This window comes from Megalobrama amblycephala, linkage group LG3 (assembly GCF_018812025.1).
Source record: "Megalobrama amblycephala isolate DHTTF-2021 linkage group LG3, ASM1881202v1, whole genome shotgun sequence".
Lineage (NCBI taxonomy): Eukaryota > Metazoa > Chordata > Actinopteri > Cypriniformes > Xenocyprididae > Megalobrama > Megalobrama amblycephala.
The window spans coordinates 21,712,905-21,857,083 of NC_063046.1; the positions used below are offsets into that span (position 1 = coordinate 21,712,905).

A 144,179-nucleotide genomic window follows, 5' to 3' on the forward strand; every position below is an offset into this window, starting at 1 on the left:
AAAAGCAGGTAAGTATCCTGTATAGCATCAGACAAGGTCAAACAATGACTGAGGGAGTGTATGTGCTCTATATAATGTTGTTGATGTGGACTAGATGAATTCCAGGTGCATGTGGTTAGGTGCCAGGGAGGATGATGGGAAATGCAGTCCAGGAGTGGAGTCCAAAGGTCCACCACCACACTGATCGACCATTTGTGCAGTTGTACAAGATTTTCATTTGACCTCCATTGAAGATGCTCTGTGGATCATTTCAAATCATGCTGGAGAACATGATCATCATCGTTTTATGTTCATCAGTTCATGAAGACGCATGCCCTGATGAAAAATCCAGCATTGCTGGTCACCAGCATAAGGTATGATTTGCATGCTAAGACCAGCATGGGATTGTTGGTTTGTTGGTCCCCAGCATGGGAAGCAAGAGTGACCAGCTAAGTTTGCTTAAGAACAGTATGACTATGCTTGTCCACCAGCTAGACCAGCACTATGCCAGCTGTAACCAGCATGGAACATGGAATTCTTGCTGGTTTATTCTGGATTTTTCAGTTTTCAAAATTTATTTTTGTATATCTTATTGCTTCTCTTGATTCTTACTATCTTTTTGTTGTTTTCAAATTTTTTCTGTAAATATTTTTGGGAAATGTGAAGATTATTGACCCTGGGCATGATCGTCTAGCCACTAACTAGTCAATAAAGAAAACTGAAAAAGAAAGGTGTAAATCCCTTACCTTAAATAGTGTGTGGATAACTTAACTGTGCTATCGCTGATGTGAAGCACAGTTTCACTTGAACATGCAAAAAGACAGACCAAACTTAGTAGGTGGATGAGAGCACTGGTCTCAGTAGACCCTTTTTGAGCTCAAATGAATGTGTGTGTGTGTGTGTGTGTGTGTGTGTGTGTGTGTGTGTGTGTGAGAGCACTCTGCAGAGGTATGTGAGCACATGTCATTATAGGTTGATGTGTGCACACAGATGTTTTCAGTACCAGGTAAAAACATATATTTTTTTGAGAGCTGTGCGATTCTGATAATGGCGAAAGGACAGGAGAAACCTCTCTGTCTAATGGATCTTTACTTTAAAATATCTCACCAGTACAATCTTACTAAAATAATCATGATCCTCAAATAACACCAGCTAATAAAAAAATAAGAGGATTTCTCCCTCTTAGAGCAATATAGTCTGTTGTTTATTAATTCTCAGCAGTGTTCTGATTTTAACAATCCATGTAATAAAATATTCCTACACTGACTTGAGTGCAAACTCTTGTCTGATGAGTGATGTACAGGGAGATGAGAGGAGAGGATATTAATATTAACAAACAGGTGACTCTCTAATGCATGTGATTTCAAACCAACCTAACAGCTCCTGAATCGCCTTTGTTTTTTCAGGTTGTAAGTGGAGTACTTGTTTATTCTTTTTTACTTATTATTTTCATTTTCCACTTTCAGGTAGATTACCTGTCACCTGTAAGACCACAAAGTTATGGATCTGAACTGTCACTTGTTTTTGATGGCCAATGTCATGTTCTCTGTGACGAGACGGGCTATACGTAAAGTTTAGCAAGAAGTAGTTGTATGTGCTGCTGTGCTCTTGTTATGGATATGTCTCAATGGACCTCGCTGTATTTTATGATCCTGATATGTTGACGTAAAAACCAACACGTTCTAGATGTTCAACATGTCAGTTGGTCATCCTTTACACATGATCTGCTTTTTCAAAACACAGATTAAGGGATTTAAGTGCAGACTTTCATTTTTGGAAAACCTTATTTTTATCCCTGTGAGTGTCTTTCAGCGCGGCAGCCGGTAATTCTCCATTAGGGCCATTTAACCGGAGACCATCTCTTCGCAAGAAGAGCTGTCTGTAAATTTGCTCGGATTAAGGTTTTAATCCAGCTTTTAAAAATGCTAATGTATGTTTTATGCCAATTAAATCTCAGTGTGTGTTTTCTTTCATGTAGCAACAGCTATCAATTAAACGTACTGGTCTGAAATAGGCGTGAGGGAGATTAGCCCATTTTGCGCAGAGCATAAATTTATTCCTATTCACAGTTTCTTAAATTCACTTATTTAAATTGTGAAAAGAGTGTCTCGGAAATAACATGACATTCTGGAAGAACTTCTGAAATATTTTTTCTCTATTGGTTAAGCCTTGGTTACTTAGTAATGGAAACCTCTGGAATGAGACGAATGCTGCGTCATACAGCACAAGAATGATAAAAGTCTCTAGAGTGCTGTTTCTTTATGAGGGTGTGTTGACAAGATCGTCATCCAAAAGCACTTTGAATTTATGATCATGCGAGCAGCTTTCAAAGGACAGTTGTCCAAAGTAAGACAAAAGAAAAGCTGGATGCAAAGTGCTTCCAGATCTGCCACACAAACACACTCCCACTCAAACACACTGCTGCATTGTTCACAGTCGGAGTTATTCCCGTAAACTCGCATTTTTCATGTGCGGACTGGTTTGAGGTAAAACGTCATGATTTATATAGCATTTTCATATCTATCCTTCCTTTTTCCCCCTCTTCTCTCCACCCATTCTGTTGCTAAAAACAGCCTTCGTTTTCCAGTTCAGAAGACGCACGTTTTATTTCACACACCTTTCCTCTATTAAAACGTCCATCCTTGCAGCACATGTGGAGCATTCATTTGGATCTGTGCTTTATTAATACCGACCTAATTTTGCATGATATATTAAAGCCGTGGCTTGTGGCACATCTGACTTTGAGCGTTAAATGAGAGGCGTGCGATGTGAGCACAGATCTGGAAAATGAGGCTATACTGCTCATATTAGCTTATGCTTCCAGTCAGCTAATGTCCAGGGGATGGGATAGATTAGCTGACAATTCATTATAGCCAGTGTGAGGGGTAGAGGGTCAGGCCTGTCGCGCTAATTGGGCTCATTGAAAAAATTCGTCTTTGTAGGCTGGGTAAAATTAGCACATTATGGCTTTATTGAAATGTAATTTTGTTTTTCTGCTGGGAAGCAACAGGAACAGAGAGATTCTCTCATTCACACGCACACAATCCGCAGCTCTTAGCCACGGAAATGTAGTACTTGTGATGTGTTTAGGCAAAATTTGTTGTACTGCAAGGGAATCTCAGGGATAGCAATACAATGAGTGATTTGCATTGGCTTAGTGTAATTATGTCATTTGTAGTTGCTGTTCGCAGCAAACAGGATGTCCCCAGTTTAAAGTTCTCTTGTGGTGAGAACCAGTCAAATCTGTCTGCCACACTGGTGAGCTCTGATAGAGAGAGACACGTCCAACATAGTGCGGTTATCTGATGACTAGCCTCTTTTCTGCTTTTTGTCTCGTTCTTCCCTTCTCATAATTGTCTGTTCGGGATTTTCTATGGTAATTGGCTGATCGTACCGCCAGTGGTTCACCAGAGTTGTTGTGAGGTCCTTCTCTGTGTATAGAAAAATAAAAACTAGAAAAACTTGTGCTTGTAACGCAGCAAAAGAATAATGTTAGGGTTTTCAGTAAGATTAGGTTTTATGCTTTGAGCGTACGTCTTGTTTTCAGTTTGTCCGTGCATGTGAATCAACAAGACTTTTGGCATTGTAAACAGCTATAAAGGCCCATCCGCACCAAGAATGATAAAGACAACTATAGCGATAACTGTATTATCATCCACACCAACAGATAATAACATTCTATTTTTTATAAGCGTGCACTGTAGTTATATTGCACTATAGCTCTTTATATTCGATGAATTCTGGCTGTCAATTTTTTTTTTTCAATCATTCTAAAAGTGATCCCATATCATATTCATCATATTCTTCCACTGTGTCCGATGTGGACATCTCTGTTCTCATAGAATTAGGACAATTATTAAAACTGTATAGTTACCATTAGTTATAGTCCTTGGTATGAAGGGGCCTTATATGTTATATGTAGGTCAGTTTAAGATGTTAAGATCTTATATTCCCTTTAAGAATAAACTTTAGCTTAAAATTTCAAAAGTTAAATAACATTCACACTCAAAGAAACCACTGTTATTGTGAAAATCTTTCGCAAAGCTTCATGGGATTAGTAGTTCACTCACTTATAAGCACTTTTTGATTTTCTTTTTGCTTTTTTTGCTTTGAATCAACTGTTGTAATGTTGTGATTCATCTCAGGTCTGGCTTGTTGAATAACTTTCAAGTTCCTGTGGAGAAAATGAATGGGAAAACACTTCTGCAAGCAACCCAGGTCATCGAGAAAGTGGCCGCCCACCGTTGCGCTCTGTTCCAGGAGCTGAAAACCTTGATTCCTTGACAAAAAGCTCTACAGGAGGTTCATCTGCTCATTGTTCTGCTCAGGTGTGTGTGTGTGTGTGTGTGTGTGTGTGGTGTCCAGGTGTGCATTTCTTTCTGTCCAAGTGTCTGATCTCACTGTAACGAAGGATGCTCTCATTAATATTCAGCGGGAGGCACAACAAGCCATCAGGTACGATTCACTATTTGTTTCAGCACATCTGAGACACAGCCACATCAATACAGTACATTTATACCCTAACAAGAACAACTGTACTCCTTTCATCCCTCTCCTCAGGTTCCCATTGTCTACTTAATAATGAAAACCAATTAGGTAGGTATACAAAGCCCCTTGGCGTATGCTGCTTTTTGTCTCTTTTCCATCCACAGGCAAATTTTTCTGTGTTTATGGAACACTACGAGATTCTTACAGATCCTCTGGGTCGCAATCAGGACAAAGTCCGCCAGCCCTGTATTTCCCATTTTGTCGGTGCTTATTTCCATCTAAATGAACGTGTTAGCGGTAACAGGTTTGTGTGCGAGTGTGCACGCAGCCGGCCGTCTGAAAGCTGAAGGATATGAGAGAGGGCAGCTCAGATTGTATCTGTGGATAAATTATTCAGAGTTCAGCTTCTCTATCCAATGACCCCACTAACAGAGCACAAATTATTTAGCAAGCTGCCAGAGCGATAGTGATGCTACACGCGCGAAACGCGGCCTCCCTGAGCAGAACCACGGGTGTACGAGGCCACCGGGGGGAGGGAGGGAGACGAAGAGAGAGAGAGAGAGAGAGAGAGAGAGAACCTTATACATATTCATCCATTGCATCAGCTCACAGATGTTCTGATTTCCCATTGTCACTAATGTCCTAGTCTCCCCAAACAGCAGGTGAGATTAAGGCCTTCATTAACACGCTGATCTAAGAATACTTTCTTTGTTTTTCTTTCATCGACTGTCTCTCTGTCTTTTGTAAGAAGAGAATGTACGGAGAGACTCCTGTAGCAGGTGATGAGATGATAGCGGCAGGACCCGAACTTGTTCAGGGTTGTTTGGGGACACTAGCACACCGCTGATGTCTCAGGTGTCCGTTCTGTACCCAGCATTCAACACCAGCACCTGAAAGCTGACACATGCTGGGTTTGGTGGCAGACTGCCTTATAGTTGACGCCGTAGTCTAATTATGTCCTTGAATGTAATAAAGCCTGAATTCAATGGACACAATATTGATATTTCTCTGAGATGCAAACATATTTTATACTGGGATAATTTTCATATTGAAAGCAAATCAACGAAGAATAAAATATGTGGGATTTAATTCATTGCTTCATTTTTCTAAATGCCACTGATGAAACTCATGTACATCTTTATATAATACAATATCAGATCTTTGTTCATGGAGTAGGACATGACAAAATTATTGACTTGTGTTTCAGTAAGTGAGTCTGCTAAAAAGAATCGAGAATGCAGCTTCACTAGTTGTACTGTTTGATGTTCTCTAAAAAGGACCGGCTTGTAAAAGTCATCTGCTTCAAAATGAGACTTTACATGTCATGCCGTTTTCAATTCACTAAAAAACAGCTCGTAAATGTTTGCAATTTGACTTCACTGGTCGTTGCTGAATCACTGTAAAGAATTGGATAAGCAATTCTCAGGAAACAAACTTCACTAGTTGCGCTAGTGTTAATTGACAAAAAAATGGCTCATTTGCTTGGGAATCGAGAAGCATTTTGCAGAACATCCAACCCAGCCCACATCCAATCGTGAATTCAGAAGCCAGGTCAATGCCGCTCTGCAGCCAATTCTTAAGATTTTATTGGTCATGTCAATCACAGTTTGCCTACACCAAACACTGATCCCTGAACCTACCCATCACTGTAACCTTAACCAATGAAATTAGCTGCAGGGCGGGATTTCTGGTTAAGTGGTTTTGGGGGGGGAGAATCACGCTTCCTCATTAACATGGAGAAGACTAGAAGGCGGCCTACTGAAGTGCCTTGGAACGCGCAGCATTATTCAATGTGTTGATGTAATTTCAACTGAAACAGGAAGACAGGACGGGACATATCGAACAACTCCTCCCCTTTTTAAAAATGGCCAATAGCGTTTTGTTTACATCACAGTTCGACCAGAGCTGTTGAGCTTGGTAAAACCTCAGTTTCCTTCTAATCTCTAACCATTTCTCATCCTAATCTCCTCCATATCACTGTAAAATATAACATTCTGTGCAGAATTCAAATGGGTTTGATACGTTTTGTGGTCTGTGCAGACTTACGGATATGATCCGCTCTGTACTATCGTGTCTCTGGGCTGGAGCAGACTGTGTGAGCTGCGGTTTGTGTGACACTAACGTGAAACCAGAATTAATTTGCCTCAATGGAAAGCATATTTACATTGTCTTAATCGTTCCCTATCCCCTATATAGTGCACTGTGCCATTCACCATGTAGAAAACTGTAAATGTGTGAACAAGTGACCAATTTCAGCTGCAGCTATTCATAATTTAGAGGGCGGACACTTTAGATTCTAGAGAGCATTTGATTGGATGGAAAATCTGATGAAAAGCTGCAGAGTGATGTTATCAAAATCATTGATCAATATTGGTGGAAGTGAGAGACTGTAAGTTTTGAATGTTTTTATCTTCTAAATGCGAATTTTGTCATTGTTTTGGAACACACCAGCTTATAACATTAAGGCTAACATTCATACTAAAAGCTAAAAAACTTAACACCTAATTCTTTATCATTTACTTCTTATATTTGTCTTATGACAGAAACACACTTAAAGCATACCGTTATGGTCGAAACACTCAAAACCTATGCCTAAATGACTTTTACCTTTATGACGTAGTGAATGCAATGCATGTTTCCGTGTTTACATCCAAAAGCTGACTCATTATTGGCCGGCTCCTGCGTCAGCATCACACACATGCATTGTGCTACTCACGTGTAGTGTTGGCCAATAATGAGTCGGTGTTCGGACATAGCCGAACGCAATGTCATAGTGTTTTTTTTTTTTTGTTAATATAAAAGAGCCATCTCGTAAAAGTCATTCACTCAGGAATCGACTTACAGTAACTGGTCATGCTGTATGTTTTTGATCCACTATAAAAGGACCAGAAGAGCCAATCTCTGGAATTTAACTTCACCGGTTGCAATGTATGCTTTTTATTCACTAAAAAGAACTGGCTCATAAAAGTAATTTGCTTAGGAATCAGACTACTACACTGGTCATGCTGGCTGCATCCAAAAACCTAGGAAGCTGACTTGTTGCCTCGCTGCCTTATCAGGCAATGACTTGAAAGGCAGCGTTTGTGCATGAAGGCAACTCACGAAACTTATGACTTATGAGGCAGCGTAACAGTTTATTGATCTACAACAAAATAGCGTGAGCTTTGGTGATAAACAAACATTTAATTACTACAAAGGTTATTTCTTGCTAGAAATTACATCAAAAATGGAAAATGTTGGTCAAAAACATACATTTGAAGACTTCAGATGCAAAAGCCTCTAAGTGCCGTCTGAATTCATGAATCATCAAGCTTGTATGTTTATGTTCAGTAATTTCACTTTAATGGCAATGAAAAGGACCTATTAATTGCCTTTAAAGTGAAATTACTGAACCTAAACATACGAGCTTGATAAAAATGCTCATTTTAGAAGAAAATTTCAGACGGCACTTAGAGGCTTTTGCATCTGAAGTCTTCATTTACATCTTTTGGATGCCATCTTTTTTTTCTCAACTGTCACAGAATGGAAAGCACAGGATTGTGGGATATCAAAGGCAGCGAAGGATACCTCTATGCTGCCTTCAAAAATCGATCAGATGACGTATCTCAGGAAACAGGAAGTGAAGCTAACATTGGATTCAGACGTGCCTTGATGCCTTCCTAACTTGAAATGTGTCCTCCGAAGGCAGCATTTTCCAGTTTTAGGACGCAGCCGCTGTGTGTTTTTGATTCACTATAAAGAACCGGAAGAGTCAAGCTCGGAAATCGTACTTCACTGGCCACACCTGTATGACAATACAGGGAAAAACTGGCCACATGTCTATATGGCCCATAGTGCTTAACCTAAATCAGGATAATACAAAAAATAGGCTACTTGAACTATGTTTGACCCAGGATGTGAAGTGCCCATGCTAGCATATTAGAAGTAGCAAAGTCACTGAGCTTTTGTCCAATGACAGCATGAGCATAAACAGCCCAAAAATATTTAGTGCAAATCTAGAGTAAAAATAACAATTTCTAACTCTGCAGTGTGTGAAATGCCAATCTGTTTTTGTCTTATGACTAACACACCAGAGGAGAGAGAGAGAGAGAGAGGTGTTGGAGGGTGGTATGGCATTAGGTCTTGATCTTATTAGCAGTGATTGGTTCTCTCAGACCTCACACTTGGTTAGGGCTGTAATTGCCTCTGGCAGGACTGGGGCTGTAACCGTGGCGATCGGAGAGGAAAGTGCCATGCCTTTGTTTGCGGCAGCCGCCACATGGTGTTGGTGTGGCACCAGCTTTGGGGAGATGATGGGTAAAACCGTGGTGCTGCCTTTTAAAATCATTTTAATAGGGAGTGCGTTTCACAGGCAAGAGCTCCGAGGCTTGGGAAAGCAACATCACAGAAATGGGGTTTAGAAGTTCAGCCCAGGAGAGAAACACGGAAGCAGTGGTGGAGAAAGCCTGCCACCTGCTGATTGTGTACTGAATTACTGCAGGCGAAAAAGCGTGTGTCTGTCCGTGAATATAAAACACGAAACGGCTTTTAATTCATTAAGACTAAGATTTTGTTTTCAAATTTGTTAAGCAGCTTGGCAGCTCAGGGGAAAGGGCCCAGAAACACTGAATTTCATTTCAAATCAACGATTTAATTGTCTTGTTTTATGAATAGACATCATTTCAATAGCCTAGCTCATATTGCCTTCAGTGCCTCACATGTCTGCAAATGATTCTGCAAAACTTGAATAGCCTACTTTTACTATCAACTTAACTTTAACTGATTCTGTCTCAATTCCTCTTTTTTTACATGATTCAAAATACGTTAGTGACTGTGTGGTGTCGAACACCGAGCGCACCTTCACTTCAGCTCACGGCTCTTCTAATGAACGTCGTTAAGTGTGATTTAGGCAAAAGCAGTTGACTGCAGATGCCTCTCAAACAGAAGTCGACTGCCTATGCCTAAATCACACTTAAGTGCAGCTTTAAGTTGACGGGCTCGCAGTTCCCCTACTGCGTTAAGTGTCTAGTTTAATTTAATTCAATAATCCCGATAAATGAAATAAATCCCTTTTGGGACACCCATCTTTGGTTAGCGAGATAATGCGAAATGAGGTTCGGAGAGAAAAATTAGGACATTATGGTTGATTGAGCTTTAACAAAAAGAGGAAATATTAATACCGAGATATCCTTTATGTTTATAATTTTAGTTTAATGAATGGGCGCATCCGTGTGGAAAAAATAATCAGAGGGAAAAAATGGAAGAGAGTAGATTGTTAGGGGCTTAGTTTGAGAACGAATTAACATTTAATCCAATCCCAATGCAAATTGTTTCACTTAAACTTTTCGTTTCATTTTGTGTTATGACTTATGCTTTTGCTTGTGTTTTAACAGAAGTCTGCGGATGAAGCTAATAGTAAAGTGTAAGATACTTGTTGCGGACTAACTTAATTTAGTTTTTTTAAAAATAACCATGGATATAAAATATATAGACATAATATATAATATATAAAATATAATTTAGATGTAGCTGTGTGACTATGTATTCATATCACATAACTTTGACTTTTTTATTCGAAATAAACTGAGTCGTATTGTGCTTTTTTTTTTTTTTGAGTATATAGTGTAAGTCTTGTCTACATGCCTTCATTCTTCTGTTACCCCATCCTTTACAAATCACATAATCCTAATCCTACCAAGCCCTCTACCTTGCATATTATGAGCTAAAATAATAATAATAATGTTGATATTGCTGGGTTATTCCACTGTGGCAAATCCATAATAAAATTGCAAGAGAACGAGTCTGTGGAAAAATGCTTTAAATATGCGTCTCTGAAATTCAGTCATTGATGACCTATTCGACAAGGAAAAAAAACTGTAAACATATTTAATACAGTCTATAGTCTATAGATAAAAATAATGTAATAGGCTACACAGGAAAGTACCATGTCAAGTACCATGATATTCTTTAATTCCCTCAGAAGTCTGTAGGCCTGTATAGGCCCATATAGGCTACAATTACCTACCTATAGATTATGGTATAGTAGGTTATCATAATCACGAGTGCACATGTTTCTAAACTGGTTTAGTTATGCTCATATGGTGTTCGAAATAAGCCAAGTGGTAGCTGTGTAGAATGTTGTGTTTGGGGCTTGAGACATCGTCTACACACACGGTTTAATGTGAAAATAATAAATGCTGTATTGGAGCGCCCTCTAGTGTCCAGAAGCTTTTCCTTCAAGTCATATTTACGCTCAATATTCGGTTTATAAGCAATATTTCCCCTGATTAATTATATTCCCAGAGTAGGTTACATTCTACATTTAGTTATTGATTAAGACTGGCAAATATTAACGACGAATAAATTAAAGTGCTTTGTTGTTTAGGCATCTCATCTCTTGCTCCGCTCACAGTGGGGACAGGTGCTCTCACTAAGTAATATTGAATGAGCTGTCCTTGAGCATCTGTTGTTCCACCAACTCTCAAAGGTAATCACAGTAATGGACGTCTAAGTTATCTACATACACACATAAATAAATATGTTTCCGAAGAGACTCGCTTGCTAATCAATCGCGCGCTGCATCTGTTGATGGAGGTTTGGGAAGTGCAGCGGAAGATGAACGCACAGATCGATGCCTGCAGCCAATCAGCGGCAGAGACACTCACTGCAACCGCGGGACACGCTCATTAGCTACAAGGATCTGGAAGAAAACACACCAGTGTACAACATAGCCTAATGAAAATAATAATAACAAAAATTATAGATAGATAGAATCGACGAATAGTGTCTTGTGGAAGCTGGAAGTAGGCACAAATGAACCATTACAAAGGGGATAGATCAGTACAATAATAATGCTAAGAATAATGGTGATTTGTATCATTCAATATTATCCGATATTTATCTTTCAGTATCTTTTTTTGTCTTTGTTGTAGAATATAGCCTATAAAATGCTTTCTGCTGATGAAATATGCCACAGAGTATGTCATATGCAGGCATAAATAAAGCTTACATGACATATGAAGTGTTCTATCCTCAAGCATTCATAGACTTTTGTGAATTTACACAAGGAGCATATGTTCAGATGTCTAATTCACTCAGTTTAATATGGTGACACGGACACCTCAGATAAGTCACAGTGCTTTCTCTGTTCCTGCTTTTGAAGGTTGTAGGCTACCAGAGTGTCTCCCTGTTTCTCTAGGAACCTCATAAGAACTCATCTGCCTCAAGACTGACAGCTCAAGCCTGACTTTTTGGGCTAGCCCCTGCTGCTGAGCAATATTCATAAATTTAATTTCCAATCTTCTCTGCCTTTTATTAGTTTGGGTGTTATTAAATGAGATTGCTTCATCTTAATATATATCCAGCGCCAGAGAACGTGTCTGGGAGTCGGTACTCAAATCCAATAACATGGCCTGTACTTAGTGCACGGCTCTAATAAATGATGGCGTGTGTGATGCATATGCGGACATAGAGCCCACATCACTTACTTGCTCATTCACATACTGCAGACAATAATGTGTGCACTCTCTTTCAAAGCAACTCTGCCCGAGTCTAAAAAAAGAACGCAGAGAGCATCCGGCCTAAAGAGAGAATTCTTCATATCGTCTGTGCATTGGTTATTAAAAGTGAGTTTGCCTATGTTTTTGATTAAAACTGTTGTGTTGACACTAGTTTCGTAGTTATAATGTTATTCTGTGTACAGATCTGTTGAGATGAGCTTAATATACAGATTGCATAATATTGCATTATATAGCTAAAATATGACTATCATTCATGCCGTCTGCACTCAGTTTGATTACATTTCATTACAATATATTTAATTACTGATTTACTTTCAATTCACAAAAATCTTCTTAGGAAAGAAGTTAAGAAATGTATTAAGATAAGCTATAAATTCAGTTCTTTCAGTTTTCTTGGAAGTAAGCTATTTTCTGTTCATGTGCGAGACTTCTGTTTCATTAGCCATTACATTTAGTTTCACAAATTTAATATGATCACACTCGCTCTTACGTTAAAAGGTTGAAAGATAATAACAATGAAAAACTGAATAATTTCTCTGGGTCTGGTCTTTGCACTGTTTCAGATTTGAATCTTCTCTGATGGAATAGTATTGACTGGGTGGCACTGTCACAAAAAAACTTGGATCCTCCTCAGACTGCTATCCTAAAGCCATCAGAATTGCAGGTTTATACTATTGGAAAACTCACTGATTAACTCAACAGAAAACACCTCAAAGATCGTATTTTTGCGCTGCCTGCATAAAAAGTGTATGTCATGTTTTTAAAGAACAGATTTTTGTGAATCTGGCCCCGTCTGCCCTGCAAATTCTTAAGGTCAGCATGAAACGGAAGTTGCGTTAGTCTTTTATTCCCTATTGTGATGTACACCGATCAGGCATAACATTATGACCACCTTCCTAATATTGTTTTGGTCCACTTTTGCTGCCAAAACAGCCCTGACCCGTCGAGGTATGGACTCCACTAGACCCCTGAAGGTGTGCTGTGGTATCTGGCACCAAGACGTTAGCAGCAGATCCTTTGGATCCGATGGATCGGACTTGTTTGTTCAGCACATCCCACAGATGCTTGATTGGATTGGGATCTGGGGAATTTTTGTAGGCCAAGTCAACACCTCAAATTCATTGTTTTGCTCCTCAAACCATTCCTTTTTTGCTTTGTGGCAGGGCGCATTATCCTTCTGAAAGAGGCCACAGCCACCAGGGAATACCATTTCCATGAAAGGGTGTACATGGTCTGCAACAATGCTTAGGTAGGTGGTATGTGTCAAAGTAGCATCCACATGGATGGCAGGATCCAAGGTTTCCCAGCAGAACATTGCCCAAAGCATCATACTGCCTCCGCTGGCTTGCCTTCTTCCCATAGTGCATCCTGGTGCAATGTGTCCCCCAGGTAAGGGACACACCCGGCAATCTGCGTGATGTAAAAGAAAACGTGATTCATCAGACCAGGCCACCTTCTTCCATTGCTCCGTGGTCCAATTGTGATGCTCACGTGCCCACTGTTGGCGCTTTCGGTGGTGGACAGGGGTCAGCATGGGCATCCTGACTGGTCTGAGGCTATGCAGCCCCATACGCAACAAACTGCGATTCAATGTGTATTCTGACACCTTTCTATCACTTTTGATAGATACTGACCACTGCAGACCAGGAACACCCCACAAGAGCTGCAGTTTTGGGGATGATCCAGTTGTCTAGCCATCACAATTTTGCCCTTGTCAAACTCTCTCAAATCCTTACACTTGCCCATTTTTCCTGCTTCTAATACATCAACTTTGAGGACAAAATGTAATATATCCCACCCACTAACAGGTGCCGTGATGAAGAGATAATCAATGTTATTCACTTCACCTGTCATAATGTTATGCCTGATTGGTGTATATCTGAATGAAACAACTTCTCAAAAAGGAAAGAATTGTAAGGTGGGACATGATTTTGTCCACCGGGAATTGCATGTATCATTACAGTAGATCATTGTGGTTTGCTATTGCTGTGATCTTGTGTGAGTGACAGGTTGTCTTGCCCTCACCCCGAAAGACATCATCAGAGAACAGAAGAGATAAAAAAGTATTTTAAAATTAAAAAAAAAAAAGTATTAGATATTGTAAATATTATTATAATGGTCATCTTGTTGTTACGCCGATTGCTTTTTGAAGGCCTATTGTAATGGACACATCTAACAGAAGCATTAATGTAACGTGTAGATTATAAAATAATTTCAGCTCAAATCATATGTCCATGTATTTAGTAGCTCGTGTAAGGTGGAATAATGGTCATTACCTCAAAATAAATGCCTTACACAGGAGGTTTTGGTTGTGTTTAACCGCAGCTGAAGAACGGTACATTATCTCCCCCCTTTGTCCATACTAAGACACAGCACTTTCTCTTTCTCCTCTTTCCTCTTCATCTGCATCACAGGTTGCCTGTTCCTATAAAGGTTGCAGCTTAGGAAAGCTTAGTCTACTCTGTGAATGACCTTTGCTTTTAATATGAATATTTCTCTTTCATTATTACTATCGTATAGTAAAATCTATGCACATGATCGGGCACAATAGATCTCCTTTTCATTAGTGCAGTAAAATGCCAGCCAGGCAGTGTAAGGGACTTCCAGCCCTGCCAGGTTCTCCATCTGCCCTTGCTCCCTCAACCACCTCTTGACAATGAGAATTAATATGCGTACAGTTCTGCTGCTCTCTATTCTCGCTGGAGTTCAATAGGCAACTTTATCAGGGGGAACATTATTGAGAGCTTTGCCGAGAGCTTCTTCATCACACTCACATCTGAGCCTGCCCAACACTTGTCACTGTCAATCACAAGGTGATAATACACTGAAGATTTCCTCATTTGGTTTAATAAAATCTCCAGGCTTATTTGAACTGCAGTCATTATAGCAAATAATTGCTGCATTGAGGTGCTAGCCGGGCCATAGCCTAAGGGATAAGACAAGACTATTGCTGTGTGTGGGACTCGGTTGATGCTTTTTTCCCCTCCTCTTTCCTCTCCCCAGTTGTGCATATTCCAACAATGAATATTGCATCTGAATCCAGCTCTGGCTTTTCTTATTCAAACTAACATTGTTATTACTTATTATCCAGACGTGAAGTCATTCGTTCTGCCTGTTTTATGGCTTTTGCTGTCGTGGCATATTTCACTGGGGGGCTGCCAATTGCAATTTTTAACTGTCATTTAAACCAAATTGGAGATCAGAATAAGCAGGCCTTCGGTGTCTCAGAGGAGACACAGAGTGATGGAGAGGATGAGCGCAGGATATTTTTCATCTGCAGTTTGAACACAATGGCCTACTGAGTGTATGCTTTTTAGGAAGTTTGGTACATTAATCAATACTAACAAACAAGGGACAAAACAATAACCCAGCCGCTCATTAGTTTTGCCTTTTCGCTTCCTACAACGGTCTCAGGAAGCAAAAATTTGTGCAAGGCCTGCTGGAAATCCATTATTTCAAAGTCTTCTCGAGTTAACGTTCAAAAAGCATTTTTTGGTCTTCCTGCTCATGTTAAGGTCTAAATGGAATCACAAAAAGACAAAACATCTATGCGCTGAATTTTTGCTCTGTTGACCTCTCTCTGTCAGACCTCATTATAGTTGAGCTCAGACGTTACAACCCATGAGAGATAGTACAAATGTACCACAAATATTAAACTATTTCATAGCAGAACATATTAAAAAGTCAGTGTTTACTTGTATTTACAATCTCAATGTTAAGCTGTCATTAAAAAGATCTGGTTGAAAAAATCATTTTACCTGCTAGACAAAGCAATCTGTCATTTTTGTTAACATTATTAACACATCCAGGTCAGGTAGGCCAAGAGGGTATTAGCATTTGAGTTTGAGAGCAATCACCTTTTTCATGTCCAACATTTACATTTTGGAAATGCCACTGGAATCCAGTCAAATTCATTCTGTCAGTGACCTTGTTTTGTTTACTGGCTGCATCAAGAAACCACAGGCCAAGTACTCCTATTAACAGACTGTGTTGAAAAACAAAATGGAATCAGATAATTGAACAATAATTAAGTCAATAATTAGCTTCCACTTTCAGTCCTGGACAATGTCATTTTCCTCAATTAGGTAAATCGGTGAAGCAGTAAATTACTTTTTTCTTTTTTCCCCCCTATGTGTTCCTCATAAATTAGCTATTATTAGGCATATCCCTCAAGAAATCAATCAATCAATCAAGTACCAAATTTTACAGTGCAATTACTCTAGAATTAAGCAGGAAAAGTCATATGTTACTGTAGTAGGCCACCGTGAAACTGACCATGTAATGACATCATCAATAACAGTCTTGATAATGACAGTACTACTTTACAAAGTAAAAGCCCATGTGCCTATTCAGAGAGGATTAAATTAGGCAGTCATTTGGGGAGATTGTTGATTTACTCTAATTCTGAGTATTTGACTCCCTCTGTTGTCCTAAAGGGGGCATTGCAAAACCAGTCAAATCTCTTGCCAATGCCAATGTGCTGAAAAAGTATTTCCTTCTTTTCTTTATTTTAGAACCCTGGATGTGGAAAAGTTCTTATTTTTAGTATGATAACTAATAGGTTAAAGCATTTCACCTGCAAACGACGAGTAAAAGCGCAGTAATATTTGAAGTATTGTTTTTATAAAATAAAAAAGTATTGTTTTTATTAAAAAAAAGAAAAATATTAGATATACCTGTTTTAATAACATGTAATTTATATTAAATTAATGGTTAACTTTAAAAGGTGCACTGAGGCTCGTAATAAATTGACCTCTTATTATGTATTATGAAGCTACCTATGAATCTGTTTCATAAATTCACATAAAAGCGTGAATAAAAGGACCAATCCGAACTTACTACATTGGTCTGACATGATAAACAGGGAAAAGCACCAATAGAATCTGCCGCGAGTCTCTATAAGCCAATGACAGAACACGAATCCATTCTGTACCGTCAGTCAACAGGGAGGGTGGATACTACGTGTTTTAAAAACGTGTGAAATGTCCTGAGTTTAAGCACGGTAAGTTTGTCGAAGTCCATTCTAATGCAGGAATGTTTATGAGCGTTTAACGGAGATACGCCCATGCATATCATACTGTAAGATCTATTTACAACTCGCGTCCATTAAATCGCTCAGCTCAAAACTTGAGGTGACAACACAGGAAGCAAGTATATTGTCAGCTGATTTAAAACCACGTTCTCAATACACTTTGCGGCTGATGTCATTCCTAGACGATTTTCCATCTAAAATGATCGATATGTGCCAAATATTTTCTGGCTAAACGTTAACCTGGAGACATTTAACCTTGTGGATTGCTGTATTGAATGTTTGATAGGGTGAAGGGCTTGTCACTCACAATGAAAGCCAATCACCGTTCCTCAGTTGTGTTTATGTCCCGCCTTTTCCTGTCAAGTTAGTTAGAGGTGTGTTCGGTATTTGCCTGAGATTATTCGGATAACAGTGTCGTCGGTGATTTGGTCAACTTAGCAGTATTAAAAAGCAGTCTCAATCAAACTATTTCACATCTGGACAAGTTACGGTGTAACATGTCTTCAACCAGGTGACATTATTTGTCGCAGGTAAGTGGGAACCCGTTAGTTAAGGAGGTTTTGCTAAATAAAGGCTAGTCTAGTCCAGTTACAAAATACCGTGTCAATAACTTAAACTCTGCTTTAAAAATCTTTGCTCTCACCTAGAGAACACTTTATCAAACGCTGAAGTGTACTTGTCACGAAACACCGCTGTCTGCAGTGGGTGTCAGGTAAAAATGAAGGAAAATGAAGGAATTTGTCTTACGTTATGAGGAGTCAGAGCTCTTGTTTCTAGTTGAGGCGGTTCTTCCAGTGTCCCAGGCGTTGACATGCCATGTTACTATTAAAATATGACTCGCCTTGTTAATAATTTGAATATAAATTATATAAAGAGTGCTTATGTGTTAGGTTAATGTTTGTCTTTTAAAACCCTGCTAAATTTGGCTATTGGTGATAAATGAAATGAGTAAAAAATTTATATATATATATATATATATATATATATATATATATATATATATATATATATATATATATATATAAAAAAAAAAAAAAAAAAAATCAATGAATAAAACATTGATTAAAATAAATAAAATGGGTCATTATCAGTGGGAGTCAATGGGTCATTTGCATGAGGATGATCATATTTGGGGGTCCATGGCATCTTAAAGATCGAAAACCCCTGCGTTATACTGTAGCGCACTGAAGTTCTCACTAGCAGGGACAACAGCATGGTTATTGGGGATTGAATTGCCACCAGCTGCCATACAGCATCAGGTTGCCCATTGTGTTTTCCAAATGTCCAGGCTCTCATCAGCACTTTTTCTTTCTCTCTCTCTGTCTCTCTCTCTCTCTTCTTTCTTTCTTTCACAGCAAATTCTTCGGATGCCACCAAAAAGTGGAAAAGCATTCACCTATCAAGAGCTCAATGAGTAATGAACCCATTCTGGAGCATGTCGACAAACGCTGGTCGTAAGGTAAAGTATGTCAGTCCTAAAGGTCTGTACGGGCTTTAAATTGAAGCCAGAACCTGGCTCATAGCCAAGAAAGTTTGACCTGATCCTACCTGACCATTGCTGTTAAATTTGAAGCCTGAACCTGAAAAATGTTTTCTTACAAAAAGTTACTTATTGTAAAATGCTGTATTTCAGGATGGCATGCAACAGTCACTATAGTAAAATATAGTAAACCAATACAGTTTCATCAAGGCACTACAGCCTCTGCTATAGAGTAGCCTACCTGTCTTGCTATCATAAACCAAAACGTCTTTGTAAGTCCTGCAGGTAATATTTCTAATAATTCTTCCGCAGTGCAGCTTTCACCGCATCAATTGCCACCGTAATAAGTCCTCCCTCATTGTGCGTCATGCCCTTTGCCGTGTTGTGACCGAGAAAGTACACGAGCGAGAGCAATAAAAAATGATGGTCGGGTAGCCTCTAGGCAGTCCACCTATGTCTACTTGTAAACACCTTTGACCTCTTTGTCCTATCAGTTATTTCTGGCCTATTAATCAAGCTTGTGAATCGGCTTGTGAGTCTGCTGAGGTTGACAAAAAAAAAAAAAAGTTTCTTTTTGTCAGACAATGTGATGCAAATTTATGAATTTAGTTGGTGTAATTTTTTTTTCTTGAGGTACTGCCTGACATTGTTATGCAGCATATCCCAATGTCTTTTACCTGAAGTCTAAGTGCGCAGACTAAGAGGAATGGACTGGTTTACAACAGGTGACTTCAATAAAGAACTCACGTGGGAGGCTCAGGGTTTAAAGGTGATTTCGCACAGATCAGCCTCTCTAAAGTCACAAGCTTTTGTGGTGGAGGAGGACAATTTTCCTAAAGAATGATAGAGGCTAGTGACTCATTATTCTAGAGAAACACTGATTTGTTTTGAAGTTATGGTTGTCTTAAACTTTTGCTGAAGTCTGATAATTGCAGTGAGTAAGCTAATGCTTTTGACTTAGAAAATAAGGAACAGTTTATTCGTTGCACACTACAAATGTGTTCTTTCATCCTGACTTTGGTGTGGCGTGCCATCGCAGCTGTCATAAAGACGTTAAATTCAGCTGTTTCTTAGTAGATGCTGATTCATGACCCAACTGCTCTCTCTCATTGATTTATGGTAGACATTTAGACTAGCTGTTTGAATTTTTTTAAAGATGTGTATTTGACTGTATTCTGTGATTTATTCAGCTGTTTTTCATTGTCGTTGGCTTTATTAGAGGCTATGTACTGAATGGCTGAATCCGTTTGCTGTGTTGGTTATTCTTTTCATTAAGCCCCAGGCCTCTACTGCTTGTGAACTTCTGGTGTCTGATATTTGCCTTCGTCTCTTAAATTATAGTGAGGCCCAGATGGAGTCTGCAGAGTTTTTTCTCTCTGTGCTAAGAGAAATTCTGCATAATGAATTTAAAAAAGGTAAAATGTATTAGATGGGTCTAACAGTGCTAGATATTTATTGGTAGATAAATAAACGCATAATTATTAAGAAAAACATGTAGGCCTATAACGTTCTGTGATGTGGATTTATAATGTGTTTAGCATGACTTGTCAAGATCAAAATTTGCTCAAATTCAAGAGGAAAAAAAAAAGTGATATTCAGATGTTTTTATGTGTGTACATTTCATTCTCTTATTCTAGTAACTGTTTTACAGTGATTTTTTTTTTTTTTTTTTTTTTTTTTTTTTTTTTTTAATAAAATAAGATTTTTATCCTAGGAATGTGACTGCTTGTTTCGTTAACTAACTAGAACATTTACTGCAGTGAAAATGTATTTTTTTTTTTTTGAAGAAATGGTCCTGAACAGTAGGCAGGTTGAGTACTAGTCATTGATTTGGCCCTGGGAATTCCAGATGTTTAAAACATTATTAACTATTGCAAACAAAAGAAAGTTAACAAAACTATTAAATAAGCGTCATTTGTTCATGCATGTGTGTGTAGAGATCTGACAGTGAAGAGCAGAGTGGTCCAGGGGAGCAGAGAGCCAGTCCAGCTCGTCCTTCGTTTAGTAAGAAGCAGCTTCCCTCCATCCCGAAGAATGCCATCCCCATCACTAAAGCTGCTTCTCCGGCCTCCTCTACACAGTCTGCCAATGGCACCCATGCCTCGTACGGCCCTTTCTACCTGGAGTACTCGCTTCTGGCTGAGTTGTGAGTGATGCCGTGTTCTTAATTTTTTTGGCTTTTGTGGGTAATTGTACAGGAGGAAGTTGGCACACCACAGCTTCATAAATAGAAAAATAATTTATTGCATGTTCTCCCCAAAAGTGACCTTCATTGCAATATCTGTCAAAAGTTTGGAAACATTTTTCAAAAACATTTTCTCATCAAGGCTGCATTTATTTAATCAAATAAAGTAAAAAACAGTAATATTGTGAAATATTACAATTTAATTTTCTATTTAATACATTTAAAAATGCAATCTATTTTTATGATGACAAAGCTGAATTTTCAGCATCACTATTCCAGTCTCCAGAAATCATTCTAATTTGCTGCTCAAGAAACATTTTATTATTATCCATGTTGAAAGCCGTTTTTGCTGCTTAACATTTTTTCTGGAAAGTTACCATTCAAACATTTGTAGTAAAAAAAAATCATAGTTTTATTCATCAAGGATGTGTTAAATGAATCAAAAGTGAAGACATTTTTAATGTTACCAAAGGTGTTTTTATTGTTTCTATTTAATAAATACTTTAATAAATGCAAATAAATGCTGTTAATTGAACTTTCTATTCATCAAAGAGTCCTAATAAAACATCACCATTCTACAAAAATGTTCAGAAGCACAACTGTTTTCATCATTGATAAAAAATAATAAGAAATTTTTCTTGAGCACCAAATCGGCATATTAAAATGATTTCTGAAGGATCATGTGACACTGAAAACTGGAGTAATGATGTTGAAAATTCACCTTTGCCATCATGGGAATACATTTCATTTTAAAAATTATTCAAATAGAAAACAGCTTTTTTTTATTCGTAATAATATTTTTCTATGTTACTGTTTTAACTGTATTTTTTTATTAAACCCTTTATTGAGGTTTTTGCCTGCTTGATGTACACACTTTTTGTCTAATTCCAATTCCACAGGCTTCCACTAGGTTTTGGGTATTAATAGTTGTGACTTTTTAGTAGTGTTTATTAAATGAAGCTGTGATTATAAAATATACCAAAACATACCTGAGATAGAATAGGATTTTATGTTTATATAACCAACTTATTTAAGAATATGCATCACATCTGTTATTCACATGTTATTCGGATTTTCCCTGGTGTTGTGTAGCACCATCTTTAGGTTATGCAGTATTTTTTTTGAGCTGTATGCTTGAAATGGACAATTATGACCATGTCTCTGTTGCAGCACATTGGTGATCAAGCAGAAGCTCCCTGGTATCTATGTACAGCCTTCATACAGATCAGCACTGAGTAAGAATGTCTTCCTCCACTCTCACACAGAATGTTCTTATGCTGCATTCCATTCAACTCCAAAAGAATTTCCAACTTCCTGTTTGGAAAAGTGCAACAGAATGTGCAGTTGATTAACTTCTGCTTGGAAACTTGTGTGGAATTCTACACTATGTCAGGATGAGAATTGATTGTCATGTGAATATGCTGGCATGATTAATGATAAATAATAAAATGCAATATGTTCTCACACATGAAAAACAAACTTGTTTTTGAATGGAATGCAACATTAGTCACTGTGTGTTTTTTATTGCAGTTTTTGCATTAAATGGATAATTTGTGAAAATGATCGGTGTTCAATAACTGAGCTGAAGAGTTAACTTGATTGCTGTTTGGCTCTGTCATGTATACATCAATGTCTTTTATTCGTTGCAGTGTGGTTTGGAGTGATTTTCATTCGACATGGCTTGTACCAAGACGGTGTGTTTAAGTTCACCGTCTACATTCCTGATAACTACCCAGATGGAGACTGTCCTGTAAGTATACTGTAGTATACACTTTACACTCATCTTTCCACTGAATTTTGTGCTGTAACATGACCAGGGTACTGCTACTTGTTCATTCTATCCATGACTTGCTGTGATGTAGAGATGAAATGGTATGAACATTACATATCCCGGTTATAGTGAATTTCACTGATGTCAATATTATCACCGTATTGTTAAATGAGCTGGAAATGTTTAAAATGTACTGATACACAGTGAAATAATTTTACCAAGTTTTATATAAAATTTGACGCACAGCAAATAAAATTAGCAGCACTATGCAACTATTTTTTTATTGGTTTAGATAAACATTAAAATAATAACTTTAACAATGACTGTTAGATTTTAAATTTAACATAACATGTTATCAACCAACATGTACTACATGTGCAACACTTTTAAATAAAGTTTTGACACAGTGCACATGATCAAAATAGTTGCAATTTCGAGCATTGCTGTAACTGTATGATGTGGTGACATCAGGGGGTGTCTAGGAACAGAACATTACTGGCAGCCAGACCTCTGAACCGGTTCAAGCAATGAAAACAAAAACTGGAACTACATTTTTACAGGAACATAAACAAAAACAAAATCAAGTTTAATTGTTCTGAACAGAAATGCCTATTTGAAGTTACAATTAACCGCTGCTACTTTTTTTATTATTATTCTTTTTTTTTATCATTATGTTTTATATTTTAATATGGCAGTCAACCAATCATGAATTCAAATAGTCTGGCCTATTCAAATGTAACGTTGTGTGAAATGCCCACGATCAATTGACAAGTATTCATAGGTAAGTCGCAGTGGCAGTGCGCTGCCATTAGCTTTTGGATCCTCCCCTGATGTATTTGTACACAAGTCTGTCATGTTCATCTCCTCACCAGAGCATTTAACAGCAGCATTTAAGTAAAAAATGTATTCTTATTGAAGCTGCTAAAGTTATTCAGTCAAGAGCAGTGAGTGACTTTCTGTTTTTCATTCGTTGTTTGGTTCATAATAACAGCATATACAGCAGTAGGTACTGTATATTACGCTGCTGTCACTTTAATACACAGATCTAATGTACACGGGATTTCTTTCCCCACTGTTTACGTTCATAGACATTGACATAACTAATTGTGTTTGTGAACTTTTTATGACAGTTTAAGTGCAATACCACATTAAAGAGAACTTGCTTTAATACTCATGTGACGTGCTGTCTGACAGCCAGATTTCTATGCGCTTGCTTCAGATGTCTGCGCTCAGAAAACCACATATCAGAAATTTAAACTGCAATGGCTTTAAAATGCATGCAAATAAGTAACTTTCATGAGGACGAAGAACTGCAATGTCCCATGAGCATGACGGCGATATAGATTATTATCAAAACCAAACGGATGTTTTGTTGGTTTTTGGCAGAGTATCCAAGGCACGAGCTCTAAAGGCATAGCACTATTCCGGATATGGTGGCCAGGGGAAGCAGCTCATTTACATTTAAAAATACATGCATGAAAACGGCATGTTTTTGCTTCTACTCAAAAATTGGTGTTTACAACATGGAATAATGACCTATTTTGAGCTGAAAATTCACAGACATATTCTGGGGTCACCTGAGACTTATTATATCTTGTAAAAAGGGGCATAATAGATCCCCTTTAGTACATTTGGTCAATCTTGTGTTATAAAAGATGAAGTGCTATGCACAGGCTTTATTGCATATGACTAGATGGCAAATACCAGACTAAGACTCTCTTTGTTGCTCCTCAAATACATAAAACATTAGCCTTTACAAACGTTATGTTTTTTGAGAAAAGAAAATGCTGTACTTGTTGAAAGAACAAAATGTGTGCAGCACTTTATTCATTGAGCCAGGTGGAGCTGCTGTATGAGGTTTTCCCAATAGTTTGAGGACTATTGGGAGTCAGTCCCCCCCCCCCCCATTTTTAATCCCTGTTTGGAACATTATCAAGTCAGCAGAGGTGTTCATTTTATTACATTTGAATTAATTGCTCACTGAGTTTCTTATTTGCTTATTTTTAAATTTCCAGGTCTGAAAATATCACAGAAATGAATAAATACTTAAGTCATGGAAAGTCTGTTGAATATCACCAAATATAGGTAATCAGTAATCTCGAATGTCTGGAATAAAAGATCAAAATTAATTGTTCAAAACGTTTTGAAACCGTTTGGAAGTTTTCACTGTGGCCATATCTATTTGTCCTCTCAGTTTGCAGTCATCAGAAGAACTGATATGTTTTTCTTTTCTGTTGCATTTATGCGTGTTATTTCAGAGGGTGGTTTTTGACACCCCAGTTTTCCACCCCTTAGTGGACCCGGTCTCTGGCGAGCTAGATGTGAGGAGAGCTTTCACCAAATGGAGGTCTGTTTAAAAAGAAATAAATTGAATTGTCATTCAATTCAATTTTAAAAGTACTTTATTTGCATGATTTTGTTTACATACAATATGCCCAAAGCATTATAAACAACAGAAGTAATGACAAGGAAAAAAGAAGAAAAAATATACAGTATAGCAATAAAAATTGTATAAAAAAAGGTGCCAAGTAATGAATAAAAATAAGATGAAAAATATTATTTATAGAGACATTTTATCCCTTTGCCTCCCTAGAGTTGTCATAATCTTAAAGGGGCTCAAGGTTATTTTGGCAATATTTTATGACTCTGGGAAAAGGTTTTTATTTATTTATATTTCTCTGATTTTGCAGACGAAACCACAACCATATCTGGCAGGTCCTTATGTACGCCCGCACAATCTTCTATAAGATCAACACCATGGATCCGCTCAACCCAGAGGCTGCTGTGCTGTGAGTAGTGGATTCAATATCATTTCATAGCCACCACAGTTTGAACTCTTCCAGCACTAACACTTGTGACAGTCACTAGATAAGAGTGTCATCCACTGAGTTTGCTTCTGCTTTACAGTGAAGTAAGCACAATCTCTCTCTATCTCGTGTTTTGGCATTGCCTGTGTTAGTCTGAGCTTATTTTGACTTCCTGTGCATCTGAAGACATATGGTGCTTACAAGCTTAGTCCAACCCCAGACTTGGCTTCACACATCAAGATGAAAGCTTGTTTAGCTTCCTCCCCCCCCCCACCACATTCATTTCTTCTTAGCCGTGGCTCCCAGTAGTTAAGAGCTTGTTTTGAAGTCCTGTACACTTGACTGCTTTTGCTTACTAATATCAGTGCTGTCTGTGCAGGTATGACAAAGACATCCAGCTCTTCAAAAGCAAGGTGGTAGACAGTGTCAAGCTATGCAATAGTCACCTGTTCGATCAGCCCAAGATCGATGACCCTTATGCAATAAGGCAAGTACGACACAATATCGATGTTGTATTGTGGAGTTTTCCTCCACAATAATGGTCTCTTAGGCTATGTTTACACTGGCACAAAAATGTGTGTTTTGTTTGTTACTTTTTTAATATCTGACACAGTTTGGATATTGTTGCACACATGTGTAAACAGAAATCTGCATGTGATATTTTGCATCCATTCAGAGCCACTATCAAATGTGGTTAAAGATGCATATCCAATATCTGGACATCTGAGGCCTGTTGCATGAAGATATTTGAACAAACTCTTGAGGTATCCATATAAATCCAATCTGGTTTAGATCAGGTTCAACGTGCTCACAACGCTCAGTATAAATGTTCTTTGTTATCTCAAGTTTAATCCAGAGTTTGAGATTAACACTAAAGCGCTTGCACCTGAAAGTGAGACAGTGAGGCAAACAGACAAGGAAGGCGTCAGTTTGATGCACTTCTAATAGGAGAGCTCGCACAATTCACTTCTCTGCTTAAGATTAAGAGATCATTATGAAAAAATATCATGAAATTAAATGCATTTGCTAGGCAGGAATAGTTTAAGGAAAAGTTTGAGAAGGCAGCTGAAAGAAAATATCTATATCAATGCAAGTGAATCAAATAAATTATATATATATATATATATATATATATATATATATATATATATATATATAAATAAAAATTAAAGCGTTAAACGCTCTAGACCTACGTAGGTCATCTGACATTTCATACAGGTAATGACGAATATGATACAGGGCAACAACTCACTGCGCAGTTAGAATATCCCTAAAATTCAAGAAATGAGTATGAGTTTGTCTCATGTTTACATCATATGATATAGTTAAGCTGTATCACACAAGTAACAAGTGCAATATCACGAGTGCTGTTTTTCTGTCCAGGATAGCACGAATGCAGATGTGATAGGCTGCTGATTTTATACACAGTTTAATAAAGCAGAAGTTGATACTGTTATTTTAGACACAATATTGTCTGTTTTTTTTAAAAAGGGGGAGTGGCTTTATTGTATCAGATAAATGTCACTTTACTCACAGCTGATTGGCCCAGTTTTGGTCTGCGATCTCTAACCCAGATTGAAACCTGCTTCGAAGCAACAAGCCACAAACCTATATCTAAATTGGAACTCCAAACTACCACGGCGAGGGACAAAGCAGGGCTTTTCTTTTTTGTATTATGAAGCCAGTGAGTCTGTATGCGCTCGTAAAAAGTCAGAGCTTCTTATGAGGTGAAAACTTTATATATAGGCAAGATATTGCGTGCACACACAGAAACATTAATGAGCAAAGAAACTTGTGAGCCACAGGACCATGAATTTTTATAAATAAAATAGCTTCTAATTCTATTTTTCAGCAACAAGGTGATTAAACTCACAGCTTCACTATATAGACGCACTGCAAAGGCAGGTATTTCATAATCACAGTCTCTTTCTTGAATTCATTGAAATATTAAAGTAATCTTACTGTGCTATACTTTATTTCACTTCTGAATTCTATGTCTAACGAACCGTAGAAAAATAACTAATGAAAACCTACAGATATTTTTATAAATTTTATGCTTCAAACACCGCTGACCGCTTTAACTTGTCCATGCTGGCAAGTGATCATGGTATAATCACATCTGGGATAATCACATCTGGTGTACATTTAACTCAAAGAACCACCGGATGTGAATCATACAGTTTTTATATACGGATATTCAAGACATTGGAAAATGAAAGCGATCCCCACCAAAGGAATTGTTCTAGTTTGGGCAGGGATTCGTGTAAAAGCAGATATCAAATACAGGTCATGTCTTGAGTAAGTGTAAAAAGGTGAGATGAAAAAATCAGATATAGTCAAAAGATCTATGGATTAAGCCTTGCAGTATAAACACGGCCTTAAAGGGATATTTCACCCAAAAATGAAAATTACCACATGATTTACTCGCCCTTAAGCCATCCTAGGTGTATATGACTTTATTCTTTCAGACGAATACGACAAAATCTCATCATCTATTTATTGCCATTATAAAGCTTAGGAGAGCCAGGACATCATTAAATATAACTCCGACTGGATTTGTCTGAAAGAAGAAAGTCATATACACCTAGGATGGCTTGAGGGTGAGTAAATCATGAGGTAATTTTCATTTTTGGGTGAACTAACCCTTTAAGGTCTTTGAGTCTGCACGTTAAAAAATAACGACCTCGCGTTGTCAACCACTTTTACACACAGCCTCTGAAACTTTCGTCTGTCATTAAAAAAAAAAAAAAAAATTCAGATCGGGTTCAATTTTCTGCATTTTTTTTGCATCCGTAGCAAGCATTTTGAGGTGTTTTGACAATTAGGACCACCATACAAGCGAATGCCAAAATCCAGAATGGCGTCTGACAAGTTGGAGCACAAATCATTGTATGACAAACAATGTGCAGAATACAAAGAGACAATATATAAAGACAGATTGTGGATCAATTGGTTTGCGGAAATTGGTGATCTTCTTTTTAATACGTGGCTCCAGTATCGCTAGTAAAGCATCAAACTGAGCCACTGACATCCTGAAGAATACTTTGAATCCTGCAGCTACTTGATGAGGAGGTGGAACTCTCCTTCCTCTCTACGCAATCTCAGGATTGGATTCCTCTTTCTTTTTATCTTTTTAAGAAGATAGAGGACAACAAAATCATCCTCTTTGCTTGAAGACTCCATTTTGTATTGTTTTGTGAATTTTTTTTACAACAGATTAATTAATACGCATCGGACTCAGCGTGCAAGGTTTCTGTGCGTGACACATTTTTAGACAAATACGAAAAAAATGCATACAAAAATTTCGGACTCAGTGTGCGAAGACCTTTACTGTTTAAAACTTGAAGTCATTTGTGAAAATGAAACCAGGAGTTTGTGGTGTTCAGCGTTGAGCCATCAGACTGGACTTTGGCTCATTTGTTTATCTTTATCAAATGGTTGTTTTCTCTCTGCAGCTTCTCTCCGTGGAATCCAGCGGTGCATGAAGAGGCGAAAGAGAAGATGTTTGCACATAAAGTGAGTGTGTGACGCTCCCCTGACTGCTCCCCACAACCAAGTAAAAGCTGGCTTCTTCCTGGTATCTGATGCATGCCTCATTTTAAAGCATGAGCTTGTGTGTGTGTGTGTGTGTGTGTGTGTGTGGAACACTGTTTCCGTTCCTATATCCTGTTGTCTTTTTCTGCTCTACTTGTGGGTTGGTTAAAATGTGAATTATAGTGAATATGAATTGCACCCTTTTTGTTTGTGACCAATGGCCTTCTCTTGTTGTAGCGGCGGCCAGAGGATTACAACAAAGGACTGCCGGTGTCTGGGCTGTCTTGGGTGAAGCCTGGTTCCACTCAGCCTTTCAGCAAAGAGGACAACCCCCTTCAGACGTGAAACTTCAGTGCTTCTGTCTGTCCACCAGGAGGGGCGCTATGCTACTGTGGCTGCGCCGAACCACATGTATAGAATTCTGATGCAGTTCTATGAACTTCATCTTCATTCGCAAAACCCTTGCTCAGCTTTAAAAGAAAATCATTTTAAACTGCTATAATAGCTTCAGAACTATAGACATGTTCCCGGTATAGATCTAAAGACCCCACTCGTTCATTTCAACGCTGAGGCTTGAATGCACAGATGGCACCGAGATGGTTCTAGTCAATAATGTTACTTGCACATGTTTTCAGGCACAACAAACCACCTCACGTATTTGTGTAGATCATGCTCTTCTAAATGACAAACTTGGTTTTCTAACAAATAATTTGATAGATTTGATACATTTTCCTTTGTTTTCCTTTCCCTACAAACTTGGTTAATAGTTTTAATGTCAAACATAATTTAGCTGACTGGGACATGCATTTTTTTGCGCTTTGATGTATTGGGTTGAGGTTTTTTGTGTGTGTGTGTGTGTGTGTGTGTGTGTGTGTGTGTGTGTGTGTGTGTGTGTGTGTGTGTGTGTGTGTGTGTGTGTGTGTGTGTGTGTGTGTGTGTGTGTGTGTGTGTGTGTGTGTGTGTGTGTGTGTGTGTGTGTGTGTGTGTGTGTGTGTGTGTGTGTGTGTGTGTATGTAAGTAATATCCTGTGTATGAAATGGTTTTAATGTAAAATACAGAGCAGGACAAATACTATTCAGTAAGACACTAAGTTAATCCTTATTGTTCAGTAATGTAATTCACTTTTATTCTGTCCTAATGGTTTGATCTAAATGGGTTTGATGTGTAAATAGTGGAAAAGTTCAATTAAATGAATGGCCTCTATAACGGAGTCCATAGCTCTCTTTTATTTATCTAGAAATTTACAATGGTTGAAATTTTAGATTTTTTTTTTTTTTGATTGTTTTACAATGCTTTTTTATTGTCTATTTTGGGCAGTTTCAGTAAGAATACTGATGTTAGCTCAGTTGTGCAAGTATCTCTTTTTTTTTTTTTTTTTTTATCCGTTAAAAGCAAATAAATACATAAAGAATTAAACTGGTCTAATACTGTATTTAGTGGCAATACATTTCAGTGTTTTAGTGTTGATATTTGCATACGTTTATGGAGATTACATTATAAATCAATAGAATAATATAATTTAGTTTTTCATGCACACACTGATCAGATTTGCTGCTCGTGTGGCATTTTGTGTAGATATCACCACTTTTAAGAAAATGTGTGTGTGTATATATATATATATATATATATATATATATATATATATATATAAATAAAATGTGTGTGTGAACTGTGGTACCTGAAGCTCTCCACATTTTTAATATCGTGCTGTGATATTAAATTGGCGCTGGGTAAAACGAGTCATTTTGATTATACACCTTTTGCATTTGACATGCTCCACTTTCTGCTTTATTTGTCATGTCAGTGTTTACAAGAAGCAGTTCCCAAAAGATCCGCCAGAGGTGATCAAATATCAGAGGCGCCGACAGCAACTTTACTCCACTTCTCTCCTCCCACTGCTTCCACTACCATAGGCTGATTCACAATCAATGTAAAACCATCGCTGATTGGCTGACGTCCCGGCACGGCCATCTTGTTTGTTCAACTCTCTAACTTCATGTTTGCGTACAGCACAATTATGTTTCAGATTACGAGTAACATTTTAAGGACGTGATATTAGTCTTTGCTAAAACTCAACCTGAGGACTCAAACGGGCGTCTCAGTTATTCCAAAGAAATTAGTTCAACCTAAACCAATCACAGAGGACTTAACACATATGCAAATGAACGTTTTATCATCATCCTACGTCAGCAGCACTGGAACCGCTGAGGTCGCCCAGCCGCGATATTAACTACGCCAAAACTTCGCTATTTTATTCCTCCGTAAATGATCGCGCTGTCACCGCAGGATTTGGCTTCTTTTGGGTAAGTTCGTTTATGTGTTTCCTCTCTTAGGCTAAAGATAATGTAGATGGTTATAGAGTGCGACAGTGCTGAAACTCAGGTGGCTGTCAGTCCTGATGAGAGAGAGAGAGAGAGAGAGAGAGAGACCGTGACGTCCAGCAGCCTGAAGGGAATCCCAGCCTGGATGAAACACTCATAGCACCTGAACTTAGGTAGACTGTCACGATATGAGCTCCACGTGAAAAGCCCGACACGGACAGGCAGCACCGTGTTTTCAGCAAACGGTGGTTCTGAACTAACAGCGACCGAGCACACTCCAGAAAGTAGACCAGATTGCTGTCTCCGGACGAACGTACCAGGAAAATACAGTTTGTATTTCAAGGATTATCATGTTCCGTCGCTGTCTTGACAAGCGTGAAGAGGACACACGTTTAAAGTTGGAAATGCTGTGGTGGCGAGGCTGAAACGCGCGTTCCAGGTGATGATCTGGATCGTTCACTGATTTCATCTCTGTGTAGTTTCATACAGGTAATTTGCGAAGACTGGGGTAGGAGAACAGGCCATTGGAAGATAATATTAAGTAATATTAAGAGGTGTCTGACCTACACACAAAGTGCTGTATAGTGGGATTCACTTTGGACAGCTTTGAAAAGTGAAACACATTCAAAATATATTTTGGTTAATTTGTAGGCCTAGTGGAGTAAAGATTTAATCGTGGCTGTGGTCAGCCTTCAAGTGAATTTTGATATATGCGATGATGGTGTGAATTTGATTTTTTTATTATGATGATAATGTCAAAACTTGCTAACAGCAACCTGTGTTAGAGATGGATGGTTCATTTTGAACTTATAAAAAGAAATTGTTTATGAATTCAAATTCTCAAATACTGACTGGTTTGGTAATGGCATCTAATTAAAATTGTATCTAATTGTAAAAAAAAAAAAAAAAAAAAAGAGCTATTAATTGGAGTTATAATAACAGCATATTTTTAATAAAGGAAAAAAATACACACAAATAGCATTCATTTTAATTAAACGTGTTACAGCTTTATATTCTTTAAATTAGAATGATTTCTTTTTTGTTTATTGGACATTTAGAGCTCAGCCTATATTTCTCTTGTTTCTGCCACATGCTTATAGTCTGTATAACTCACCTTATTTATATAGGCAGCGAGATCAAAGTCTGCAAATATTCATTATTATTTTCAGCTCTATCACAGACATATCTGGTAAATATGATTGTGTGCGGTTTAGTACTGCCCATAGTTTTGAACCAGAGACTTCACTAGTACAGGCTAGTAAAAGAGATGATGCTGGCACACTGGGGTGCTGTGCATTAAGTTACAACTTAGTCTTGATGTAAAGGGGCACTAAGTAACAACTTCCGCTCTACTAAATATCTCTGCGTTGCACCTTTAAACTTGAATCGCAACTCTATGTATAAATGAAATATTTACAGAAGGGTATAATAATTATATGATTATTATACCCCTAATTAATTACACACGGGCAATTTTCTTCAATCTCGTAATCTTCTGCAGAAGAGAGAAAATCTTGCTGATTCTCTCGTGGGAATTGAATCGCAGTTTCTCTATGTTTCAAGGCATGTGATTAGCTGTTAGCTATTGACATCATACTTTCATGTGTGTGCGTTCAAAGCCTGAGTTGACAGAGAAAGTTGGTGATCAGCGTCATGATACCAACAAAGCCTGATTGAATTGATTTGGTTTTGTCGACTTGAAACTAATCCTGTAACCCTGAGTTTGTTCAACTATCATCATGGTACGGGCCCCTGGAGTAACAGTTGGAATAAAATAGTATACTGACTGAACTGCATCAAAAAGCTCTTGTTTTACCCGAAAGACTTTAATCCTTTAGACATGTATATGATAATGCTGACATTAACACTTACTTGCAAGAGAGAGAACATTTTTGGCATAAAAGACTGTTTTAGTGGTTCTTCAACATGAACCCGTACACCTCTGTGTGCACTGGTCCCTGTTGTGCATATCGAATGAAATCAATCGATTTTTTTTTTTTTTTTTTTTTTTTTTAAATCAGCATTTATTTATATATTGATCCTTGATTTTATTCATGATTAGTATCGTATTTAATGGAAACTTATTTTAACCATTAGTTATGTGAGGTAAAACAATTTAGAATGAAGGATAAACAGAAATTCACAGCATTTAAGCATAACGTGTGCTCAAGTATTAAAGGCTGCTATTGGATCATTGACCAGCTTATGACCTATTGGCTACGTTCTACCTTAAGAACAAATGGTGCAACCGAATAAAGTACAGAATTAGTTACATACTAGCTAGTAGTTACTAAACCTCTAGTGTGGACTTTACGTTCCAATTGAAGTGAGAACTTAGGAATGGCCGGTGCAGCCCTACCCTGGAGAGTGCTGCTTCCGTTTTACCTCCAATATGTTCAGATAGACCACCTTGAATGCACTGTAGGTGCTGTTCACACACAAACGCACACACACACACACACACACACACACACACACACACACACACACACACACACACACACACACACACACACACACACACACACACACACACACACACACACACAAACTAGACACTATACAATGACGTGTTTTTAAGTTACTGCTTTTGACACAGCTTTTCAAATCCATTCCCAATGACTGTTTACGTAGAAAACAATTAAAAAACCAGATGAGCACCCTGAATGACCCCTGAGTCACTTTGGATAAAAGTGTCTGCCCATAAGTGCTCATATAAAAGGAAATATTCAACACCGAATTTTATATATATATAGTATTGTTGAACTTGTATCAGGAGGCAAAATGGCATTCAATGATGAGTCAATGGAAGCTCCAGCAGGGACAGGATAATTTAAGCCCACATACATTTTCCACTGCTTGAAATCATCTCTGAGCATCGTGAGTCATGAGATAACTGGAGTACTTTTCCATTAGATGTAGATACATCTTTACATTCATTTATTAGGAACTGCAAACGGGGCATTGTCAGTTGTTGGTACAATTCTTGTGGTGTATTGGTGTATTTTTCTGCATCAGAAAAATTGAATATATGATCATATTATATCCTGTGCCATGTAGTGCACTGGCAAGCAGTTATTTCTGTCTGCTTCTCTTTTAAAGGAGTGGCTTTTGTCATTCCACAATTGAAGCAGGTTCATTATTTGTCAACTCTTATATAAGATTACATTGGTCCATATTTATGTTTAGAAATATGCTAAGAATATAGAAAGGTTTGCTGAACATAGAAATTACGCTCATCTTGAATTGCATCTGCAAGACCTGAATGGTCATTTGTTTTACATGCAGATTAAGCTTAGTCCTATTTTTAACAAAAGTTAGTCTAGCCTTATTCTCATGCCGGATGATCTAGTTTTTCACTTTCATTTTTCACTTGAGATGCACAATATATCGGTATTGTATCAGTTATTATCAGGCAACATTTTTTTTTACATTTATGTATTAGCTGATTATGAGTATTTAATGGACCCTTTTCACAGCGATGTGTTTCCACTGTTAACATCATAAATCTTTGTGTTTTTAAGTATATTTCCATTTTTTTTTTCTTTATGTAGTGAACATTTTTAAAGGTGCCCTCGAATGAAAAATTGAATTTATCTTGGCATAGTCAAATAACAAGAGTTCAGTACATGGAAATGACATACAGTGAGTCTCAAACTCCATTGTTTCCTCCTTCTTATATAAATCTCATTTGTTTAAAAGACCTCCGAAGAACAGGCGAATCTCAACATAACACCGACTGTTACGTAACAGTCGATGTGTACGCCCCAATATTTGCATATGCCAGCCCATGTTCCCAACATTATGAAAGGCATTAGACAAGGGCAGCCAGTAACGTCTGGATCTGCACAGGTGAATCATCAGACTAGGTAAGCAAGCAAGAACAATAGCGAAAAATGGCAGATTGAGCAATAATAACTGACATGATCCATGATAACATGATATTTTTAGTGATATTTGTAAATTGTCTTTCTAAATGTTTCGTTAGCATGTTGTTAATGTACTGTTAAATGTGGTTAAAGTTACCATCGTTTCTTACTGTATTCACGGAGGCAAGAGCCGTCGCTATTTTCATTATTAAACACTTGCAGTCTGTATAATTCATAAACACAACTTCATTCTTTATAAATCTCTCCAACAGTGTAGCATTAGCCGTTAGCCACGGAGCACAGCCTCAAATTCTTTCATAATCAAATGTAAACAATATAACAGTATACAATACTCACATAATCCGACGCATGCATGACGAACACTTTGTAAAGATCCATTTGAGGGTTATATTAGCTGTGTAAACTTTGTTTATGCACTGTTCAAGGCAAGCGCGAGCTCCGTGGGCATGGAGCACGAGAATTAAAGGGCCAGTAGCCCTGAATCGGCTCATTTATAATTTATGCCCCAAAATACGCAGTTAAAAAAAATGAATAAAAAAAAATCTATGGGGTATTTTGAGCTGAAACTTCACAGACACATTCAGGGGACACCTTAGACTTATATTACATCATTTTAAAAAAAGTTATACACAAGGGTGTTTCTAATATAACGACAATTGACATCTTTCTGACTGCCATAATCAATCTTTGTAATTTTTATTTTTTATTTATTTATTTTTTTTTTTTTGCTTATTTGGAAAGTTGTGGAAATGCTTTCATGAATTTTTTTCTTTTGAAATTGGAGCAAATAGAAAGCAAAAATCATAATTGCTGTAGTCTCCCATTTACCACCCTAAAAGTTTACCCAACGATGATTATGTGTTTCTCAGAACCCTGGAAATATGAAAACAGTCCATTGTTCATGCATTTCTCCGATTTTTACATTCACCTTCGCCGTCATCAAACATGCACTTAAACTTAAACTTCAGAAACTCTATTTAATAACAACACTGTTAAATGTAATCTTTAGCAAATTTCATAAATATCCATTTTTCATACTATACATTATAATGTTGCGATGCCTAAATGAACTTGTAGCATTTAAAACGATTTTAGTTTTCGGTGTATTATTTTTCATTTAGACAAAATAGTACCGAATTTTAATACTGCAGTTTTTCTAGACGATTAACAGCTTAATCATATCAGTCAAAATTTTATTGAACAGACATGAACTTTTCCTACAGGATTCAATCCCTCATCATGGTGCAAGAAATTGCAGAAAAAGACCAAGTCATATCTTCCTCCTGTTGTTCCACTTTTGATGTGGAAGTCGTTGAAACTTCACTCACCACCTGTCATGTTGGTTAAAGCAGAGCTGTGCTGTGGGAAAATGAATCACTAAAAAAAGAGGTTACTTGATAGGGGTGGTCCAGGATCAGCTTCGCTCATCCAGAAAAAAAAACCCTGACCATAGTCAAATACAGCTCTGAAACTGGTCTCGGGTCTCTGGCACCAGGCAACCTCTACAGTACCTGCTCTTTAGATGAGTCACAATCCAGCATATATGACTTGGCTTCTGTCACAGAGTAATTTCACAACGGAAATGCGTTGATGTGTGCAGTCCAAGCTGACTCTCAGCCATGCCTCATCTTGTTGAAGTCATGCTTTCTCACTGACACTGAAAAGCCAGTGGTTTAGATTTGTTAAACACATTGACTCATGTTAGTGACTTTTTCATGAAGCTGGGCTTTTAGGCATATTGCAGAAATGTAAATTGAATGGAACATTGTAGGTTACTCCATGAAAGAGACTTGTGTAAGATCTAATCTTTGAAAAGTGTGTGCTGGGGGAGGGGGTCGCAGTGTTTTTCAGTAGTAGGAAGTTGCACGTGTTTTTGCTTGTACAGATAGTGCACGGCTAATGGCCTGAGACGGCAGGGCTCTTATCAGCATGTCTTTCAGCTGTGGACTGATGCAGTTTTTGGAAGACACTTCTGGCCTTCCTTCTCACAAGAAATTCTGGCCTGATGCTTAACCTAGGAAGCCAGTTGATATAAATCATCCTCACAGCCAAAGAGGCTAATGAAAACTGGTAAGCTGTCTGGGCTTGGAAGGTTGGCAGTGAGTGTTGTACAATAATCTGTTTGGGTCGGTTGTGTCTGTGCCACAATGTTTCATAAGTACCACCAGTAAGCTTTTGCTACTGCAGTAGTGCATGAATAGCTTATTAAAAAAAGTCACAAATAATAATCTCAATAGATATAATTTATATAAAAATAACTCTGTATGGCACTGCATGCAATATTCAGTGCAATATGCAATAATCTACACTGGCTGTTCCTTAACAATTTGCTATGTTATACATTATATCATTATGTGAAATATCATTACAATTTAAAGTATCTTTTCTATTTTAATATATTTTAAAATGTAATTTATTCCTGTGATTGCAAAGCTGAATTTTCAGCAGCCATTACTCCAGTCTTCAGTATTAATTTCTTTTAGTGCTGGCCTGGGCACTATATCAGTTCATACCGGTTTCAATTTCGCATATGATATGTATTTTTCAAATACCGCCATTTCGGTGCATAGCTGTTTGAAACCATTGCTGCATCTATGCAATAGCCACGAAGAGCGCTATGTAGTATGTATTGAGAGGGGACCTCTATTAAATCTAATGTAGATTTTCGCCGCTAGAGTTCGCCTATTCAAAACAAAGGCGTAGCTTGTTCATGGGAGATTGAATCATGGGAGATGTCGTCCTCACCTCACAGCCAGTGGAAAGGAAGTGGGACGTCACTCGGGCAGAAATCATGTTCATGGATGAGAATTAAAGGTGCTCTAAGCGATCCTGGGTGGAGTAACTTCCTGTTGACGTTCGAAGTGTTGTCAAACAAAACAGAGGCTAGCTAGACCCTCCTCTTCCCCTCTGTGCTTCCTGAAACAGTCATGAACGTGCATTTAAAATCATTCTTGTCGGTTATTGGCTGGAGCGTGTTTATTATGTTTCGTGGTCCAGGCTGCACCAGTTTGTTTTTATTGCCGTTTTCGGAGCTTGTGGCGACTACAGAGACCGCTTTTCTTTACAGTGTGTTCAGGGGACAGGCAGCTAGCGGATAGTGAGGAGATGTTTGCTGTATGTGACAAAAAATGTTTTGGCCTAAAAACGCGTGACATCGCTTAGAGCACCTTTAACGTTACCGTAGTATGTAGCAGAGCAGGACCGAATGATGTTGGAGCTGAACGAGGCCGCTGGGGTGATTGCTAATGAGAGACGAGCGCGACACACGGCTCAAGTAGGGGAACTTTTATTATGCCGCAGTTGCCGCTTCCACTTCTTCCAGTCAAGCGTATGAGGTAACACAACGCTGTTTATCACATTAGATACATTTAACTGTGTTGAAAATGATGTTATGACGTTACTCTGTGCGTTCGCTTGGCGGCTGCTGAGACACTTGTTGCACACTGCAGTAAGCTAGATCGATTTTAGAATGTCATATTAATAAATTCTGGATGGCTTGTGTTGATAAATGACATGCAATTAATTTTAAAACGCATTGTATAGAGAAAATGCTTTATTAGCTACTTGACAAAATAGTGTTTTTTTTTTTGTTAGAGGCATGGTAAAAGCATCAAGAACTAGATTTAAAAAATAAGACTAAACATTTTGAGCTATATAACAATAATTCGTTTTCTGTCTATAAATGTAACCAAACGCAAAACTAAAGTGTCTTTGGTGTTTCCAAGGTTCCGAGAGTAACGAGATTGACAGGCGACTCCCGGACACGTCCTTGGTTAAAATCATGATTTTTCTCACTATTTACAAATAGTTGGAAACATTTGGTATATTGTAAGTACTCAACTGAACAAAATATATAGCACTGGCCAGATGTTTTTTTGGATGTTTTACTGCAAAAATCTTACATATTGTGCCTTTAACTGCATAGCCTTCTACTAATGGTTATAACATTAAAACACAACAATAAACAGCCCACACAACTAACTCTCTTTAACATGGCAGATCCCCTGTAGAGCCCTAACATCATGGAATTCAGTCACAAATGGAACTTACTGTATAAAGTGGAATGTCACAGAATTTAAAAATTTAGGGCAGTACAATGAATCAAATCTCAATATGGACTAGTGTCTGTGAACATTAAAGCTCAAAAAGCCTGCGTGACACTGTATGATGCAATGAAAACATTAACTTTATATGCAGAGCTGCTCTAAGTTCACTTCATGAGGATTTCACCATTTCATTTAATTAAACTATCGTCATATCATACGCACAGAAACTCAAACTTTTGACAACTCGTCAAAATAAAGTTAGGTTTAACTTGAAGTAATTATAACAAATATATATACTATTGCACAGATCACGGTTCTTCAATTAATAATAATAATATTATTATTATTATTATTAATAATAATAATAATAATAATAATACAGTTAATTAAAACACATTTTTTCTAATTTGAAGAAACAAACATTAATTTTAAGGAATATTACATAAGTTTTCCTATATTTTAATTTAAACAGTAAACTTGCAGTAAAAAAAAATGAATTTTTACATCTTTTGATTACATTCTAAAAGATTAACTAAAATAGTTTAATACATCGATTTGATTACCACCATTAATGAAAGTAAATTTGTATTTGACTACTGATACTTTAAGAATTAAGAGTTTAATAGTTTTAATAAAAGTCATATTTACTATTTACTATATTTAAATACCAAAAAAAAAAAAAAAGTGTTGTGTGCCTGCAGAGAATGTAAGTGGCACACAACACTTTTTTTTTTTTTTTTTTTTTTTTTTTTTTGGTATTTAAATATATCCATGCTGCACAGTACTTCTTAAGTTACTGACATGGCAAAAAAGAAACATGAATGAGAAAATGGGATGTGTTTGGTGTTAAACAGTTTTAGCGGAATAAGTGACAAAAAAGAGCTCAAAGTGGTGCTCGCACTGTCTGACAACTCGAAGCACCCGAAGTGCATCCGAAGCAGCAGACAGTTCAGATTCCCGAATTCATTTCTGCAGAAAAGTAGTAAAGACATCGTTAAAATAGTCAACATGACGACAGTGGTTCAACCTTAATGTTATGAAGCGACGAGAATACTTTTTGTCTGCAAAAACAAAACAAAAATAACTACTTTATTCCACAAATTCGTCTCTCCCCTGTCATTCTCTTACACTGTTTACGTTCAGCACTTCCGTGTTCTAAGTCAGAACGCTGGCTCAGCATCTTGTTTAAATTAATGAATAAAACAAAGAATTTTAAGTTGCATGTTCTGTCATCTATTATTCAGTTACTTTTCTTGTTTTAGGTTTTGACTGTGGTATCAGTTCTATTTGGGTATTGCGATATTTTAGTCGGGTATCATAGCAAACTCGTCATTTTGGTATTGTGATAACAAGCAATGTGGCAATACTAGAAATCCCTTTATAATAACTGAAGCTGACACTCACTGCATGTTTACACAGTCTCATTGTTTGCACCTTGAAGTTAAGCGCAAGTCAACTGACTGTCCACACATAATGTATATTGGGCTTTACCCTATTTATGTTGCAGTTAGGGTTGCCCCGATACCATTCTTCATTCCGATATTCTAAATTCTGAGTATCGGCCGACACCAATCAGATACCAGTGCTGTTTTTTTCTTGATCATTGAGGAATATCTGTACCTTTGTGTGTGGAACTGATGATCAATCTTTTATCTGTTAAACACAATCTACTAAATACACAACTTTATTATAGAGAAAAACAACAAATGAATAAAAAAATATAATCAATCTATAAAAAAATATATTTTATAAACTAGGTGAGTGGATAATTCATCACCAGCAAAAGTACTTCCAGAAAAAACACAGTACACAGTAATTTTTATAAAAGAAAAAAAAAAAAAGAAAAAAAAAAAAAGAAAATGTCAGCAAATCTAAACATTTTAGCAGTTTTAAACATTGTTAACAATAACAACCATGAGTACGCACAGTATCGCACAGGATGATATCATATCAATTTGACCCAGATGACTTGACGTGACAGTAAGCCTTAATTACAATGTTCCTGCCCAAATGCTTCCTGGTTTAAGACAGGTGTACTACTTGCAAAACAGTTCACTAAAGCCAGCCCTAGATAATGGGAGGTGCCCTGTAATTTTGAACACTGGTGACAGGCGCAGCTGCAGATGGAGGTGCATTTATGATTTGAAATCCAACACAGAGCTGAGTTTGTGGTTGATATGAGACTCATGTTTGAGCTGCTTTTTCTTCTTTGAATGTTACCACCCATAAGACTGGCCCTCCATGTGTTTTCTTTCTTTCTTTTTAAAAATGAAAATCAATACAAAATAGCCGTTAGTCTATTTCAGATGGCAAAACCAAAAGATATATCATAGTCAAGATGTGGAGCGACATTTTAAAGTGTTTTGATTCCCTATCTAGAGACTGAATATAGTCTATGTTGGAGTGGAAGTTGAATTAATGAAGGTATAGAGGGATAAAGGATGAAACCACAGAATAGTATTGTAGGTCTAGCCCGTGTCTAGGTTTCTGTGCACTGCCATTTTGTTTATCTGTGTGTGTTGTGAGTCATCAGGTCGTGACTGACCTCCTCCACAGCCGGTGTTGGTCAGGACAGCCTGTTTCTCTCTCACCCTCTCTGTCCGGTTGCGTGTGTGTGCATTCGTGCATGAAATGGAATGAGCTGTCTGTATGTCCCACACAGCTCCTGCTGCTCTCCTGACCAGGGCTTGACAAAGAATTTTGCAGTTCCCACTCATTCTCCCTCATCCATTGCTGAGGGAAGTCTGAGGGGTGTGTGAAGCACCTGGTTTTTGTCTGATGCTGAAAGCTCTTTAGCTGCTGTGCTTGCTGTAATGTCTGTTTCTGAGCACCACTAATGGTGCCAAATGTTCCCCAGATATCCCTTCCTCTTTCACCTCTCTCAGGCCTCAGGGTGTTCTGGATGAGTTTATTGCCAGAGTCTAACTTAAGGGCATGTTAGAAGAGTAGTAATGCAGTACTGTATCCTGTTATGGAGTGATGTAACATAATATTTGTATTAAAAGTAGGCTATAACATGCTCAGTGCTACTCCTAGAGGTGCTACTCCTTCTGTGTTTATGCTGCATTCCATTACATTTAGGTAGTTTGGTTCAAACTTGGAAATTCTGACTTGGCTGAGATGTGGGTGTATTACGTCATAAGATTTGTTGTGGCACCCAATGAGATATAATAAATAATAAATAATAAATAATAATTAATAATAAATAATAATAATAATAATTAATAGTAAACCATCACTTGTAAGCAAATAAAACTGATCAGTGAGTAAACATTCTTATATAAATGATGATAAAACTTGCATAGCAAACATTTCCAGAGTATACAACACAGTACATTATATTGTTGATAAACGTACACGTCCCAAAACAAATGCTAGCAGTGACATTCTATTTCTGCATACTTCACCTAAACATATAGCAATCTGATTTCTGACTGAAAGACGTCAGAGATGTCAATCTGACTTGTCTTAGAGTTACTGCGTTCCATTTAAACGCATTTGAACTAGCTAAATCAAATAACTAGCTACATTTCTGTTTTTTTTTTTTTTTTTTAAAGAATGCCATTGCTTGTTGAATTTCTTTGAATTTCAGTTCAGTACATGTGTGGCAAATTCAATTTAAATTTACACTTGTGAATTGAAACTAATTATTACATACTGAATTGTGCCCATCCTGTTTGGGACTGAACTCTGTGTTGCAAGTTAAAAGCAGTATACCTAAAGTAGTACGTTCAGAATACAGTACGTCAAGTTCGACTTGTATTAGCTAAGCTTAGAGAACTGTTATGAAATTATGTAGTATCGATGTTTTTGGATTCATAACCTCTTAAAATGTGCTCAATGAATGATCTTGTAGAAGGTTATTGAAATAGTTCTGAATCCCATATTAAGTGTTTGACACATCTAAAGTTATGTCTAATTTTGTTTATCTTTTTTCTAGAGAGTTGCCTTTCTTGGTGATGGACACACAGTGGTACAACAAACTCTGATGGTCTTCAGCTCCCTGTTGCATTCAGCAGTCCTGTCATAGGGGCCGCTGAGGGGGCAGACACTTCATGCACTGAACTCATACAATGACTGACCCCATCATGGACTTCTTTGATGACCCTAACATATTTGGGGGAGGGCTTGACAGCCTAGTCCAGGATGATCCCGGGTTTACCCCTGGGGCAGTGTCCTTGGATGATGAACTTCACTTGGGTCCTAGTTTGGAGAATCTTCAGGTGGATGCAGGGCCCAGATCTTCTACCATTCAACATGGGATAGCCTACAGTCAACCTGTGGGGCATTTTGACACTGTGAAGGCACAGACCTCAATAGAACAGTCCTTTCCTGGTCCAGACGTTGGTAGCAATGATGGAAGAGCATTTTTGTCACAGCAGCAACCATTTCAAAGGCATACTATGAACCAAGTGCCCCAGACCAATGGACTGTTTCTTCACAACAGCCCCATGTGGGGAAACCATGATCACAAAGGGAATAACTACCATCAGCACCATCAACACCACCAACAACTTCATCAACAACTTCAACATAAACACTTTCAACAGCAACAACAGTTTCAGCAGCATCAGGCTCAACATCAGCAGTACAGTCATCAGCATCTTCAGCAGAGACAGCACAGTCTCAACCAACACCCGATCTCAAACCAGTTGCAGCTTCCACACCAACAAATAGCCCATCAGGGCTTGCACCATATTGGCAAGACCTATCAGGAACATCTCAATTTTTATTATGAGGGCAGTGTCCCCCAAAATCATTCCCAGCAGCACCACCATAACTCGCTCAGTGTAGAGGGTAGTCCCTTTCACCCTACAGTTGGCCCAAGTGGTCATTCACAGTCCAAACAGTATCTCGAGGCCTCAATGAGGCCTGTGTCTTCTCAACAAAGTGGCTTTCAGGTGGCACAAGGGGTCCAAGGGTTTACTACAGGTCCAAGGTTGGAAGACAATGACCTGGCCTTCCCTGTCCAGCCCTCCCCTGCAACCCATTCTTTCCCAACTGACTCGGTTAGCCATGCTTCATCCTATCCCACTGCTCGTTACGCTCCCCCTGTAGTAAATGAAACTCAGTCTTACTCCTCTGCCCCAGTATCTATTACAACCTCTTCTATGGCTATCTCACCATCTGCTTCAAACCTGTTGGATACTGTTTGTCCTTTCCTGTCTAATTCCGGAATGGAACATCAGCAGCAACAAGTCAGAATACCGGGCAGTCCAGCACAACAGTGCCCTTTACGTAGCTCCAAATCAGACCAGAATCCCTTCAACTCCTCTGAGGTGTTCTCAGATGGTCTGAACTCATTCTCTTCAGACCGTCCGTTCTCTACGGCAGAGCGAAGGACATGTGATGTGCCTGGACCTTTGGTTGCGAACCAGAGCGTAAGCAGCATTAATGGGTTTCAGGCTCTGGAGGAGGTCTTGCTTGGAGAGCAACATGATCAAAGACTTGACGACCTGAGTGAAGCTCCTGACCTAATCGGAGATGAGCTGTTGCCCCAGCTGGAGGCACTAGACCAGGAAGAGAACTCCAATCACTCTTGGATAAATGTAGGACTAGGGAATGGCCGAGGTGAGGAAGTGAAGGAGCAGGAAAGCATGGAGGATGTGCCAATGGTATATGATGCACAGGTGAGAGAAGCAGTTCTCAGATCTTTCCCAAATGTATCTTGTTTTGTTTGATGTTTGTAAAGGTTCAGTGCTGGGATGTTGGAGTGAGTCAAATATTACAGCTATAAGCTCTCAGTTTTAGTTATCAGCTCTGCTTGGCTTGTTTTGAGCGGATGTGAATGATTTGCAACAGGGTTTTTGTAGTTGTTGTTGCTGTTTATCTACACTGGGAAATATACAAGTTAAAGACATGGATGAGAGATAAATTAAATGATTGCTGGAATGTTGCCAAGTAGACAATGGACTACTTTGACAACAGGCTACACTGTAGTGATTAACTGTACTGGAAGAGAAAGGTCAAGACAGACGGGCTCCATTAAATAATAATTCACCACTCCTCCTGTTAAGGGCCTGTAGACAGGTACTGTAGCAGCCGATTAAGAGTTGCAGTGGTGTTTAGGACTTACTGGGGCTAAGCGTACTTAAGGCTATAACAAGATGTGGGTCAGGCCAACCATAGGATAGTGGGAGGTGCACTCCTACTGACTAGAGTGGGTCTGGCTTGTGGTTTTTCTGTCTGTGTGTGTTGATGTGAGATTAGTGTTTGTGTGTGAGTGCAGGCAGAAGGGAGATGTTGATAATGAGGTTTCCTGAGGGAAATGGAGAATGAGAGAGGGAGAAAAGAGCAGGAGTGCTGTCTAGACTGTGATCGCAAGCTGCAGGCAGTGCTTTCAGCAATACTGCCTGGCAGTGTCAACTCTTTCTCTTTCTGTCTGTCTCCCTTTCTGTCTCTCTCTCTGTTGTGATGCATGAGCATCAGTCTTTCCCCTCAGCACTTTGCTGCTGACACAGGGAGTTGAGGCTCAGTGATTCAGCTGCCACACTCCCTCTCTCTCTCACGCGCACACACACACACACACACACACACACACACACACACACACACACACACACACACACGCACACACGCACACACATACACACACACATCGTGAACTCTTTCAACTAGTTCTACCGGGCACATGGAGTGCTCTCACAGTGAGACGTGCACTCACAAATACACCTACCCAAATACGGATTATTCGCCAGTGATTTATTTTTTTTTTCTCCATGAGAAGAAATGCAAACAGGAGTCTCCTCTTTGTTTGTCAATACAGAGGTGGATTGTAGTTCATTGTACCATTTTGATAATCAGCCGATATGCAAGTTTTTTTTTTTTTTTTTTTTTTTTTTTTTTTTTCTCGGTATTGTCTACTGTTGTCACCATACTGGAATTTCCAACTTCGATATGATACCTTGAAAAATGTTGATATTCTACCATTTTCAATATCACAGAAAAAAATGCCATACAGATAATTTTTTTCCATAGAATTTTTTGATAATTTGGGTAATTCCATTGTAATAGCTTACACATGGCATAGGAGAGGCTTTATGGGAATCTTTGAACTACATTTACAAAAAAAGACAAGTAAACAGTCAGTAATGAAATAAGAACAAATAAACAAATTGCAAACGATAGCACAAATAAACAGAATAAAGAGACAAATGAAATAAACATGGGTGGGTCTAATAGTATATTCAGGTAAGAAATAATGCAGAAATTAGAGTAAGCAAATGTAAAATAACTGGATAGATTTCATTGTAAAAATTTAATACAGACTAATGCTTACAATTAAAGTTACAAAAGTTATTCAGTCAAGAGCAGCAAGTGATTTTCTTTGTCTTTTGTTTATTGATTAACGTAACAGACAGCAGCAGGTTTATTAGGCTGCTGTCACTATAAGAGCTTATGCACGGATCCAATATACTGTTACACAGGATTCATTTTTATGAGAGTGCAACTTATATAGATCAGTGGTGCACGCGCTTTTGGTGTGGGTGCGAAACCTGCAGGAATTGGTAAAATTATGTGAGATAAGAGAGTGAAAATACGCCGCTGGTATCGGGGTATCTGGTAAAGAAATAATGGAACCGTTTCAGATATTTCAGTATTCAATACATATCGAAATATCTATATTTTTGACAACACTAGTATTGTCAATGTTGCATATAGGGCTGGGCGATAAGGCCAAAAAAAGTCATGATTATTTTTTTTTTTTTTCATATCAGTCGATCGATAATTCGATAATTATCATGATAAATGTCAAAAGTTGTAGAAACCAGACAGCTAATTGTGGTTTTATCATCAGAACATTACGAACGCTTGCCAAACAGGTGAACATTTCACAAAAATATCACGTTTTGTCTTTTAGAAATGCACATTTACTGTAGCAGTAGCTTGAGTGGAGTGACCGATGTATATTTGTTCATTAACAAAACAGTAGCATCTGTAAAAATGGTAACAACCTCATTTTTAAACGGTAAAAGTTTATAGTGTAAAATTTGGTCTTCCATAGTATTTACCAATCATGGTAAAATAGTAACTTATTGTTGATAATGTATTTGTTATGAAAAACGGTAGCCTAAAGACATTTAGTATAATACACATTAAGAAACGCTATAGCTTAATAACAAAATAAAAACTGCAATTATTTTCCATTACTCTTTTAATACATTTAATGTGTAATAATATAATAAAATTCTATATGAATATCCCACATTTCTGCCACAATCCCATGGTTTCAGTTTAGTGTTACTACAGTAAATCATGGTAAATGTTGGCAACTTGTGGATTGAAAAGCCTTCTAACTGTATTGTGGCTCAATATTTCTTCTGTTTTCCACATCAGTGTTGTTGATAATGTCATCGCTGTTTCATCTGACTTTGAACTAGTTGAAATCACGAGGCATTTGATTTGTGGTTTGTATGGGAGAACTCTGCACCGAACTCAAGCACTTCTCACTGGATCTTACGGTGCTGTTTAGTATTTGCCTGATTGAGATGGTCAGCGAGTAAATGCATTCGTCCTAAGTTCACGCTGCGGTGTCTTTTGAGCCAAGCTGATAAATGTTCTGTAAAGTACGTGGTTCAAACGAGCAGCTCTGTTTAGTTCTGCTTTTGGTGCGTTTGCCATTTCTCGTACTCTACAGAAATAGCAGCACTTATCAGCGCGATGGTCTGCAACACTCGTGCGCAGCATTATTTGCATATTTCAAACAATTATTGAACTTCTTTTATAATTTTATCAAGGAAAATTACATTGTGATAATTGTTGTAATCGTTTTATCGCCCAGCCCTAGTTGGATATATGCAGACTGATATTATATATCTAATTGTGTATGCTTATTTACCATTTTTACAGTTAGATTACCTTTGCTGTCACTCACTTAAAGTTGATTTTTAAAAACGCTGCTGAAATGTGATCTTCATATTGTTTATATTGTTTTCATTTTTATTTATTTAGACAAAATATTATTACATTTTAATATTGGCCATTTATTGGTTATCGGCCATAGCTAACATAATGTAATCGTCAGAATTGTAGAATATGTTACAATTTAACTAGACTTTGTAAAGGTACTGAAAGCCAAGTCAGTCAAGATGGATTGTTATGTTCTCCTTTAGTCAATCTGTCTGTCCTCGCAGATCCTTAATTAAAGCAGAGGCAGGATGTGGATCAGAGTTCATATCGTGTGACTTCCTGTAGTGAGTGTGTTTGTGTTGCTGTGTCTGTCTGCATTTGTGTGTGTGTCTGAGCGAGAGGGAGAGAGAGACGAGCCATTCATGTGCACTGGGCTGTGGAAAGCCAACAGATGTATAATGTGAGGCAGTCCCAGGGTAAAAGAGAGAGATGCACTCAACCTTCTCTCTCCCTGAGGGTCTCGGGGGCGAGTTTGTGCTTTAATGTTCTGAGTTTTTAAGCCTCTGGACCACGAGGGGTTGGTGTTTCAGTATTGAAACTTGACTCACCTAGGACGTCAGTTTAGTTGCAGTAGAAGGGAATGGCTCTCTCTTTCTCTGTGTGTGTGTGTGTGTGCTTTACTTGGGTTAAATGTTTGTAGAAAATACAAGATCATGGTTGAACATGTTCAGACAGAAATTTCACTAGTATGTAACTTGATTTATTCACGCTACTGCAAAGATAACCCTACTTCAGTGCATTTAATGGCCGAATCAGTGAGGGTTTATGAGGTGGGTGGAGCCCCCAAATACAGAATAAAACTCTCATTAGACTAATACATTACAACAAAAACTGTCTATACTTTTACACAGGTGTTTTCCTCAAGTTTGGTTAGATCTGTAACTTTAAAAAAGGGGGATTTTTCACACTAGTCTATGGAAAATTCCCATTCTGATTAACCCCTCTTGTGAAATGTATGATACATTTTTTACATAGCAGCTGTGTTGATCAGGAATTGAAAATGTTTGAAATAATTAAATAAATAAACTGTCATTTGATCTGACAGTTTAGGAATCGACCAAGTTAAAATGTGAAAAATGGTTTGGAATGAGTGACAGGGTAGATCAGTGGCGGTCACAGTGTTACAGGGTGGTGTGATAGTGTGAGGGCCCGAGAGAGCGAGCGAGACCGGCTGACGGCATGAACAGAGCCCCTTTGTGCTACTGCTTTGTCCAGAATGAACATTCAGCAACATAGATGCAAATACCAATCCACATCACTCACTTGCACACACAAACACCCTACGGTACTGTCTGGATGGGATCCAAATGATGGATCTGCTTTTTAAAGAGGTCATATGTTTTTTTTGTTTTTTTTATCTGTGTTCCACTTGAATTTAGTTCACTGTACTTTTATGTTGGTTATATCGAAATGCCTTTTTCGCATTTGAAATGAGTATTAACTCGTAACTTGACTTGTGGGTTTGTTGTTGTGTTCAATCAAGTTTAGTCAGGTTAACATAGCCCAATTAGCCCCTGCTGGTAGATGCTGTAACTACACAGTCTGGCTACATTAGAGGATCTTTCTCCACTGATGGCAGAAATATTTGTCTGTTTATTTAGGTTATCTTTCTCTCCAATGACATCTCAGATAGTCTGACAGAAGCTAAAAAGTGAGTGATTAGTTACAAAAGTGTGCTTCTTTTCATTTTAATGGCGTTTGGCAAACCCACTTGAAGGTGCGTACGTTCACCTACTGCACAATACCTGCATGACAGCTGACGTAAAATAAAGGATCGGACTTATTATAGCCAATACCGATCAGTTAAAAAAATGCTTAATCAGCCTCGCTTAATCAGCAACACAAATGATGATTTTTAACTCCAAACGCTGCCGTCTGTCAGTCAAATAATGCTAGTGGATGGGAACTTCTACTATAAGAGTAAATAAAACTTGCATAGACAAGTCCAAATTAAACCTTGCGGATCGTGACGACACACTGATGTCCTAAGACACGAAACGATCGGTTTGTGCGATAAACCGAACCGTATTTATATAATTTTTTTAACTCTAATACACCACTATGTCCAACCGCGTGCAGCACTCGTTAGTGAGGTCTGATCGTGCTCTGACAGCGGCAGTGATGTCTCGCTCGCATTGAAGTATATGCGCGAGACATCACTGCTGCTGTCAGAGCGCGATCAGACCAAACGAATCGAGTGATGAATGCAGTTGGACATAGTGGTGTATTAGAGGTAAAAAATGATATAAATACTGTTCGGTTTATCGCACAAGCCGATCGTTTCGTGTCTTAGGACATCAATGTGTCGTCACGATCCGCAGGGTTTAATTTGGACTTGTTTATGCAAGTTTTATTTACTCTCGCGGTTGGAGTTAAAAATCATCATTTGTGTTCTACTGAAGAAACAAAGTCACCTACATCTTGGATGCGCTGGGGGTAAGCAGATAACCATCAAATTTTCATTTTTGGGTGAACTATCCCTTTAATGCCGGAATGAAAATTGAAAAATTTACCCCCTGCCCAATAACTGATGTGGCATGATGTAAGGTGTGTATGTGCATGTTTGCTTGCTTGTAGGCTTTCTACCATGTGCCGCATGAATGCGCTGTGTGAGTAAAACCGGTCTCTGTGTGTGCGCACATCCGCCTCTTTGTGTGAGTGCATGCCTGTGTGTGGCCAGCTTGCTTTGTTGCTTCCTGACCCTGCGTCTGTGAGGTTTATATAACTGGGCCGGTCTGTCAGGCAGAGTCCAACCAGCATTGTAACCTGATATCTGATTACCTCCCACTGTATGTCTGTGTGTTTGTGCTCCCCATCTGTGTGTGTCTGTGGCTCATCCCCTTTTTCCTTCACCTAATTCAGCTCAGCATGCATGTGCATTCGTTTTGTAAGTCTGCCACCAGCCGACTTGGACAGACAGGCAGTTGCTCATTCAACCAGTCTGACAGCTCGGTTTCTTCCTCGAGCACTGATCTAGGGTCAGAATCAAATGACGGATGACGTCAGGAGAAAAGCCGTGAGGTTCACAGATCTAGGGGAGGGACATGAGGGGTTAAAGGAAAACAGGAAGGGTTTATGATAGAATTTCTATAGATAGGCGGTCTTTGCTGCACAGCGGAAGGGGAGGGAGGACAGGCAAGGAAGGACGTTGAGAAGAGGGAGGGGTTAGTCGAGTCATAAGGGGGAAAAAAGCATGTGGGAAGTTTGCCAGGCCAAACTACACAGTAGGTTTCAATCTCAAGCCCTCTTTTACTTTACTTTACTTTCTCATTGTGTGTGTGTTTGAGGCATGTATGCAGAGTTCAATTCAATTTACTGAAAATTAGCATGCTTAGACTTTGGGATCAGTAACTGTGTGTGTGTGTGTGTGTGTGTGTGTGTGTGTGTGTGTGTGTGTGTGTGTGTGTGTGTGTGTGTGTGTGTGTGTGTGTGTGTGTGTGTGTGTGTGTGTGTGTGTGTGTGTCAGTGAGCTAGCCGGCCATTTTCTCAGCTCTCGTGAGGCGGGGTTAGAGGAATGTCAGGAGTTCAGGGCGATGACACTGTCTGATCTTCTGCCTGAGCAGTTTAACCCTTCATACACACACAGACACACACAGAGGTGTGGGACTTCATCTTTGAGTTGGAAAATGTTTGTTTTAGCTTTCTACAGCTGTAGTGTTTACAGTTTGATTTTGTTACTGTTGGTTTATTAGTTTTTGGTCTGGAGATGGCCATTGGTTTGTGGGTTTCTGATTGCCTGGGAATTTAAGGCTTTCTGATTGGTCAGTAGATGAACAGGGGCGTTTTTTGGTTTAGACATGCTTTCTGATTATTAAAATTTAATTAAACCTTTAAATAGGAAACAGAAAATGTAAAAGATTCTTTGTGCAATATAGACAGATTTTATGATTATAACAACACTAAAGTGATATCACCACTCTAAAAAATGCTGGGTTAAAAACAACCCAAGTTGGGTTGAAAATGGACAAACTCAGCAATTGGGTTGTTTTAACCCAGCGGTAGGGTTAAATGTTTGCCCAACCTGCTGGGTAGTTTTATTTAACTCAACTATTGTTTAAAAATTACTGTATTGCTTAATTAAAATTAACCCAAAGTATGCTGGAAATGAACATTTATTAATGTTCAATGAATAATTATTAAACAATAAACATTTATTAAATTGCTTATTAATAAATTTATATTAATAACTATTAAACTATTAAATTTATATTAATAAAATATTAAAGCTTATTAATAAACATTCACCTTTTGTCTATTATTGTTGCCTCTAATTGCATCTGGTTTTTAATTTCCCAACTATTTTGGGTTCATTTTAAGCTAGCCATATAGCAATTTTTAAACAATAGTTGGTTTAAATAAAACTACCCAGCAGGTTGGGCAAACATTTAACCCAACCGCTGGGTTAAAACAACCCAATCGCTGGGTTTGTACATTTTCAACCCAACTTGGGTTGTTTTTAACCCACCACTTTTTAGAGTGCAGCTTTATTGATTATAAAGGAAGTGTTCTTTGCTTTGCTTTTTTTATTATTTTTATTTTTGTTATAGACCTTCTTTTTTTGATTATTAAAATGTAATCATTAAATAGCAATACACAGAATTTGGGGAAGATAAAACGGATTTCATAGGGCCCTATTTCAGTGACTGTAAATTTTTTTTTTTTTGGTGGTAAAGATGAATTATAAATTGCTCTTATTCTTCCTCTGTTTTTTTGTGTATATACTTTGATTTGAGAATTTGCATTTTTGTGAATGGTCTTCAGTGTGTTTGAGTGATGTTTGCATGTGTGTCTGACGGTGTGTTTTGTTTTCTCAGTCTTTCCCTTTTGCTCTAAATAATGAAAGAAGTGTAAAGGTCTAGTGGTGGCTACCCGCTGTGTGCTCTTTCTCTCCCCCCCCCCTGGCATAAATCTCTTTTCCTGGGTTCCTCATGGCCTGCATAACTTAAGATGTATTCCATATTCAGATGAAAATCATATAAACTATATAATCAAATGCACCTATGTCTATCTGTCTGTCTGTCTGTCTGTCTAATTTATGTGTCATTTATACTGCAGCCTAATTTATTTGACTAATGTATATTTGTGTGTTTTTTCTCTCTCTCTCTCTCTCTCTCTCTCTCTCTCTCTCTCTCTCTCTCTCTCTCTCTCTCTCTCTCTCTCTCTCTCTCTCTCTCTCTCTCTCTCTCTCTCTCTCTCTCTCTCTCTCTCTCTCTCTCTCTCTCTCTCTCTCTCTCTCTCTCTCTCTCTTTTTATTTATGTTTATTTTTTGTTCTGTATAACCCTATAGTGAGCAGGGACTGAAGCTGGGGCAGTTTAGGTCACCCAACCAAACTCTGAATTATTGTTGTCATGATACTAAAATGTTAGTAGTCGTACAGTAAAATGTCATGGTATTGTAACTATTTTATTTTAATAGTCTTTATTTTTATTATTATTTAACCATTTGAAAAATGAAATAATAGTAAATAGTTGATAATGAAAATAGTAAATAAATGAAATTAGTCAATTATTAATGTTATTAATAATTATAAGTAAAGAAAACATTAAAACATCAGCATGTAGCCTTCAAATATTGTTTAATTAAATAAACATTGTATTAAAAAGATCAAATGAAAAGTTAGAAATAAAACGAAAAACAAAGAAACATTACAGGTAACAGAAGTGGCAGGCCTATTGCACTTTAAGACTTATTGCAAGGATCCATTTTTTTTTTTCCATATCTTTTTTCCATATATGGTTATCACAATGACAAACTCTGCAATTTCCGATTCAGTCCCAAATTTTAATACAGTTGTCACTATTGAAATTTTTCAGTGTTTACTTAGCAGCATGAACAATAAAACAAAGGCCTATTCAAATTACAAATAGTTATATACAGTAATTGAGCAAAGTTATATACAGAATGAACGCTCCCTTTGTATCAATGAAGCTGCTATCACTTCATTCACGCTGTATGACTGAGTGAAAACTCCCTTTATTATGAAATCTCTCTATATTGCACAATGAATCTCTTATTTGCATTGTGATTCTAATTTGTTCACTATAACAAAATTCTCAAGCGTGCAGACCTCATGCAGAACAAACTTTGGCGTACTGAGCGTATTCTGTATAACTTAAACTGCTGATTGCGTTCACACACTCGACAAACATGTCTGTGATTGGCTACAATGATCAGTGCTGTTGTATTGGCCAAAGTGCTTTGTACTCAGTTGTTGTTTTGTTTTGGTATCATAGATTTTACTTCTTTAAAAAAAAAAAAAAAAACTGGATCAAATTTGCAGCAAGCGGTAGTTACATTTCTATAGGTGCTTGACCTGCTTTACATGGGTAAAGGATTGTTAGTTGTGTTTGCATGCAGTTATTATGTCTTTGAGTCTGTTTATGCAAGAATGTGTGAATGCAGATATGTGTATGAAGTGTTTATGCGTGTGTGTGTGTGTGTGTGTGTGTGTGTGTATACCTGGATCAGTGTAGCAATACTGAATGTATCTGCTGAGTTGTGAGTGTATGTGCATTGTCCTCTGTGGTGTGTTTTTTTTTTTTTTTTTTTTTTGGGAGGAGGTTTGTGGTCTGTATGTGTCATTAATAGCTGTCGTGTTTAATGGGTTCAGGAAACCAATGCTACACATCAGGCCTTCCCTCATTAATCCTCTCTTTCCCTTCAGCTCTATCCGCTGTACTCCACATTAGTCTGCAGGTCTAGTCCTAATTATGGACTCTAAACTCTCTCTGTGGTCCTGACAGTGTAATTCATTTTCACCTAAGCAGGACACGGATTTTAGGTTGTGGGCAGGGATATCATTACAGTGTTAGAATGTTATAAAAGCTCCAGATGAAAGTGAGAGAACTTTAATATGGCATAAGTGTGTGAAAATGTGATATTTAAGTAAAGTTTTTTTTTTTTTTTTTTTTTTTTTTTTTTTAAAGTTCTTTTGTTGAGGAACTATTAAACATAAGAGGGAGTTCATTAACAGCAGGAAATAGAAATGACTGTTAAGTAGATTTTTACATTTTTCTTGACTGCAAAAATTACCTCCGTTATGCTTGGGTTTTGTGGGTGATTGTCAGGGTGTTGCTATGTAGATGACAAGGTGTTTGTATTTGTAGGATGTTGCCATCGTGGTTTGAATGTGTTCTGGGGTCTTACTGACCCCAAACTTTCAGTAGATTGTACACTGAATGGACCTTCAAAGCTCCAAAGTAATATCTAACCATCAGAATAATAGACTTGAGTGGAGTCAGTCTTTTTAAATTTAGGCCAATAAGTAACGACCCAGAACACATTCAAACCACGATGGCAACATCCTGCAAATACTCAGAACACATTGGCATCTACATAGCAACACCCTGACAATCGCCCACAAAACCCAAGCATCACGGAGGTAATTTTTGCAGTCAAGAAAAATGTAAAAATCTACTTAAGTCATTTCTATTTCCTGCTGTTAATGAACTCCCTCTTATGTTTAATAGTTCCTCAACAAAAGCACTTTTATTAAAAAAAAAAAAAAAACTTTACTTAAATATCACATTTCACACACTTATGGCAAATTAGATATTTTATTTTAATTTAATACAGTTATTGCTATTATTGGTCACACCACATAGTGTGGTCGCTCCAAATGACAAGAAGACCTTAAATATAATAAAAAATATATTTAAAGAGATCAATAAACAATACATTTTATACAAAAAAATTAGATTTAAACCAGATTTTATTAAAATTTCACAGATTTTTCATGAACACAAACATTTTATAAACATTTTTTATATATATATAAAAAAAAATCACACTGCAAATATAAGCCCACCATTTCGTTTAAGTTGACTTAGAATTTTTTTTCTAACAAATAATAATGTAGATACAGGTAGGTAAATATTGGATATTGGATACAAGTAAAATTTGGGTTCAGTGTTTTTTTTTTTATTTTTATTTTTTTATTAATACTTTAATTCAACAAGGACACATTAGGCCTAAATTGATCAAAAGTGACAGTAAAGACATTTATAATTTTACAAAAGATTCTATTTCAAATAAACGCTGTTCTTTTAAACTTTCTATTCATCAAAGAATCCTGACAAATAAAAAGTATATAATGTTTCTTGAGCAGCATATCAGCTTTGATCACAGGAATAAATTTCAGTTTACTATACATTCACATAGAATTACCAAACTGAAATTAAATTAAGCTTAAACTTATAACTTGTTTTTTTTTTTTTTTTGCATTTTTCTCATATTGTACATACAAACATAAACTGTTGGAAATATTTAAAAAAAAAATACCCAAATTGCATAAAAATATATTCCAAATGATACTAAAATAAAGTACTTTATGTATATAAACCATCAATTGAATATAAAAGCACAAAAACTGCCAATCTAGGACATCTATCTATCATGGAAAACACTCTGCAGTGGTCGCACCACATGATATTAGGTTGCACCATATGATATTTTCGAATTTACAGGCAAAGAATTGGCCACCTAAACAAAACAAGCTAGCTTCCCACAAAAGGTCACTATGAAATTTGTAATAAAAGTATATATTTGCAGAAATAACTTAATATTCATTGTTTTTTCGAGGTCATACTACATGATATCCAAATGTGGTAACTACATACCAGCCGTTAAAATGTTTTTTTTTTTTTTTTTTTCTAAATTTAAGACAGAGTTACAAACCTGCTTGCTGCTTCCATGGGTCCTTCGCAAATTGGTATATGATGCAACTTCTTTTCTTTGAATGGATTTCAACATGAAAGTCTCAAAGTGGTAGTTTTTTGATGGTCGCACCACATGATATTTCTTGAAATGGACATCATTGTTTGTATATTATGATGGAAATATATATACAAATGCTTTGCAATTTGTACAAGATTACAAAACATGTTGGAAATCATGCCAATTAGTGCAGAAAATGAATTTTTAATAAATTTATAGCAATTTCAAAGACATTCCCAAAACAGAAGTTATGGCCGGACGGTCACATCACATGATGCAGTTTGACAGAAAAATGCTATTGGACAGAAAATTTAGGCATCATGTCAATGACCCATATGCTGTATGTTTAAAACTTCTCAAAAATGCTCCTATGAATAGGCTTAAGCTTCAAAAAATTCTTAGTAAAAAGTAGGACTTGTTAGAAGCTAAAATCAACTTTCAGTAAAGTCTAAGACTCTTAGGTGCTAACTGAGGTGGCACTTAAAGTGTTTTGAACTAAGGACTACAATGATGTCAACCCAAAAATGGCTGCCAACCTCTGAATCAGCCAGTATTGAGCCTGTAAGGGTAGTCATGGCAGCATGACATTTAATGATTTAATGGAATTATAATAGCATTTAATTAAGACAATGTAACATTTATTTTAATATTTAAATTTATTTTTAAAAAATGCTTTGCGTTGTACAAAACAATTAATTCTTTGCATTGTGTGAAACACACACACACACACACACACACACACACACACACACACACACACACACACACACACACACACACACACACACACACACACACACACACACACACACAAAAAAAAATCATCAAGGATTGATGCTGTGGAATCCTTTTCTACTGATATATGTCTCCCCATTTACAGTTGGAGCAATGATGCGAACATGAGTTCCATCAATAGCTCCAGCAAATCCAGGGAAGCTTGCAATCCTCATAAAAGTGGCTTGCTTTTGCGGCATGGTTTGAAAATCATTTGGGAAGTTGATGAACTGCCATACAGTAGTGGCCAACAGTGATGTTTGGCCTAGGTAAACTGACATCTTCATATATTAATAAAAAAAATTAAGATTTTGTAAGCATATTACATAGTTGTGCTTGGAGTTAATTGTTTTATTTGTGATATTGTGTGGACATAATGTTTGGCTGTCATACAAAGAAAGAAACGAGAGAACCAGCGAAATATTAATAACTGATGATTATGCTGTAGTCAGTGTATGCTTTTTAATTTTTTATGCCTTTTTTTTTTTTTTTTGCATAGCATTTGCCCCTTTTGCCAAATAATTTTGTCAGATAAATACTTTTAACTAAGTTTAGTGTTTTGTTCTTCTCTCATATCTAACAAATTAAAAAATATAAAATATTTTCCTTATATTTGGATGCTTTAATCGAAGTTGTAGGGTCATAAAAAACAAATATCCCCTCCGGACATCACCTTTTGGCCACTACTGTATGTTTAGTGTGGTTAGTGCCACAATGGTGCTATTTAAGACCCTGCTTACTGTGGGCTGATGGCCCAAGTCATCACTGGTGCACTGCTGCATTTTTCCAGTTGCTCAACAATGTCATTATTACTTTCGTTAGTGCAATTAGAGCATTGATTTTTAGAGTTGGAGAAGTTATTACTTTTTTTTTTTTTTTAAACTAGGTCAGTTACAAAAAGAATACCTTGACTATCAAGCTTGTATCTTTTTATCAACTCCGATATCTTATAACTCCCAATGCATTATATATTTGTTGGAATGTGTAGATGGAGAACTGAAGGAATAGAGCTCTTTCTCTTTCCCTCTCTTTCTTTCTCTGCGGAGCTGAACTCCTCCCAATATCTTGGTGCTACTATTTCATCTTGTTTACATATTAACCATTTGGTTGCAATGGTGTAGAGGTGATTTGTGCCATGTGACCTTCAGAGCATGTGTATATTTCTTTTTCCTCCCTACAGTATACACACAAGCACACTCTTTTCTTTGCTTTCTTTATCTTCTAAGTGATTATTTCTTGGCTGCCTGTACATATACAAATACAGGTTGCACATAAAAATTAAAGGTGCTAAAGAGGATCTTTTCGTCAACTGAGAAACCAAAGACTGTTAGTGAGTTTTTGAAATGAGCGCATGCGTAAGAACAACCCCCCTCCTTCACAGCTCATTTCGAGGGAACGCCTCCCAAAACTCGTGCACAAGTATTGGAACACGAGTGTTTACCACCGGCATTCGCTGTGTCGTGTTAGTGGATTCATTATGTCGGACTCACCGCAGGTAACTCATAATCTGCAGTTGTTACTCCTGTCTCCTGACAGAAACATTGCATGCGGCGCCTGTGGAGTGTGTAAAGTTACTGGAGCGCGCAGCCGCACACGTCTCTCACAAGGAACGTCATGGCAGTGATTGACAAGCCAGAGGGCCAATCGTTTACACGATGATCACGTAAACGATTGGCTGATGTTTTTAAGCCCCTACCTCGTGCACAGATGATGTATATTAATATTATTCCTTTCAGTGCACCTAATAAATAGTCTTTTATCAGTTAGTAAAGACAGTTTCAAGTACTATTGCAAAAATGTATAAAACAAAACATCCTCTTTAGCACCTTTAAGTACCAAAAACATTCTTCATATAAACCTGTACATCTTTTAGGAATGTAGAAATAACATTTTCACATAACCACATCCTCTTCACAACTTGCAAGCATATTTAGTTGTGTGTGTGCGTGTGTGTGTATGGACCCCAAAATGATAGTAAAACCTGAGGTCACCTACTGTACATTGTGGGGACCAGCCAGCAGTCCCCATGGAGGAAATGGATTAATAATTTTTTGAAAATGTAAAAATGCAGAAAGTTTTGTGTGTTGGGTAGGTTTAGGGTTAGTGTAGGGGGATAGATTGTACAGTTTGTACAGTATAAAAAACATTACATCTATGGAGAGTCCCTACAAGCATAGTGAACCAGACATGTGTTTGTGTGACAGGTCTGCTGCGGTAGGCTGAATCATTCCAAAAATGTCACTAGTTTAAATGTGAAGTTATTTATATTCATTTTTATATTATTTATTTATTTATTTATTTATTATTTCTATTAATTTAATTTAATTTTTTGCATGTAAGTAGGTGATCTCATGAAGTGTTTATTGAAGTTTTCGTTTGAATTGTTTCCACAAGTCCAAACTTCAAGGCCTTGTTATCTCTCTCTCTTTCTCAGTTTTGTTATTGCTGTCTGTCACACAAAGTCTGTTACAGAACATTGTATTGTACCAAGGGTTGCAAAGAGGCGGAAACTTTCCGGAAACTTTCCACGGGAACTTAACCTGGGGAATTTTGGAAATATATTTCAATTTGGAAACTTAACAGGAATTTACGGGAATTTATGAGATTTTATGGGAATTAATTGGATATTTTGGGACATTTATATAAATGTATAATATTTATATAAATTGTATCATATACAAACAAGTATAAACATTTTGTTTGGTCATAACATTAAATAACAGTTATTTATTTTTCGCATTCAATTAATTTTAATTTAGTAAATATGTCAAATATATTTTTATTGCAGCAATTGTTATGTGTTATTTATTTCAGTGTCACAAGATCCTTTAGAAATCATTCTAATATGCTGATTTGATACTCAGTTATTATCAATGTTGGAAACAGTTGTGCTGCTTAATATTTTTTTGGAACCTGTAAAATCAAAGAATCAATCAAAGAATCAATCAAAGAATCCTGAAAAAAAAGTATCACAGGTTATAAAAATATTAAGCAGCACAACTGTTTCCAACGTTGATAATTGAGTATCAAATTAGCATATTAGAATGACTTCTGAAGGATCATGTGACACTGAAGACTGGAGAAATTATGCTGAAAATACAGCTTTGCATCACAGAAATAAATTTTATTTTATTGTATATTAAAATAGAAAACCATTATTTTAAATTGTAGTTATATTTCACAATAGTACTGTTTTTTCTGTAATTTTGATCAAATGTGCATGCTATGGACTGGGGGAATGCACAGTGCATGCCGGGGGTGTGGCCTCAATAGCCTTGCATAAAGTAGTGCGCTGTAGGAATTTGATTGAGGAATGTGCAGGATAAAAATTCAACTGAAATTGCATTAAATCTGGTTGTTTTAACCAAAATTATACTGTAAGATTTTTTTTTTTTTTTTTTTTTTCAACTACATTTAAGTACCCTGTCATAGGCTAACCTGCAATTTTGCAAATTCCCTGTTTATTCCCATTAATTCCCGTTAATTCCCATACATTCCCGTTAATTTCCATGGAAAGCTTCCAGCTTTAAAAAAATCCTGGAATTTTGCAACCCTAATTGTACCTAGTATACTGCCAGAAGAGAAATCTGCACATTCACACAGCTAACTATGTGCCACCTAGTGAGGAGTATTTTTAAATGATTTTCAGGTCTCTTGTATTTCCTTGACTTAATTTAACCTTGTAAAAGTTGATGTTACTCCAGTCTCAAGGCTAGGCCTAGCCAAAGAGAATCTCTCTGCTATGCCATAACTTTCTTATGCTAAGTTGACCCACTTTTGTGCATGATTTCAGGTGGCTGGTATAGTCATAACACATATGTGGTTATATATATTGACATATTGTTGGGGAGTGGGGTCATAAACACTCATTTACACTCCTCTATTTTTTTCATGGTGCAAACCTTGCTTTCATTTTTGCTGCATGCGTATGTGTGGTCACAAGTGTTTTTTTGCAGTGCACGTGCACAGTTGCACATGGCCAATCTGTCACACTTTGGGAAAGTGAGGGCACAACCTCATTTCCCCTTGAGTCTCTGTTGTCTCTTCCTGTTAGTTGATCCAGCAGCACATGAGCTCATGCCACCTGCCTTTGTGTGTGTAAATCTGATTGTATTTCTGACACAATTATGACATATTTAAAATTCTAATTGTGAATGATTTTACTTGTTTAGATCAAAACAAAGCTGTTTTGACACAAATGATCTGTTAAATGTAGGTGTATTAATTTTCTTGAACACTTGCTGTTGTTCATTTTGTGTCTGGTTGGATTCAGCGAGTAAAGAAATTCAGTATTTTTAGGGTTAAGTTGTGAAAGTTAATGTAATAACAGCTAGCACCCTCTGCTGGACCTCCTGTTTCACAATGAGCTAAAGAGAGAGGGAGAGAGAGTGAGCGAGCAAGGGAGAGAGAGAGAAAAACGAGTCCGGATTTTAACGACATCTCTAATATTCATGCTGATGCGTTTTGCTGCTTTGTGCTTTCATTTCTCGCCGCTTCGTCTGCGTCTCCTGCTCGCCGCACACACCCTAGCCTGAGAGAGGGGAGGGGAACAAGGGAAAAGGAAGGAAAAAAAACAAGTGGAAATAAGGAAAACAAGCTACAGAGCGTCCAACTGAGCCAGTACAAAAAACCTTTTGTGTTAGCAATCCTACCTTCGTCTGGTATGTGAAAGGAGAAAGAGGAACGAGAAGTCTTGTCGGTCTATGCGTGTGTGTGAACGCAAGAGAGTGGACGAGAAAACGACGGCCGGGAGAGATCGAGCGCAGTTGTTCTCGGACGGACAGTTGGAGGGAATCGATGAGAAAGAGAGTGCAAGAGAGGGAGGGAAAAGAATAGACAGAGCCCAGCTAAACGCAGCAGAATGAGAGAATCCCGGACAAGCGTGGCTGCTTCATCGGTCTCTTCCTCATTCCCTTGTTTTCCGTGAAGCGCGGCTCCATGCAGCCCGGCCAGGGGAGGAGGAGGAGGTGAACAGGGCTTCTTCAGCCACGGACCTGCCGGGGGAGGGAGGGAGAGAGGGAAAGTGAGCGAGAGAGAAAGAGAGAGAGAGAGAGAGAGAGAGAGAGAGAGAGAGAGAGAAGGGAGGAGGGAGCGTGCAAGAGAGAGAGAGAGAGAGCAAAAAAAAAAACGGCGAAAGGGCAAGGCTTTTGTTGGCGGTTGGAGAGAGGGAAGAGGGGGAAAGAAGAAAAGAAAAAACATGTCTACGGTGAAGAGGCCGAGAGGACGGGTGAGTGAGTGAGTGAGTGAGTGAGTGAGCGAGCGAGCATGTGTTTGTGTATGGGGTGGGGGGAGGGTGGAGAGAGGTGGTGGAGGAGGAGGAGGGAAGGGTGGATGTGGGGGAGGGGGCCGGCAGGAACTGAGCAGCTACAGGCTCATGCGGCAGGCTACACAATCGCCGCCATCTTGTGCTAACTGTTTCTCTCCATTTCTTATTCTCTAGCTTGCTAGCTAACAGGGAATGCTACATTTAGATAGCTTTTGGTGCTCTGTCTGCTCTTCTTCCTGTTTCGTTTTCATCTGCTTTCTTTCACTAAGGCGCCGTGGGATGTGCCACATGTGTGCATCAGGCTTTGTGTGGCAGTGCCGCATGCACGTTTCTGTTTTAATATAGATTCGTTATAAGCGGAGACGTTGATGACCTGAGCGAGGAGAGAGATTGAAATTGCTGCGGCGCTGGCAGCCTGTAATTTCAGTTATTTATAGATGTGTTACATAGCTGCAGTGCTCACGGCTTGCTGCATTTTCCCCTCGCTCTCTCTCTCTCGCTCACGTCATATTCCTCTATTACTCATTTTCTCACATACGCTCTCCCGCCTTTCCCCTATAGCTTTCCTCCTTGTCTCCATTCCTGCTGATTTACCCCTTCATGCCTCGAGTGGATTAGTGTGAATATTTCAGGAGAGCTCAGTCTCTCTCACTCTGCTCTCCGGCTCATGTTTAGCCACCAAATGAGTTGGTGTTTATAACCCTCCCCCAGTCTCTTTTCTTTTGTTTCACTCTTTCCAGATAATTCCTTTTATCTAGCTGTCAGGAAAGCGCAGGCCGGGTGATTCGATTTTATGTCGGTGTCTTTTTTTTGAGAGTCAACAAAGCTTTTATTGGCATGACTGGAACATTGCTTTGGACAGCTGTTTGTGTCATGTTTTTAAAGAGCAAGTGTGCAAAGTATAACCTAATAAAGTGAAAGATAAGATTTCGTTCTCCTCCTATGGGGTTCAGACTCACTTTAGCTGCTTTCCTGGTGAGGAAAAAGTGTGAGAAATTGAGGAAAAAGAGAGATTCCCTGTCAGCGAAATGGGCATGAATAATAAAAGTTGGCATGTCTCGGACTGCTATATGATCGTGTGGTGAATTATACATGGCTGTCTTTTTATTTCATGGGGTGAGGGGTGGATAATGTGAATAAACGGACTCTCAGGTTGAGGATTTCAGTTCTTGACCTTTGATCAGTGTGTGATGCCGTTCAGATGTACTGTGACTTATTAATGGCCCTATACCACATGTTTACAAATGATATCTATCATTTCTGTGCAGTTGTCCAAACCTTCCCTTTATCTTCAACTATAGCTGGTTGGCCGTGTGATTGGAGAGCAGTTAATATTATGAAACCCAGGCATTAGGAACACTGATGATGCAGCAGTTCAAAGATGGAGGATTTCCCATGTTGTCATCCAGTATGTGTGGGTGGACTCCGGCATCCCTTGCTGCACTGCTTCAGCTACAATCAGATTGACATAGGATCTCCAAGGATTTTTATCTTGGACCTATTCTTATGTTTAGCCTGCTGGCGAGGTCATGAAATAACTAGCACGTTTATTAAATTCTCAACCTGTATTGAGTTGGGTAAAGAAGGACCCAAAACTCTTGCACGGTTTTGACCTGTATGCGCATAAAGTATCTCTACTACCTGACAGGTCTCACTGAAATAGGTGTTGTGAGAAATCACACCTGTCTCAGTAAAAGCCCAAGACATTGTAACTGCAAAAAAGAATCAGTGGAGTGAGGCACATTTTAGCCAGTCAGCAGACTAGCCAATCAGAAATGTTCTTTGCTTATCAACAAGGTATGAAATAATTTTTTTTGCCCACCAGGCACAAAGGCTGGTGAAATTCCCAGTTCAAATATATGATGTATTTGAAATGTGCAAAGAATACTTTTTTCCTTTTTTGTTTTTTGCATTAACACAATCCCTGGTCTCTTTTAATTTTACTTAATATCAGCATGAAATGGAAATTCAACCTATCTATTTTCTAAATTTGTTATTAATCTCATTTTGAACAATTCATTCATGCATGCATTTTTTTTTTTTTTTTTTTTTTGAGCCCATTATTTTATTTTATATCAAAATGTCATAAGTGGTTCTTCCGGTGAAATTATAGACTTCTTTGTGGTGACTGCCTAATCTGCTTAAACCCCACCCCTTTCTTACAGTCGACTGCAAGCTCGCATTCACATCTGCCTCCATTTAATCAACAACCGATCAATAGAATCAAGTCTCTTCCCTACATTTTCTTTTTCTTTTTGGATAATCTGCCTCACACAGATATGTCACAATATAAAAGAAAAAAATCTGTCTCTACTTCCATTACATTGTGACTTTAAGATCTCAGTTAACATTACATTTACACTGTTATATTTTGTGTTTTGATCCCTGTTTCGGTTGGCTCTATTGTTAACAACAAATATTAGCCACAATTTTTGAAATCAGACAATATCAAAAGGACCTGTAGAGCTTTGCCTTCACAGTGCACATTATAAGCAAATCAGCGTCATTTCACTCTGCAGCCATCTCTGGCATGCAAGTGCAGCTCTTATGTCTTCTCCAAATCTGTATGCCAAGATTTCAATTAAATTTCATATTTGAAATCACCAATGAAATCTGACAACAACTGTCTCATAAATCTTGTTTCTAAACGCTCGAATCATGACAAAAAACTGCATTTTTCAGGCTGGATCAAGCTAATGTTGATACGCAGTCCTAAATGTGCGTTTCTATAGGAAGCGCACGTCTGACTGTTTCTATAGGAACCGGAGCTTCTATAACTGCAGCTGCAGTGACGTGATGACTTTACCAATCGGTGATTGGCTCTTATTTAGAAGGCAGGACTTATTCCGACACTTTCTCCTATTCATCGTAATACGAGTGCACCGTCTTTCTTTATATAAAGTCTTTGAAATTACCCACCACTGTCTGTAAAACTACCATCATTTGTCTGGTATAAGCTGTTAATTTCATACTTTGCCTGTGAATGATTTTTCACATTCTGGGTTGCTGGCATTTTTTTGGGGGGTCCGGGTTTTGGAGAGAGGTTGTGTGCTTGAAGTTAGCAAAACATCTTAAATCACTTACAGAACCTTTAATCTTATGTGCAGAGTTGCCGTTTCTCTGTACTGACTTTGTCCTGCTTAATAAGAAACCTATTAAAGTATTTACATCCGCTCGAGTCCAAGTTTTCTAGGTCATGACTGGAGGAGTAATGTTATGGCTGTTCATGGAATTCAGCTCATCGTCCCGTTTCATGTCGAATAGAGCTCTCATATCGACTGGCAGACTAGTTTACATGGCGTCATGGTATCTTAAATAGTGTATTGTTCATCATGGGTTTTGCATATGGAATTACAGAATCCTGAAATAGAAACCTCTCTATTGGTTTCCTGTACAGTCCTGCCTACACAACAGTTTTAGACGAAGCTAGTCCTATGGAGAACATTAATATCATGTTTGAATGGTAACATCTTTCTTTTTCTATTTTCTCACAGCCTCCTAAGAACACTAATGGTCCTAGCAGCCAGCCGCGGGTACTCAGCCCACCAGTGAAAAGCAGCTCCTCTTCTTCCTCTTCGTCATCCTCGTACGTATCCGTGTCAGAGAAGAGGGTGCAGAAGCGACATCATCAGCATCAGCAGCAGCAGCAGCAGCAGATGGAGTCACCCCTTTCGGACGATAAACAACAGAAGGCCAATCGAATCATCTCGGAGGCCATCGCCAAAGCACGAGAGAGGGGAGAGAAAAATATTCCACGCGTCATGAGTCCTGAAAGCTTCCCGTCTTCGTCGTCACAGCACCGCAGTCACAGGGCAGGTTCCTCCAAGTCCAGAGGCAAGGATAAGAGTTCCAAGAAGGCCCGGATTGTGTCGTCATCCAAGCCCAAGCAAAAGGCTAAAATTGGGTAAGACCACTGTGACATTCTCCCTAAGCTGAAGGATGACTGACATTACATTAATCTGTTTCTTTTTCAGAGAGCGGGAGGGGAAGTGTTATATAGATGTGTCTGTCATGATTTGTGATGACTTCAGTTCATCCAAGACCATCTCTGTAACTTCACCTGCATGTTGTTAGTCATGCAGCTAATTACTGCAAGCTAAAGAGGTTTTACAGCTTACAGATGTGGTCTTGTCTTGTTTTTGTGTATCTAGTCTAAAACAGATGAGATTCAAGCTCTCTTAAACAGGGATTCCCAAACTTTTCAGCCCACGACCCCCAAAATAACAATGCCAGTGACTCGCGACCCCCACTATCCTCGGAGGTGGTTAAAGTATACAAACGTTGTGCGCAATGGCGCACACCACACGCACTAACGCCTGTTTCACACATACTCTGTTTGCAGTGCGTATGCGGTGCGTATTTTTTTCTGTGCCCATATTAATGGATTAGAGCGTTCACACTGCACACGGATGTGGTCCGGCAGTGCGTTCCAGGAGCAGTGCGCAGTGTCTGCAGTGATCGCGGTGTCTGCAGTGATCATTTACGCACCGTCTATTTTTGCTTTGCTGCAACGCGCTGAATTTAAACTATAGCGCGTTGTTCACATTAAAATAAACTGTCAAATGTATTGATGCGAAAAAATAGTAATTTCACAATTGATGCATATAATTTAAAGTCTCTGTTACACAATCAACACATGACTTTTTTTCCTCGGGTAAATCAAGGATAGTGACACCTTACCAGGCATTCAGGTGAACAAGGAGACATAATGTATAGCACTCGTCTCTTTGTGAAGGTGGAAAAACAAAGTTCTTTATAACCTGAGGGATTTCTTGTAAGAAGATTTAAAAGGAAAGAAAAGACGAGAGTTGCCTGTTTTTGTCTATTTTAAGTTTTAATTTAAAATGTTTGTGATTTTTACATAAAACTTATGTTTAAATGTTTTGCCACTTGAGTGAGCAACATAATATATAAATATCTAAAGTATTACTTTATATAAATATAAAGTAATGAAATGAATAAAACGTTTAAATGTAGTGAGTTTAAATGTGGCATCTATAAATATAGTGTATACAAAGAGAATAGCAATGCTGACGAGCCATGATCAGTAACAACTTTTGGATTTGAAATAAAAATAAGTAAATGTTGTGTTAGTAATATAGGCCTACAGGCATGGATCCGTTGCGTAAACTGACCTGCTGCAACTGATGCTGTTGCTAATATGTCATTAATCTGTCGTAATCACCTCAGGAGTCACGGTCGAAGGAAAATCAAAAGGTTGATGGCTTTTTTTTATTTGCATGGTTTTTGTTTTTAATTTAACTACTATTTTTTTTGTATTTTGTTACAATTATTGATAAAATACGCTATTTCTAATCGTTTACATTTTATTTTTATTTATTTTTTTCGTTTCTGGAAATCATCTTGCGACCCCTCCCTCGCTGTCTCACGACCCCCCACTTTGGGAACCATTGCTCTTAAAGATGCATCTCTGTATCATCAGAGCGTGAGGAGCATTGATTGTCATGTTAAATGCTGTTAGCTTGAAGTAGAGGTTTAATTAAGCACTAAGGTATGAGAGGTTGTGCAATATTGTGAATATAGTTAAGAGTAAAGTGCATTGATGTTTCCCATTTTTAAGAGCATTTGTTAACATTCGACTAAAGCGGAGACTTTGTACTATGAAAGGCCAAAAAGCAAATATTCATTATATCCAACTATAATGTATTCAAATTAAGATTTTTTTTTTTTATCAAATTTACTTATATTCTCTGAATTTCAATGAAAAAATGAAACAAAAAATGTTAAAACAAAAAGGAAAATTAGAAATGAAGATATGCTTCAGTGATATAGCGGCCCAAGTCTCCCTGTTGTGAGAAAATGTGAAAACGTGCCTATATCGTCAAAACCTAACCTTAATGCACCCTTCGACTTGTGCAAAACTAGAAAAATCCACCTCAGGGTACCACATAAACTTGTATGCAAATGTTGAGAGTTTATGCGCATATCAAGTGTTTCCTGTCAAGTTTTCTTGAGCACAACTTTTGCTGGAAACCCAGCAATAGTCACTGGTGGGTACAAAATGTTAGTACTGCAAAGATGGCAAGTGCAGCAAAATGCTCTGTAAAATTGTAACTCTGTTAGTTCAAGAAACTTTTTGTCTAACAAAAGTGTCAACGTTTCATTAGATGTTTACAGATATATTTTCTTAATGTCATGCTGATGATTCTGCCTTTAGCTGTTAGGAAGTCTTTGGACCTAGAAGCTCAGAGCATGCATGGAGCGTGCACTTTTTAACCACATCTTTAACAGGTTACAGAACCTATTAGCAACCCCTTTTAATATCCCTAAACTGTATGCGATTTGAGAAACGCTGCCCTAGCAGTTCTCCCGAGATATGTTGGAAATTTGACAACTAAAGATTAATATAAGGGCCACTTTTAAATATTTTAAGACTTTTAAGAAACTGAGCTCAGTAGAGATGGAGTCTGATCCAGAACCAGTTTCTATTATATCATTAATCAGCAATCACAAGCTATCTGAGGCAGGAACTTTAAAGGTGCCCTAGAACGTTCTTTCACAAGATGTAATATAAGTCTAAGGTGTCCCTTGAATGGGTCTGTGAAGTTTCAGCTCAAAATTCCCCATACTTTTTTTTTATTTTTTTTAACTGCCTATTTTGGGGCATCATTAACTATGCACCGATTCAGGCTGCGGCCCCTTTAAATCTCGCGCTCCCTGTAACCCGAGGTCTCGACTGTAATACAGTGCATAAACAAAGTTCACACAGCTAATATAACCCTCAAATACATCTTTACAAAATGTTCGTCATGCATGCTGCATGCATGCTTCGGATCATATGAGTATAGTATTTATTTGGATGTTTACATTTGATTCTGAATGAGTTTGATAGTGCTCCGTGGCTAAAGCTAACATTACACACTGTTGGAGAGATTTATAAAGAATGAAGATGTGTATGAATTATACAGACTGCAAGTGTTTAAAAATAAAAAAAATAACGACGGTCTTGTCTCCGTGAATACAGTAAGAAACGATGGTAACTTTAACCACATTTAACAGTACATTAGCAACATGCTAACGAAACATTTAGAAAGAGAATTTACAAATATCACTAAAAATATCATGATATCATGGATCATGTCAGTTATTATTGCTCCATCTGCCATTTTTCACTATTGTCCTTGCTTGCTTACCCAGTCTGATGATTCAGCTGTGCACAGATCCAGGCGTTAATACTGCCTGCCTTTGTCTAATGCCTTGAACATGGGCTGGCATATGCAAATATTGGGGGCGTACATATTAATGATCCCGACTGTTACGTAACACTCAGTGTTATGTTGAGATTCGCCTGTTCTTCAGAGGTCTTTTAAACAAATGAGATTTATATAAGGAGGAGGAAGCAATAGAGTTTGAAACTCAATGTATGTCTTTTCCATGTACTGAACTCTTGTTATTCAACTATGCCAAGGTAAATTCAAATTTTGATTCTAGGGCACCTTTAAAGTTTTTTTGTTTTTTTTTTTTGTTTTTTTTTTAAAGCAATAATAATAATTATAAAAAAATAATAATAATAATTGGAACCTGTTATACCCGTTTGATGTCCCCTAAGGGGTTCCCCGGGCCCCAGTTTGAAACCCCCTAATTTGAGGGTTAAATGGAAAATTTGCAGCTTGTTTTGTAACACACAAACCTGCGCTAAACAAACCGTAATCTCCTGTTCTCCCATTTTTGTCATGATTAATGATTCCTTTACAAAATGTACCTCACGTGTAACAGCAGAGCTCACACAGACAGCCTCTTCTGGAGACTGAAAGTATGAATAGATCATAAGGCTGAACAGAATATGCAGAGCTTTATGACATCATGATGTCATCTGATCTGCATTAATGGAGGACTGAATAGAAGAACGTGACATGAGATTTCAAGGTCATGTGCATTATGTGATTAATTATGTGATATATGCCTCTGCAAACTTTGTCCAAAATATTGTTTGGCTTTTCCAGCTTTAAGGTTCAGTCTAGATGCTGCTTTGCTCTTAGGACAGCTACATGCTTTATTATGGTCCATTGCTGAGATTACGAAGCTAGCATGAAAATGTTTAGCATTCCCGCTGTGCTTGTAAAAGTGGTATTTTGAATTTCTTCTGTGACTTGTTCATCGTGCTTAATGGATTAGCAATCTGACTGACCCAAATACTTCAGCAGTAAAGGCAAGACAAACAGGACATGTATATGTTCAGACTCAACCCCTCACTGGCTAATTTCTTTGCTTGTTTAACAGAGTTTCTCAACTCATTCACTTCTATTGGTTAAATTACATTTACCACGCCTGACAGAAGTAAGCAGATGTTGATGTCCGGTTTGTAGATACTCCAAAATGAGACGGGCAGGTTTACGTATTGAATTGCTAATAGACTAAGTGGTCTTCTTCTACCTGTTAAGTACTCAAAGTTACCCGTCTGGTTTGGCATGCTTTTATTGAGCTTGTTTTATTGAGCGTAAGTGTGAACAGGATGTTGTCATATGGCATTATTCTGTTTCCAAGTGAGTGGCATTTATTAAGGTTTGAGTGTTATGTTGTATGTGGTGTCTTGACCATATGAAAATTAGGAATTTTGCAAGTTACAACATTGTGCAGGTATTTCTACATTTTCTAGAAAATTATTCTAAATCTTTCTAACATTAAAGGCTCAGTGTGAAGACCTGCACTTTTTATGACAGCAAAACCTCACCAAGAAAATCTAAATATTTCTGCTAAAATCTATGATACACAAGCTTCTGGTGTAGTATTCTACTTCCATAGCAAATTGTTAACATTTATTATCAACATATTCATATATTATATTAAAATATAATGCGTTAATTAGGGTTGGGCATTTTAGCATTTGAATTTTAGCGATTCTGAATCTGCTTATCAATTCCGATTCTCATAGATACCCAGTTTCGATTCCAGTAAGGTATAAACATTGTCAGAGGTTTATATCAAATATATTTATTCTGTCTTTTGGCAAAACGTTTTGTTGCGGTTAATTTCCATGAACAAAAATCAGCAGCCTACAAAAAAAAAATCGGCAGCCTAAAGACTTTTTAATATGGTTTTAACAAAAACACCACAGCAAAAACAATTGGACTAACTAATATAAATTGCAAACATCATTAAAGACAAGTAAACAGTAATAAAATAAGAACAAATAAACAAATTAGTGTAAGGCCCGCCCAGTCGGTCCAACGGCGGTTTCCTACAGGACGATTAGCAATAGCACAAATAAATACAACTGAACAAAGTTCAGGTTATGGGTGCCCCATTCAGGGTTTTTAGGGCAGATCACAGATTAACGATCACTGGACGCAGCATTGGCCGATACCGATCACTGAAATAATTCTACATGATAAATAGAAAGCTTCAAATAGACCCACTTGGGTTAATTAGCTATTCTTAACAACAGTGTATTTAAGTATAAAAAAAATTAAGAGATGAAAAAGTATCATGAATTGGCAACTTTTTTTTTATTATTGGCAAGCAACATGTGCAACATATTTAATTCCCTCTCTTAAAGGTGATTAGGAACAACTTGGAGCTTAACAAATATAGCATTTCTGTAAAATAAATAATAATAAAAAGACAGAACAGCCTTTATCAACAGAAAGTAATCAAATGTAAAACCACTGCATAGTCTTCACTGTATAGATTAATCCTACTAAATCTACTGAAGAGCAGCAAGTGATTTTTCTCTATTTTTTTTTATTATTTTTTTTTTTTCAGAACACAAATAAAGATCTTTTTGATGAAATCTGAGAGCTTTCTGTCCCTCTAGACAGTTACGCAACTGAAACTTTGACTCTTCAAAAAGTTCATAAAGAGATCGTAAAACTAATCCATATGAATTGAGTGGTTTATTCCAAATTTTCTGAAGAGACTCAGTCGCTTTATATGATGAACAGATTGAATTTAGGCTTATATGAGGCTATAGTCAAGCTAGCAAAAATACACAAACTTGAGTACGAATATGTGATGCACTCACAAACAGCTTTTTAAAAAAAAAAAATATATATATATTTTTTTTTATACAGACAGTTGCAGTAAGCCACTTAAATCAGGAAACCCTTAGAGAGAATAAAGTTAACTGTTACTACTATGGTTTTTCTTAACTGAAGATATTTGTAGCAACTGGATGCTGGATATTGATTCTCAAATCACTTTGGAGACATGGAGGCAGAGGTGGGTCTTAGATCTTGCTTTCATAAGCAGCAGAATTAGTGTCTTTAAGCCTGAGGTGGAGAGCAAAGCCAGAAACCTACTGACCTGCTTTGCACCAAACTGCACACTACAGCCATTAAAGCAGACCATGTGATCTCAGATGCTTAAGAAGAGACTGCAGTCATTCACACACCCATATTTATAACAGTACAGGCTGCCAGGTTATGTTGATATACAGTCATATATTGGATTTTTTCCCCTCATGCTATTGCATCAGTACTTATATAATTAGTATATATAAGTTTGTTTGGGTTTTTTTTGGCCATATCACCCAGCCCTATATCCATGACCATGTGTTCATTCATTCAGTGAAGAAAGAAGCGAACCATGCAAGACAGATTGAAACTGATACCAGAAATTCACTCTTTCCCTGACACACTGAGTTTCTCTCTCACACGTTCAGTGCAGTTTTAATCCAATTATGATATTGTGATTCATTGCAAATGAACTGTGATGTGAGGAGACTAGTTGTTTCGTGATGCATGCTAACATTGGACGTTTACATTATACATATATTGAAAGAGATGAAAAAGGATTTTTTTCAGGCAATTATTTTAAACTCCTTTTATGTATATGTTTGTGCAACCGTTTGTTGGTAGGAGCTTTTAGGGAAAAGAATAAGCATGTGCGAATGCGTATATGTAGCCTAGGTTACAACCCTGAAATATTAATGCATCCTTCTGCGTTTGCTGCCAAAGACCTTCCGCTCTCATCCGTCCAGAAGGTATGCATGCATGTATATGTGTTTGCTTCTGATTTTAAATACTGATACATCATAAGAAATAAGAGAGAAATACAAATCTCCATGTTCTTTATGACTTACCAAACCACCCAGTTGTCAAACATTCAGTGGCTACTACAGTCAATAAAAATGCATTATATTTACCTTTTATCGTCATTGTGTGTGAGAGTGTACAGGTTTATATTACATTGTGGGGACTAGGGGTGCAACGGTTCAAACTGCTCACGGTTCGGTTCGTATCACGGTTTTAGGGTCACGGTTTCGGTATGGTTCAGTATGTGCTATGTTCAGGGAAAATAGGACTACTGTCAAATAAAAATAAAGAAAATAAGAACAAATAATCAAACTACAAGCAACATCACAAATAAATACAATAATAAATAAAATAAATAAAATGCTTTTCAGGTTTTTCAGGTATCTAACAGTAGTTTTCAGGTAAAGAAAATGGATAAAGTAATCAAATCTAAAATAACACTGCATATTATCTTCACTGTATAAATTAAATAAAGATAAATCATTATTGAAGTTACAAAAGCTATTCAGTCATTCAGTCATTTGTTGTTTGATTTAACATTAAAAACACAGGAAGCAGTAATAGTTTTTTTTCCCTTTAAGACATAATGCACGATCCAGTACATATACTGTTACACATGCGTTGTCTTTCTCGACTATTATACGTTCACTTAAGACATAACGACTATGTTTGCTAGGATGTGCATGTTGACATCATTTTTGTATGAATTTGTCCGCTGAAACGCAAGACTTGAAAGAGAACTCAGTATTTGCTCACTGTCTGAAATAAGCGTGTGCGCGCTACGGATGAGCGCACACACATCTTCTCACAGCGCGTGCGAGTTCTCTTTCATGTCTTGCTCTGGAATGTTTAAATTAGCAAGGCTTAAATGAGTTTAGTTTAATAGCAACGTGTGCTATTCAGGTCTCATCTGCGCTCGCGTGCTATCAACACCAGGGTGATGACGGTGTAAATGACTGAACATTAGAGCATACGGCACTCGCAGTGAGCCAAGTTTACAAAGAGTGACTGTTTTGTCCACGGTTTTTGATTATCGTTATTGTAACATTTTGGGAAGCCAGAATGCGCATCCATCGACTGAAACATGCATTATCTGAACTCTGTCTGTCTGTTTTCCACGTTGCTATTTTAAACAAACCATATTAGCCTATAGATGCGTCTTCATTCGAGATGGACCGCAGTGCAAGTGCGGTACGGTTAGATTTTAGAACCGTTGCACCCCTAGTGGGGACCAAATGATACCCAGAAGGATAGTAAAACCTGAAATCACCTTCATTGTGGGGACCAGCCAGCAATCCCCATGGGGAAATGGATTAATAAACATACTAAATGATGTTTTGTTTTTTTGTTTTTTTGAAAATGTAAAAATGCAGAAAGTTTTCTGTGATGGGTAGGTTTAGGGGTAGTGTAGGGTGATAGAATATACAGTTTGTACAGTATAAAAACCATTACGTCTATGGAGATTCCCTGCAAGGATAGTGAATCAGACATGTGCAAGAGTGTGTGAATGTGAGTGTGATGTTTTTTTTTTGTTTGTTGATGAGTTGTCTTTGAGCTGTAATAAAGATATTTTCTTTAGGTTTGCTTAGGTGCTTAGGTCTGTAATCTGACAAAGTTCAGGTATTAAAATAACAGGTGATTTTAAATTCTAAGTTCCTTTAAGAGAAAGATGGCTATTAGAGATTTATTAATGTGAAATGATCAATCAAATGATGGAGTCTTTTCATTTCTTTTCTTTTCAACAGTGTAAATGAAATGTTGATCATAATGGCCTGTTAACTGGTGTCTTTTTTCAGGAATTGTAATGCAATATGTGGTGTACATGTAAGAATGATAAGAATGCAATGTAAGAATGACAGTCTGACTCTGGCTGAGGTTTGTGAATCAAATGACAGAGGACAAACACTACTGGAGAGTTAGTGACTGTGGATATCTTTGCATTCAGAGCTTTATCTTTTGCTTTTCTTATTTTCTTACTTTGTTACACCAGACAGAGCTCCATGTAATGATACCTTTTTCTTTTCACCAACATAAAAATGTCTTGCGCTCCTATACCAGCTGAAGTATTGCGGTACCATGCAGTATTATGTTAAACAAAATTAATCTTAGCACTGCACAATAGCACAGAAGCTGCATGAGGTGACATTTAGATGTGGTATTTATGTATTTGCACTGCAATAACAATTGCATAAATAACGAATTGTTGAAAAAAAAAATGAAATAATAGGCCTACTTTTAGATGGGGAAACTAAAGCTGCCAGTAGAAATCAGTGAATCAGTGATTCACCTGATTTGTTCAAAAACGGATTCATTAAGAAACGAAACAAAAACAGCACTTTAGCTCGTGTCACGTTGTCAAACTGTCCCGCATATCCTGAAATTTCCAAACCTGACTAGAGAGCAGTATGTATTAGAACATATTCATTTATAGTGTTAAAAGAAGAACCGAGTGCAAAGCCACTATGTTAATGAATGGAATTTTATTCTTCTGAATCGTCTTTACAAAGCAAACAAACTATTACACCTGTTCCAGAACCAGAAGTGGTCAAATGAGCAATGGAAAAACTTTGAGAATACATTCTTATATAAAGATATTATGATGTTGAATAAGTGATGCTTGAGCTTAATTAAATGCTTAATTTTTTTTAAAACCTGCAGCGTGAACAACGACCTGCAAGTGCAACTTTATCTCATTGCAAAATGAACTGAAGCATCGGGAAACACTCAATAAGGCGCTAATTCTACACAGCATTTACTACACAGGGCACAGCAGAAAGACAACGGCACTCAAAACAATGTTTTTGCAGGCATGTGTGTCCAAATGAACATTTTAATTAGACATTCCTTACGGTATTACCGTATTGACGATACTACCGTAGTATTGTTATACCATGCAACCCTAATGCACATGTGTATTTTTGGGTCCCACGACAGAGGAGAGCAAAAGAATCATGTTTATGTTGTTACCTCAGGCTTTCACATGCTCTGTCCATATACAGACACTCATTGAAGAGCGCAGTAAAGACCAGCTCTCAGTCTCATTTCACGGCTGCTGAGTGGAGTTTGTGTGTCACTCACAGGATACAACATTACTGCTTCCACCCACGCCGCCAGCTTCACTCTGATCAGGTCGCTAGGCAACCAGGAAGTCACGTTGTCCCAGAGACTAGTGAAGTGTAACATCATCCAAAGAGGAGGACCCAGAATGAGAACGAGAGTGAAAGAGCAAATGATGTCCTTTGAATCATTTCCTTTTTGATAGGCCTGTGTGGCCATCACTGAGGAGGGATTGCAAATGTGTGACCGTTTTTAGTGTCCAGCATAAGAGATTGAATTCTTTTGTTTTTAATTCTGGCATACCAGTGCCTAGCTGAATGCATCTTTTCAATGGCCATGAAGAGCACTAAGTCGAGTGTGGAAATGGTTATGACTTTATAACACAACAATAAATAACCCACACAACCAGTCCCTCCAGGATTTCGCCATTCTCCGATCGCCAAATTTAAAGGCCAGCATTATTCAATGTGTTGTTGTAATTTCAACTGAAACAGGAAGACGATATATCGAACAGCCTTCATTCGCATCAATGGAAAGCATATTTACACTGTCTGAATCGTTCCCTATTCTCTATATAGTGCACTGTGCCATTCACCATGTAGAAACTAGTAAATGTGTGAACAAATGACCGATTTCAGCCGCAGCTTCAGTGTCTGTTGATAGTGTAGGAGGGGGCGGGACTTCAGATTCTTGAGAGCATTTGATTGGACTTGAGAGATTTGATGAGACTCTGAAGTGCGATGTGATGTCATGAAAATCCGTGATCCATAGAGACTGTAAGTTTTGAATGCTTATATCTCCTAAATGTGAATTTTGTCATTGTTTTGGAACACGCCATCTTACATATTCATACTAAAAGCAAAAAAATATAAAATTTTGATTTCAGGGGGACTTTAACACAAAATCAAAGAAACTCCACAATATTCGGAGGAGCTTGTAATTTTTATTTTATTATTTAAATTGCCACAGATTTTGGGCCTAGACATCATCGCAACATGCATTCAGCCAAAGCCCACTTCGAATCGATCGCTAAACCTAGCCACCACAATCCTGCTCCCGCTGTAAGCCCACATGCTCTCTCTCTCTCTCTCACACACACAGACCTAAGCTCGCACGCTCTGAGTGATATCTTTTCCATCAACCAGTTCAGTTTATCAACAATTCGCATACTATCGCATACTACACTATAAATAATATTCAAAATTAGAATTGGTATGTCGCAAATCATAGTATGTTGAAATGAGTATTCCAAAGATACCCGGATGGTCTACTTTTTCCAGATAGAATCCAAAGTGCAGATCCGTGCACAATCTTAGGCTAATATTGCCCACAACCCATTGCCTGTTGGACGAGGATTCGATTAGAACTACAAACACGTATAGAAAGTGTTAAAAAACTACAAACATGGCAGATGTGCGAGACCAACGGTTATGTAGAGAAGTTCAGATAAAGGGTTTGAGTGATTAATTATCAGTATCTAACCTGACGAAAAAATATATTTATTCAATGTTATCCACATTTCATCTGCAACAGCATTGTGAACTTTTGTAGTGATACGTTTGGCCATCAACTTTTAAATGCATCATTATGCAAATTGAAAACACATGAGGAGAGTTCTCCGCATGAAAAACCCATGACTGGCAGATCAACGTACTACTGTTTCTTTCCGATACGGCAGGAAATTAAATTGAATGTGGAGGATTTTAACTGTGGCATAATGATTGACAATGCAGTTTAAATGGTGACAGGATGCGAGTAACAAAGCGACAGAGCTGTCCGTTAAAGACGCAATTGGGATGCAGCATCTGACAGTGGGTGGCACTTATGGAACAGCAATGATTCAGCAGTTTCCATGGTTACCCCTGTAAACACAGCAAACTGCGCTACTTTCCTTGGGTGCATCTCAGTCAGCTCCCTAGCTTCCTAGGTCGTGAATCAGTATATCGGGTACACAAATTCAGGCACTGGTAAGAACAGTAAAGGGCCCTGGCTCACTACACATTGGGACACTGATGACTCTTTCCAGTGACATGACATCATCCTCATTGCCCTGACTACTGAACTACGGAACTGATTGAGACGCACCGTGTTTCTGACACCCCTTGTCACAGAGAAAGGAAGCCAAACATGTTACAAAACTTTTACAAGAGTTTTCAAACATTTGTTTTCACTTAAAAAAAAAAAAAAAAGATATCGGAATATGTTCTGATTCTTTATTATTGAATTTTATAGTTGTTCTTTTGCACTCTAAATTGTTTTACATTTGTTTACTTTAAACATAATAGTTGAAGAATACACAAGAATACTTTTGAAGAATACACAAAATGTGTAAAGTTTTTTATATATATATATATATATATATATATATATATATATATATATATATATATATAAAAATATTAACTTATTAGCTTTGTAAAGTCATTTTTTTTAATGGAACTTTTTTTTTTTTTTTTTTTTTTTTACCTTTAGACTAATATATATAATCGTTTGTTTGTTTTATGTTTGTGTTTTATGTATTATCATATATTTGATAGACATTTATGGCTCATATAGTATGATATACATAGATTTTAACATGATTTTGTATGATGTGGTAGAGACTTTTCAGCAAAGTTTTCTTCATGTTGATAATTTAGAGCCCTCAATTCATGTATTAAATATGATACAGTACGCTTTACAGCAGGGGTCCTCAACTCTGGACATTAGCTCCAACCTGGATTAAACACACCTACCTGCAACTTTGTAGTAATCCTGAAGACCTTGATTAGCTTGTTCAAGTGGATCTTGAGGTCCAGAGTTGAGGACCCCTGCTTTACATGGTTAAGAGGACAACACTTAAGTCTATCTTTTTGTTTCTGTCTTTGTTCGCTTTTTATAAATTACAGAGCCCAATGTTTCTTGAAGTCAGAAAAGTAATAAAAATGTTAGAAGAATGTTGTCTGTGGTATATATTCACTGCAAAGCAACACAAGAATGCTGCAAATTTTGAGAAAAGCCGCTGAAAATTTAGTCATTTTAGGAAATTGTGGTGAGACTCTTGGTGTGACTGCAGTGCACAATGTTTCCGCGATGCAGGAAACACGGACTTACTGTATAAAGCGGAAAGTCACCGAATTTTTTGGATAAATAAATCAAATGTAGCACTGTACAATGAATCGAATCACGATATGGACTAAAGCTCAAAAAGACTGCTATTGAAATCTGAAGTCTGCATGTTCTGCATCTGTGTGAATGAGCGCCAAGGTTTGGTCTACTACACACATACTGGATGTTTTCAGCATCTGCCATCTCACTATATGAGGACATGAAAACATTAGCCTCATATGCAGAGATACTCTAAGTTTACTTCATGAGGGTTTTATTTGATTAGACTATAGTCATGCACACACAGAAACTCAAAGGTCTTCACAGCAACCTATCAAAATAAAGTTTAACTTGAAGAAATTATAACAGAACTATTGCACAGTAGAGTGTAATTCAAGTAATAATTTTAATAATAATAATAATACAGTTTATTAAAACAGGAACTCAAAGGTCTTCATTACAACCTGCCATACTTATACTAACCCTAACTTATAGAAATTATGAAAGAAATGTATTACTATTGCACAGTTGAATGAACACCACCAGAATCTTAAAAAAAATACAGATGAGACAGATTTTTGTTCATACTGCCCAACACTATTGTACAATCATTTGACTGTTTGATGTATGCACTGAAAAATTTCATGTATGCTGAAGTTTTGGCTTTGTTACATGACGTTTACAATGAAATTAAGAGAGACCAGTGTTCAGTAATATTTATGTTATATTATAGTATTTTCCTTTTAAATGTCCTTTTATTTTTATATTTTAATTTTTCATTTTAGTTTAAGTAATTTTTTGTTCTTTTGGCATTTTATTAGTTTTCTGTAGTATTTCTTATAGCATAAATGTATTTTTATTTCAATTTGTCATTTTAGTACGTAAACTTAATGCATTTAGTTGCCAAGGCAACATTTTAAGTTTAAATTTATCTAATATTTAGATTTTATTTTTAAGCTTCATACTGAAAATGTTTTAGTTAATAATAACAACACTGAGAGAGACTAAAGTGTGTGTTTATGGTGCCAGTCTTTATATGTGGTGTCGGCTTTATTTGTGAAACAATGACTTTACAGTTTTACAGCTTCTTGGAAACATACTGTAGATTACTTCAGGTTTCAGAATAAATGCAGAGGCATTGCCATCCAGAGTCATATGATTACAAATGGCAAAATAGCTTCCTTAAAGTGATCTTCGCTAACCACTTTGTGGAAGGGAACCTTTGTGAAGAAATATCATATAATATACACTAGTATTTAAGTACCTCAAATCTTTTTCATGGATTGATGCGGTCAACAAAGCGGCCATTTTGTGGGCTTCCATAAAATATTGATTTCTTCTGATTGAATTCCAGTGGGTAAACAGTGTTAAAACAAGTCTCTTTATGTGTCCTCCCCTTTACAGGAAAATCGTTATAAAGTTCGGAAAGAAGAAGAGAAAGAAGACGGATTCCTCAGATGAGATGTCTGATGATGACAGACCAACTCGACGATCCTCTAAAGATGATGATTCGGTGAGCTTTGGATTTGATCTATTCTTGATACAATTGATGACACTTTTATGCTGTCTTATGTAAACTTCTAACAAGAAAAGGATTTGTAAATGATCATTTCTGGGGCAGGTAGCACAAAACGTGCACATTGTTGCTGAACTTCCTTTAAATTGCATAATGCAGTGGTGCTTCCTGCAGCATATGTATGTTCAGTACAAGAGCAAGAGAGCCTAAGATGATTACCATACCCTCAAATAATTTACTTATCTTTCTTCTGAAATGACTAACCTCTCATTCTCCTCACCCATGATATACCCCCCCCCCCCCCACCATTCCAGATATAATTATCCTCTTTAAATACCCCCCATGTTAATTAAAGCAGTGTGATTTTGATGACTCCGTTACCCTGTTGGAGTCAATGCCACAGCCATGTGCATTTTGGGAAACACTGGGGTCTTGTGGCAGAGCGTGTGGCTCTTTATTTGGTCATCCTGAGATATTCTCATCCTCTCCATTTACTTTAACTCGTACACATTTAGGTCGTGTTATATTTGGGAGGACATACACTCTCTCTCTCTCTCTCTCTCTCTCTCTGCTCTGTACTAATTTATTAAAGGGCCCCTGATGGCCATCTCTGATTCGCTGAGTAAAAAATTAAATTGCATGCGCAGGGGTTCTTCTCTTCTTTTGTTTACTAAAAATAAAAAATAAAAATTACAAGATCGCAAGAAGTCTCCTGGGGTACATTTATCACTAATGTCATCTTTTGTGTGTGTGCATGTGTGTATAGGGTTAGGGTTTTAAACGTTTTATTCATCAGGAATAAAAAAAAAAAAAATGTTTCAACAAAAATATTAAGCATCACAAATAATTACATAGAAAATAATGGAAATGTTTCTTGAGCAACAAATCAGCATATTTGAATGATTTCTGAAGGATCATGTGACACTGAAGACTGATGACACTGATGATAAATTCTGAAAATCACAAGAATAAATTGCATTTTAAAATATATTTAGATAGAAAAGAGTTATTTTAAATTGTAATAATATTTCACCATATTCCACAGTACTGTTTTACTGTATTTTTGGTTAAATAAATGCAGCCTTGGTGAGCTTGGTGAGTATTTCAAAAACGTGAATATCAGCAACCCCAAAAGTTTGAACGGAAATGTGTATATCACTGATCACTGAGAAAAATATCCAAACATACACTTGAAACCCCACTCACTTGTGTGTGTGTTTACAGAAGCGCCGTTCAAACCGGAAGGTCAAGAGGAAGAAGTATGAGGATGATGGCGAGGCTCGACTGTCTGATGAAGAAATGAAGGTCATCGTCAAAGCCAAGAAGAGCAATCCCAACGCTCACAAACAACCTGCAGTGCAACTGTTTGTGGTGAGAACACTGCAGTTAGCAGCACACAGACTTGTTTCTCATGCATTCTCAAGCAGTTCTCTGATCGTGAATATAATAATTTGATATGTTTAGATGGAGTAAAGACAGTGCATCCTTTCGTGTGTGTGTGTGTGTGTGTGTGGGAGAGAGAGAGTGAGAGAGAAGCTGTGTGTGTTTGAGTATATATGTATAAAGAAACTCTGATCTTCATGTTATGTTGGTTTATAGGAGAACCCAACTGAGGAAGATGCTGCTGTGGTTGATAAAATCATGGCATCTCGTGTAGTGAAAAATGAGGTAAGAGTTCCACAAACTCTCTGTTTTATTTAGTGTGTTTTTCTTTTTCATCTTTGAAACTCATGCAGTTCTTTGGGGGAAATAATGGCCCTTTTTGCACCTGGTATAAGACATGATGGTAATGTGCTTCAAATGCACCTCCTGTGAGCAGTTGTGATCAGATTTTGTCCGCGAAGGGTCTCTGGTTTTGTGACTGCATACATCACACAACATGTTGATAAAGATAAAGCATAGGAAAAGGTACAGAAATTTCAGTGCACTGTTTTTCAGAAAAATGCTAGAATTTCATCCTTGCATCAGATGTGATATTTATAGCAGAATGCTCATAGTTATTTTAGTTATGTATCTGTTTTAACTTTAATGTTTGTGCTTCACATGATCTATATATTCATTTAGAAAATACTTTTATCCCAAGCTAGTTATCTATGTCACTGAAACATGTTCTGTGAAGTCTGCATATGTATGGTGCTTTTCCAGATTTCATTAGGATACATTAAGACATCGCTTAGATGCGGGTGCGGTGTAATCACATTCTTTTTCAACTACCTTTAAATGAGCACTGACCACTTGCCATAGGATCACTTGAGATAGATATTAATGTCTGGTGTAAATAGGATCTATAGGATTTACTCCAACAGACATTTAGATGCATTTTGAATGTGATTTCAGACATATATAGATATATGCATGTTTGTGTGTGTGTGTGTGTAATATTATTTTTATTCCTCATTCAACAGGTTTCTCCTGGAGTGATGGTAGAAATTGAAGAGTATTACGTCAAATACAAAAACTAGTAAGTTAATTATGCATTGCTTTTGTCAGCATTTCCAGTTCTCTCTTTTAGCTTTCAAGCTGTAAAAGATTGTTTTTCATTTTGTTAATAGCCAGGAGAGAGCTCAGAGAGCAATTTTGTCATGTGTTGATGAACGTGCATAATTTAGCATGTGTAAGGAGCATTCAGTAATTATGTGAACGTGCGTGTGTTCTAGTTCGTATCTTCACTGTGAGTGGGCGACGGAGCAGCAGTTAGAGAAAGACAAGAGGATCCAGCAGAAAATCAAGCGCTTCAAGATCAAACAAGCACAGAAAGCACACTTCTTTGCTGATGTAAGAATGCCTGTGTTTGTTTGTAAATTCAGCAAACACTCACTAAAAAAATATTTTGTATGATGATTTGCAGGTTAAATGCCATGTCATTTGGTCATCTGACGATCATAATCACTGGGGAGACATGACCGTGTTTACACATGGGGATTTATGTGTAATTATTAATGGTGTGTATGTGTGTGTTTAAGATTGAGGAGGACCCTTTTAATCCTGACTATGTAGAAGTGGACCGAGTTCTCGAGGTCTCATACTGTGAGGACAAGGACACCGGAGAGGTAGCGATTGTTTTGTGAATTGTATGTGTGTTTATTCATGAGGGCAGGCATTTCGTGCAAGTCTCAAAGCCTTCTTTTTTTGTGTGTGTGTGTGTGCGTGTAGCCGGTGGTGTATTATCTGGTGAAATGGTGCTCATTGCCATATGAGGACAGCACATGGGAGCTGAAGGAAGATGTAGACCAGACAAAGATTGAAGAGTTCAAAAAGCTGCAGGCAGCAAAACCACACACCAACAGAGTGGTGAGACCAACTCTCCCTTGCTCTATATTATATTATATTATATTATATTATATTATATTATATTATATTATATTATATTATATTATATTATATTATATATATATATATATTATATTATATTATATATATATTATATTATATTATATTATATTATATTATACAATTTTATTTATTTATTTACCATATAATCCTCTTCCTAAATGTAATTGCCCCTGAGCACCAGAGACTTGAAACAACTCTTTAGCATGCTTGAAGCGTGCTCATTTGGATACATGCCTGATTATAACTCTTCTCTATCATTTGATGAATTACTGTAATAATTGTTCACAAACTTTCCTTTTGGGAAGCATATAATAAGCATCTTTAATTTATATAGATAGCGCCTTGTTAAAGTCTATTGTGGGTGGATAGTGCATAATTTTTGGTGCTAAAATACTGAATTTTTCATGCTGTCTCTATCTCAGGAGCGTCCTCCAGCAAGTCACTGGAAGAAGCGGGAGCAATCCCGAGAGTATTGTAATGGAAACTGTCTCAGGGATTACCAGCTGGAGGGGGTCAACTGGCTTCTATTCAACTGGTACAACAGGTAAGTGAAGCTCAGCACTGACACACACATCCTTCTTCTTTAACTTTCCTCATATATGTGTTTAAAAAACAACAAAAAAAAACTACTGAGTGGAACTACAGCATATGGTGTACTTTTCATCTGTAGAGTAGTGTTTTCATGGCTGTTCTTATGTTATATACTTGGTTTCTATGTTATGTTGCTTGTGTGTAGATTTGATAACAGAATGGCAGATAGACAAGATAGCATTATTGTGGAAGTCTAGCCTCTCATTCAGACTTCAGACAGCATTTAGACCATCAGTGGGGTAATGAATGAATTAAGTGACCCTACGTTATGGGGACAAAATGTCCCCACAAAGATGTCAATATCTGAAATCCTAACCCTTGTGGGGACATTTTTTTGGTCCTCACGGGGAAAACAGCTTATAAATCATGCTAAATGATGTTTTTTGAAAATGTAAAAATGCAAAAAAGTTTTCTGTGATGGTAGAGGGATAGAATATACAGTTTGTACAGTATAAAATCATTATGTTTGTGGAATGTCCCCATAAAACATGAAAACACAATGTGTGTGTTTGTCATAGCACAACATTTCTACTGGACCTCTATATCAAGATGCAAAAGCAAAAATGTTAAAAAATAAATAAATAAAACTCTCTCAATTTTCAGGCGTAACTGTATTTTGGCGGATGAGATGGGTCTGGGAAAGACCATCCAGTCTATCACATTTCTGGATGAGATCTATCGCACAGGGATAAAGGGGCCGTTCCTCATCATCGCCCCTCTCTCTACCATCGCCAACTGGGAGAGAGAGTTCAGAACCTGGACGCACCTCAATGTCATTGTGTACCATGGCAGTGTGGTCAGCAGACAGATGCTTCAGCAGTATGAGATGTACTTCAGAGACGCGCAGGTGAGATTTCACACACAAACACATCAAGGCCAGCTTCACATTGATCTAGACCTCTTAACTGCAATTCAAGGCTTTTGAATTGGTTACCTTCTAGTATCATGTTTTGTAAAAGAGAAGGATAGAGGAGGGGAAGCAAGCCACAACTCAATTATGGTTATTTTATTCCTTTTCAATCTAAGTTTAATTATGAATTTGGCAGATTGTATCTGAGAATGTCCATATTGTAATGCTTGATTTAAAAAAAAAAAAAAAAAACTGCAAATTTCCTGCAAAAATAACTGTATTATGATATATATATATATATATATATATATATATATATATATATATATATATATATATATACCATTTCCATGAAATAAAAATACCCATACCCTGATATATGATTTTGTTCATATCACTTACCCCTAATGACTGTATAATGGCGTACCATGCAAAACCTCAGGGAGCACAAAAACAACTTTGGAAAATGTTTGCAGGCACTGATTCTCTCTCCCTCTTTCTCTCCTACAGGGTCGTGTGATAAGAGGTGCTTACCGGTTTCAGGCAGTCATTACAACATTTGAGATGATTTTGGGAGGCTGTCCAGAACTTAATGCGATAGACTGGCGCTGTGTCATTATTGATGAAGCCCATCGACTCAAAAATAAGAACTGCAAGCTACTGGAGGGCTTCAAACTTATGAGTCTGGTACAAATGAGACGTTATTACACCTATATTTACACCTTATGACAGATGTCATCCTTCTTTTTCCCCCTTTTTTTTACTCAATACCTGTTGACTTCTTTTCCCTTAGGAACATAAGGTGTTGTTGACAGGCACTCCTCTACAAAACACGGTAGAGGAACTCTTTAGTCTGCTGCACTTCTTGGAGCCGACCCGCTTCCCTTCTGAAAACACCTTCATGCAGGAATTTGGAGACCTCAAGACTGAGGAGCAGGTGCTGAATTTGTATATACTTTATATATTACTGTGTTTGAATTAATATGTACGTTCTGTATATCTTAACTCTGCTCCATTGGTATATGTGTGCACATGTAGGTCCAGAAACTCCAGGCCATCCTGAAACCGATGATGCTTCGTCGTCTTAAAGAAGACGTGGAAAAGAAGTTGGCCCCTAAAGAGGAGACCATCATCGAAGTGGAGCTCACCAACATCCAGAAGAAATACTACCGCGCCATACTAGAGAAGAACTTCTCATTCCTTGCTAAAGGAGCTGGCCAAGCCAATGTTCCAAACCTGCTCAACACCATGATGGAACTGCGGAAATGCTGCAACCATCCCTACCTCATCAAAGGTACAACCACACAAAACCTCTTAGGATCTTGTCAAAACCAACACACCTGCATTAGGCAAGGTCCTAATAAGTCTCTCGGTCTCTCTTTTGCTTCCAGGGGCTGAGGAGAAGATCTTGGAGGACTTCAAGGAGGTGTACAGTCCCACAGCAGTAGATTTCCACCTGCAGGCTATGATTCAGTCGGCAGGTAAACTCGTTCTCATTGACAAGCTGCTCCCCAAGATGAAGGCTGGTGGACACAAAGTGCTCATCTTCTCTCAGATGGTGCGCTGCTTGGACATCCTGGAAGACTACCTCATCCAGAGAAGGTGGGAATCAAAAACAGAAAGTTTACATAATCCTAAAAGCACAAAAAAATGTTATGCTCTTTTGTTGTTCACACAGAGTTCATGGGGTTTAATACATTTCGTGATGTTCTGCTCTACTGTATTTGTTTTAGATGCTTACAGGGTATATATGCAGTTTTAACAAGTAGCTTAATCTGCTTTTTTGGCAGGAGTTCAATGCCACAGTTTGCTTACCCCAGTTTGAGTTGTGTTCACGTGTTCCTTATCTCGCTAGGCCTGTATACAGAGCTCTCTGCTGTTGAACCTCCTTGCACCACTGATATCACGTGACGGTTCTTTGCAGTGGCTAGGATTGGTTTCTTTTCTAAGGAAGAATTTAAGTCTCATTCATTTTTTTTTCTCTTGCCTCAGCTTGTCTTTGACAGGCTAGCATTGTGTACAGTGTGCCATTTGTGAATAAAGTGTTGTGTATGTTGGCTGATGCAGCTAGGATGCAGCAGGACACAGACACTCCAGGGATCTCACATCAGGCATACAGTCCCAGAGGCACAGCTCTGCCCAAAGTAGGTCAGAGAAAGCAGGAAGTAGCAGGGAAAAATAGGAGATGGTTACTGTGAATAAAAAGAGAGGAATAGATAAAAGGACATGAGTGGAAAGAATGAAAGAAAGAGTGAGTGAAAGGGCGATGAGGGATAGGAAAGAGTTTTAGGAGTGAGCTAGGGACGTGCTGCTGCAACGTTGTTATTGGATAAACATCAGAGATGCTGTCGATTTAGCTTAACTTGTGTTAAATCTGGAAATATTCGGTTAACACATTCAGTTCTTTTAGTAAAGACAAAACAATGACACTCAAATATATAGGATCGTATGAATGTGTTGATACAAATATGTATAGTAGTGTATAGGGGTGTGACGAGACGGGTATCTCACGAGACGAGACAAGATTTTTACACACTATTTTTAAGAAATCCTCAATGGTGAAATACATGACTAGAAAAAATATTCTGCAGGTGTATTTGAAATGTTTTTAACTAATCATCTTGTAATGAATGTCATTTCAGTTCTGCTTTCTGAGTATGAATTATCATATGCAGTAAAAGACAACAATACTCAAGTACTGGAAAAGGTTGTGCCACTAACTCAACTGACTGACTTCCCTTCTGTATGATTTCAGTCTCTTCAGACCTTACTGTACATGATTTATGAGCTTCTACAACTTTTGACCTCCTAACTGAACTCCTTTCCACAAACTGATCATAGAAATAAAAACAGTATAAATAAAAATGTTAACACTTTACAATAAGGTCTCATTTATTAACATTAATGTATTAAACAACATCAACAATGAGCAATCTTTGCTACAGTATTTATTAATCTTTGTTTATGTTAGTTAATAAAAATAGTCATTCATTGTTAGTTCATGATAGTTCACAGTGTATTAACTAATGTTAACAAATGAAACCTTACTGTTTGTGCTTAGTAAGATTAAGAGAAAACTGTTATTCATTTTTATGGTAACACTTTACAATAAGTGCAGCCATAATCACACTCTCTCAATATTCAAAGTCCAAATAAGACCAAATGTTTAAAATAGCTTTCATATTGAGAGATATTTGCACTCATCAGGGAGCCGCTTTCAAAATGCGAGGTATTGAAATCGCGTTTGAATGCGCTCTTGTTTACTTTCACTTTCACGATCGCGCATAACTCTGTAAATATGGAGCGGCGGCGACCGTTATCCAACTGAATTAAATGATTTTTATTTAAATACAAAGCAAAACGACAGTGGAGGCGAAATGTAAACGTAGCGGTGGCATATTCTTTCCTAATCATCCTAACCTCTCTGTCATGGCAATATCACGAGACTATTTTTCGCCTCGACGAGAAATCTCGTCACATTTTAGTATCGCGAGATCTCGTGACACGAGATCTCGTCACACCCCTAGTAGTGCTATATATATAACCGTTCAAAAGTTTGGGGTCAGTATTTATTTATTTATTTTTTTTAAATTAATATTATTATTTCAGCGATTAAACATTAAATTGATCAAAAAGGACAGTAAAGACTTTTTATAATAGAGATTTATAATGTTACAGAAGATTTCTATATCAAATAAATGCTGTTCTTTTAAACTTTTTATTCAACAAGGAATCCTGAAAAAAAATATCACGGTTTCCACAAAAATATTAAGCAGCACAATTGTTTTCAACATTTGATAATAATAAAAAATGATTCTTGAACAGCAAATTGGCATATTATACTGATTTCTGAAGGATTGTGTGACACTGAAGACTGGAGTAATGGCTGCAGAAAATTCAGCTTTGCCACCACAGGAATAAATTACATTTTAAAACATAAAACACTTATTTTAAATTGTAATAATGTTTCACAATAATACTGTTTCTACTATATTTTTGACCAAATAAATGCAGCCTTGGTTGAGGATAAGAGCCTTACTTCAAAAACATTAAACTGTTACCAACCTCAAACTTGAACGCTTTTGAACGTTTTTGCACCTACTGTGTGAAAGTGCTCAGTAATTGATCTGTAATTTATAATTTAAACCAACCTTTTTCAGATACCTCTATGAGCGGATAGACGGCCGTGTACGTGGGAACCTCCGCCAAGCAGCAATAGACCGTTTCAGTAAACCGGACTCCGATCGATTCGTCTTCCTGCTGTGTACACGAGCAGGTGGGCTCGGTATTAACCTGACAGCTGCTGACACCTGTATCATCTTTGACTCTGACTGGAACCCACAGAACGACCTGCAGGTACACACACACACACACACACACACACACACACACACACACACACACACACACACACACAATTGATGATAAAACAGCTTTGTAGATGTTTCTTTTGGCTCACCTTTCTTTTTTTTTTACTTGCTTGTTCCACAGGCTCAGGCTCGCTGCCACAGGATTGGTCAGAATAAAGCTGTTAAAGTATATCGACTAATCACACGTAACTCGTATGAGCGAGAGATGTTTGATAGAGCCAGTCTAAAGCTGGGATTGGATAAAGCAGTGCTTCAGAGCATGAGTGGACGGGACAACAGTGTAGGAGGAGGAGGAGGAGGGGTAAGTCATCAAACCTCACCCGTGTACCAAGGTTTTCTCTAGCCCTCGATCTGGTTCTCTACATAGAAATTTGCATGATGGATGGTTTAGACAGGATCTAGACAGTTTTTTTGTAAAATATAAAATAAAATATACTGTATTGGTCTCATTCTCTTTCCTTCTCCATCCTTATAGCAGATGCAACAGCAGCTCTCTAAGAAGGAAATTGAGGACCTTCTGCGTCGTGGAGCTTATGGTGCCATAATGGATGAAGAAGATGAGGGGGCTAAATTTTGTGAAGAGGACATTGACCAAATCTTGCAACGCAGAACCAAGACCATCACTATTGAATCTGAGGGTCGGGGCTCCACCTTTGCCAAGGTCAGCTTCCTTCTTTCGTCTTTTATTTCTTATATGTTTAAAAGTGTTGATCATAATGTTTTCTTACACTTTCTTTTATGAAAGCAATTTTCAGACAACATTCATGTTAAGGCTACACAAATTAAAATTAAAATGACATTTGAAAATGAAGAAATTAAGACATATAAGTAGTGTAATTTTGTTTGTTTGTACTATAAAATTAAAATTTGAATCATTCTAGAATGATAATTTTACAAAAAAAAAGTCATTCAAAGAAATCCTGTTTTTTCATATCACAGTATTTATCACAAAAAAAAATCTACATTTTATTTATTTCAATATTGTGCAGCCTTAAATCTTGTTTATGTGTGTTCATGCCGTCCATATCTGCTTCTTTTTTTTTCACCTGTAAGGGAAATATTAGAGACATTGTTTAACATAATGTTCTCATTTATTTTTGCACAGGCCAGTTTTGTAGCTTCAGGGAACAGAACAGACATATCTCTGGATGACCCCAACTTCTGGGACAAGTGGGCCAAGAAAGCAGAGATTGACATGGATACAATCAATGGCAGAGTAAGTTATACATGCCGTATGAATTTAAAGTTTCACAGTAGAGCAGAGGAACCCACATCCTCCAGGCTGATCAGGTCAAAAAGTGTGTATGTATGCAAATACTCTCTAGTGCCAGGATTACTTTGAGAACTTTAGTTTGCCTAGACATCTGCGTTAATAAAAAAAGAAAGAATCAAGTTATGGAAAGCTACTTTGAGTATCAATGGCTAATGAGAAAACCCCCAGAAATGAGGTTTTGAGAAGAGAGGCTTTGCTGTAAGAGATGACAGGAGGCTGGCTAACATGATTGGGGTTTAATGTAATGTACTTTCCGAAATAACTCAATCATTGTTTTCTGTGGGCTCTTTTGTATTTTAGTTGTAAGTGCTGTACTTGAGAAAGTGATTGAAAGCAAACATCGGTTTTAGTGAGTGCGGTTGGCGTTGTTTAAATGCTTAGCACTGCTCTCTTTAAAGGTGGATCAGTGGTTCTGTTTTCACTTGTGTCTTTTGATGTGGTTTTGCTACAGAACAGTCTGGTGATCGACACCCCTCGGGTCAGGAAACAGACCCGGCCGTTCAGCGCCACTAAGGACGAGCTGGCCGAGCTCTCTGAAGGGGAGAGCAGCGGAGACGACAAACCCAAACTACGCCGGCCACATGACCGCCTCAACAGCTATGGCCGCACAGAGTGCTTCAGGGTGGAGAAAAATCTGTTGGTGTATGGGTGAGTGATGGCTAGTGGTCTATTGATATGGGTTTTGGTGATTTGTGTATGGCTGTACAGTAACTGTATACGCCAATGTTGGGGTCTCTTTACTCTTGGGGTCAGTAAGATTTTTGACAGAAGTCTCATATACAGTGTAAACAATAATATTGTGAAATATTATTACAATATAAAACAACTGTTTTCTATTTTAATATATTTTAAAATGTCATTTTTTCCTGGCAAAGCTGAATTTTCAGCATTATTACTCAAGTGTTCAGTGTCACATGATCCTTCAGAAATCATTCCCAAATGATGATTTGGTGTTCAAGAAACTATCAATAATGTTGGAAACAGTTATGCTGCTTAATATTTTTGTGGAAACCATGATAAAAAAATATATATATAATTTATTTTCAGGATTCTATGATGAATCGAATGTTCAAAAAAACTATTTATTTAAAAATAGAAATATTTTGTAACATTTCAAATGACTTTACAGTCACTTTTTGATCAATTTAATATGTTCTTTATAAATAAGTTAAATTGTTAAAAGAAAAATCTTACACACCCCAAGTTTTTTAATGGCAGTGTACTGTATACACTGTTCCAAATTATTATGCAATTGACATATCAGTAGGATTTCAGTACAATAAACATTCAGATTTTAGTTTTTCAAAGAAAGTGTTCGTTTGTTTTATTTCTCCATATCTTTTTAGGTAACTGGTATCAATCTCAGACAGGTTTGTTAAATAGTTTGCCAGGTCTTGGGTAAATGGAAACCCTACTTAAAGAGGTTGTTCCACATTATTAAACGAGTCACAGTTCTCGTGCAATATGGGGAGGAAGAAAGATGAAAAGCATGAAATGGTGCAATGTTATGCAAAAGGCATGAAAACAACTAATCTGTGAAAATTGAATGGAGATTATCGAACTATCATAAGATTTGTGAGTAATTTACAGCACAAGAGAACTCGGTCAGATAAAGGCTTATTAAGGAAAGTTTCTGTCAAAAAAAAAAAGTTGTATTAAAAGGACAGCTATAAAAAAGCCACTGTTGAGCAGCAAACAGGTATTTGAAGCTGCTGTTGTCTCTGGAGTCTCTAGAACCTCTTCATTCAGGCTGGCAGTTATGCTTAAAGTTGCATTTCAGCCTCTAACCAAAGCTCACAAAGAGAAACGTTTACAGTGGGTGTAATACACTAAGGGTCAATACACTTTATACCAAATATGCAAATATAGGAAGTGAGACTCTTCTCAGTTTATCACACTGAAGATGGAATGATGGACCATTGAATTTGTTTATGTGGTCGTAGGTGGGGCCGCTGGAAGGACATCCTGGCTCATGGCCGCTTTAAGCGACAGCTGAGTGAGCGTGACGTAGAGTCTATATGCAGGGCGCTCCTGGCATACTGCCTCGTGCATTACCGGGGAGACGACAAAATCAAGAGCTTCATGTGGGATCTAATCGCTCCCACGGAGGATGGCAGGACCAAGGAACTTCAGAACCATTTGGGTATGAGGACTGAAGCGTTGTTATAAATTAATTTAGCTTTTGCATTTTGATCAGGTCAGAAGAATAATTCATGTCTGTTTGTAACACACGTGACGTTATTTACAGTTTTGAATGTGACTGAATGTGCGCAGGTTTATCGACTCCAGTACCGCGAGGCAGAAAGGGAAAGAAGATGAAGACTCAGTCAAGCTCGTTTGACATCCAGAAGGCAGAGTGGATCCGAAAACACAACCCAGAACACATGTTGTCTGATGATGGGTACAAGAAACACTTGAAACACCACTGCAACAAGTGAGTATTGCATAGTCTTCAGTGTCACATGATCCTTCAGAAATTATACTAATAAGCTGATTTGGTGCACAAGAAATTGAAAAAACAGCCAAATATTTTTGTGAAAAACATGATAAATATTTTTTAGGATTGATGAAAGTTCAAAAGAACAGCATTTGTTTAATTTGTTTCAATTTAATGCATCCTTGCTAAATAAAGTATTAATTTAAAAAAATATATATATTTTTTTTTTTAACAGTACTGTAAATGTGCTTCTTGTGCACGATCTGATGTAATATTCACTGCATTATGGCTCATGTTAATGGGTGTTAACATGTACAGCATGGTGCAATGACAAAGCGACCAGAAGTCATTCGTGTTCAGTGAAAGTTGCTGTTTTTGTTGACAACTGTTGTCAATGCAGTGTAGGCATATCTGATTGATCCTTTTTTGATCAGATTTTCAAAAGTTATGGCTTGTTTTGCAGCTCACCAATAACGTTAAGCTATCCAGCAACAGTAACGCTCACTTTCAACCACACAGCCACTTGTCTACATGTGAATGCCTTAATAGATGTATGTCTGCTGCTCTGGAGGAAATGTGTGATGCAATGATAAAAGGGGATCTCCCATTTTAGCTCACACTGATGGCCATGTTCACACACTGGTTTAGGGGTTTTTCACCTAGGGAGGGAGAAAAGAGAGGTTGTTTTAGGTCACGCTCTTCAGTTCTTAATGCTTAAGTTGTCAAAGTCATGACCGAAACTGCTGGTGAATCTGGCTGGCTGTGCTACTGTAAGTTCCCACTCTTTCTCCATTTGTTTGTCACAAATGCTTATAAATACATCACTAGAAAGCAGAGGATGTACATCATGTGCACTGTACATAATTTCATGCTTTAAATCAGGCAAGTGTGATTGTGCTCTGATAATTGGACTGTTCTGGACCAGGATGTGTGTGTGGAGGGTGTGTATTACTGTATGGCTGGTTTTGCATTCAGGGCTTTCTGCCATTTGGAGAAAGTTCCCCATTGTTTAGTAAGCTGTTCTGTTTAACTCACACACACACACACACACACACACACACACACACACACACACACACACACACACACACATACACACACACAAGTGATGACCTGGGACACAGCTGTCAGCTTTGCATGCATCTGCAGTTTCCCTCGGGCCTGGTATGCCACTAATGTTAGGGTGAAAGTGTGAGTTTTAGAATGAGAGAGGATGAATGATCTCTCATTTCACAGTGATCATATGGACACATATGAATAAGCTTGAATGTAAAGTTCTAAAAAGTCAAGCTGAGTGATGTAGTTGTCCACCTGAAATAAAGGTTTTTGAGCATTTACATTGCCAAAATTCACTGTCATTGTCATTCATGTTCTCAGAAAAACAGCAACTGGCATTAAAAAGGAATGCCTTCTGGTCAACGCTTTAACACTCATTAACACCAGCCATATGGCAGTGCATGTTACTTCAGATTGTACACATAAGCACATTTACACTAGTGTTAAAAAGTTTGGGGTCTGTAGGATTTTTTTTAATGTTCATGAAAGAAGTCTCTTACTCTCACCAAGGCTTGCATTTAATGAAAAATATAAAAGTAACATTGTTAAATATTATTACAATTTAAAATACCTGTTTTCTATTTTAAAATATTTTAAAATGCAGTTTATTTCGATGATAGCAAAGCTGAATTTTCAGCAGCCATTTCTATCACTATTAATTATTGATTATTAATTTTGATGAATAGAAAGTTCAAAAGAACAGAATTTATTAGAAATAGAAATCTTTTGTAAAATGACTTTACTGTCACTTTTGATCAATTTAATGCATCCATGCTGTATTAAGCTATACATTTCTTCAAAAAAAATGTATTGTATAATTTTGTATATTTATGTGTATAGAATTATATACATCATTCACTTATTTATCTGTCTCCAATATAATTAACCTCTTATTGTATAAACGCAAAAGTCTCTTAGAATTGATTGGAAAACGTAGAATTTTAACCTTAATGTTCAGATAACATTAATGTGTTCCAAATTCACTCAGTGCTACACTAACAGTTGCTGCCATGATTCCCGAGGTGTTATAGACTCCCTGTGGAAGTCTCCTGTTATAGTACATTTTAGCAAAGGAATCTCTTTATAGACAGCGCTAATATGCAGTAATACTTTGTATCAGACTGTACAGTAATGCTCAGCTGACCCATGATGGGATATGGACAGTTTTGCATTATTTTAACTGCATAAGAGAACACGCTCTGTATTTACTGGTGAACTCATTGTGGGTTTCTGTGTGCGCGCGTGCACTTTGACCTCAATCTCTCTATGTCTCTGTCTGGTAGGGTGCTGTTGAGGGTCAGAATGCTGTATTATCTGAAACAAGAGGTGATTGGAGCACAGTGCCAAAAAGTGCTGGATGGGATAGATGCCAGGTAAGCATTGCCATGGACCCTTATTACTTAACTAGTCTGGGAAATGAAAACTAGGGAGTGTGTTCTGTATTTGTAGTACCAATATTGGTAGAAGTAGCAGTACCCGTATGGGAGGGAGTAGACAAATATAAGAAATTGAATTATTAGTATTTTGATTGTTTTTTTGTTTTGTTTTTTTTACATGCTGGTAATTTGCATTTCATTTTAACCTAATAAAATGGATCCAAATTTAAAAATGTACAAGGTTTCAGAACACGTTCACGTATCATAGATCCCTTTAGATTTTAGGATTATAAATACAGTAGGTCCTCTTTGAACTACTCCAGTATTAGTCAGTTTAAGCCAGTTTGGTCAGTAAGATAAACATTAAAGCGCCATCTGCTGTTCTGTTAAGGAAACTTCAAGAATGTACTTGTGTAATATCAATACCAGCATTTAAAGAAACAGTTCACCAAAAATTCAAAGTGTCATCATTTACTCTCCTCATGTCAATTTAAACCCTTGTGGAACACAAAAGAAGTAAGTCCAGAATGCTCTTTTAACTAGTCAGGACTGGAGCTGTCGAACTGTAACAAAAGCACTGCACAGTACCATAAAGATTTTCTTTATATTTGTTCAGTATATAAGCAATATATGTCAAATGTCATTGCAGGGGAACATTTTCTGTGAATGACAGTATCAGACTTAAATTTTGGTCTGTTAAAAAAAATAGAAAAATGAAATAAACACCAGTAGACTCATACAGCAAAACTACTGGCAATGGCTAAAATGTTTTCTTTGCTATCTGTCAGTGAGATAGATATCTGGGTTCCTGAGCCAGATCATTCAGAGATGCCTGCTCTGTGGTGGGACATGCTCTCGGACAAATGTCTGTTGTTAGGAGTGTATAAGCACGGTAAGTCTGATCAGCTCTGATGCGCTCAAGACTTTATGTGTGGTACACACACTAATGGCTGTCTGTATGTGTTGTAGGTTATGAGAAGTACAACACTATTCGTGCAGATCCAGCACTGTGTTTCTTAGAAAGGGTTGGGCGGCCAGACGAGAAGGCCATCGCTGCTGAACAGAGAGGAAATGACTTTATGGATGGGTAAGAGACACAAACATGTGCTCCATTCATACTGATAGAGGAAGTCTTTTATCAGTTTCTGTCAGCGGTAGCTCTGAGGTGTTTGTAACTGTTTGTTTGTTTGTTTTTTGTGTGTGTGTGTGTTATCTGTGTGTGCAGGGATGTGGACGACCCCGAGTATAAGCCTGCTCCAGCTTTGCTGAAGGATGATATGGAGGTACACAAGTGGAGAGAGAACTGGGCCCGATAAGACTGTTTCACACACAAGCGCACACACAAGCTCATAAAGAATATGAACTATTGTGACATCAGGGATGGGCAAATTTTACAATTCATGAGTTGGAATTTGAATTGAATAGGCCAGCAACACAGGATGTTCAATTCGAAAGACACGAATAGGAATGTATTCTCAATTGAATATTCACAAAGGCGTCTCATTTGTCCAACACATTTTGTGACTAAATAACTGCCTATTCATTCCCTGATATGTAGAATACTTTTTTCTTTATTTTCTTTCATTTTATTTTAGCCATGCAGCATACAAAATGTTTTCAGATAATGTTATAAACAATTAACATCATCAATATTTAAATATGATTTAGAAAATATATTGAAATAAGCATTCAGGATATTAAATATAACACAATATAATGCTTAATTCTATCTGTATTATAAATGTCATCTAATGTTTCTGTAAATACCTCACATATTGTGTGTATAGTAACATACTGAGTAATTCATACTGAAACACTGTTAAATGTAGTATTTACAGCAGTTGTGAATTTCTTTTGATTTAATTTATTTTTAATTCTAAATTTGAGTTAAATTCAGAAATTTTAAAGTGCATTCAGTGTGTTTTATATGTGTGTTATAGTGTTAAACTATTATTTAACATGCTTGTACCTCCAGGACGATGCTTCCTCCCCGGGAGACCTGGTCATCAGTGATGCAGGTGGAGGTATGAGCAAACTATATGTTTCTCATTCCCTTTTCTAAATACACCCCTAGTTTGTTTTGAGTTAATTTTAAAGGTGCCCTAGAATCAAAAATTGAATTTACCTCGGCATAGTTGAATAACAAGAGTTCAGTACATGGAAAAGACACACATTGAATTTCAAACTCCATTGCTTCCTCCTTCTTATGTAAATCTCATTTGTTTAAAAGACCTCCGAAAAACAGGCGAATCTCAACTTAACACCGACTGTTACGTAACAGTTGGGATCATTAATATGTACGCCCCCAATATTTGCAAATGCCAGCCCATGTTCAAGGCATTAGACAAGGGCAGCCAGTATTAACGTCTGGATCTGTGCACAGCTGAATCATCAGACTAGGTAAGCAAGCAAGAACAATAGCGAAAAATGGCAGATGGAGCAATAATAACTGACATGATCCATGATTACATGATATTTTTTGTGATATTTGTAAATTGTCTTTCTAAATGTTTCGTTAGCATGTTGCTAATGTAATGTTAAATGTGGTTAAAATTATCATCGTTTCTTACTGTATTCACGGAGACAAGAGAGCTGTCGCTATTTTCATTTTTAAACACTTGCAGTCTGTATAATGCACAAACACAACTTAATTCTTTATAAATCTCTCCAACAGTGTGTAATGTTAGCCCATTAGCCACTTATCAAGCACCGTTAGCACTATCAAACTCATTCAGAATCAAATGTAAACATCGAAATAAATACTATACTCACATGATCCGGTGCATGCATGCAGTATGCATGACGAACATCTTGTAAAGATCCATTTGAGGGTTATATTAGCTGTGTGAACTTTGTAAATGCACTGTATTATAGTCGAGAGCTCGGGGGGCAGGGAGCGCGGGATTTAAAGGGGCCGCAGCCTGAATCGGTGCATAGTTAATGATGCCCCAAAATAGGCAGTTAAAAAAATTTATTAAAAAAAAAAATCTATGGGGTATTTTGAGCTGAAACATCACAGACACATTCAGGGGACACCTTAGACTTATATTACATCTTGTAAAAACTGGTTCTAGGGCACCTTTAAGGTATTGTTAGTCATCAATGATGTGTTTGTGTGTTCATGCAGAAGGAGGGTCTGTATTAGATGGTGGAGGTGGGTCTCTGGGTGCTGGCTCAGGGGTGTACTGGCCATCGCCTTCCACGCTGACGGCTCGGCTGCGGCGTCTGATCACTGCATCTCAGCGATTTACCAAGAGCAGACAGATACTTCAGATCCACAAGACACAGCAGTCCATGACCCCTGCCCTCTACCCCCTGCCTCCCACGATCAGCGACACGCTCAATCCCAAAATTGCTGCTAAGATTGAAAGACAACAACGGTGAGAGGCTTTAGGAAACATTCAAAAAAACATCCTAATATCATAACATTTTCTGATTCAACTAATTAAACTTCATAACAGTGTTTCAACCAATTAAATTAATACAAAATAGAGATTGTGATAGTGAGTTATCTTAAGGCTGGAATATACTCCACAACTTTTGCCCAGATTTTTACCCTCCGATTTGCAGTCTGGTGGAATAGTTGCCTTAAGTCAGAGCCAGTTTGCAGAACATTATGTAGAGTATGATAGGCACAGACTCTAATGTGTGTGGGTTTTTTTTGTTTTTGTTTGTTTGTTTGTTTGCTTCAGACTTTGATTCCATCCAGTCAGAAGATATCAAATATGTCTGATATTTTGAGCAGGCTTTAGAACACATATTGTTTTAATATGTTGTGTGGCTCCAGCAACAAGGAGCATGTTTCTGTGTGAGTTCATGTTTGGAAAGTCTGGTAGTGTGCGATCCTCAGTCATATAGTGTATGATATAGTGTATGTTTTTTTTTTTCTTCTTTTTTTTCTGTAACCATTAACAAATTCGGCAAATGTATGATGCTTAATGTTTTAAAATCAGTTCAGATTTTGAAAGTTGTGTATTGTATTCCAACCTTAAATCAACTTAAGTATATAGAAGTTATTTTTTCTGCTTTAAAAACAGAAATGAACAACACTTGACAAATCAGTTTAAAATTATGTAAACCTGCTTGAGATTATGTGGCCTAGAATTATATTTTACACAAAGTCGATGGCTCCTCACATGATCTGAGTTAATAAACAAAAAACTTCTTGAATCTATGATTTGCATTGAAAAAGATGAAAAAGAGACAAATATAAAGAACAAAAATACTATGGTGTACCTTTTTAAGAAACTTTATTTGTAACATCTTTGTAAAATGTATTATATTTTCTAAGAATTCTTTTTGTGGGCCAATAACTTAATAAATTTATCATTTTTTCCATTTCTCAATAGGTGGACGCGGAGGGAGGAGGCAGATTTCTATCGTGTGGTTTCGACATTTGGGGTAGTGTTTGATCCGGATTTGGGCTGTTTTGACTGGACCAAGTTCAGAGCCATGGCTCGACTGCACAAGAAAACTGACGAGAGTCTACACAAGTACCTGTGTGCCTTTATTGCCATGTGCAGGAGGGTCTGCCGCCTACCCGCCATAGAGGGAGGCGAGTGCCACAAACATCTAAACATTCTCACACACTCGCATTGATTTTCCGCCAGTCTGCCAATGTATTATCTTGTACTCTTTCATCATCAGTTTGTGTCCTCTCTCCCCTCAGATATGGTGGACTCCTCTCTTGCTATTCAACCGATCACAGAGGAGCGTGCGTCCCGTACCTTATACCGTGTGGAGTTGCTGCGGAAGATAAGAGAACAGGTGTTGCGTCACCCTCAGCTTTATGAGCGTCTAGCACTGTGCCAGCCAGGACCAGACCTTCCAGTGTGGTGGGAAACAGGATCCCACGATCGAGATCTTCTTCTTGGGGCGGCCAAGCACGGAGTCAGTCGAACAGACTACCACATCCTCCGTGACCCGGAGCTCTGCTTCATTGCGGCCCAGAGGAACTACAGCCAGAACAAAGGAACTGTATCGCAAGCCCAGAATCAGACGGTTTCGCTGGGACAGTGTCACATCCCAACCCCCCTCCAGCACATTCAGGCTAAAGAGGCTTCTGCTTCACCACTCCTAAACCAAACTGAAATGAAGGAGGAGCTGATGTCAGAGGGAGAGGAAGAGAATGTAGAGCGAGGGCCCAAGATGGAGGCGCCCTCTATCAGACCACCCACACCTTCAGGAGTGGACGAGAAAGATGATGACAACAAAGCAGGAGAGAGCGAGAGTCGGATGGTGGCGGCCAGAACAAAACCACTCACGCCGAACTCAGTAACTCGAAAACAAAAGAAGCTGAGTAAGCGGAGCCGCAGGGAGGCCAGGAGGGGGTCGGGATCAGAATCGGACTCGGACGGCTCCTCGTCCAGCTCCTCGTCAAGTTCTTCATCAAGATCTTCTTCCTCATCCTCGTCTTCATCACGGTCAGGATCCAGTTCCTCATCCTCGTCTTCCTCCTGTTCTTCGGGCTCTTCATCTTCATCATCATCATCATCATCATCTTCAGAAGACAGTGACAGTGAAGAGGTACCAAAGATCGGTAAGTTATCTACAAAACTTATGTTGAATCCTGGCCTCTGTAGTAACTATAGGACTACTTCAACAGTCCTAATAACTAAAGCATGTTTAAAGGGTTAGTTCACCCAAAAATAAAAAGTATTCTTGTCGCTTTATGATATTAAGGTAGAAACACTGTACTCGTATAAACTGTTTAAAATATGTTTTGAATTACCTTTCTGGATCTTGAGAGGTTCAGTGACATTGCTGGCTATGCAGGCCTCACTGTGCCATCGGATTTCATCAAAAATATCTTAATTTGTGTTCCGAAGATGAACGAAGGTCTTACGGGTGTAGAACGACATGAGGATGAGTAATAAATGACATTATTTTCATTTTTTGGGTGAACTAACCCTTTAATTGCTTCTTGGAGTTGTGTTACACTAGTCCAGTCCATGTAAAACACATTTCGTGTCTTAGGTTCAGCTATGCTTAATTGGTGATTAGGTTTCAGGCTCTAGAGATGAGATCTAGTATCCAGATCTAGGTGTCCAATCAGCTCACTTATGCATAATGTCCAGTTCTGAGGCTCATGAGGTTTGAAAGCATTCATCAGGTCTTTGGGAGAGTGCAGCATGCCCAGGGACTACTTTAAGAGAGAGAAATGCTTATATCTTCATTTAATATATATATATTCATTGTGGGTTAAAATGGACAAATGGAGTACCAGTGTACTGCATAGTATACAACACATCAAATGGAATTTGAGTGCATTGCATTATGGGATACAGTACATAGTGCAGTTTATGTTTAAAGTGTGTTTGACCTGTATATCATTGATGGGTCTGTTTGTATTCCGGTAGCGTCAGCAGTACCTGGTGTTAAAGGCTTTGACGAAGACAGCGTTGCCTCACTCAACACTACACAAGATGACATGCAGGACAGTCATGTGACCAATGGTATCTCTAACCCTCCCCACCCTTTCCAGGGAGGCTATATGCTTGCTGCCTCCTACTGGCCCAAGGTGAGCAGCCCAGACCAACATCAGTTCGTCTTCTCTGGTCTCTGTCAGTGTCGTATCTTAGCTTTGGCTCTGCCACTCTAAGAACTCATTTTGTTAATTAAAAAGTGATAAACCTATATAAACATTAGTTTGCTTTAGAACATGATGTTTTTCTCTACCTCACTGTAATCTTACTGTTCAACCTTATACTACAGTCCTTACTTGTGATGTCCTTGCAATAATACTGTCCTCTCATTGCAGGACCGTGTCATGATAAACCGGTTGGACAGTATATGTCAGGCAGTGTTGAAGGGGAAATGGCCAGGGGTTCGTCGTGCATATGAAGGCAATGCAGTGACTTCTTTCTACACCACTAAACTCCTGGACAACGCAACTACGCTAACAGAAGACCCCTCAGCTTCCCCTCAGGGTTCAAAGGTGAAGAAGCATGTTGCAGACAGAGAAAAGGAGTTCTCAGTCAAAATCAATAACGTATGTTATTTTACGTTTTCCCCCACAAATGCCGATCTGCAGTGTCATTGCAGTGCTTGGCATGTTTTGTTTGTTTTTATTGTTTGGTCTTCCCCCTTTTCCTCCAGTATTTGTTTGTTTCTTTCTTCCTTTCATTTGACTTTGCTTTCAAAATTTTGCAGCTTTGGTTTCATTTTCAGTTTATGTTCTCAGAAATTTGCTTTCTATATCTGTCCGGAGACCAATGGTATATATTCCTTTGACTTTCACTGGGATCGACCCAAATCTGCTACACTGAAGCTGCAACATTTGCTCATTTAAACTAAACCCAGTGCACATATTCAGTCTTAGCCTCTGTCCTTTGCTTTAAAGGTGAAGTGTGTAATTTCTGCACAACTTGCAAAAGGGATATTTATATCCGTACTACAAGAAGTTAAAACGATTTAGACATTTTTATTCAGCATAATTCATCTATGGTGTAGGGTTCTGCTGTAATGCTGTCTGTTCATCAGAGAATCCTGAAAAAGTGTATCACAGTTTCCACAAAAATAGTAAGCACCACAACCTCTTTTCAACATTAATAATAATCATAATTATTGAGCACCAAATCAGCATATTAGAATGATTTCTGAAAGATCATGTGCCATATTATTAATATTACTGTTTTGTTTTTTGTTTTTTTGTATTTTCTAATATATTCATTCGTATCCATGACCAAATTTAAATTTTCACTGCAGAGGCAAACGCTCTATTATTGCCATTGAAATTCATTGAGACTTCTTCACAACCGAATTTTTTAATAATATCTGATTCAAAATCAAGCCTTGAAGCATTGGAATCTATAAAATTTGATCAACCAACACTTGTGGAGATTTTAATTAAATTGTCTCTTGAATTGCAGCATTTTAATATTATTTTCTGCTGGGTACCTGGCCACTCAGGAATCTCTGGTAATGAGCAAACAGACAATGCTGTCAAAGAAGCATTATCTACAGAACCTGTAAAATGTTTTATACCTTTCACAGATCTGAAACCAACTTTAAATATACGCCAAAAATAAATGGAATGGCACCAGCGCTTAAACAGCAAATTACGTGAATTAAATCTGGATGTTGGGACAAAACACTTTTAATAATTGCTGGGATCAAGTCATTTTTACACGATGCTGACTCTCAAGTCTTAAGACATAAATTTTTACTATCAGGAGAAAACTACCCAAAGTGTTCATCTAGTCTAAATCCACTGTCCATTAAACATATTTTACTGGACTGTATTACTTCTACCCCTTTAAGGAACTTGTTTTTATTCTATTGATACTTTTTAAAAGGTTTTTAATCAAGTAAATCCAAATTTAGTTTTAAGGTTTTTAGAAAAAATTAATCTTAAACATCTTTAGTTTTATTTTTGAATAACTAAACCTGTTTCTCGCCATTAACATAGCCATAGAAGCTGGCATAGAAAGAGAGAAAGAGAGAAAGAAAGAAAGAGAGAAAGAAAGAAAGAGAGAAAGAAAGAAAGAAAGAAAGAAAGAAAGAAAGAAAGAAAGAAAGAAAGAAAGAAAGAAAGAAAGAAAGAAAGAAAGAAAGAAAGAAAGAGAAAAAGAAAGAAAGATTCAGTGTTGGTGAGCTTAAATTACACACATCACCTCTAGGTCCTTTGACTTTACTGTGTTCCTGTGTTGCCTTAACCCACTAGAGACAATTATGTATTGATTAAAACTACCTCTCTCTATAAAACCTGTCATATGAGTGTTTTTTATGTGGAAAAAGAAAAAAAAAACTGTTTATTCAGTAGACCTTCACTGGTCTCATACCAGTATCATAGGCTTCATGAGACCCTGCCCTATTAGCAATGTGTCCTTAACCTCTGACCCTTGGCCTTTGTCCTGCAGGAGGGCAGCCTTAAACTGACCTTCCAGAAGCAAGGCCTGCCTCTGAAGCGCCCCCTGGAGGGTGAGGAGGGACCTCTCGCCCAACAGCAGTACTTAGCCCGTCTACAAGAGTTACAGAATGCATCTGATACCAGCCTAGCGGACTACACCAAAACACTGAACAGCTATCCACAAGGTAACATATAACCATACTGTACTGTAAACACTGTACACAATGTACAACACTGGATGACACTAAAAATGCATGTTCTTTGTGGTATTATAGTACTGCCAGAGCAAATGCGACTGAATGGAGTGATGGATGGACAGCCTGTAGTGAAGAAGAGGAGAGGACGGCGGAAGAATGTGGAGGGGATGGACTTACTGTTCATGAACAGAAACAGGCCTCCTGTGATGCCAGAGCAGGTTTGACTCGCTTATGACCTCTTTTTTTTTTTTTTTTTTTTTATATATTTAGAAAGCAAGAAAAAGGTCTCATAATTCAGTATCAATAAGGCACCACCTACTTTTGCAGGCTCCTGCTGGCTATAGTGGTGGCGTCGCAGGTACATCCGCTCCCCCTGGTCTGAGCACACCTCAGGGGCCCAATACCGTCGATACGGAGAGCCGCGTTCCCGTCATCAGCCTCAAAGATGGGACGCGACTAGCTGGAGAGGACGCTCCGAAACGGAAAGATCTTGACCAGTGGCTGAAGGAGCACCCGGGCTTCGTGGCAGATGTGGGAGCCTTTATCCCTGTAAATATCAGATTCTTGATTATTCTCTGGATTTTTTAAATCATTTAATAAATATGTCATAAAATTATAATCTTTTTTAACAGTAATCCTAATTTCTCAAACAATACTAATGCCATCATCTCTCTTGATGTTAAAATCAAGTTATCCTTTCAAAAAAAATGTCTGTGAGAATATGCATGTATTTAAGTTTTTGATCATAACTTCTTTTGCAGAGTGCAACCAAGCTGCAGTTTCAAGACGGCAGACCAAAACAGAAGAGACATCGCTGCAGAAACCCCAATAAAATTGACATCAACAGCCTGACTGGAGAAGAGCGAGTACAGATTATCAACAGGCGAAATGCTCGCAAGGTGAGTGTATGATGGTTATAGACTTTTTGGGCACATTTCTTTGCTGTACTGGGTGTTGATTGTACTACTTGTTTCCTTTCTTTGTTCCAGATTGGTGGTGCGTTTGCACCTCCTCTGAAAGATTTAAGCCGGTTTCTGCAAGAGAATCCAGAGTATGGCATCCCACCAGAGTGGGCTGATGTTGTTAAACAGTCTGTGAGTAAAAAGAAAAACATTTTCCATTACGAATACACAGAGCATTTACAGAAATTAGCGTTGTCGCAATATACTGGTTTCTGCGTTAACAATAATATTTAAAAAAAATTAAATATTTATATCGGGTTAGTACCACATAAGTGATAATATCGTGAAAAATCCAGTACCAGGAACTTATCTGGTTGACGCTCCAACATAGTAGGTGGTGGTATTGCACATTTAAAGGTGCATTACAAAAGGCCCATTGTCAATTGTGTAGTATATGAAGCAGAAGCACAATTCCTCAAAACCAAGCAGCTTTCTGTGGGTCAACGTGTTGAATTTGCTTGACCAACTTCAACCTGATGCATAACCTACAACCTGATGCAAATATTTCACCCTCACTCAGAATTCATGATTGCATGGATTGCTATTGAAATGGCTGGATTTCGCCCCAAAACATTTACCGACCAACAGTAAAACAGTAAACATCTTAAAGCTGGCCACCCGTCATAAAATGGAAACACAATAACGTCACAGTGTGTAGCTACTACTGCTGCACAAAATCATGTTGGAGTAGACATTAGCAACATTGGCCTGCACCTAAAAAAAAAAAAAAAAAGTTGGGGAAAAGTGTAGGATTTTTTGGATTTTGTTAAAAAAAAAAAAAATTGTTGTTAGACACCACAGTCTGCAGGAAGTGCCGATCAACAGTTCTTCAACAAACAACCTGTCTACTCATATTTTGAATGTGATTCATTGGCCAATAGAGAGAAAAAAAACACAAAATAAAGTTCAAGATTAATTTGACTGATAGCCCTCCCCCTAGATATGACAGTAATAGCGTTAAAATTCTGAAATTGTGACAGCCCCAAAAGAAATGTGATTTATGATTTTACATAAGCCTAAAGGAAACCAACTCGATATATTACCTACTGTACAACTATGGATGTTGTTTTACTCAGTTATATAACAGATGCATTTGTGTTTTCAGGGCTACCTTCCTGAAAGTATGTTCGACCGCATCCTGACTGGCCCCATCGTTCCCGAAGAGGTGAGCCGGCGAGGTCGACGCCCCAAAAACGCTCTGGCCAAAGCAGCCACCGTGGCCAGTGCCGGTGCCAGTGCCAACGCTGCCCTGGGGCTCAACCCACTCCTATCCAATGGCCTCCTCGCTGGGCTGGACCTGCCTAGTCTTCAAGCTCTTCAGCACAACCTCCAGAGTCTCCAGTCTCTCCAACTCACCACTGGCCTAATGGGACTGCCTCATGACCCCACCAACATGGCCGCCATGTTTCCAATGATGCTGTCCGGAATGACCGGCCTGCCGAACCTCCTCGGGATGAGCGGTCTCCTTGGAAAGCCCTCGCAGGAAGCGGCGGGTGGAGCTTCGACCGGCGACGAGGACGGAAAAAAGAAGAACGGCGGAGAGTCCGCCACGCACAAAGCGTCGGCTCAGACTTTGATTCCGGATGGCAAATCGGAAAGGACAGAGGGTCAAAGCTCCAAAGCCACCACCTCGACGGCCACCAACTCAAATCAAACAAGTGCTTCTGCTTCAGGCCACTCACTGGCCCTCAACCCCCTTCTCCTCTCTAGTATGCTCTACCCAGGGATGCTTCTTACTCCAGGCCTTAACCTGCCTGTGGCCAACCAGCCGCAAGCTGCAAACACTCAGCCAACCCCACCGCTGCAACCTGCTGCCTCTGAAGCCACGGCCCAGCAGCCCGGCCGCTCGGAGGACAAAGACAGCGATGAGGGGGAGGAGCCCGACGAAAAGAAGGATACCAGTGGTCCAGAAGGCTCGGCGAAGGCGGAGTCGTCCTCCTCCGAGTCCGACAGCTCCTCCTCGTCATCCGAGGATTCCGATTCCAGCGACGAAGACTGAGTCTTTATACATGTATAAATAAATATTATATATTTATATACATCTCTTAGAAATCTATACATATACACGCATATAGGAATTATCCTGCATTTACTACATCATGTTTTTTTTGTTTCCATGTAAATATAATAACTAAAGTGTTGTGTAACGAAGAGGAAAAAATGGAAAATGGAGATCCTAGAGAAACTGAAATGAGATTTCAGTGTTTGTTTAGGTACAATGTCGTTTCGAAGAGACGTTTTGCATGTCGAGAAAAAAAAGAAAAAAAAAAAAACTTTGTGAAATTGTATTACACAATGATGTACAATTGCAACAGACAAGAAGCAAAAACTAAAAAGGCATTATTGTTATAGTTATGTCGGGATTTAATTTTATTAAAGAAATGAGGACACTGTTGCTCATTGCAGAGCTGTATAATTAATATATTTTCTTTTGGGAGAAAAAACACATTGACTGTTTGGGTTTCATTTGTAAATACTTGAGCAGGATCCTGAACACATAGACTTCACAGAGCATACCTACAGATCCACAGCAATAACACACAGGCAGCTTATGAATGTCACTGAAGCTGTAGAGACCCTGCATATGTTTGTTTTTTCATTCATTCATTCATTCATTCATTCATTCATCATACACGTTCTTGTTCATTCACTCCTCTTGTGATTTGTTCATCGGTTTACTGTCCCGGACTCTCTGCCTCCTGCTCGTGGTCTGTTGTCGTTCCTTCCTGTTTTGCTTTCTTCCTTCTTTCCTTCAACTTTTAAATTCTCTTCATACAGCTATTTTTACCCAAAGATTTGAGTTTTGTACGTAACACATGGCTGCAGGAAATCCATCTTGCCAACACGCTGTACGGTGATGTCTACAGTGTATCAGACATTCTTTTAGGGACACATTCCTCACTGCTTGAAATCAGTGTGCGTGCACATGCTTCCAACAAATATCAGACCACTTTCTTTACATCCGTATATTCATCCATGTGTTTTAGCGTTCAGACAGCACTGTGTGTGTGTGTGTGTGTGTGTATGTGTATGTGTGGTGTTCTATGCTTATGAACACTGTTGCCTCAATTTGCATGAAAATCTATGTGTCCAAGGTCCTGTCGGCCTCACATGCAAACCTTCTCCTGACAGACAGCAGTGCGTATACCCTCTCTTTTCCACAGACTGCTACAGTATTGTCACATTAGTTCATCACATGCTAAATCACCCATGTTTTGTAATCCGCGTAAAAGTATTGAGAGAAATGAAAGTATTTGCGGTAGTATTTCAGTTACCTTATCAGGCACATGAAGTCCTGGATTTGATAGGAGGGTTAAATGTGTTCTACAGGTCAAATTCACACGTTCCTCTAGTCTAATAAAATATGTTCTCTGTTTTGCAGATCCACATAGTCGCCTTGCTGCTGTTAGATGTAAATGACTGATCTAGAAGTGTCCTTATGCCATACTTCAGTGTCTGTCCCTCATAGAACGATTCATTGCAGTCGAGCACCTCGGCCAACACGATGAACCTCATTGGCGTTTCGAATCAGGACATGTATGCGATTTGTTTTCTGTTACATGTGCTGATGTGCGCTTGTTCTAGACTGTTAGGCTCATTTGATTCATGCGAGTCTGCTGCCTCACCTTTGTTCATATTCAGGTTTGGCTACTGAAGTTTTCCATTTGTGATGCAAATTTCTTCGGGATGCACTGCACAATGCAACTCTTTGCCTGTCTCACTAGTGAACACAGTAATATTAATGGGTCTTTCCGAGCATGTATGACTACATTCATCACGGTTTCACACAGATGCCCTCACTTTTATCTCTCTCAGTGTGATTTTGCCTCATTAGATGTTCTGAATGCCGTCTCCTCTCCACTGTGGCATCAGATCTTCCTCTTTCCAGTTAGTTCGTGCTGAGCCACGCACTTTGAAACTGTGTACAGGTATTGCTGCTTTCCACTTCTTCCCAAAACCGCACATGAAACCTATATAGTTCCTCTTATTATGACATCTGCAGCGTTAGCATCTCATTTAACTGAATAATGTTCTGAGAAGAATTGCGGGTTTACTGAGAATTGGACATTTACTTTGGGTTTTCTTTTCTTTTTTTTTTTTTTTTTGTTTTTGTTTCATGTGTACATTAATTCAATATTTTGGTTGTATTTCATGTGTTGCATTATGAACCACTGGACTACTGACCAGAATCAGGGCAAGACTTGCCGTTGTGGCACAAAGACAATGACATCCACCATGCAACAGCAAATGAAATAGAAATACACTACTGCAAATAAACGTTTGTTTTCAATTATGTGAATGATTGAATTGACAAACTGACTCATTTGTTTTCATGGCTTTTTTTTTTTTTTTTTTTTTTCATATTTTCAATGTTTTGAAATTTAAAGCCCCTCTTTTTTTTCTTTTCTTTTGGACAGTTGCAATACTTGCAAGTTGTGGCCTGTGTAGTCAATTAATGCTTCTTGTAGTGCAGGATACATGTCTTAAAAAGTTTGTAATTTATTGAATTACTTTCTATGAAGTTCTATAGAAGAAATTGAGGTTTAATTATTTTTATTAAACATATTCTGACTCTACAGAAAAATCTTGTCTCATGTGAAATTTGTCAAATGTATTTGTTTGTTTTGAGCTGAAGCACCAGTTATTAAAATCAAAAACTGTCTAAAATCAAAACATCTAAAAATGTTTTTATTAACCTGTGATGAAAGTGGGCTGTTTGATTGCGGTTGTAATTTAAAGGACATCATCTACCTTAACATGTTGTTGAATTTTTGACAGCAGAGAGCACAAATGCCAAGTAAATGAATTGTATTAAAAGACACTTGTTAGGAACAGCAACACAGAATGCGACTGATATAATCGTGTGTTTGACTAATAATGGTAATACTATTTTACAGTGTCCTTTTTACACATTACATGTAGTTACTATAGTAATGACTATAAATTATGCATAATCACATGCAACTAACCCTAATCTAACAGTAACCCTATAGTAAGTACATGTTAATTAATATTACTCAGTACTTAAATGTATAATTACACCGAAACAAGGACACCTTAAAGTGTAACTCTAATAAATGTATATAATGATAGTCGAGGGGCTTCTTGTAAAACATCCAACTCATCCTATTCAGAAATGTAACAGAAGATTGAAAGTAATAGGCCTATGTCAACTGACTAGATGTACTGTAATACTTTCACCAACATTTTACTAGTAATTGAGAACAGATGAATGACAATTAATATTATATATATTTTTTAATGTGTGACTTTTAATCAAAGTATGCAAATTTTATATTAAGAAGCTTTACACTACCGTTACTCTAATAATGGGTAGAAAAAGTTTTATAGAAGTTTTAGTGTCACTTTTGAGTTTAATGCATTCTTGCATTAAAAAAAAATAATTTCTTAAAAAAAAAAAAAAAACTGACCCCAAACTTTTAAAGGGTATTATACATGTATATAGACCTGTTTATATTTTAGGAAGGTTATCATATTTGTAGGTCCTTGGCATAAATCATTTAAAAACAGTAGATAACAGAGGAGTAAATCTCATGAGTCTATCTAGACCAGGGCTGCAATTAAGTTAAATTTTTTTATGCACTTTCCTCACTCACATTCCTCTATCTCGTTCACTTGGATATATGTCATTGATTACATTGCCCACTACTGGCAGAATGTGTTTAAATGGAATGCCCTAAGCCAGGGGTTTCCACAGGAGGGCCACTGTCCTACAGAGTTTAGCTCCAACTTGCCTCAATACACCTGCGTGTCAGTCTCTAGTATGCCTATCAAGATCTCGTGTGTGTCTCAATCAGCTCCCTTGTTCAGTAGTCAAGGCACTGATCAGGGAGTCGGCCACATTCATTTACACAATATACTGATTCACGACCTAGGAAGGTAGGGAGCTCTAGATTAGCTGTTTAATTGGGGTTGGAGCAGTCCCTCGGTCCAAATAGGCCTAAACTTCCTTTGTACTCTTGACGAAGTTGAACGCACTTCAAAATGGCTTGAGCTTAGGAAGGTTTGCGAGTTGATGTCTAAAAGTGAAGTTAAACACAGCCTATATCCATTTCTCTATAGGGAAGGGGTGTCCTGTGAACCATTTGATCACACCTGAACCAGCTCATCTAGGACTTAGGTATACTAGAAACTTCCAGGCAGGTGTTTGAGGCAAGTTGGAGCTAAACTCTGCAGGACAGTGGCCAAATGCAGAGTTGGACATCCCTGCTCTAGGGTATCTCAACATGAAATAGGGATCAGTGAATCACAAACAATTTCAGTGGGTCAGTGTTGTCATATTCTGTGTAGATAATTCTCTTACCCATTGGACAGAGATTAATGAAAGAGGCCTTTTCCTGCTTATTCAACCTGTTATTTGTTACCAATGACGACCAGCCTTGATCTGTTTATCAGTAACCATGTCTTCACACGCCATCAGGTTAAATGTCAACTCACGTTGCCTGGCAGGTGAAACACAAATCTGTGGGAATCTAAATCAACAAACCCACGCTAATTATGACCGTGCTGAAGTATGTTCGCAGTACCTGCGCCAGTGCCAACAGGAAGTTCAATGTGTTGTCATAGAAATAAGAGCCCTGACTTCTACAACAGTGTTACAAGAGACGTACTTAGGCAGAGATTATATATGATGCACTTCTAAAGAGCACATCACTGTCTTTGGAGAACATCTGCTAATAGTGAGATATTTTGCTACGTTTTATTGTTGTCTTTTAGCATCAACATATTTGATACGGATTATCTGGACTGTACTATGGGGTGCAACTCAAGTAAAGATACTGAGGTTGTGGATTCATCCAAAAAACCTAAAGACAGACCAGAATCAGCCAACTCATCAGACAAAGAAGAAGAGGACAGTGTCAATGAAATCTCACACACAGAGAATAATGAAGTTGAGACAGAAGACTGATAATGTCTTAATTTTCTGGCTATCTTCCTCAAGCTCCAATGGTAAGATTCACAAATGTAGGTTTTGACATGTCAGGAAACTATTCCCTATCATCTCATATTATGATGCTGCATTATAGTTTATTTATCTGCTCTAGTGAGAGACCTGCATCAGGAACTGTTGATAGACTCTTTTAAAAATAAAGGTTCAAAATGGGGGTTTCAAAACGATGCCATAAAAGAACCTTTTTTGGTGACCCAAAGAACATTTTAGTGAACAGTTCTTAAAAGAACCCCCTTTTTTTTCTTTAATAATCTAAAGAACTTTTTCCACTATAACATTTTATGCTCAAATAAAAGGTTCCATGGATGCCATGGAACCATCAATGTCAATAAAGAACCTTTATTTTTAAGAGTGTATCATACACTTGACATAGCTACTTATGACACATACACTTATATGACTTATCTGTTGCAGTTGCAGTTTATTACCAGTCCGGCTGTGATCGGCTAAGGAGAGTGTGATGAGATCTACACCAGCCTGTTACTTTATATGATGTCTCTGATCTCTACATATATGTTCTCATCTCATCATGTCACCTCTGTCTATTATACATACTTCAATCCCTTCATTCTGTATATACCTGGTTTCTAGCATGATTAAACTGTTTGGCAAAGTGGCAAAGGTAAAAAACTAGAGCACTGGGATTGACCTGTAATATCCTCAAAGACCACCAGATGTCCCTCTTTCTCTATTTAAAATTTAAATCTATGTAATTCTGACAAATTTGACAAAACCTGAACATTTGTTTGCAGCATGAGACCACAAAATTACATAAAATAACAAATTTACTAGTCAAATAAAAAAAACAAAAAACAATGAAAAGTCAAATTTAAACAAAAAGGAATAAATAATAAAGAATGATAAAGACGACTAATTGTGTTATAATGAGCCTAAAACAGCTAAAACAGGCTACTTTAGAAAGTGGTTTAAAAGAGTTTTCTGGGAACTTCTATTGATAGTTATTGTTTTTATACAGAGCTTATGATGTTTTTATCACAAGTGCTGTAGATTAATTACAAATTGTAGTCGGTTACTGATTCCAAATTACACGACAAACATTTGTAGTTAGAAACATAATCCAATATACTACCAATATATATACTATATTTTGACTTTTTAGATTACTTTTGACCTAACTTGTTTATCACATTGATTTGAATTGGATAATCTTGTACCATATTGACAAAAATTCTAAGAAAAATTAAATATATTTTATTCTTTGTTATTAAGTGCATTAAATATTACATGTCAGAGTTTCCTAGACTGGGATTCATGATAGAACTGCTGTGGGTTCATAAGTTTAATGAAAAGCTGTTAATTAAATCATAAAAGAGTAAAATTAAAATAAAGAATTTAAAAATAAAAACAAAAATTAAAAAAAAAAACACACACAATTTTATTATTGACCTTATTGAACTTATTAATTTGAAATCTCAGGGGGTACTTCAAGTAAATATATTAGGTAAAAGAGGTTCAGCTGACAAAAAAAAAAAAAGAAAAAAAAAAAAAAAGCTGTAGGTATTCCTGAAATGACGAATGTTCATTTTAATGTGTTTGAAAGACAAAAGCCTTCCAAAGACAGTAATACATAAATGGCTCACTGAGTGATCATTCAAATAATAATTAATGTGTTCCTCAGGAGATGATTAGATATGCAGCGTTGCAATGTTGAGAAATCACTTACATTATTTCTGTAAACCCAGTGATCAAATGCTGTGTGGTTCTCAGTTTTCAGTGATAGGCACTTGACTGCAATTTCACAAACCTGGAAGACCTTCTGAATGTATATAAGCAGTAGGTTTTTTTAGAAATGAAAATTTTAACGATCAGTGAATTACGAATAATTTACTGCCATTGTGAGAATACATGTAATAATGTAATCTGTATAAACTGTAGTCTGATTATGAGTATTTTGAAATGTAATATAATCTAATTACAAGTACTTAAAATTTGGAATCCGATTGTAATCAGTTACTACCACTAAACCAAACCCTCACATTTTAGATGTTCATTAATACATTATTTAGTAGCCTACTGTATATGTTTTCCTCTTGAGGACCGTTGGCATCTTCTCACAGTGCAGGCTATGTGATTTCAGGTTTTACTATCACATTCTGATCCAACGTTGTAGGCAAAACTTGACCTGACACACATACAGATTACCACCACTAGGGGGCAAAAGTACTCTTTAACGCAATCAGCCTTTTCTGCAGAGAGCACCCCTTGCTGAGAGCATTCAATGTGAAATGTATGTTTTAGGATTATTAACACAGAGTGGGTTGAGCTCACAGAAAAGCTATTCTATAAAGCCCAGTTTCACACTCTCATCAGAAAGACAGCAGGAAATTGCTGCAAAATATTATTATTACACAAATGGAAACTGTGAATGAATAAAATGTTTGAAAAAATTAATGATAAGCTTTTTTAAAGAAAATGTAGCGCTTAATAGCTTTTTAATTTCAGATGATGCATGAAAGAAGGACTTACAGTAATTCTCCTGCCGCTTTCTCTCAGTATTGATGAGAGCAAACACACCTGCAGAGAGCCGGTATCTTCTCCTGATCAGTTAATTAATATGAATGCTTAAAATACCCATTAACTCTGTGGTTACATGAAACCAAATGATCCATTTATGTTAACGCAATGTCCCTCTGTGGGAGTGTAGTGTAGTGCAGCCATTGATTGACAACAATTTAATTTAATTGTTGTCTCAGACAACTGGTTGGAGAAATATCGCTTCACTGGGTAATTTTGTATGCAGTGTGATCAACATCTGGATCTGAGATGATTCAATTTACACGTCTGAAAAATGAAATCCATTTTCCTCACATATCACGTTTTATCACAGTTTAATAAAGCAAGATGGTGTTGGGTATGAGGAGGAGAAAGGACACTGGGATATTTTGGGAGGTTAGAGATGTTATTCTCTCTTTCTCTGGCAGGATTCTTCTTCTTTTTCATATGTCAGTAGCCACTTGGTTAGATAGACTAGTTCAGTACATCTGCTTGTTGATACAAATATCTAACAGCTCTAAATAGTAGGCAAATAATAGCATGCAGAGCTTGAATACAGATGGGCAGGAGATTCACTTGCTGTTTAAACTAAACATGAGAATGAGGAAGAAATGTGAGTATCTCAGACACTCCAGACAGGATTTTCATAAACAAAAGTAATTAGAATTAATAAAATAGTTTCCAAAACCAAAACCATCACTGTTCTTTAAGCAAAGATCCTTTGTTAACGAGAAAGGCGTGAGGAAATTGACCAGACTCACAATACTAGACATTAAAGATACGAAAATGCCGCCTGATATTTTGTCAAACAAAACAGAGGCTAGCTAGACCCTCCCTCCTCCTCCTCCTCCTCCTCCTCCTTCCTGAAACAGTCATGAACGCGCATTTAAAATCATTCTTGTCGGTTATTGGCTGGAGCATGTTTATTATGTTTCGTGGTCCAGGCTGCACCAGTTTGTTTTTATTGCCGTTTTCGGAGCTTGTGGCGACTACAGAGACCGTGTTTTTTTACAGTGTGTTCAGGGGACAGGCAGCTAGCGGATAGTGAGGAGATGTTTGCTGTATGTGACAAAAAAATGTTTTGGCCTAAAAACGGGTGACATCACTTAGAGCACCTTTAATGGTGTCATAAATAACCATTTTAAAAATAGTTTATTTTCATTAATATTAGTATATTTATATTATTCATATTAGTATTATTCAAATTATTTATTAACATTTTTTTACCCCTATCTGATTTTAAAATATCTTGTAGCCTCTATGGTTTTACTTAAAAAATAAAATAACAAACAAACAAACAAAAAAACAACATGTTCTGTCAGTTAGGTACTTTTAGTTTTTATTGACGTGAAATTGTAGCAAAAACAACAATGCACCAACAACCATTATTAACTATAATACATTAATAAATGACAATTAACAATAAACACAAATAAATACATAAAGAAGTAAAACACAAGGCCAAAAGCAGCAAAAACAGACAGTATGTGAGCCCTTCACAATGTTTAAAACAAAACACAAAAAAAAAACATTAAAGCTAGCCCATGATTTTATATAACTTTTTCCTTTTGTTTTGTTATTTGGACTGGGTATGCATAAACCTAAGTAATAAAGAAAAATCTAACAATATGAATCATAAGTTCAATATCTCTGTAGTAGAGAAGAGTAAAGAAATATCCTTAAAGGTGCCCTAGATTCAAAAACTGAATTTACCTTGGCATAGTTAAATAACAAGAGTTCAGCACATGGAAAAGACATACAGTGAGTCTCAAACCCCATTGTTTCCTCCTTCTTATATAAATCTCATTTGTTTAAACGACCTCCGAAGAACAGGCGAATATCAACATAACACCGACTGTTACGTAACAGTCGGGGTGTACGCCCCAATATTTGCATAATGCCAGCCCATGTTCCCAACATTATGAAAGGGATTACACAAGGGTAGCCAGTTAACGTCTGGAGCTGCACACAGCCGAATCATCAGACTAGGTAAGCAAGAACAACAGCAAAAAATTGCAGATGGAGCAATAATAACTGACATAATCCATGATAGCATGATATTTTTACTGATATTTGTAAATTGTCTTTCTAAATGTTTCGTTAGCATGTTGCTAATGTACTGTTAAATGAGGTTAAAGTTACCATCGTTTCTTACTGTATTCACGGAGACAAGAGCCGTCGCTATTTTCATTTTTAAAACACTTGCAGTCTGTATAATGCATAAACATAACTTCATTCTTTATAAATCTCTCCAACAGTGTAGCATTAGCCGTTAGCCACGGAGGACAGCCTCAAATTCACTCAGAATAAAACTTTAACATCCAAATAAATACTTTACTCACATAATTCGAAGCATGCATACAGCAGTGTTGGGGTAGTTACTCAAAAAATGTAATTAGTTACTAGTTACTAGTTACTTCTGTAAATTGTAATGAGATTACTTTACTAGTTACTGCATTTGAAAAGTAACTTCACTACTTATTACTTTACTTTACTTTTTCTTAATTTACCGTGTAGATACATGGACAAACATCATAGCCCTATCATCACTTAATCTTTCTGCATAGAGTTTATTGTATAAATATTGAACCATATGAAAGAACAATAACCCCGTCTGCACAAAGAAATATGCCTCACCGTAAACAACAGAAATAAAGAAGGCTATGGTGGGGTCATTTTAAAATGGTGTCAACACACAAGTTTCAAAACACAGGCTTTGAATCGCTAATTCAAAAGTGAAAGTATAATGCTCACGGCCGCACGGGCATTCATAACGGCACCGCGCCAGTGGACACGCACGGTTATGAACGACCGTGAATGCATTTTAATGATGGGTTCATTAATGATGAGTTTATTATTATTCTTAATAAAAAAAAACAACAACAACAAAACAATACAATCAATGACAAACTCGCTTAAATAGGCGCTCAGTCAAAGGTGAGGCGAAATGGGCAAAGTTAGGTGCGACTCTCGTTCAGCCCTCTTTGAATTGAGCAGACGCGTTCAGTTCTGTAACTGAATGGTCACATGCAAAATAAAGAAATAAAATATTAAGTTTTGTTAACCAAATTTAGATTTTTTTATTTGAATATTATTTAGTCTATTTGTTTGATTTGTAATGATTTAATTATAATTTAATTAATTGCTTGTCATCAACTTGCAATTCCCTTGCGAACCCCCGTTTGGGAAACCCTGTTTTTTTAGAACATTATTTACATTCATTCTGGCGACGCGTCATGCAGCCAAGCTACAGGTATCGCGTTTATTTTGTTTTTCCTTTTAAAAATATTCACACTTGTTAACTAGGCTATATCATGAATTATATGATATTTTCCAATTGTCATATATGTGGAAGTGAATGCGTTTTGTTTAAACACCTATAATGATCATGTTAGTTGATAAAACAGAGTATCTGTCGGTATCTGTATCTGTTTACATTACATAAATTCATCAATTTTTCCTGAAATAAACGTAAGTGGCTGGTGAACTGGGATGAGAGAGTAAACTTTGTTTCATAAGCATTGTATCTGATATGAATAAACAACTTCGTCAAATTATAATTTAAAGGATTATCGCAGCTTCCATATGAGTGTATGGAATCTGCATTTAACAAACTATAAATGTCTTTTTTATATATAGCTTAGTCCTCATTCAAACATCTGAAACCTCAAATAAACATGTGGTTGAAAACTTAGTTGTGAAATATGAAAAGCACAGAGCGCGTCAATCTCTGGCTCAGCGCCAGCAGCGGGAAAGCAGGTTTGAATTTAGCGTATTGAACGTTCTCATCACACCGGTGTTATCGTACACGTTAAAAAAGTTAAAATCGATCGGGTGAAAGGAGACAAATTGAAACTGAGGGGGCACAAATCAGATCTGAGGGGGCAATATGCCCCCTTTTGCCCCCTCGTGGCGCCGGGCCTGCTGAAACCCCCTGTCTCCATCTCCATTTCCAGCTCCAGCAGTTACGTCAAATCGATCTCTATGGCAACGGCACACATACAGGCACACGCATGCACGCACCACTTAAACAGACAGAACTTTACACACAGGCAAACACGGCTTGGGTAACGAAGGAAAGCGCGTTCCTATAGTCTAATAAAGTAGTGTAGTTACCAATATTATTAGTGTAATGCGTTACTTTACTTCGTTACCCAAAAAAGTAATATCGTTACTGTAATCCGTTACTTTGTAACTCGTTACCCCCAACACTGGCATACAGCATGCATGACGAACATCTTGTAAAGATCCATTTGAGGGTTATATTAGCTGTGTGAACTTTGTAAATGCGCTGTAATATAGTCGACAGCTGGTGTGGCAGGGAGCATGCGATTAAAGGGGGCGGCGCCGAGTGTAAATCAGTGCATTGTTAATGATGCCCCAAAATAGGCAGTTAAAAAAATTAATTTAAAAAAATCTATGGGGTATTTTGAGCTGAAACTTCACAGACACATTCAGGAGACACCTTAGACTTATATTACATCTTGTGAAAAAGCATTCTTGGGCACCTTTAACTGAACAGAGCTGGTTACAGTTACAATATTAAAGTTGAAATGTATAGACATTTTAAGAAAGAAATCATTTACCTATTGAGAGTGTTGACAATCTGTGGATAGATAAACACAATGAGGCTATAAAAGCAGACTAGTGAGATGAGTTTTCCTGTTCGGTGTGATGACATTTAATGTCCCCGAAAATCTCTGTAGTCTCATTTAGCCACTTGTTTGCAACCGCCTTATTCAAGACAAGTAAAAGCTTTTTAAAAAAATCACAAGGGAGTATTATTGATGTTTTTTATATCATGGAATACACTGAAAATTTTGAGTTTGTGTTAACCATTATTTCAGGCATTTAATCAAAAATTGGCTTTAGGACAACTGGAACCCAAAGTGCTGAAAAATGCTAACTTGTTTTTAGGTTTTGGCCAACAAAAAAAATGTCATTCCTGCAGCACTCTATTCAGATCGGTGGGGGTGTTATAATATTTTCTTAATATGTGATTTAATAACTTGTTTAAAAGTCACAGCCATGCCAGTACTGCTGCTTCCATGTGCATCCATTTTCCACACAGTTATCCTCAAATGGCCACTTCCATCAGGACAGCTCATCCTATCACAATGCACACGTCATTTCAAGCTTGTTACACAACAACAACACAATGAGTTTGGTGTACTCAAATAGCCTGAACAGTCACCAGATTTCAATCCAACAGAAAACAGCACCTTTGAGATGCATTTAAACGGCAGAATCTCTTAATTTCCAATGCTGTGTTGAATCAGTGACATTAATAATTAAAGCTGTAATGTGCAATAATAAAGTGTCAACTGAGTGTATATACATTTATTTTGCTCATTAAGACTGTAAAGTTAAGTTCAACATACATTAATAATAATAATAATTCTGCACATACAGTAGTATATATTTACAATAGAGCTAGTTGTATGTGTGTGATTGATCTGTATCTTGCCTCAAGGTGAGTGAAACTAAGCAGCTGGTTCCATGTATGTGCATCATGTGTGAGCTGACTGTACATGTGGAGCGTGTGCTGTGTGATCTGCTCTGTCTCAAGGTGAATGAGAGTGAGAGCAGCTCTCTGGCAGCTGCAGTGTAATTATGTGAAAGCTGCTGGTGTGTGTATATAAAATGCCTGCCTGGCAGGTGTAGCCATTCATCTCCCAGATGAGGTTTTTTTTCTTCTTCTTCTTTTTTTTATTTATTTATTTATTTTTATTTTTTTGAGCTGAGGCAGGGAGAAGTCTTTTCAGTGAAAATTGAGAAAAATGGGAAAACATATTCTAAATGTCATTCATTCAGCCACCATGTCACTCTGACCTTAAAATATCATCTATCCCTTGTTGTAAATGTGGACAAGAGAATCCTGTAAAATACCACATTTTGATAAGAGATGAAGCCCACATAAAGGGTGTGTGTGTGTGTGTGTGTGTGTGTGTGCGTGCATGTACTGTGCAATCAGTAATGGGGTGAAAAGGTGGCCCTGATTCTTCAGGCTCACAGCTCCAGGGGAGCCGCATCAATTTCAACATTACTGATGTAGAGATCGCTGTTATTAACCCTATATACCACCCCCCGTGAAAAAATTAATAATCAAATAACTAATCAACCATTGATAGAAATAGCACAAAATAGGTATCATTTAAATCTTATAAACTCAGCTTTTTAATGCATCTAACCATTTTGATCAACACTTAACGACTGCTGAGTAGTCCCTCTAAACCGAAGTGTACCGCCCGCAGACGCCACCTAGCTGCGAAAAAAATAATAATCATATTTTTCAAAACTACTGCCTTAATCAACACAAAATAGGTGTAAAGCTAAGAGTTTGAAATTTACAATGAATGTAGCCAGTTTGATTAACTACTAAGTAGTGCTGAGTTATTTGCTGATAATAGAATACAACAAGCATAATTGTTTTGGGCTTTGAGTGAGTTTTTGTACATGAAGCTCCGCAAGACCCATATGTAAATAATATATGGCATTTATGTCACGTTTTCGCTTGTAACTTCATGAAACATGCTCCGTTTGTGGAGAATTATTTTTTACATTAGTATTTACAGCAAATTATCAGATAACATAATCCAATGCAATGATAATGAGATATTCCTCACAGAGTTACAACACGTAACACCCCACAGGCGCTATGGCGCTAACTAAAATCAAATGTAGCTTTCACATAAAGTTTTTCGCTTATAACTTCATGAAATATGCACAGACAGCAGAAAATGGCACATCATTACGTACAGTGGATGCTCCCAATTAAAATGAAAATCAAAAATCAACATAATCCAAAGTGTTGATCACAAGATATTCCTCATGGAGGAACAAATGTAAAAATGCCCATTAGGGGGCATCAACGGCTAAACAAAAAGGCTACATTGGTTCAAAATGCTGTAACTTTTGATTGCTTTATGCTATCGCCACAAAATTTGATGCAGATGTAAGAGAACTTCAAAAAAAAAAAAAAAAAAAAAAAAATCCTTATTTCCTTCTTGAGTTATTGCATGTCAAATAAGAAAGATATGTAAAATTATAATAAAAAATTATATATATATATATTGTCTTTTATCAGCACACAGTAAAATCCCCAGAGTTAAATCAACTCTGTTCAGAGTACATATGGTCCCTCTCTAAATAGTGTTAAACACTGAAGCAGAGTTAAAGTTATGAGATAATTAAGCAATTAATTAAGCAATGATTGAACATTAATGATGAACACCTGCTGTTAACAAGCAGAATCACTGACGAAAAGAGAAACAGAAGAACTACAAATGACTTCAGTCACAGCCTTAGATGAAATCAACTGAAGATAAAAGACATTAAATCTCTCAAGATCTGATTAAAGATCTGATTCACTTATTACTAACCAGACTGACTGAAGTTTTTTTTCCACAGAAGTTTTTATTGAGATTTAACAGAGGTTTAGATGTTGGTGTTTTATTGGTCTAAAAATTTTGCCACCATCATGGTGGTCAGGGTTTGTTTTAGTTGGGCTCTTGACCCTTTTATGTCTTTAAAAAAAATTGAGCAATTGCAATAGTGTTTCACAACAAACAGTTGTACATTGCTGAATCAAAAGACAGAAGGAGCAGATCAGCTTGAGTTTTATGCTTAAAAGCCATTTCAAATTAATTTTATGCTTAAAAGCCATTTCAAATGAACATCACAAAGATGTCTCTTTGGTTTCTTGACTGAGTTTCAATTATTACAAAAAAAAAAAGCAACAATAAACAAATGCCACCGTAATGCTTCAAAGCTAAAAAAAACTATTACCACTCATGCTTATACATGAAAACATAGCATACAATCCTCAACAGTGGTGACAATAATTATTCATACTGCAGTGCATGAATGGAGTTTTGTCCTATGGTGATACCCAGCATGCATTGCAGTGTGAAGCATTTCGTTATCACCATTGTTGAGATTCATATGCTGATTCTTGATGTCTGTGTGTTTCTGAGTGATGCCGTAGTTCAAATTTTTCAAAAATCTCTCAATTGAACAATATCGACCATCATTGAGATCTGGAAACTGAACCAATCTGAGCATCATAGAAATCTTGTAATTGTCATTAAAATTTTAGAGAACAAAACTGAGTGACGTTAAAATCTCATAGTGGAAAAAACAGCCGTTGTTGAAATCTCAGAGGAACAAAACTGACCATCACTGAAATCTCATAACCCAGTGAAACCAACCGTCATTGAAATCTCATAACCAAATAAAATCGACCATCATTGAAATCTCCTAACGAAAACAAACCAACTGTCTTTGAAATCTCATAACAGAACAAAACCAACCGACACTAAAAACCAACCGTCATTGAGATCTCGGAACCCAGCAAAACGGACTGTTATTGAAATCTCGTAGAAGAACAAAACTGATCATCATTGAAATCTCAAAACCCAGAAATATCAACCGTCATTGAAATCTCACAACCAGATAAAACTGACTGTCATTGAAATCTTGTAACGGAAGAAAACCAACTGTCATTAAAAGAACGTAAAAAGTGAAAAACAAACTGTCTGACAATGAAAAACAAACTGTCATTGAAATCTCATCATTGAATTCTCATAACAGAACAAAACCGACTGACACTGAAAACCAACCGTCATTGAGATCTCGTAACCCAGGAAAGCTGACCGTCATTGAAATCTCCTAACGAAACAAAAGCAACTGTCTTTGAAATCTCATAACAGAACAAAACCGACTGACACTGAAAACCAACCATCATTGAGATCTCGTAACCCAGCAAAACTAACCGTCAATGAAATCTCATAATGAAACAAAAGCGACTGTCTTTGAAATCTCATAACCCAGCAAAACAGACCGTCGTTTGCTATTCAACTTTGAGTAAATGTATTGATTGTGTTTGAATGTATCAATGTGTTTTAAATATGTAGTGATTCTTTCAAAAAGAAAAGTAGGGATTAATTTTAAAAAAGCTACTTTAAATTTTTCAGAAAAGTAACAATTCATTTTTGAAATGTAGCTATTCAATTTTTATAAGTAGCGATTCATTTTAGAAAAGTAGCGATTCTTTTCTGGAATTTAGCGATTCTATTTTTATAAATAACGAGTAATTTTTAAAGTAGCGATTTAGTTTTGAAAAGTAGCGATTAAATTCAGAAAGATAGCGATTCATTTTTGAAAAGTAGCGATACAATTTTTATAAGTAGCGATTCACTTCAGAAAAGTAGCGATTCAATTTTTATAAGTAGTGATTCACTTCAGATAAGTAGCGATTCAATTTTTATAAGTAGCAAGTATTTTTTTAAAGTAGGGATTCATTTGTGAAAAGTAACTATTCATTTCTGAAACGTAGCGATTCACGTAGCATGTCTTTTTTGAAAAGTATCGATTCTTTTTAGAAAAGTACTCAGTAAAATCCCCAGAGTTAAATCAACTCTGTTCAGAGTACATTTGGTCCTTCTCTAAATAGTGTTAATGTAACACTGAAGAACAGTTAAAGTTAATGAGATAATTAAGCAATTAATTAAGTGATGATTGAACATTAAACACAGCTGAGTGTGGGGCTAAAATCACGCCTGTGTCCGAGTTTCTCCCATTGACTTGAATGGAGATGGATCAAAAATAATGAAAAATACTTTTTTTGGTTATTTTTCTTTTTTGTAATTGTGCCTTTGAACAATTACGTAATTGTGGCACCCGATAATAATTGTAATCACAATTAGAAATTTGATTAATTGCGTAGCCCTACCATTGTGTTGAAATCAATGTCTTTGATTGGCTACATTACTCAACACCGCAAAAAATGTTTATCTCTCAATGCTCTCCAGAGTGCAAACACAAATATGCACTGGCGCATTTGCAAAATCTGTTTGGCCAATACACTGTTATTAGTTACACCCCAGTAGAACCGGGCTTGATCGGGTCAGTCACATTGGTGTTCCCAAATATTTTCACAGTCGCACGCAGTAATTTTCAGTCGCAAATGTGACTGAAATGGTCACACTGTAGAGCCCTGTAGAGGCATAAAAGAAGGTCATTATTAACCTTTTACCTCTGAACAGTCACATGCGGTTCCACCACAAGATGTATTACAGTGAAATTTCAATGAAAAAGACCTTTTTATAGTTAAGAAATTGTGACATGACGTGTAGCCAAGTATGGTGTCCAATACTCGGAATTTGTGCTCTGCATTTTACCCATCCAAATGCACACACACAGCAGTGATTGGGGGTTAGGTGCCTTCCTCAAATTGTGATGAGACTGGAAGAGAGCGCTGTTTATTGTACAGAGCTTGAGGTGTGAAATGTATAAAAAATGTGATGAATGATGATTTAGCATGTATTAGGGTATTGATTCATAATGTATAATTCGACTTTAAAAAAAAAAAAAAAAATGAAACCAGTTTTGGTACATTGAAGACCTCCGTATGTCACTGTGTCTTCTTTGCGTAAGCCTCTCAAAGCTCATATTAACAGTATCAAATCACTCTCTTTCACCTCTCCATCTTGATCTCAGTTGTAATTTCAGTACAATAGTTTCATGAGTCATGGAAACAGCATGCAATTCCTAGAACAAGTAATGTTGTAATTATAGGGTGAATATGCAGTTGTCAGGGATACTTTGTTGCACCTCACCAACACAAAAACAGATGGATCTCTATTTGATTGTTTTATTAAGCCATAAACCATGTTGGTGTTTTTATTTACATTACTATACTATTAGAGAGAATATGCTAAGAAACGTTTCTATATTCACCACATACACTGATCCTCTTTATGCTGGATCTACCCTCTCATAGTGGATATCAATGCATTTCATTTAAAGATGCACTATTAAAAAATTGCAGTTGTGGTTGCCAGAAAAAATATGGGTGCAACATTTAAAATTTTATGTTAACCATAATAAAATGTATATTTCATTAACTGAAATGATGTTAATATACAAAATTACTAAAATTACTTAAAAACGGTGGGTCATATCGTGTTAAATCAATTAAATTTTGGCTCAAATTTTTGACTTTGTTAATATTTTTTCTGTAGAAAGGCAAACATAAATAGTGATGAAAGCCAAAATATTAAATGTCACAGATGTATATTTACTGAGTAATCCACTATTTTGTAGAGGGGGGTCAAAATGACAAATTTTCACCTGAGATTTGAAGCCCATTTACAGGGGTGTAAAAATGACTTTAGAAAAATGGCAGCATCATTATTTTATTTTTACAAAGAGATTGGTAGGTCTATTATTAAAATCTATTGACTTTAGCAATCTTTGTTTCATTATATGCCAACAGTGACAGTTCAAAAATGGCAAAAAAAACTTTCTTTCTTTTTTTTTGCCTCAAGTTTGCATGCCTGTAACCCAAGGGGCCAGATTTGCTAACAGCTTGTGCCAGTGCAAACCCTCTTTTAGCATTAAAAAACTACTGTCGGGATTTACTAAAGGCACACAGTGAAAAATTAGCGCTGGAAAGGCATGGACTGAGTTTTTTTTTTTTTTTTTTTGCGGCTGACCTTATTGCATATGCATTTGTTGGAGTTTCCCTTTCAGACTCAAAATTCATGGGAGGAGAGTATTTAAATGAATCACGCAACACGATTTACTAATGTTTGTGCCAGTCAATTTACTGGTATTTGTGCCATTATTTAACACCCCAAAAAAGCATGTCTTAACCCATTTTGCAACATGGCTGCAACTGTTGCTGCTAGGAGGAGACCCCGCAGAGAACAGAGAGTGCGTGGTAGAAAGAAAAAAATATTTTTCACTTGTATTAATTTCTTTGGAATTCCAGAGGAAGACGTTATCCGAACATATCATTTGCCAAGCCATGTTGGCATATACTGTATGGTCAAACCATTTCTGATATTTTTGATATATTTTTACTAGTGGGTGCAGGACACTATAGTTCATTTTTGTAAGTGAGGATAGCAAAATAAAGTAAACTGTGAAGTATTATACCCAAAAATTCTTCATACAGTGGACTACCAGTAAAATTTATAAATATTTGGAACCAAAAATTATTCAGACATTTTAACCTGACCATGTTTTGTTTGTTTTATCTGACATAATTAAGATTATTTTTTTCAGACACAGTTTAACTCTCTTGTCAGAAGATCTTGTTATATTTTATTACCATTTTTTTTAAACTATAGTGAATAAACTGTATTAATGAATTAAATGTTCAAGGTGTCTGAATACATTTTGGTTTGACTATATATATATATATATATATATATATATATATATATCAAAATTAGTCAAAACATTCTTTGGAACATCTTCACTAGTGATCAGTAGAAGAAAAAAATGTACACAAGTTTGGGTAAATGATGACATATTGTTCATTTTTGAAAGAACTATCCCTTTAACTGTACCATGTTTCTGTATCAATGTGCATGATTTTGTGTGCACTTGAATATGAAAGCTAAGTTAACTTTGCAATTGTCAGAGCCTCATCTAAGAGGAATGTCATTAATGTGTCTGTTGCTGAGTGGGCGGGTGAGCATCAGCATTTAGAAGTAACACAGACCTCTCTGCTCTACTGGAGAGGACAGAGACCGAGTGAGTGAGAGGCAGAGAGAGCACTCTACATTGTGATTAGTGGCCTTTCATATTTACATTTTTAATGTAGAGGAACAACATCCATGGTCTTGTCTCAGAGAAATCAAGTACTTGTCCTGCAGGCCAGGTAGTCACAAGCAATTATGCTAAATGATGCAAAAGCCAGAATATTTTGAGGTTAAATTGCTTGTAGAGAGGATTTTGACATATGACTGTCTCTCTCTTTTCTCATTGAGAACAGGTGCATTTCAGGGAGAGAGAGAACCATTAGAGTCCAATCATAAATAACTCTCTCTGTCCTCTGTTTGAGAGAAGAGAGGAAGAGAGCAGAGGCCAAACTACCTGTGATTGAATTTGAGGGCATTATAGTTTGGACTCGAGTCAGATTTCCATTATGTTGAACAGCCCTAGTGTATCATATAGCCATGCAATAACACACCCACCTGTTAAATATCAGATTACGCTGAAACAAATGGCATCAGTTAGCATGAGGCATTTAAGATCCTTTAAGTGCAGCTGAAACACTGCCCAAAATTACTCATACTATACCATTATAACCTTAGGATTACATCCTTTAAATCCCTCCACCTCTCTGGTAGCTACACTGAGGTGGAGGTGGACAAAAAATGGGAGATCCGGAAGACTAGTTTACTGGAGAATGATGTTAGAAAGACCGAACTGTGTGTTGTTAACCAGAGCAATTCAAGAGCCAAGATATTATAACTATCAGTGCTCTATTGGTAACACTTTACAATAAGGTTCATTAGTTAACATTAGTTAATTATATTAGTTAACATGAACTAATAATGAACTGCACTTCTACAGCATTTATTCATCTTTGATAATGTTAATTTCACTAATAAATGATTAGAATCAAGAGTTGTTAACATTAGCTAATGCACTGTGAACTAACATGAACAAACAATGAACTGCTGTATTTTTATTAACAAATACAGTAACAAATCTATTGCTCATGGTTAGTTCATGTTAGTTAATACATTAACTAACGTTAATAAATGAACCTTATTGTAAAGTGTTACCACTCTATTTAACCAGATTTCATAACGACCCCTTCTTATTTTCTGTATTGTGATGATCGCTTCTTCATTATGTAAGAGAATTTCTCATTTCTAATGTTTAATTGTTCGGTGTTTAGATTTGTTCTAGATTTGATTACGTTTCTTTGAGGCTCAAGTATTTTTAAACATTGGATCATAATAGGAAATCACATAGGAGATCTTTCTCTCTCTATCTTTCTGTTGTCTGTCTCATTCTGCTTCATATTTTCTGCAGCTAAAAAACATGCTTTATATCTTTATCTCTCCATTGATTAGCTCTCCAATTTCTGCTATGTGCGAGAGCTGGGAGTGTTGTAACATGGTGTGAGTTGTAACACCATCACTTTAATGATCAATTAGAAATGAGGGTGAATTTACCATCATATATGACCACTATTCTCCTGAGGTTACAGTCAAAGTTGTACATGAAATGCTAATGGGAGACTGTGTTAAAAAAGATTTGGAAATATCTCTGAGCAGATGGTGAGGGTTATAACAAACTGAATTGTGAGAGTGACTAACATGTTTCCTATGTGTTTTCCCACTTCTTTTTTTTTTTTTTATTAAATATTTAAAATAAGAGAGATTGGCATAACACTTATTTTGAACAGTTATTAATTTAGATTGTCACAATAAGGAAATGTACAAAAATTATATGCATTTTTGTTTTAACTCAACCTGGTAGTAAGGTACAGTAGCGTTGTTTGTCCTTGACATTAATTTACAGAGTTTAAATTTCTAAACAAAGTACATTTGGAGCAGAAAATGCAGAAAATACTTATTGATAAATTTATGAGTTTTATATGCAGTTTTATGTGTGCATAGTTCATTTTTATTTTTCTTTCTCTCTTCTTTTATGCATATACCAAAAAGATTCTCAGTTATCACAAGCACAATGAAATGAATCAAATCTTTGTTCAAAATCTTGTCATGAGATTTCAGATCAAATTTGTTTGCTTTAATATGCATTATCAGTAGGCAGTCGTCATCAGACCTCATAGGAAACTTTTTTGACCAGTATCTCTGACAGGAGCAGAAGTTGATTCTGAGCTTTTTAGCATCTTTAACAGTAGAACATTGAAATGATCAATCAAAATGATAGATTAACGAGAGATAGCACTGATCTGTCGCAACATGAGTAAGAGTCAAATGTAGTCAATACAGTAACTCAAAAGGTCATCCAATTACACAGAATAAACAGAATGAGGAAAACACGGAACATGTAAATGCCAAGTCAAGTGATCTTCATTTATAGTGGTATATGCAATACAGATTGTTTAAAAGCAGCTTCACAGTGATAAACAGAAAAATATTGATCAATGATGCAAACTTCATCAAATATTAGACAAATTCAAAAACAGTATGAAACTGTACACAAAATGGTATAAACATGTTTTTATATATGAGCCTATGGGTATAGGTGAGTGTAAATGTTTTATGGCAGAATGGAGATAGTCCTGGCACGATCATGAATTTTGTGCAGTGTTTTTTTTTTTTTATATATATATATATATTCTTTGGCAAAATGTGATTGAAATTTAAACCACAATTATTGCGTTATCTCAAATAATTGCACTTAGATTGAATAACCACAATCAGATGATTAATCAATAATCATGACAGGCCTAATTGGAGACGTACTGTAACTGTACGTTTAAGCAGAACAGGTACTGGTGTAGAAAAATCACAGTTAATGAGAACATGTTGCTCTGACAGTGCTTTAATTTTATAGTGTGTAGTTCGTCTGATTTCCCTCTGGATCGGAGCTGACAACTGAGAACATCTGCCTCGTTACACACACACACACACAGAGAGAGTTAAATGTAAGACTGCAGCACAGATGACGTGTGTGAGAGAGTGAACAAGCTCCATTCAGATATCTTGCTCATTCTGTTGAGTGTTGACCCTGAGGTCTTGACAGTTCAAAAACCCATTAAATGTGTAGCAGTTGCCAGAGCTAAAATGAGAAGCCAGAGGCTATTCTGGATAAGGTGAACTGAGAAAGAAAACACAGTTAGGAATATGTCATAATACAACACTAGAAGTGATGCTGCATCAGCTGCTGTTTACTATATGCACATGAATGTAATGAAGGCAATTCTGTGTATTAATCAGCCACACCAACAACATTCATCGAGCATGTTGTGTCTTTAAAAGCCATGAAAAACATGCTTTTCTTTGAGCTTGTTTTGATGAAATGTGAGTGCGTTGTTTGCCGTTGGCCATGAGCACAGTCGAAACATTAAAGAGAGACTGGAGAAATCTATTCACCACTCATTATTCACAGTAATACATATTTCCCCCATCTGTGGCACAATTGCATTTGCAGTGTTTATTATCTTTTTGATTGTGTTCATTGATAGCTCTATCTCCACGGCTTCATTTGTTATCTGTGTTTTGTTTGGAGCTGTGAGCGTTCTGTGCGTTCTGCTCAGGAGCGGAGCACAAGTCATTTGGAGCATCCTGTCAGTTCTGCTGTGCTTTAAATGAGATGGAGAGACTGCATGAGTTAGTAGTAATGGAAGTGGGAGGCAATAGACTGTGAAATAAAAACCAATGCATTTCAATACCAGGCTCATTGTGACCTTTTCCACAAAATCACCAAACAAACTCTCTCTGGAGAACTATTCAGGTGGAATCGCCTGCTTACAGACTCATTCTTCTCAGCTCTGTTTGTTGTTCAGTTTTGTTCTGTTCTGTTGTTTTGTTCTGTTTTGTCGAGGGTCTGTTTCCCAAAATCACAGTTAACTGAAGTAGTGTCAATGGTTCCTACAGTGTACTTGGGCTTAGGGCTTTCACTGTACCAAAATTTCAGTAGTCGGATGCCAGCAAAATGTTGTGGTTCTCTGTACCAATTTCAGTACCAGAGCAAAAACTGTTGAATTATGTACCATTTTGTCTCAGCCATTGGTTATCACTGTCAATCATTGCATTTTCCGATGCAATCGCGCATTTATAAATACAGTTGTCAATCCAGAAACTTTGCAGTGTACTTAGCAGCAAGAAAAACTAAATTTGTAATCAGATTGTGAATGGGTAATAAACAGAAAGCAAGAGAAGAGGCCTCCCTTTATAATCACTTGAGCTGTCAATCTCTAAAGCGCAAGCTCGCTGAATTCTGCACTCTTGCGAAAACTTGTGTTATAATAAAAAAGTCTTAATTGTGCAGTGAATCTCTTATTTACATCATGTTTACATTTTGTTTCCTATAATAAAAGGATTCACAAGCGTGTGGCTCGCATTGAAAAAAAAAACGAAAAAAAAAACCTTGTGCGTTTCCATCAGTGTTTGGCGGATTCTGACTAACTTACTAACTAGCATCTCTGATACACCATTGCATTCACACGGACACCAGATATGATTATGATTGGCTACAATGCTCAATGATTCTAAAAATGCACTGTAAATAGAAACTTTTGTCGCTCAGAGAGCGCTTAAACAAACATGAACAAGAGTGTTTTTGAAAGCAGTGTCTATTAGCGGGTAGCGAATATACGCGGTAGGCTACTACCAGTACTGCAGAAAGGCTGATACCATTAATTTTTTTTAGTACTTGTGGTATCTGTCAGAAGTTATAAAACAATGAAGCACACGAGACAGGAGTAGTGAACTTCATCCATCTTGTTTACTCTTTTCACTTCTGTTCTCACACACGTTACATCAGAACACAACATTTAAAGGTGCCCAAGAATGCTTTTTCACAAGATGTAATATAAGTCTAAGGTGTCCCCTGAATGTGTCTGTGAAGTTTCAGCTCAAAATACCCCATAGATTTTTTTTAATTAATTTTTTTAACTGCCTATTTTTGGGCATCATTAACTATGCACTGATTTTTTCAGCGCGCCGCCCCTTTAATTTGCGTGCTCCCTGCCACACAAGCTCTCGATTATATTACAGCACATTAACAAAGTTCACACAGCTAATATAACCCTCAAATGGATCTTTACAAGATGTTCGTCATGCATGCTGTATGCATGCTTTGAATTATGTGAGTAAAGTATTTATTTTGATGTTTATATTTGATTCTCTATGAGTTTGAGGCTATTTGAATTCAGTAAGAAACGATGGTAACTTTAACCTCATTTAACAGTACATTAGCTACATGCTAACGAAACATTTAGATAGACAATTTACAAATATCACTAAAAATATCATGCTATCATGGATCATGTCAGTTATTATTGCTCCATCTGCCATTTTCGCTGTTGTTCTTGCTTACCTAGTCTGTTGATTCACCTGTGCAGATCCAGACGTTACTGGCTGCCCTTGTCTAATGGCTTTCATAATGTTGGGAACATGGGCTGGCATATGCAAATATTGGTGCGTACACCCCGACTGTTACGTAACAGTCAGTGTTATGTTGAGATCCGCGTTTTTTCCAGAAGTCTTTTAAACAAATGAAATTTACATAAGAAAGAGAAAGCAATGGAGTTTGAAACTCAATGTCTTTTCCATGTACTGAACTCTTGTTATTCAACTATGCCAAGGAAAATTCAAATTTTGAATCTAGGGCACCTTTAAAGGTGCCGTAGAACATTCTTTCACAAGATGTAATATAAGTCTAAGGTGTCCCCTGAATGTGTCTATGAAGTTTCAGCTCAAAATACCCCATAGATTAAAAAAAAAAAAAAAAATTTAACTGCCTATTATGGGGCATCATTAACTATTCACAGATTCAGCGCGTTGCCCCTTTAAATCTCTCGCTCCCTGCCCCTCAAAACTACATCTAAATAAAAATCTTACTGAACCCTGACTTTTATGGTAATGTAGTTTTGTCATGAATACAAGGTATACAGACATACAACCAATTTGATGTACTAATTTTTGCATACTATATAGGAAAATATTTGGACAAATTTCAGGCAGGGGTTAGTTGTACTTGGGTGTGGGCCAGGTGGAAACGGTCATTATTTTTTACAGAAGATATCTGTTTAAATATGAACTAGGTCAGTACTCTGATCAGATTCATGGTCCCATAGGCTGGCTTAGTCTGTCTGTGAGCTGAAAAGACAAACCAGCAGCTCTTTTTAATCAGCCCCATCATGTGAGTCTTAACGGGCCAGTAATTAATAGATTAGCCTGTGTAGTTGGACACATTGTAGCTGGTTTGCTTTATGAGTGCTCTAGGGAAAGTGTAGGAGCCTTTCCTGAGGTCTAAAATAAAAATGTACTCATATCATGACCATCTCAGTCTCCCCATTCCTCAATGCAGTGCTGCAAGATATTATAAATAAGATGTTAATGATTTATAACTACTAGAAAATTAGCAAGTCAAAACTCAAGGCTAAAGATTCAAACTAGTTTTAAATGTTATTTTTATTATATTAAAATCAAATAATGTTATTGTTGTTTTATGACTGTACTACATCATGAGCTGTCATTTGTTATCATTTGGATGTTATGTCTCTGGGGCACCGGGGATCTTTCGATGAGCCTTGATGTCAGATGTAGTTTTGAGGCTTGAACAAACACTAGGCAGACATCCACTCTCTGCTTGCGATCTTCCGATATGGTGGTCCTGTCCGGAGTGTTTTGATCACAGTGACCTGATTAGTGCCCTTGACCAGAAGGACACTTGTCATCAAGACTCTCGTCGATCGAGTGGGTATGTACGTGTACAGAAGTCAGTCTGTGGCCCCCTGGGCTCAGAGACAACATTACCCCCGTCTCCTCACATAAACTCACAGAGCATGAACCATGTGTTGCCGCTCAGGAGAAACGAGGACAACAGTACATGAGCATAATGCAAGCAGATATAACAGAATACATATAGCAGTGCAACACAAACAAACAACACACCTGTTATGTCTGTTACAGTCTGTGCACTCTCTCCACCATTTAGTCTCCGTCCCTGATGACTCCATGGCAACAAGCTGCACTGAATCCTGTGTGTGTGTGTGTGTGTGTGTGTGTGTGTGTGTGTGTGTGTGTGTGTGTGTGTGTGTGTGTGTGTGTGTGTGTGTGTGATGAAGTCAGAATGTCTGAGGTCTGTAATGAGAGATAATGTGTTTATATTTGTGTAATGTTGTACTGATTGCAGTCTCACTGGACCCCAGCTAAATGAGAGCATCTCTTCTGCTCTGTTCACTGGCCCAAAATAATTACACAGTGAATTATTACATTACGACTCACTTTGTTATGACTGAAATTATTCCCATCTAGATATGCAGAGCAATTTGATGGACTTGTAATGACCCTTGATGGCTTTTTGTGATGTTTAATGCTGTAATTCAGATCATTATTAGCTTAACGTTTGACTTCTGCCTGTTTTTTGTTTGAGTTATGTATGTTATGTTTATTTATTTGTTTTTTAATGTCTGTATTTATTTTTGAATATGTGATTCAATCATTGTTCATTTAGCCTGTGCTTTTCTATTAGAGTTGTGGTGGATTTGTATACTATTGTTCTCAAGTATTGCGGTCTTGTTGCTATATACAGTAGGCCTACTATTTTTATTTTAAATTTTATTTATGATTTATTTAAAATGTACTTAAAATAACTTTTCTATTATTTAAAATACAATTTAACATTTCTTATTATCAGTGTCTAAAACAGTTGTGCTGCTTAATATTTTTGTGTAAACTGTGATACATTTGTTCAGGGTTCTTTGAATAAAAAGATCAAAAGAACAGCATTTATTTACAATAGGAAAATTTTGCAATCAATTTTTAATCAATTTAATGTGTTCTTGAATAAAAGTATTAATTAACTTTTGGACTGTAGTATACATTTCTGATAAACATTTTAAAATAGCAGATTTGTGTGCTTTGTAAAGCTTGAACGTGAATATAGAGATGTCGTTCTTACATACTTAGGAAAGATGTATTGCAGATGAGTGAATAACATCCATCATCCAGACTAAAAATGAGCAAGTAACATATATATTTCTGCAGTTAGTGTGCTTTCTGAACATATTTCACATTCTATATATGGCAATAAAATTGTGAACTGTAGGGAACACAAATCATGCTGTCAAACCATGTAGTAAACAAAATATTACAGTAAACAGCAGATAGATATTTGATAATCGGTTGTCAGTGTGCTAATTTATTTGGTATGTGTTCCTCTAACATCCATCTACTGTAATATTCACCACTATTTAACTATCTGTCTTGTTTTTTAAAAATGTCTTCAGCCTTATAATTCACCTGCAATGTTCCTTTTTAGGGCCCTGATATGGCCATAGGTTAACATGCTTATGCATCAGCTATTTAAAGGGGGAAAATCAACCATTGTATCCATTATTGGAGATGTCAGAGAGCTTTGTGATTGAAGCATGGCTACATGCTGTGGTAACTAGGGTAGAATGCTAATGCTAGCTGTCAGCTAGAGCAGAATTGGTTGGGATAGATGGAAGCAATCTGGCCATGAAGAATGACTGTGTGCTCTGAAAAGGTATGCCAGGGAGACCACAATCAACTCTTTTTCTGTAACAATGTCTGCTGAAATAAACTTCAGAGGCTAAGGAATTTAGTAGGGATGTTCTGATGTATGAATTTGAAGCTCAAAGCCTTTCTCATAATGCAGGCTGTTTACTTAAAAATGTTGAGCATGAAAAAATTGCCTTACTGCCTCTACACACTTACTAAGTCTTATTTACTATCAGAAAAATTAGGCTTGATATTATAAGACAACATGTTGTTTCTTATATTAGATAATTGGCTTCCTTATTGAGTGAAACTCCACACTGCGTCATGACATTGTGACGCTATGGCCATCTGGAGTACCGGGAGTTTTGCCGGTGGGCCGCTGGGCAATGTGGGCTGACCCGTTGCAACGTAAATAGATATGAAGAATGGATTATAGTAAATTTACATATTCTATATCCTTCCATCAGCCTAGACGAATTGCTCGTGCGGCCCACTTGAGGCAAAAAACTCTAATCTGTTTAGCGTGCTCAGTCTGTCTAAAAGCGCTCATCAATGTCAAAATGTTTGAGATATCCAATCAAATCGAAGGAGGCAGGATTTGCTGTCCACAGAAACCGAGTAGCACGGCACTTTTTAATGCTTGAAGAATGTGATCTGAGGTAAGATAAGCAGCTGAACATGACGAGACAACAATATACAGCAATATTTGCCGGTTGTTTATGATAAAAAACTGTTAAAGGTGCTCTAAGCGATCCTGGGTGGAGTAACTTCCTGTTGACATTCGAAGTGTTGTCAAACAAAACAGAGGCTAGCTAGACCCTCCCTCCTCCTCCTCCTCCCCCTCCCCTCCTTGCTTCCTGAAACAGTCATGAACGCGCATTTAAAATCATTCTTGTCGGTTATTGGCTGGAGCATGTTTATTATGTTTCGTGGTCCAGGCTGCACCAGTTTGTTTTTATTGCCATTTTCGGAGCTTGTGGTGACTACAGAGACCACATTTTTTTACAGTGTGTTCAGGGGACAGGCAGCTAGCGGATAGTGAGGAGATGTTTGCTGTATGAGACAAAAAATGTTTTGGCCTAAAAACACGTGACATCGCTTAGAGCACCTTTAAACTACTACTGATCTTTTTTAATTTTTCATATTTTAATGCCATTTACATTATTTGTCACACAACATTAACGTAGTAGTTTTCAGCATATCAGATAAGAGTGAATGTTTGTGTAGCTTATCTGTTGTCAGGCTTTCTTCAGTACGTTCACAATCATTTGAAAATTTTTCATAAAACTCAAAATACCATTCTCAAACTTAGCACTAAAACATGGTAACACCGGCAACTTTCATATTCAAGTAGCATATGTCCCGTGTTAGGAAAGTGTCCAAAATAAAAATATAATTTGCTAATTAGTTCAAATGCATTATTTTACACCCTGGCGATCAAAAGTTTGAAATAAAACTTCTTTAATGTTTTGAAAGAGGAAAGCTGAATTTATTTGATCAAAAAATACAGTAAAAAAACACAAATATTATAAAATATGAATACAATTTCAAATAGCTGTTTTCTATGTGATTTTATTGTAAAATGTAATTTATTCCTTGATCAAAGCTGAATTTTCAGCATCATTACTCCATTCCTGTCACATGATCCTTCAGAAATCATTCTAATATGCTGTATTTTTCATAAACAAGGATTTTTACACTTTTTTCTAAAATTGGACCTCTATTCCATAAAATGGCAGTTGTCAATCTCCTGAAAGGACAAATACTATAACCACTAGAAAGGCACCATAAAACAGTCCACATTCTGCACTACATTCTTATAGAATACACTCTTATTAAGTCTTATAGACCATACAGAGCATTGTTATATATGGACTGATTTAATGGTAGGTATTGAACTTAAGTGATATTAAACTTCCCTGTATGGAAAAGAGACTTGAATTTTTTTTAAAATTATTTACTATTTGCCATGTGCACCACGAAAGACAAATTATAACATAAAATAAGTATGCCAGTCATTCATTAATGTTAATGATAAGCATTTCAATAATGAATATTGAATGAATAATGAATTTATATTTCTGTATAAATAACATTTATATTTTTTATGTTAGTAAGTGGTGTAAAAAATTTCTCTGTGCATAATGAGCTGTTTAGTTTTATGCTGAGGTGTGTTGCAGACTGGGTGTGATGGGCTGTGCTATGGCAACACACCTGCGTGAGTCTGTGTGGGAAATGTCAATCATCACAGAGACCATAATTAGATGCCAGAAATATGTGCCACCAGCTTCTTTGTCTTCAGGAAGCTGTTTGTTTGCTTGTGGGAAGTCTGTGTCTTTCTGTGGCAGGGGTTTTTAACCCTCAAAGACCCAAATATAGAAACAAAAATTGTAAAAAATAAATAAATAAATAAATAAATAAAAATAATAATAAATAAATAAATAAATAAATCACCTTTTACATATTGTTGTAGGAGGCTTCTAATGCAGAAATAAATGGGTTTTGCATTTTTGACATTTTAGTAAGTTTTTAGAGAAATGTATTGCAACGTTGGGCCTGTTGGGTAGCAAAATTTCAATTATTTCACTCACAGTCTACACCACCTTCAAATTATAAGGTTTTATCTGCATTCTGAGTGATTTTGAGATATTGAACTTCAAATTTTTGTATTCCATATAGCAAAAATTATATGGGGAACAAGTCTCTTTCATACATGAAAATGACAGAGACCCTAAATGTATTCTAAATGTACAATATAAAAATCCTCTCAAATTTGTAAATGGGGATTTTTGGAACAGATCAAATGCAGATAAGGTTCAACATAAGGTTCTATCTTGCAAAACATTAATTGAAGCAATATTTTTCAAGAAACACCAACAGTTTACTTTTAAACTTTTAAAACAAAATTAGTGTTGTAGGAGAAAGTTAAATTGAATGCTTCCTATGAAATTTATTTCATATTCTAATAATTATTTTCTTGTTCAAGTTAAGCATAAAAGGCAGTGCTAAATTTTTATGTCCAGTGCAGATGTTCATTCCTGTTTAGGTAGGAATATGGTGGGTAATTAAATACATTATTGCAGGAACCATTAGTTTAAAGAGATAGTTCACCCAAAAATGAAAATTTGATGTTTATCTGCTTACCCCCAGAGCATACAAGGTGTAGGTGACTTTGTTTCTTCAGTAGAACACAAATTATGATTTTTAACTCCAACCGCTGCCTTCTGTCAGTGGTATAATGCAAGTCGGTGGGAACTTGGAAGCTCTGACAACGGCAGTGATGTCTCGCGCATATACTTCAATGAGTGCTAGACATCACTTCCGTTGTCAGAGCGCGATCAGACCTCACGAATCGAGTGATGAATGCAGTTGGACATAGTGGTGTATTAGAGGTAAAAAATTATATAAATACTGTTCGGTTTCTCGCACAAACCGATCATTTAGTGTCTTAAGACATCAATGTGTCGTCACAAGCTGCAGGGATTAATTTGGATTTGTCTTTCGTGTTTTATTTACTCTTATAGTCCAAGTTCCCGCTGACTTGCATTATACCACTGACAGACGGCAACGGTTGGAGTTAAAAATCATAATTTGTGTTCTACTGAAGAAACAAAGTCACCTACATCTTGGATGCTCTGGGGGTAAGCAGATAAACATCAAATTTTCATTTTTGGGTGAACTATCCCTTTAAGTTTCTTTTGGTTTCTTTTGATGAAGAACTCAGTTCCTGGAGGGCCACAGTTTTGTAAAGTTTAGCTTCAATCCTAATTAAACATAACTGATCCAGCTCATCAAGTCCTTCAGGTTTATTTGAAAACTACAGGTATGTGTGTTGGAGCAGGGCTGGAACTAAACTCTGCAGGGCTGTGGGAATTGAGGAATTGAGTTTTGCACCCTTGCTGAATGATTTCAAGAGCTGATATAGGGCAGTTTGTTTAGCTGAGTGATGTAAGCTTCACTGTGATTGAATCATCCATGACTTCTAGGAATAACATGATGCAATTCATATCATGTATGACACAATACCAGCTTCAGATTGCATTGTTCATTGTTTTGCCTAAAAAGCAAGTACTGTCCAAACCCAAATTTATTTCAGAAGCATTTTGACTATAGACCAGTGTTATTAGCATTAACATCGTTAAAAAGGTATGATATTTGCATGCCTTATCAGTTGCCCCATCCTGCCTAGACTTAGCCCCTTGGCTGGTTAAGGTAATTTTGCACCCAAGGCCAGAATATGGTCCAAAGGTACCATTTTTGACCATCCATCTGGTTGTTCTCTTAGCTTTCTCTCCACCATTCAAAACCCTGGAACAAGAAAATATTCACCTTTTGTGTCAGGGCACTGAGGATTTATGTTGACCACTCGGGCTTGTGGCGTAAATTCGATCAAACTGGTCTGCTTTGGGGGTTGTGGTAGAAGTTCTCCGGTCTCCAAGCAGAGGTTATCTCATTGGATTGTTGATGCCATTGCTCTGGGCTGTGAGGCATGCGGTATGGATTTGCCTATTGTTATATGGACTCGAACCCAGGAACTCATGTCCTTTCGTGTTGATTATTCAGGCTTTATTGCTTTGAAGCACGTGGTATGTCATGCTTCTAGCATTAATACCATTTTTTGAGTTCATTCAGACGTGTTTGTCATTCTTTTCCTTTGACTAAGCTTGGCTTTCATAAAAAAAATTAAATAGGTCATGAACTACCAGGATAGTTAGTTCCTTCAGGCGAGGTGCCAACATGCTTCACCTTACAGTTACTGGGAGCTACCTTCTTGGAGAAGGTTCATATTTGAGCCTATTTATGTTATTATACTGCAGGCTAGTCCTTTTTTTACACACTAACATCACCACATCCTCTTATTATTATCATTTGATAGTTTACCCCAGGTTTGTCTCCTATGGGTAACCATTCTTAGACCATGAGGCTTGTGGTTGTTACCTTGCCATACTTTATGCAATGCCTGACAACGTCTTCTTTTGGACAGTTAGAATCTGGTGGCGTGTGTTTCTGGCTTCTGTTTATGATCTTGTTGACTTTCTGACACTTGCTGGCATTTCCCACTTTTGCTTCAGATCCCGGCTCATGCAGGGTCATTCCCATAGCGTCACAACGTTATGACACAGCGTCTCGTTCCCTCTCAGGGAACCAAAGCAAATTATTAGAATATGAAAAGGAAAATATTTACTTTAAGTTCATTTACTTTAAGTTGAAATCTTTGTTTTTTACCTGGCCACTACTAAAGTAGATGTTAAATGTTAAAAGCTGAAGAGAAACCACTGATTGATTTGATTGATTAATAGATTCATTCATTCATTCTATATAATAAAATATTTATGATCATTCTGTGACTTTGATCTTTAAAAAGCAATTTAAGCAGTAACCACATCTAAATGTTTTAAAACTGATGTGCTATAGTTTATAACTTGTTAACTTGTTCAAAAAATACATTTTGCAAAGTATTTTTTTTCCTCCAATTTTTTTGCGGTTTCCATATACCCCCATACTGCTCCCTGTAGGTCCCAGAACCCTAGTTTGAAAACCCCTGCCTTGGTGAATCATGTAAATGTGTTTGGGTGAGTATTCCATTCACTGATCTTTGGACATCCCAGTTTGTGGAAAAAAATTGGGAGATCCAAGGAAGAATCCATTGCATTTTCTACTGGAAATCGTCTAAGTTTAGATAAACTGGGTGTAAAGGGGGGTGGGGTTTGGGGGTCAGTGGTCTGGGGAAAGAGAAAGGTACATTCTGCTGTGCGCGATAATGAATGCTTTGTCAGGAAGAATCCATCAATGGTCACCAGGGGGAGCGAGACGTCAGGAAAAGTTATGGTTTGTTGGTTTTTTAACTCACGTGGTCTGCTATAGCAAAGTATTTCAGGAACAAAAACTGTCATGTTATTGTACTTCATCTATTTGTAAAGCTGTCTGTTGGAATAGAGAGAAATATGCCGCTTGTGACACAATGCACAATAAATTTAGGCTGTTTTAAAGACATGTACTGCAACACTGCAGAGCTCAAAACGCATAAATACAGTCACACACCTACACTAATACTGCAGTCTGTTTGATTCATCACACAGATCTGTTTTCGCTTTCTTATGTTTTCCCTGAAAAAGAGCATTTAGACATGGATATTACAGGCCTGCACTGATCTTTTGCTCTCTATTTCTCTTTGTCTTCTTCTGCATCTTTTCCCATTTCTCATATTAACCTCTTTAGCTGTTGAAGCATGGCAACTCCTGACACTCCACATCTTTACTACTTTCTGTAGACAAAGCTGTAACTGTCAGTCCTCTTTCTCACTCAGTCTCTTCCTCTCTTGTAGCTCTAGGCTATCGTTCTTTATGTGTGTAGTAGTGTTAGCATTTGGAGAGCTCTCATCCCTTTAGCTGTTCTCTTGTTTAGCTAGCCTACTTTCTCTCACTATGTAAACCGAAGAAATTCTTCATGAAGTTCACAGGGGTCATTGGTGCTGTTTTGCCTGGGGAAGAAAAAGACGAAAGTAATAACACAGTGAAAATTTTCACTGCAGCTTTTCAGATTAGAGGACAAATACATGGAGAGGAAAAGATATCAAACCCTGGTAGGCTGAGTCTGACCTGTCATGCCATAAGAATGTTCTGTTGACTTGTCTGTGTAGGTCTGGGCAGCGACGCGGCGCTAACAAGAGAAAGAACTGATCTCACTGTGAGAGGAGAGAGGAAAGAGAGAAATGTGTAATTGTGCCCAGGAATGAAACTGATTCTCACTCAGTGATGTGTGAAATGACACTGGCAGATGACATGGGCTGTAGAGTTGTTTCAACACATAAGAACACAGCACTATTTTAAAAGCACTCATCAACACCATAACTGAGAGAAACAGCTCTTGTATGTTATCAGTAAAAAGAAAATTAGACTACCGACTGTATCTGTTATTATAGTATGAATTGATTTATAGCTGAAGATAAAGCATAGAAACTGTGAACTTGAAACTGTGTGAACATGATTATGTGAAAGTGTCTGACCCTCATGTTTGGGGTCTGAGAGACCCTGAGGCCATTTGACGATATTCCCTTAAAGGAGTTCTT

General features: G+C 37.3%; 2 protein-coding genes and 3 long non-coding RNA genes across 14 annotated transcripts in view; 4 read left to right on the plus strand and 1 right to left on the minus strand.

Annotated features, from left to right (window-relative positions):
* Positions 1–5,811, plus strand: part of LOC125264843 — a 6,585-nt gene extending 774 nt beyond the window's left edge. The window contains exons 1-3 of the long non-coding RNA XR_007184139.1: positions 1–8; positions 95–353; positions 4,125–5,811. The exon at positions 1–8 is cut by the window's left edge and continues 774 nt beyond it. This is a non-coding gene — a long non-coding RNA (uncharacterized LOC125264843). The remainder of the gene's footprint in view (positions 9–94; positions 354–4,124) is intronic.
* Positions 5,812–16,811: 11,000 nt separating this feature from the next.
* LOC125264846 (akt interacting protein) lies at positions 16,812–29,714 on the plus strand. Of its 4 annotated transcripts, none has more exons than XM_048184640.1 (10): positions 16,812–16,968; positions 18,354–18,457; positions 20,416–20,624; positions 21,834–21,898; positions 22,313–22,413; positions 24,693–24,781; positions 25,125–25,223; positions 25,621–25,728; positions 28,697–28,797; positions 29,013–29,714. In XM_048184640.1, exons 2-9 carry the CDS (start codon positions 18,416–18,418, stop codon positions 28,767–28,769), a joined length of 786 nt encoding a protein of 261 aa, XP_048040597.1. In that variant the 5' UTR covers positions 16,812–16,968; positions 18,354–18,415; the 3' UTR covers positions 28,770–28,797; positions 29,013–29,714. The 4 variants fall into 4 exon arrangements, with proteins under 4 accessions (XP_048040597.1, XP_048040594.1, XP_048040595.1 ...); XM_048184637.1 differs by having other exon boundaries at positions 28,697–28,757; XM_048184638.1 differs by lacking the exon at positions 16,812–16,968 and adding an exon at positions 17,357–17,528 and having other exon boundaries at positions 28,697–28,757.
* A 1,040-nt stretch (positions 29,715–30,754) lies between these two features.
* On the plus strand, positions 30,755–111,233 carry chd9 (chromodomain helicase DNA binding protein 9). Of its 7 annotated transcripts, none has more exons than XM_048184630.1 (39): positions 30,755–31,078; positions 42,973–44,662; positions 66,193–66,602; positions 81,241–81,349; positions 82,577–82,723; positions 82,952–83,020; positions 83,758–83,813; positions 84,010–84,127; positions 84,316–84,402; positions 84,506–84,643; positions 85,108–85,229; positions 85,880–86,123; positions 86,637–86,813; positions 86,920–87,063; positions 87,165–87,420; positions 87,518–87,728; positions 90,287–90,482; positions 90,618–90,797; positions 90,972–91,157; positions 91,602–91,712; positions 92,221–92,417; positions 93,713–93,912; positions 94,044–94,203; positions 96,546–96,635; positions 97,427–97,530; positions 97,608–97,725; positions 97,864–97,921; positions 98,614–98,662; positions 99,766–100,018; positions 100,988–101,193; positions 101,308–102,177; positions 102,998–103,158; positions 103,399–103,629; positions 105,500–105,674; positions 105,765–105,904; positions 106,014–106,235; positions 106,448–106,585; positions 106,676–106,780; positions 107,754–111,233. In XM_048184630.1, exons 2-39 carry the CDS (start codon positions 43,106–43,108, stop codon positions 108,645–108,647), a joined length of 8,889 nt encoding a protein of 2,962 aa, XP_048040587.1. In that variant the 5' UTR covers positions 30,755–31,078; positions 42,973–43,105; the 3' UTR covers positions 108,648–111,233. The 7 variants fall into 7 exon arrangements, with proteins under 7 accessions (XP_048040587.1, XP_048040591.1, XP_048040589.1 ...); XM_048184634.1 differs by having other exon boundaries at positions 103,399–103,575; XM_048184632.1 differs by having other exon boundaries at positions 90,618–90,793; positions 90,971–91,157.
* Positions 61,866–62,389, minus strand: LOC125264847. Its single transcript, XR_007184140.1, has 2 exons — positions 62,085–62,389; positions 61,866–61,963 (listed from the first exon to the last, which is right to left on the minus strand). It is a non-coding gene; the product is annotated as an uncharacterized LOC125264847 (long non-coding RNA).
* A 1,811-nt stretch (positions 111,234–113,044) lies between the features above and the next one.
* On the plus strand, positions 113,045–115,577 carry LOC125264848. Its single transcript, XR_007184141.1, has 2 exons — positions 113,045–113,620; positions 114,036–115,577. It is a non-coding gene; the product is annotated as an uncharacterized LOC125264848 (long non-coding RNA).
* The last annotated feature ends 28,602 nt before the right edge of the window (positions 115,578–144,179 follow it).

Bases quoted from the DNA above. Each gene is read 5' to 3' on its own strand.
- LOC125264846 (XM_048184637.1), top strand. From the start codon at position 18,416: ATGAACCCATTCTGGAGCATGTCGACAAACGCTGGTCGTAAG. The intron at 22,414-24,692 runs GTAAGTATACTG...GTGTTATTTCAG, and splicing joins ACCCAGATGGAGACTGTCCT to AGGGTGGTTTTTGACACCCC. The intron at 25,729-28,696 runs GCAAGTACGACA...TTCTCTCTGCAG, and splicing joins GATGACCCTTATGCAATAAG to CTTCTCTCCGTGGAATCCAG.
- chd9 (XM_048184630.1), top strand. From the start codon at position 43,106: ATGACTGACCCCATCATGGACTTCTTTGATGACCCTAACATATTTGGG. The intron at 92,418-93,712 runs GTGAGTGATGGC...ATGTGGTCGTAG, and splicing joins AAAAATCTGTTGGTGTATGG to GTGGGGCCGCTGGAAGGACA. The intron at 96,636-97,426 runs GTAAGCATTGCC...GCTATCTGTCAG, and splicing joins CTGGATGGGATAGATGCCAG to TGAGATAGATATCTGGGTTC.